The sequence below is a fragment of the Cyprinodon tularosa genome, unplaced genomic scaffold, assembly GCF_016077235.1.
Source record: "Cyprinodon tularosa strain WSP-4 unplaced genomic scaffold, ASM1607723v1 ctg418, whole genome shotgun sequence".
In the NCBI taxonomy this organism is placed as follows: Eukaryota; Metazoa; Chordata; class Actinopteri; order Cyprinodontiformes; family Cyprinodontidae; genus Cyprinodon; species Cyprinodon tularosa.
This window is the reverse complement of record NW_024039139.1, coordinates 1,398,580-1,542,758: the sequence shown is the minus strand read 5'-3', so window position 1 is coordinate 1,542,758 and position 144,179 is coordinate 1,398,580. Positions and strand designations below refer to the sequence as shown.

Below are 144,179 nucleotides of genomic sequence, written 5' to 3'. Positions count from 1 at the left end.
TATGTCTAAAATTAGTAAAAGTTTGTGTTGAACTATGGTTAATGAATCAAAAACCATAATAGATACAGAAATCATGTTTAGATCATATGAATCAGTAGTCTTTGATGAACAAATATGCCAACTTTAATGTTTTACCAAAAACCATTTGGCCCCGGGGAGAATGTAAAAATGGGGTTTGCTTTGAAAGATTTTAATCTGAGACTTTTTTCCAAAATCAACGTTTTCCTATGCCCAAACAGCTCAGCTAAACAGCTAAACCATAAATGATATTGAAAAAATTTCTTCCATGTGAGTGCTAGAAGTGTCTGAAGATGTTCCATACCAATTTTCATGCTTGTACATGAAATGGTTGACAAGTGGCTGCGATACGAAAACATGGGTCGTTTTGGATTTTTGTCTGTGATTTTTGGAAAGTCTCTCATCGGATTTCCATTTGGGGAGTGTGGACTTCTTGGTGGGCTGGGCCAAACTGGAAGAAAATTGTTAATCCCAAAACAATGAGAGTTACATTTTCCTAATCCTGACAACAATTCCTACGTTTTGATGTATTATTTATTTAAATTAAGTAAAAAATTGGTGAATGAGAAGAATTTGTTTGGAAAAACCAGAACGGTTCAAAAGCTAGGGCACGCCCTTTGACAGTTGAATAATTCCGTCCATAGACTTGCATTATAAAATGTAAAACCTGAAAAAATTTGTGTAAAGTTTAAATCGTACTTTTATAAAAACAGCAAAAATATTAAAAGGCTGAGTTAAATTCGGAATAGCTGAATCATTGATGAACGTTTTAACAGTTGAATGGTGTTTCTAGCTGAAAGTATGCTGAAGTAGTTAAAGTTCAAAGATGATGACATTTTAGCTGAAGTTAGCAAAATTCAGCTGTAGAGAATTCTACATGCATTTCAATGGGACAAAAAACGCAGAAAAAGCTGAATATCATGAAAACTAAAAAATATATATTTTTACCAAAAGACTTAGCAGAATTCTCCTGAACAAGCTGAACGTTTTGATACCAAAATTATTAAAATCAGTTGAACCAGCGGGACTAGTTAAAGTCCAAAAAATATAAAGAGCAAAACAATAGGTGGGAATGCATAAGCACAAGTTTGATTAAAGTTATAAGTAAGTAAGTAAGTAAGTAAATTTTATTTGTATAGCACTTTTCCCAGACAAAGTCACAAAGTGCTTCACATGATAACATAAAAAAAAAACAACACAAGTAAAAACAGATAAAATGCAATAAAAGCTATAATAAATAAGGGAATAAAACAAATCAACTGATCAGGTTAGGCTTTTTAAACAAGTGTGAACGCTTAGATCCGGCTTGTATTTGACTTTCTCATGGTACTGAAGTTTCAACAAATAGCTTGTTAAATGTTAAATTGTTAAATTATTCTTGGCAGCAGAAGTTCACTAGCACCTTCACAAAATCATAGTTTTCATCAGCATCTATAATCAACCAGACCAGTCCCTAAAGATATGTTATTGTAACATTTCTCTTTTCTACATTTATATTGTATATTCACCTTTATTTTCTGGACATAAAACCTCTTTTTCTACCATCTCTGAGTGTGAAAATGTTAAGCCAAGGGAAAAGAAAGAAAGCTGGGTACTATGCTCTGTAAAATTATGATACAGCAATATTACCCTCTTTGTTACATCACCTCTATCAAATCAATATAATTTACAGCCTCTTTGTGCATTAGCTAAGCACAAGAAACAACAAACCCCAAAACACATTGAATTGTCTCTACAAACAAATTTCCTCAAAGGTATGGTGAAAAATGTTTATTTCAAAATTGCATTATAATTACATCACTTACATCACTGTGACTGATGGGAAAGAATTGAGAAAAAAAATAAAGCACACATTTTTCATTCTGGTTCACTGAAAAATGTTTCATTAACCCAAATAATTTCATCATTTTAATCACTGCTTGATGAAATGTAAACCAATAACAACTGCAATGAAAATAAATATTCTTTACATTTTTAATTGGTTTTAGGATGGTTTATAAAAATAATATTTATATATTACTAATTAGGTATGAAATTTAACAAATTAAATTATCTTGGCATGAGACAAAAATTGGCCTGTTTGTTGCTCCAATGTCATGTTATGCAGAGGACAAATCTCATCCCAATTCATTAAATTTAGTCCAAGGACGAAATTTGTGAGGCCTTATAAAGTAAGACTAAGTAACATTTTCTACATTTATAAACCCTCTTCCTAGTTTCTGTGATAGGAATCCAAGTGTATATGAGATGATGCTGATGTCTCTTATCTCTCCTACTGGCTCTGGTCTGCAAACCAACTTTCTGTGCCTCCCACCATGGTTGCATTCTTGCAGCTTTGTTCTCGTTCTTGGGGTTTGACAAAATGCCTTATAAGAACCCAATATAACTCCATCGACTAAAGTAACCAGGTGCTCTACCTCAAGGTAATTATACAATAATCTTTTATTTTGAAAGTTTATGACATGCTTTAACCAACAAAAAGGGCAAAGGAAACCTCTGTTAGAAGAGGAAGGGAAAATAAAACATATGTCGGATAGAAGCAGGACTATAGCACGGGTAAATTCAGGGAAGGCATTTACTCCTCAAACAAAACCAAGGATAAAAAAAGAATGCACAGCTACAAAATGTTGCCTTCTAACACTTGAAAATATGAATAGTAAAGATTTACTGATTAAAAATATTTTCCCCATTTTCCTCATTGCTGATTTGGTATATTGAAAAAAAAAAACAAAGTAGGTAAAAAGAATGCATGAAGAATATATTGTTTCTTTGTCTGTCCTCTGTTTAAAATAACTCTTGGTTTAGTTTAACTTTGTTTTCGAAACAAAAACAAGGCTTTGTTGGGCTACTGTATAAAATCTTGAACTTAACGCTATTGCTGACATTTTGGATTGAAAAGGCCTCTTGGATGGGAAGCGAAACGTCTTCAAATTTGGAAACAAAGTCCAGTGGATTGTTTTTTATTTTCTTTTTTTTGGAATGACTATGACCTGGATGATCTTCACCAGCTTAGTTTACATCATATTGGGGCTAGAGTATGGTACAACTGAGGCTGAGGGGTCTGTTATCTGAACTGCAACTGCCTGTCCGGCAAATGTCTAATCTTAGACAAAAATTGAGGGCAGAGCCTCAATTTTGGAGTATTTTATGGATGTTTATAAAAGTGAATGTGCAATAGTGAATCCAAGATTCCTGTAATAATGTTAGCAAACCAAAAGTAGTAACACTATGCCTAAAACCAAATGTAGCAGACTTCAAAGATACAGTAGCACATGCAAAACTAGGTCATAAAGAAAGATGGGAATAAATAAAAACATCAACTAGAACATCTTGGTACACTGACAACATTATCCATGAGGCTCACATATGAAAGCTATATTAACTTCTACCCTCAGCACAAACTCCAACTGATTGAAATGTAAAATATTTTAAAATGAAAAATTAAGATTGTTTAAACAATAATTTATGTCATTTAAAGTGTAAAAATTAGGACCTTTCTATATGCAGACACATAATTAGTGTGATTTGTGCCTCAGATCTCACTTGAAATGGATAAGGCCCATTTCATCCTCGACTAATTATGCCCAACAATACTGTATTTCTTTCTGGGGAGCTTTATAACTTAGTGTGCTCCTTGTCCTTTGTGATGTGAGTATGTGAACCAATGTTCTGTTTTAAATATGAAGTAAACAGGGCACTTGGCTGATAGATGTCAGCATAAAGCATAGTCTGAAAACCTTGCCAATGCTTGTCTTATGACTTACCAGAGGAGTAAATTAACTAGGTTCAAATACTTAGTGAATGTACTTAAGTAGCTTTTTTGGGGTGCTTACCCTACCTGCTTATTAGTACTCTTTACTTTTACTCCCTAAATTGGAAGCCATATACAGTGGGGCAAAAAAGTATTTAGTCAACCACCAATAATGCAAGTTCTCCCACTCAAAAAGATGAGAGAAGCCGGTAATATTCATCATAGATATACCTCAACTATGAGAGACAAAATGAGAAAAAAAAATCCAGAAAATCACACTGTCTGATTTTTAAAGAATTTATTTGCAAAATATGGTGGAAAATAAGTATTTGATCAATAGCAAAAGTTCATCTCAATACTTTGTTATATACCCTTTGTTGGCAATGACAGAGATCAAACGTTTTCTGTAAGTCTTCACAAGGTTTTCACACACTGTTGCTGGTATTTTGGCCCATTCCTCCATGCAGATCTCCTCTAGAGCAGTGATGTTCTGGGGCTGTCGCTGGGCAACACAGACTTTCAACTCCCTCCAAAGATTTTCTATGGGGTTGAGATCTGGAGACTGGCTAGGCCACTCCAGGACCTTGAAATGCTTCTTACGAAGCCACTCCTTCGTTACCCGGGCGGTGTGTTTGGGATCATTGTCATGCTGAAAGACCCAGCCACGTTTCATCTTCAATGCCCTTGCTGATGGAAGGAGGTTTTCACTCAAAATTTGACGATACATGGCCCCATTCATTCTTTCCTTCAAACGGATCAGTCATCCTGGTCCCTTAGCAGAAAAACAGCCCCAAAGCATGATGTTTCCACCCCCATGCTTCACTGTAGGTATGGTGTTCTTTGGATGCAACTCAGCATTCTCTCTCCTCCAAACACGACGAGTAGAGTTTTTACCAAAAAGTTCTATTTTGGTGTTATCTGACCATATGATATTCTCCCAGTCATCGTCTGGATCATCCAAATGCTCTCTAGCAAACTTGAGACGGGCCTTGACATGTACTGGCTTAAGCAGGGGGACACGTCTGGCACTGCAGGATTTGAGTCCCTGGCGGCGTAGTGTGTTACTGATGGTAGCCTTTGTTACTTTGATCCCAGCTCTCTGCAGGTCATTCACTAGGTCCCCCCGTGTGGTTCTGGGATTTTTACTCACCGTTCTTGTGATCATTTTGACCCCACGAGGTGAGATCTTGCGTGGAGCCCCAGATCGAGGAAGATTATCTGTGGTCTTGTATGTTTTCCATTTTCTAATACTTGATCCCACAGTTGATTTCTTCACACCAAGCTGTTTACCTATTGCAGATTCAGACTTCCCAGCCTGGTGCAGATCTATAATTTTGTTTCGGGTGTCCTTTGACAGCTCTCTAGTTTTGGCCATGGTGGAGTTTAGAGTGTGACTGTTTGAGGTTGTGGACAGGTGTCTTTTATACTAATAACGGGTTCAAACAGGTGCCATTAATGAAGGTAACGAGTGGAGGACAGAGGAGCCTCTTACAGAAGAAGTTACAGGTCTGTGAGAGCCAGAAATCTTGCTTGTTTGTAACTGACCAAATACTTATTGTCCACCATATTTTGCAAATAAATTCTTTAAAAATCAGACAATGTGTTTTTCTGGATTTTTTTTCCCTCATTTTGTCTCTCATAGTTGAGGTATATCTATGATGAAAATTACCGGCCTCTCTCATCTTTTTGAGTGGGAGAACTTGCACTATTGGTGGCTGACTAAATACTTTTTTGCCCCACTGTAATTATAAAAAGATATGTTATTACAAATTCTACCCATGGTTTTGGCTGCATTTTCATCTTTTATGGGTTTGAAAAAACAAACAATTCAACAAGTATTGAAATAACTTGTTTTGGCAAAAAAACAGGGGTATCTTTTTCTCCATTTCATCCTGAGTAAATGTAACATTTATAAAATGCAGACCTTCAACAGATATCTTTATTTCAACCGCTTCTAGCCAAAATATAACAACAATGTCCTATAGGTATGCACAAGATTTTACAGTACTATGCTTTCCAATTTTCTGTTCAATATTGCGTAAAATCATTATCATCACATCTCTGCAGAGGTGGATTTTATGTATTTGAAGAGTGGCCTTGCATTTTCCTGAGCACTGTTCATTCAAGACAGTCAGGTGAATTGCTTTTTTATGTAACAACCTCAGGGGTCCCATCTTACAACAATCATTTAACTAAATATAAAGTCTGTAACTTACTTTCTGTATTTCCCATTGTCCATCAGTTTTTTTTTTGTTTGTTTTTTTATGACTGTTCCCTTACCTATTGTTAGTTGAGTACATCCATCAGAACTTGGTTACTAACTTGGATATTATTATTAATATCCAATTAATATTTTATTAATTTCACTGTGTATTGCAATTAAAACCAGCATTCAAAAAAGGAGCTAAAATAAAATGCAATAAAAACACACACACAAAGGAACACATATTTAAGATAAAAATTAAAACATGCCTGGTGTGTTCCTTGTTCTTCATAATGCTCTCTGCATTTTGAATAGACCTGTGAGACTATCACAGAGGAGGTGCATTAATATAGAATTGGTGTACTTTACAGAAAGAGTGCTAGGGGTGGCTATTGCCAATCTGCTATGGGATGGCCATAGGGAAAGACAATCAGTGGCTTCCCCTATGGCCATCCCAACCAGCTGATTGGAACATCCAACACAGAGGGATTACAGTGATACTCTGAGGTAGTGTTCTGACAGCATTTTTCAGTTGTAAGTATATAAACAATAAAATGATTATATTAATAATTTTAATACTTACATAAAAATACTTAAGTTAAAAAAAGGATGTAAACAGAACTCATGCTCTTTTCATAAGTTTTGTAATTAATGGAGAAGGCAACCATTGGTATCTGCAGTCATAAACACCATTCTAATATTAGATATAAAGAACCACTGCTCAACCCATTAAATGTGTATACTATTCAAAACCATAACCCATTAGACCACATAAATGTTTGTGGATTTATTAGCACAGACTTATGAAAATCTTCTCCGTTTTGCTCATTAATTTTCCTGTTACTACAGTGTGATTGGTGTAGACTGACCCTAAATTGACTTAGGCTCCCATCGGTTTTTGGGTAGCCCTTGTTCCCTCGATCCCTGCCTGGCAACCTCTATCACCCCTAAAAAAAATTTCTGGCTCTGCCTTTGGGTTCAAGGAAACCTCATTAAGTGAAGCCATCTGTTGGTCGGTCATTCCAATCTTGAGTGTCAACCTTAGTGGTACGTCCTCAATATGTGCTCTGCTTATTTCTTTTTTTTTTTTTTTTTTTTTTTTTTTTACTAATTGGCTCATATTAACTTTGCCTTGTGCACTTAGCTGACTATCAAGCTCTGTAAAACAAACACGTATTCAGATATCTCAGATTAGTCTGCGCATTAACTTCATGATTTTCAGCAAACAGGAACCTCAAGACTTAAATGGATTTAGCTTCTTTCAAGTTTTTATTAAAAACATTTAAAATCTTTTACCATCTCCTCTGAGTTTCTGCATGTGGATCATAATTTTGCATAAGATTGACAATTTGTCATTGGTGGGCTGTGAGAGACTTCAAGGCCTTCACAGCTGGCCTAAACCACTAACCAACATTCACAACCTCAATTAAAAATTTCTTCAATCCAACTGCATTAATCCAAACAGTGCCTTCTCTTTGTCAGGATTTGGTTAAGGTTTGGGGACGCAGAGGCAGGGAGGCAGAGGTTAGGTTTTGTAGATTTAATGAATGTTTCACAAACAACTTAGGCAGGAGTCCAAAAATCCAACATGAAAAAAAGTAAAACAAACCACAACCATGGAGACATCAGGGGAAAACAAAAATGACGAGGTAAGTAAGTAAGAAGAAAATATAACAGAACCAAAACTGTGACACTCTTAACTTTCTCTAGGCTGCGCTGCTTCCATTACATATATGTGGTTGCTATATTTTTGGTCCAATCAGATTTCAGTCTCTGTGTGTAACTATGTCAATCAAAATCTGCCCAGAGCCTTAAGAATTGGGAGTGCTAGCTGATCTTACTTTAAAAATACTCATGAGGAATGTTATCTTCAACCAGTCAGATTTCAGATTTGCCTCACTGGGCCCGCTAGTGTGCCCTGCCATCAGCATTTTCTGTCCTCTGAATAGTCAGTTAGAATAAGTTAAGTACGACGGAGTATTAGGGCCACACATGAAGAGAAAAAATATTTTTGCCATGACGAGATTAAACTCGACATGTCGACTTTAAAGTCGACATGTCGACATTAAACTCAACATTTCAAGAATAAAGTTGAAATGTCATGTTGAGTTTAATCTCGACGTGTCGACAATAAAGTTGAAATTAGTTCAAGAGAGCCAACCGCTGCACAGGATACATGCACAGAATCCAGAATCAGACATGCCTTGTGTAGATGATTTGGTCAAATTGTACTTTCTGTGATGATTATACAGTTATACAGTTGCAGCACGTCAAAGACTACCTTCACTCTCCAAACGCAGACTGCAGCTGTGGAGCGCGGTTGTTCTTTTCTTCAAACTTTGGAATGTCGAGATTAAAGTCGCCACGATATATCAACTTTATTCTCGAAATGGCGAGTTTTAAGTCGACAGGGCGAGTTTAAAGTCGACACGTCGAGATTAAACTCAACATGACATTTCAACTTTATTCTCGAAATGTTGAGTTTAATGTCGACATGTCGAGTTTAATCTCGTCATGGCAAAAATATTTTTTCTCTTCATGTGTGGCCCTAATAGTTAAGCTATCAACAATCTGCAAATTAGATTTGCTTTTTTTTTAAGATTTTCTGGCCTCAATGGCTGGTAATAAATGGAGTTACTAAGACTTCCTGCGGAAAAGTTGTTTGTGTATTTGTTTTCTTTTTTCCCCCTTGATTACTATGGCCTTTTGTGTTTTGATCTTGAATCTTGTCTGGTCTTGCAATTTTTTACTCATGTAAGCACGTCTTTGTTTGTCTTATTTGCTTTACGACTGACACACTGGACTTTCTGTGTTGTATTTTTATAAATTTCTCTCCCCAATTAACCCTGGAAACAAGCATTATAGCAGCTGGGTAAGAAACATTTTAATATATTAATAAAATATATAAAGGGTGACAAAATAAACCAATGTTCTTCGTGTACACTAATGAGGGGCTCTTTACCTTTGGTGGATAATTGTTTTAGGTACTGCTATTTGAGAGATTATGAATAAAAGGAACAATGATAATTTATCCTCAGAAAATTTGTTTAGAATTTATAAAGAAAGCAATATCTCATTAAAATATGATGCATTACATCACTTCATAATAAAGAAAGATCTTGACAAAAATGACTTTTGTAATGATCGCGGTTTTGTCTGAAGGAGAAACCATTGCAAGACAGCCATGAGCAAAAAATAGATGCTCCACTCAACATGAAATGACTGAATGGTAAATTGAAGGAAAAGGTTACATTTTTATCTTCCAAATGCTATTAGTGCAAAGGAATATTAAAATGAAACCCTAAAAGCAGATACAGGCAGATGCGCTAATTCTCAAAAACACTTGTGTGGACACTCTCTTTCACTTTAAAAGGCATCTGTGAGGAAAATTTGCTTCGGCCACTCATGCCTCTCAATCTTTTACGTCCTTTATCACAGCCCTCTATGTTCTTTGAGTGCCTCTAAAACTGTCTGCTTAATCAAATTTGATTTTCTCTTGCAGAGAAAAGCATCCTGCAAATGTCACAGTACGAGCCTTTCATCTGCCTGTATTCAAGACAGGAAAACCAGGCCATATTTTGCGTAAGGTGCTCAGCAGGCTGATGATTAGGGATTATACCTTGCTGATGGTTAATCCCTTCCCTGACAGTAGGTGTAAATATTGCTTGTCTTTGGTTGCTGTTATGCAGCAAACTAAAAAGGTTTTAGGTCTGCTTTAGCAACACTTGTGATCTATTAAAAAGTTACATACACCAATTCCAGGTATAAATCTCCATCTAAAATTAAGACATGTCTTGATTAATTGTTGTTTATTTTCCTTGTTTATTTTCCAGGTTAAAATGATCATTGCACAAACATTTTAAATTAAATTTAAATCAAGGTCAGACATTTATACCCTATACCATAGGTCTTGGATTAGCGGACCAGGGTCCGGATCCAGACCCACCTGCTGGCTAATCCGGACCCAACCTGATTTAAAACATTTATAAATCACTGCATGTTGTCTGACGCCATTGTCTAAATTCACTTGTGCTGCTTCTCCTATTAACATGGTAAAGCCCTCCGGAGGGTCCGGGACCAGGCCACACGTGATACAAATTGGCCAATGAGCTGTGTCAGTCTGGGTTGATGCTGCTAGCTACTTAGATGTAGCAGGCAAACCTGTGGCAAGATGGGCGATGGCAAAGAGAGAGAAGATGATTAGAAAAAGAGAGCAGAGAAATTGTGGACGGCTGGAAGAACTGCGGGGAACTGTTGACAGGCTTTGTCGCCATTCAAACCCAGTTTTAAAAGCCTTGCAGGGCAGCCTAAAGCCCACTTCTCTCATTAAGCAATAAAAAAGAAAAAACAAAACAAAAAAAACTGTCAGTTCAGGTGTTTTATAAAATATGAGAATCAGGAAATTGTCCATATACCAAACTAAAAGATTGTTGTTCTCTACTTCAACACTTTAGATTTTAAAGTGGAAAAAAAGTTTTTTTTTTTTTTATATTTTTTTTATTTAAAAAATCAATATATAACATGGATGCATAAATGCCTAATTTTATTTCAGTGTTAAATTCTGTTTTAAGTAACAGATTATAAAATTTCTCAGGACCTTTACTGGTTGTTAATTTTCTTTATTCCGATCCCGCTGATTTGTAATTGGTTACCCCTGCCCTATACCTTTTTGGGAAATCTTTTATATCTCTAGCAACCATGTATTTGGCCATTTTTGTTGCCAGGATGGAAAAGGTTGGTTTAAATTTGCTAATTATCCTGAACATTTTGGCTTTCAAGAATAGTTTTCCTATTATCAATAAGCCTGAGTTTTAATCCTTTATTTAGCATACTGCAATCAATTTAAAAATTAGTTTAAACATTAACCGTCGGTACAATATTATAAAAAAATAAAAATAAAAAAAAAGGCCAACCTTTCATTCTAGCCATATAGCAACAGCTTTCAGTGGAGCTTAAAGGGTTCAATTTGTAAACACAGATTTCTTTATTGATCAGCTGCCTCTGAATTCATGATATCGTAATTTCTAGTACTTTGTATACTGGTCAGTGCTTATAACATATTTTTTGACAGCGGTAATTCATCAAAAAAAAAAATAAATAAGAACCTTTGGCAAATTTAAGGAAATCTTCAGCACCACTAAGAAAACTGAGAAGGTATGTATTAATGTGCAGCTCTGCCTATGGTTCTACGTGGATAATAAGGAATTATTTTCTCTTAAAAAATCACCTAAGTAGTTTTTGTTCTATTATGATCACTTTGTAAGTTAGAGCAGATGATAATTTAAAGCAGCAAAAATTATTTCATGTTCATACTGAGAGTGTTACTAAAAATCTGACCAGAATCCTGGATTAAGAGATGGATCATTACAGTATTATCAGTAATCCAGGGTTTATGCTGGATTTTTGTGCTAAAAAGGACATTGAGTATTATATTAAATCTCATCTTGGCTCTAAACCTTACATCTGTTTCATTATGAGCTCAATTTAATACCCAGATATAGAGTAATAATGAAAATATCTAACAACTTTCCCTATTACTTTACTTCTTAAAATGTATGGACACTGAGAAAAACATCTGCAATTGATAATTGATTACTGTATTTGAAGTTTTTTTTGATTCAGGTGTAAATAATTTCTAACTAGTGTGCCCCACAGTAACATATTTTCACAACACTGTTTCAGCATGCTGGTAGTGAAGTTTTATTTCATTCTTTAACTGCTTTGTACTTATCGCTAACATAGCACTGCAGGGCTGTTTGCTTGGTCACCTAGCTGGCAAACTCTGTTGATAGCAAAAGCTAAGCAAACCCCCCACACACACATATCAGCTGAGTACCTTCACAAAGCACATATCAGTAGCTTGCTTGCCACTGAAAACATGTCTGCAAAAACCAGATAAATTGAAACCCACTGCCAAAAGACTTACAGAATACACTAGCTTTACTTCTAACCGAAGGCATGAACTGCTGATGCAAGGGAGAATGGAAATTTCATGATATGGAAAAGAAATATACAACTAGCAGAAATACAAATAAAAATACCTTTGCATTACTGTACAGTATATGCAATCTGATATTGATACCAAAGCAGAAACAATTTATCAGTTCCAGATAACCCCAAAGAAATAAGCTTGTTTGAGATTTAAGAGTTACAAATCAATCTGATACATCTTTCTATAAGGGACCACGTCCTTCCAAACGGCTGGTGTTTCAAACTTTTTGTTATGTTCAAGTATAGCAAGACATCTTCTATAACACTAATACTACAACTGCCAATGATTATATATTGAAAATATCAGATAATATCAAATTAGTAAATGTTTTGTTTGATATCATACAACCAACTGATTGGAACATAACTTGCAGAAAAGCAGGATAAAGGATGAAGGCTGGAGTAGAAATGAAAATATAGTTTAACACTGATGTATAATAACTCCTTAATTACATTATCTTGAAGGTGTCATAATCCTTGTGCTTGATAACATTTTTTGTTTAAGAAGGTATTTGTTTGCTTTAACATTAGACTAGTTTAGCAACATCACTAAAGCTGAACTAAAAGTTGCAAGTAAAAGAAGTTTCAAACAAACAGCAGTTTTGAGTTGTTCCTGTCAAACATATATAACAAATTAGATTCATGTTTAAAATAAATATATGTTTATACCTATCAGATTGACCTTGAGGCCAAAGTATGCCAGTAGAAAGATAGATAATGAACCACTTTTTGCTTGTGATTGTTGTTCATTATGTCATGATCTTGGCAACTTAAGGCTACAATTTCCTGCTTGTAGCTCTCATCTACTTTGCTCCGCCCTGCGCTCATTATCTCTCATCAGATCCACCTGTTTCTGCTGCTATTTAAGCTTTCGGATCCCAGCCTCTGGGGGCAGCTTATTCGAGCTTCTAGCAAGAGTAACGCTAGCATTCCCTGTGTTTATTTCTTCCCTAGTTCTGATCTATTTTGCCTGTCCTGTGTTTCCAGGCTGTTACCTGAATTCCGTCTGATTTCTGACCACGGCTTGGATTAACCCTCCTGGATCCATTGGTTCCCTTTTATGCTCTGGCTACTGCAAGACACTGCTTCTCTTCTCTTCTGGATCTCTGGTACAGAATCAGTAATAAACAAAGTGTCACGGTCTTGATTCTGTAATGTTTTACTTTGCTCCATGTTTTCTAGTTTTATTGGTTTAATTCCTATTTTGTTGGATATTTTAGTTCTCAGGTTTTTCTTTGTTGTCCTCTTGTGTGTGTGTTCCTTTTCCCTTGGCTTCCTCGTTGTCTCTACTCACACCTGCTCCTTCTCTGCTCGTTAGCCCTGCCTTTGTCTCAGTCAGCTATATATACTCTCCCTCTGCTGTCACTATGTGTTGGTTCCTCTGTTGTTGCTGCTTCTGTTGTTACTTGTTCTTCTTCACTGTTGCTGATTGTTTTCCCCTGATGTTTCCATGGTTCTGGTTTGTGTTACATTTCAAGTTGTATTTTGGATTCTTGCCTTTGTTTACTGTTTACACCAATTAAACTGCAGAAATCTGAATTTGGGTCCTCTAAACCAGGCATCCCCAACCTCGGTCCTCGAGGCCCGCTGTCCTGCAGGTTTTAGAGGTTTCCCTGCTTTAGCACAGCTGATTATAATGATTGCAGTAGACCAAAAGCCTGTTAATCAGCTTTCAATTAAAATCAGCTGTGCTGGAGCAAGGAAACCTCGAAAACCTGCAGGACAGCGGGCCTCAAGGACCGAGGTTCGGGATGCCTGCGCTGAACCACAACCAAAACCTGACACAAAAGACTTTACGCTGCTTTGGACTTCACTCCTTCTTCTGGGCTCAGACTCAACATTGCCAGGTTGGTGGCTTTCATGCAAATTTTTGTTCCTTATATGAGTTTTGAAGTCTCTGACCTGAGCCTTTACTCCTGCAGAGATAACAATGAGCCCACCACAGCTGACGAGTAGCTGCATTATGATATTTTAATAAATGCTTTGAATCTTCCCACTGTCTGTCTCAACTGAATTCTGCGTGCTACGCTCTGAGCTTATTACACTTATGGTAAATACAAAGACGTTTGTTTACTAAAAGAAAAAGCAAAAACAAAATGTCACAGAAATAAAAGCCTAAACCATGTAATTCTTAACATCTTAGTACTTGACAAGGACCTTTAAACCTAAATTCAATTTTTTTTAAATAAAATGTACCACTATGTCATTTAAGTACTGATGCTGTCTTGATTATTTGGCAGGCGCATTTGAACATTATCAGCAAAAAGAAATGGGAACTAAAAAAGGGAACCCAGAGGCAAAACAAGGAGATAAAAATTAGAGAATCTAGAATAGAGCCTTGCTCAAGTATAAGTAAAATACTACAGCCTTTTTTTCAGCTTTTTTATTTTCATTACACTGTCACAAGTACAGAGCAATGAAATTAACTCTCTGCATTTAACCCTTTCCCTTGGGGAGCAGTGGGCTGCCATTGTGCAGCACCTGGGGAGCATTGTGGGGTTAAGGGTCTTTGCTCAGGGACCCAGACTGGCAGTCTGTGGGAGTGGGGCTTCCCCTCAGAACCTCTGGATTACAAGTGCAATGCTATAACCTCTAGACCACCACTGTAAACAGTCAAAAGTATCAAGGATAGCTTCCTTGTCAGCTGTTACAAGACAACAAAAAAAGATGTAAAGTGCTGCCTCTGTGCTGTGAAGAGACTTAAAATCTGACTGAATGCTTTTAATGATGTATTCTGATGTACACTAGATGCAGAGAGCATCTCTAGGGTTTGCAGACTGAATGACTCCTCTTAATCTAATCAGAGAGATATTTACATTTTCTTGAAACCATAAGCCAACAACCCCATAGTCTCATATATGTATTTTTCCCCCACAAATCTAATAGCATCATCTGTGAGGCGACAGCTTTGGAGATACATTCTTACTCCTTTAGAGAAAGACTCAGTAAGCTCCAGTGATTGTAAATAGGGTTGCAAGAGAAAGCTTGACTGAGGAATGTCTTAACTTTGACATTTGTTGATATATTACCACACAAATTCTTCCTGTAAAATGTGTTTGCCTATTTGAAGTATGACCTCCAGCCACACTTTAGATCTCCACAGTGGTTTACTTTTGGCCCTATTAAATTCAGTTTATCCAATACAATGTACCATGGGAAGTCCTGAGGCCTGTACCAGGAAGCAGGATTACCGGCTTAGTGATACAACTTCCGGTTTAACCCCTTTTTTTGTGTGTGTGCTTCCTGTTTTGCCAATATAGCTCTGGGAATAGATGTCCCAAAGCTTGATGGTAGCCCAACAGATATGCTTTCACAAAAAGACCATTATGACTGTTGCCATAAGGTTCTGCTTTGTACTTGTACATAAACCTTTATTGAAAATTATTTCTGGAGCAAAATAATATACAACAGTGACAGAAATGGAAGGGGAAGTGAGAAACAAAAAGGATATAAGAAACTAAGGGAAGAGAAAAAGATAGACAGGAAACAGCAAATGGAAACAGAGAACATGAAACACAAAAACAGACAGCATAAAAGATATACAGTAACCCCAAGAAGTCTGGTTCCACACCTCTCTGAGATGAGAGGGAAAGAAATTAGAGAACATATCAACAGCAACAAGAAGACAAAGAAAACAACAGACGACCACAGCAAACATTAAAAAAGCTTCAAGGGCAGCAGGTATCCCTTAGATCCATGTCTGTGGAAGGACAACCGATAAAGATTACACAATAATATACAGGGTGGTATATATCTGTTGCTGCTGCTTAGTATTTAGTATTAGTGTACATTGATGAAACACATAGAAACAAAGTACCATTGTGGGTATACATGGTCATGTTCATGTATAAAGAATATATAAAGCTTCTTCAGAAGGAACATTTGCTCAATAGCAGGTGTGGGTGGCCCCCAAATCACCCTGCAGGCCCCAGGACTAATAAACAGGCAAGACATAGGGCAGACATAGGGATGGCAGACATAAGAAAGGCAGACATAGTGATGGCCACACCCACCAGAGAAGGGCAGACGAGAGCACTCAGAGCCTGACCCCAAATCAGCCCAGTCCCCGAAGAGACTGTTCCCACAGGCCATAACAATGCAGCGCCCACTGAAGTATCCAGCCATGTACTTTTAGAACCATCAGCACGCCAGCAGACACAGGCACCTTTCCTCCGCAGGGATGAGCTATGAGTTCAGTAGAACCTGGGATGGTTGTAGATAAGTTAATTCTCTCTAATACCAGTGGAATATGCACCACACTTTATATATATATAAATAAAGAGCTTATAACTATCAACCTGATCTGAATTTACAAATATGAACAGTTTTTAGATTATTTACAGTACGGGTCAAAATGACTCCAGATAAAATCCATAGTGCCCCATGGATACTTTATTTCAACTTAAGCAATTCAAAACAATTCATGTTGGTGAAAACTTTAGTTTCACCCTCTGACATCAAGGAAAGGTTCCAGCAAAAAAAAAAAAAGAAAACAACCAAGCAGAAGTTGAAATTAAAACAGTGTTTTTGCTAAACTAAAGCAACATTCTATTTCACAAATATTTACCCAATATGTATTAAACAGTCATAAGCAGTGAGGAACTAACTCTTTAGTACGAATGTGTGTCATTTTTTTTGGAAAGTTACCCGATTCTATAAGATTTTGCTATACTAAAAATGTACCAAACCACACTTCCACTGTAAAAAAGTTAATGGTATATACCATTTTTTTATTTTATTTTTTTAATTCAGGGTCAGTTATATGCTAGCTGAGCCATTTTCATAGAGACACTATAAGGATGGATATCTATGTGGAGAGCTATATGGTTTATGCTTAAAGAAGCATACAAATAAATTTGCTTTGATTTGCCTTGACCTTATTATTATAATTCTATAATGGTTAGTTTTGATGGTCCAAATATGTTTATATAATGCTCAAGGCTTTAATATCTGTCCAAAGTCTCTACAAGTTTGAATCTTTCTCAATTCTGAGCCTGGAACTTTCTGTTTGCAAGAGAGACAATAAATTATTTTAACCAATCCAACACTACAGGTATTTTAATACAACATTAAAGCGCTAAAACAAATAAAAGTCTTTAAATTACATTAAAATACGTTATTGATCTATATTATTTGGATTTAGTTTTTACATATGCATAGATATATGTACAGATACATATATATATATATATATATATATATATATACATATACAGAAGAGCTATATGTGTATAAATTTATATCTCTTTTCATTCTTATTTTTTATCTTTATTATATTGTATAGTTGGATGTGTGTATATATTATATAAAACTGTAACTGAAACGTGTAACAAAAGTAATTTCCCTTTGGGATTATTAAAGTATTTCTGATTCTGATTACAATTTCTACTATGAAGGTTAGCTTTACAATTTCTTTGAATTCCCTTTAAAGAAGCAACCGCCATCTGGTTCTCCATCTGTAATTGTTACTGACAAGTTTAAAGCAGCTGTGGCCATTTGCCAAGGTCTTTGCTTCAAAGCATATAGATATGAAAATTAGATCTAATTTTCTCCTGTGGGTCCCCTGTCCTCCAAACCTTGAATTGAAAGCTGATGCTTTGAGACTTCTGAAGCAGGAACCATTTGCTCCTAAACACAACCAGAGGCATTTATGATTTGATCCTGTCAACTCTGAGAAGGCCAGAAGACCAGAATAACAATGACATTGGGCTAGCTGGGCCAAATAGAGATTTCTTTTATAGGTTTTAAGCTTCTTATAAGTATATCAAGATTTATGAGGACATTAGAAACATTCAAAACAAAAAATGTAAGGAGTTTTTCAAAACCATTTTTCTTATTTGATTATGAGTATTTATTTAAATAAACAATATAGATTTTTAATGATTCATATTATTCCAACCAGAATCATCATTTGATATTTTTGTAAAATGTGGAATTGAGATAAATAGGCCATTTAAATTAGATACTTGTAATTAAGAATTTGGATTTACACTGTATAAATGAACTGAATTGAGTCTAACTGAATCAGATTATTAATTAACAGCCATCAACTGAATTTACCATCAAACGTGGCTGTCAAAACCACTCATAGAATTGGATTTGTTTATTTAATAATAACTGTTAAGATAAATATTGTTTAAAACTATAATTGTAAATAATGACCACTAAACATTAAAGGGGTCAAGGAATGATTATATAGGGCATTTGGTGCTGGTTCTTAAGGTCTCTGAATAGAGTGTGTAACATTGGTTGAGCTGAAAATGGCATATTTGCTGTTCTATGAGCCCTAATGCAAGCCTGGTTAAAAGCCCTAGAATGAAATGAAGGATTTTCCTTCCTTTTATTGTATGCTCTAGGAGTGTAAATAATAATCGTTTTGTATCGATGCATCGATCCAAAAGCCGACGATCCGATGCATCGACACGTCCGCAAGAGAATCGATTCATGTTTTTTTTTTCCTCCGGTCTATTTTTATCCATTTGCTCCTGGGTGTAATTCCCCCTCCCGTGCTGCGGTGGCGCTAAACCTATTATGCCCTCCTACCGCTCTTCCTGGTTATACTCTTACAGCAGTTTGTTGCAGCAAGCTTGACACAGACATTTTTAAATTATGCTCAGTATTGAAGCGTGGTCTGGGCTACACGCTGTGGGTCTAGATACGGCCGAGGCGATGAGGAAGTGGGGGCGAGTTTAGTCCGACGACGGAGGGACAATGGGGCAAAAAGAGCGGAGATTCAGCTGGAAAAAGGGTCCCAGCGGTCTCGCGCACCTCGCTCTTCTAGCGGGTCGAACTTCACGAGTTGTTTTCCGCAATTTCGGTCATAAAAACAAAACAAGCCGGCCTCCTGTCTGCGGCACTGTTTGCAATCAGCTACAATCTGGGAGAGGTGCAGCGTCTCTCAAGGGGGCGGTGACGTCGACACTGGAGCCTTCTTCTTCTTCTTTTATTTAATGGCGGTTGGCAAACAACTTATAGGTGCATTACCGCCACCTTCCAGAATGGAGTATGGACCAGACAAATTATTATATTCTCCCTAAAATACCCGTTCTTCTTAGAAAATTAAAAATACTACCAAAAACTACATCCCCAGATGACCTTTGAAACAATTTCCTTATATCTAGTTTTTTTTTATTCCTGTCTAACTCTCTACGCAACATCTCTCTTTCCTGAGTATATTTATTACATTCTAAAAAAATATGTTGGACAGTTTCTCTGGAGCCGAGGTATTGCATTGAACGCATTACACTGATATTGTGCAGTATTTTTGCAGTATTTTTTGATGCAACTTTTCTACTTCTGTTATTTGCTGTTGTTTCTAAAGAAAATGCATAATGATATTACAGCTTTCATTGATTTATTTCAAACTTGAAACTTTGTTTAGCCTGTAAGGTGTAAAAAAAAAAAAAATAATAATAATAAAAAGAATAACCGATTAATCGATTAATCGATTAATCGAATCGAATCGAATCGTGGTGTATTCTTGAGTATCGAAAATAATCGAATCGTTGGTTCAGGAAATCGATACTGAATCGAATCGCCATGATGGATGTGATTTACACCCCTAGTATGCTCATACATATTTGGATAAGCTGTGCGCTGATTGGTTGGTTTACAATGAGCGAAGCTGCTGAACAAAGATCATCATAGCAACAAGAACTCACTCACTGAAACATCGGAATTATTGATATAATAGGGTGACCAGACGTCCTTTTTTTTTACTTGTCCTACTTTTCATACCTAAAAAAAATGTCCAGGGGGAATTTCAAATTTGTCCGGGATTTTAGTCGACTATACTGCAGTACATTGTCAAAACACAGCGGGCACTCGTACCGAACCGTCAGCTCCTGGGCTGGTCAGGTAACCCCGGGGGAGGGGGACAGGGAGCCAGCAGGGGACGGAGCGACCGAACCCTGGACACCGTCAGCTCCGTGCTTCCCCCCGCCTGCGTTACCGGCCCCCAGCCACCCTCATCCGGTTGAGGACGGGCGGCTAATGGCTCTCTGCTGGGGTCCGTCGAGTCAGCGGCCCATCAGTGAAATGCTTAGAGCAAACGAACAGCTGAGCATCAAATTTTGCAGGGATCTTCTGATACACAAAAATATTCCATTCTTGTCGAGTCTTTGGATCCTTGGGAAGAATTTTAAAAATTTCCCCTTTCTCGGTGAAGCCTGGAACCCTACATTTATGCCCATGGCCCTGGCTCATTTTCAATAGAGAAACTGCCTGGTTTGTAATTCTTTTAGAAGTAAACCCAACTGTAGGCTACACACCTAAACTGGTGTCTTACATCTTCACGTATTCTATTCATGTTCGTGGGCTGGTGGGTTGTGGGCTGGTCTGTATGTATATTTTGGGGCATGACAAAAGTAAGGCAACAAATAAGGCAACATCCCTGAATTGACATCAATTCAGTGCTTCGTTTGGATTCACCTGTTTTATGGTGGAAGTTTAGAATTGTGAGATTTGCATAGAAAGGAGGTGTCAATGGGGTTTGAACTTCTCTGTACCTCCATTTCACCCACTGAACTAACGTTATTCATCTATGACAATTTAAACTCAGTTTTGCATTCTACGACCCCTTTAATATAAATGTCACTGACTTCGCTACTTCTTTTTTTTGTTTTAGCAATAACTTCCAGAGACAGGGGACCACATTTATAAAATAAGCACAAACAGCTTTCACATTAAGTCTGCTGAAAATCATTCAACACAATATTTTTTTTCTTTTACAAGTACATAATTATTTAACTAGAACACTACTACAGTGATAGGAAGAAAAAAAAGAATAAAACAATGGGAGACAAATAAAATGATGAATATTGATAAGAGCAGTCTCTAGATAATTACACAATTGAACAAGCTTTAGCCTAGTTCAGACACTGAAAAGTCATCATTCAAACCAACTGTAGAGATCAAATATTGTTAGCAGCATCTTAATTGATGATGCGTGAGTGTTATAATCCCTGCCAAATCTAATGTTTTCCCAAGTAGTTTATCTAATTGGGATAAAAAGTCATCTTCATTATGCACGTGGCAAAGATTTGGACATGGAATGCGGTGTCCTTAATCTAAGAGCAAAGTGTAATATTTTGATAAGGCTGGAGCTATGGATGTCTCCTCATCTGCAATGATATGACGATGTGGCAGACTGGAGTTGTATAAAATGCATCTTTAACTGTGATTGGAGGCCACTTTACTAGATATGAGCCAAGTTGGTAAGCACTGCTTTCTGTAACCCCAATCAAGTTCTCTATTCTAAGATTACAGTTTCTGTCAAAATCTGTTGTCATGTCTCATGGTTATTTAATACATTAATTAGACTTGGACTTAGACCCAGACAGATTATTTTGTATACACAAGGGTAAACAAAAAGAAATGTTGTTAAGAATTAAAGAGATTGTCCTCAGTGATCTCTTCTCAGGAAAAGAACTGGAGAGAGAAAGCTTCAAGGTGTATGCACAGCTTCCATAGCAATATCTTCACAGCAGCTTGTAATCACAAAAGTTATGAAAATATTTTATGAAGGTTGAAAAGTTGCTTAGTGTTGGTTTAAGTTTGCAAGTGTAATTGTTGAGTTTGCAGGACAATTTGAATTTGTTGTGAAATCATGTAAAGTATTTACACAGCACAAAATTGAAAATTGTATTTATTTTCCTTTTTTCATCATTCCTCATAATAAAATCTGATTTATCCAGATCTTATACACATTTTTAGTGCAAAAAAAACAAAACACAAACGCAATAACTATTGTAAATTAAGTCATCTAAGAGAACAAATATATCTAGATTTTATTGGATTTTTTTAAGTGACAGTATAATGCATATGTCTCATCTTAAAACACCTGAACAAAATTTAGTTAAAGTATAAGCCATGTATTGGTTTGCTAGTAACCTCAGATGTATTGATGATGCAGCATACCTCTGTTATTAGGGCTAAAACACTTAAATCCGAAAAAAAGTTGAACTGCTTACTAGGAGTCTTCTGTTTTTTACTCTACAGAATGTCAGCTTAACAAATTAATCAGAGAGAGTGTCTTCAAACAAATGATTTTATGGTACTTATGTTTTAAGTGGCCCTGTGATGGACTGCAACCTCTTCAGGGTGTCCCCCTCCTCTCACCCGTAGACAGCTGGAGATAGGCACCAGCACCCCTCGCAATCCTGCTTGGGATAAGCATAATGCAAAAAGGATGGATGGATGGATGGATGGATGGATGGATGGATGGATGGATGGATATAAAATATTAAAATATAAAAATATAAGATAAAATAACCAACAACTGGTTGATGAATCTTTTTTAATGAAGCTTGGAAACAATGGCCGAAGAGCTCTGGAAAAAAATCTAGCCTGAGGGCTCCCATTGATTCTGAGAAGAGTGACAGATGTATTCGTATTTGCTTTTAAGATTACAGAAGGGCTCTAATCCCACATGTGGAACCGAAGCCCTATGACATTGATTAAAATCACACTTTGGAGGTGGAAAAACAGAAACCATCTGATCCGTCCTTCTGAATTGGGACCATTGAGATTTGCTGATTACCAGAGTTTTTTAACAGATCAACAAGAATGCAAGAAGTAAACACTTTTTGGGGGGAGAAAAGACAAAATAATAGAAAAACAATTATTTAACAAATGTAAATGTCTGTTATAATGCTTATTTTTCCAGAGGCTAGCCAAAGCTATAAACTAACAGCTCCTTCCAATATAACCAGCTGTGCGTTTTACAAAAAGAAGATTCCAAATGTAAGATCACAAAGTGTTTCTTCATAAACCTGTTGATGGATATGTTTTGTGCATAGGAAATTAGTTAATGAAACTATTGTGTGTTTTAACATTCCAATTGAGATGGCACATTTAAGTGTGTGATGAATTAAGCCGGAACAATAACATTTTAGTAGTCTTTTAATTTACAAAGGTTATCAATAGGTCGAGAATAATGAATTGCAGAAAACAAACACATTTTAAATTAAAGTTTCTCAAACAAATGGGCCACAAAACTAGATTTACGTATCATTTAAATAACTTGCATGATACATAAATAAGTAAGAAAATGGTTCCCTTGATTTTCAAGAGCAGTTCAGTGAATAAATCTATAAAATTTCACTCATCAAGCTCAACACATTTTAACTCATCTCTTAAATGAAAAAGTAACATTAAAGTAACATGAAAGTAAGATGAAAGTACTTCTTTACTTCCATACTGGAGTTGTATTAAGTGCTTCTTTAACTGGGATTGGGGACCTACTTCAACTAAGCGAACCTGGGTGGTAAGTGCTGCCATCTGTAATCCCAAGCAAATTCTCTGGTCTAAGTAAGATTGCAATTTATGTCAAAATCTGTTATGACATCTTATGGTTGTTTAATACATACATATTAATATGAAGAGTTATTGTAAGAGTTTGTACTGTGTGATCTCTTCTCGGGAAGGAATTGGGGAGAGAAAGCTTCAAGGTGTAAACACTGAGCTTTCCTTTTTATCAGGTTGTCTTTCATTTTAGTGTACTGTATGCTGTGTCTCTTCAAACCCCTGGTCAGATGGTCACTCAGAGCTTGGTTTCCTTTCTACTATCAATACATACATTACATGCACGTATAAGAGGTTGATTCAAAGTGAACAGCAAAATGTAAGCATATTACAGCTGTCACTGCATGATCATTCAATAGTTGTGAATGCTGCAAGTCAATTTCATTCCATTCAATTCAATTAGGTTTATTTATATACAGTAGCGCTTTTTCACAACACATGTCATCTCAAGGCACTTTACAGTTCACCAGATCATACAGTCAAATTTATTCAAAGTTTTCTATCTCAGGAAAACCATTAGATTGCATCAACTCATTGACTCGAACGCAATCCCTCACACTAAGCATGCTTGTAGCGACAGTGGAGAGGAAAAACTCCCTTTTAACAGGAAGAAACCTCCAGCAGAACCAGGCTCAGTGTGAGCGGCCATCTGCTAAGGCTGACTGGGGTTCAGGGAGACAGAAGCAGAGATACAAAAAGCAGCTGTAAAAGCCAGGAAACACACAGCCTGGCCGACGAGCTCTGAGCTAGCTTCCATGTCAGAGGATGAAGAGAGCACATCCAGCCAGTCAGAGAAACAGGACTACACTGAAAAACAGGCCGATCTATAAACAAAGGTGTTGATGGCAGCAGCACAGCTGTTGTCTCCATTGTCTAAATGCTGAGTTTCCTTAGATTTGAAACTTTTAAATCAGTCTCAGTTATATTTTATTGAATTAACACTTTTGAGTGCATTAAGAAAACACAGGTGCTGTGAAATGGCTCTATACAAACTGATTTGAAATTGATTTAATTTAAATTCATTTTTAAAGCTCTATGAACTGTAGCTAATTGAAATATTATTTTGAATTGCTCCTTCGTGGAAATAAAATTAAGCTCTGAAGCTTATATTTTCTAGGCTGAGTAATCCAACAAGAAAAGGAACAAAACAATTTAAAACTAAATCTATTGTAAAAGAAGTGCTATATTTAATCCATAAATAATAGATACGATCACACCTTAACTGGAGATAGAACATCCATAAGTTCCTTGAATGAAGACAGGCTAAGAGCATAAATGCATTACAACTCAGACAGTTTCTCTGACGCTCATTGATCCCTCTCCCACTGACTTCCACCCTCTAAGACCTTCTCCCTGCAGAGTTTTATTCCCCTCTGGAGCTCCATCACTGTCAGCTGGAGACAAAGCAGGCTTGCTGTAAATCAGAAACCCAATCCCAAAGGCACCGGTGAATTTATCCTCAGCTGAAGAATAGCAGACCTTTCTTCCTCTTCAATTTAGACCAGTGACAGTTCAAGCCAATTTAACATTCTGCTATTGAGTTTTAGAAAAAAGTAAAAATAAAAATACTTCCAGTTAATCCCTTATAATGGACGAAAAATATCAATCATAATTAATCTCTAAGACTGAGTTTCTAAACAGGACAGGGATTCTTATTGTATGATGCCTTAAAGCAAAAGCCATTTAGGCTAAAAAAAAAACTAAAATAAATGTCTGTATGATGAACAAATGGCTTTTCTTTAACACAGTAATTCAACAATGGTTGTAAACTTGTATCTAAGTAAAAGAAAAAAAACTACTTAATTCAGTAGGAGTAATAGAGTTGTTATTACAGAATATTAGAGAATAATAGACTTTTCCTTGTCTAGATAAAGACAAGTATATATCAAGCTGCTATCAGCTGTTTAATTAGTTGGAATGTCTTATTTGGCAGCCAGCGTACAATCATTTGCCTGTCTGATATGCAGCCCAATATTTTCCGTAGATAAATATCTTTGAGGTCTTTAATGTGAGTTAACCGTAATATATGTTTTGCTTCATGTGCAAGCTAAAAAGCAGCGATCAGAAAAAATAGAAGGAAAAGAACGGTAGATTTAATAAAGTCTGAGAAAGGAATCCACTCTAAAACTTTATCTAATTGTCATTTTAATAACTTTTAACCTTTTAAACACAACAATAATATTACAGGCATTATTGAGCTGTGCTGCAACAATTCTTTCAAAAATCTTTCCACTAGTATTTATCTAAAAAAAACTGACTTTGAGTGATGAAACTTCATTGAACAATCTAACTAAGCTAGAGACATTCTACTTAACAGCTAAGTATGATGATAAATTAGTATTACTTTTTAGTTTTACTTGTGTTTGTTTTTTTATTGTTTTATTACCAACAGAGTTCATACAGACAAAATGGCCTCCAAGTTGGTAATAAATAAAATACATTTCTAATAGCGTTTAGGTTTATAAAAATTGCTTAAAAACTAGCGTTTGCTTCTCTGAGCAGGTAAGATCACTATAGCATTGTAGTTAAAGGTATTGTGGAGAATTTTTTTGAATTTTTAAAAAGATACGCCCTCTCCACAAAAATTGTACGTGCACAAGCCATTTCTCATTGTGCACGCTCTGGTTAAAAGTTGCTGTTTTCATCCTTCATATAAGCTTACTGTCCCAAATGTCCGCCCTAATCCCTATATCTCTCAATCACTATATAGAGATGGGACTTTATAGTGGACTTTATAGCAAACTCAGTAAACTTACTGTTCGGACACATGATCACCTCCCCATTGGTCTACTGCGCAGTGCTTGCGTCATCTCTGTTATTAGTTGCCCCTGTCGGGTAGCAGCAACCTATGGCGACAGCGGGCCATTGTGACGGCAAATCACATAATGCTTTGTGAGGTGGGCTCTCCATGCAAAGTATTCCGGGATACATCTGCCTTTTTTTCTTCTCATATACTTTGTAAACACTTTCACTCTTACAACCCTCTGCCATTTTCAAAGAACTACGTTGAAAAAGGTGAGCATTAATGACTGTCTAAAACCATAGCTAAGTGCACATGCACAGAAAAAAGATAGCTAGATAGACAAGCACGTAGGACGGCTTTAAGTAAACATATGACCAGAACTATTGACAAATAGGAGGACCACTTTTTTTGATGAACCACACGGAAATAAAAGATCATCCTCTATACCTTTAAAGCCCCATACTCGCTGCAGACTCCAAGCTAGAGTAATCATGAGATAGAAATACTAAAATAATAATAATTAAGAAATAATAAGTTAATTTGCTGCTGTATTTGTTAAGAGATTTACATGGAAAGAAAAAAAAAAGATTTTTTGGGCTCCAGGAAAAATGTATACTGTATGATGTTAAGGACTTTAAGCTTCAGCTAGTCCCTGCTCTGTTAAAACTATTTATATTATCAGAGAAGGAGTAGTTAAATAAAGAGTTTAGTAGGTCAGAAGCCCGACTTGGCATAAGAAATATCAAATTGAAATGGCCTATGCTTAGCCAAACTAATATTTAATATATGTTTTCTACTGAGTTAATAGTTGTTCTTGATTACGGGAAAGAGAACCTTGAATGTATTAAAATGAAAAGTGTTTATTTGGGCTTAACAAAGATTACTTATCATACAACTTGCCAATTAATTTAAGATTTTGTTCAATGTCTTATGTAATTTAGAAGTTCTCACTTATATCAAGGAAGTTTCACATTCAACAAATTCACCAATAAAATGGCAGCTTTCATTGTCAGTTGGAATCAACTGTTTTTTGTTTACCCTTAGCTGGCAGTACTATATTTAAGAGTTGACCTCCATCTGAAGAAAGAAAATCCATGATTTCATTGTGTTCTTACTGCATTATGCAGAAAACTTCCCAGAAAATTTCTCTGAAGAATCTTATATTAAACCAAATAAAACACTGAAAGACAAGGGTTTGCATTTCCAGTTCTTTTGGGTTAACATGTCTTAGAAATTTTCATCTAAATATGTAATGAAGTTTAACAGAGGTCTACTATCGACCTACCAACTCAAAGGTGTGCTGAAGCAGGAACAGTACACGCATGAAAACTGTACAATGGTTTGCCATAGAAAGCAAAACTGTCATTCACTCTACTTCATTTCTATAGGACATTTAAATAACATGAACTGTTTCTAAGTACTACGTGAAAGTTAACATGATGAGATGATGACGGAGCGACCGAACCCTACTCGGTGGGTTTGGCTCCGGACCCGGACCAGCCCCCAGAGTTGATGGTTGATTGATTAAGATTATACACAAAGCAAGACTCCCTGCATGAAATGCTACATTAAATGCATCGTGCCACCAATGTAAAAAAAAAAGCCCATTTTCTCCCATCAGAAAGGGGTAATATGAGGCAAAGTGCAGTGGCTCAAATTTACGACAGGGTGGTGTCTTTAAGCAGCTTATTGGGACGGAGCAGCTGCCTTTCTGTTTAACACTAATGTTCAAGTCCTGGAAATCTGTTTTATTGGTCTGTGGTATTCAACTTTGTTCTGGATTCCAAAGTGATGTTTTGTTTTTCTTAGTGGTAAGATACAAAATAAATTTTCAAACAAATTAATATGTATGTAGATATAAAAGAAAATATTTATTTTTATATATCTGCCTCTTGGTGAATTTGAAAGGCTTAAACAGTGTGATATAGATAGACAGACAGACAGACAGATAGATAGATAGATAGATAGATAGATAGATAGATAGATAGATAGATAGATAGATAGATAGATAGATAGATAGATAGATAGATAGATAGATAGATAGATAGATAGATAGATAGATAGATAGATAGATAGATAGATTGCGGGTGATTTAACAAGAGTGATTGCGCAACTGGTGGCAGGTGCAAAACTGTTGGAGACGCCCTATTTAAATGATGGTTTTGCGCGTTTTGTGGTTTGCAGCAAAGTAGTTTGTAGTTTGTACGAACTAGTGCATTAAGAAATTTAAATCTTACAGTGACCACAAAAAAAAAAAAAAAAAAAAAAAAAAATATATATATATATATATATATATATATATATATATATACACATATATATATATATATATACATATATATATGGTATGTGGCTGAATTTCACTAGCCTGGGTGCCAGTCCGAACTTAGTCCCGCCCACAAGGTTTGAGTTCGGGGAAGTTTGGTTTGGCTCTGCTCCATAGTAGCGCGAGTAAATAACGCCCACTGTCAGGGGATCCAATCAAATTGTCAGGGCGGGCTTTATACGATGATGGACAGATGATCAAGAGTAACGTAATCAACCACGTGACCAAAGCGCGCTTGGGTGACAACAATAATGGCTGCCGCTGGAGAGTTTGGGTGAGTAGATTCTGCTATTAGGTCTGTTCTTGAAGATATCGACAGCAAATTAATTTTAAAAGAGGAACAGAGAAATGCGATCAAGTCTCATCTTCTTATTCTAGGCGTGAAACTGCACGCTTTGATTTTTGTGGACAACAACTATGCCTCGCTTAACATACGTCTGATATTGCGTGGGTCCTCCTTGTGGCTGGCTCCAAATCCATTCGGAGTTCCCCCAACAGCTCCAAAATGGCAATGCTGGATAAACGATATGTTTTGATGATCCTTTCCTCCTTCATTGCAAAAATATTCACACGTAGTGAAAAAATGTGTTCTCTGTGTCTCCTTGCTTCATTTCAATGTCTCCTTCTTGCGACAATAACCGCTGCCATGTGTGCGCAATTACGCATACAGACCATTTGCACCTTCTTTTGAAACGTGTTAAATATAGAGTCAGATACCGTTAGCAAAATTGCTTTCAGGTTTAATAAATCACTTTGCGAGTGCTAAATTAATATATTTACATGTTCTCCTCCCACAAGACGCACTTTTGCATGTAAACGCCCCATATTGCATATTCATTGCAGAAAAAGTACTAAATGGATAAGAGGCGCTATTTAGCACGTTTTAAAGACCAAATCCTTTTAGCACGCTGTTGATAGATCAGTTTGTACATTTTTTAGCGTGCGCAGTGAAACAGCTCACGTTTTTATACACGCAAACCTTTGATAGATCCGGCCCTTAGAAAATAGAGATCCTCACAGTGATATTTTCAGTTTTAATAGTTTCTTTATTGGGGCTTACCTGTTTGTGGATTTAGTCCTTAGAGTCAGGATTTAGTCTTTACAGCAAGGCAAAGTATACTGATATATTCTCCATTGAAGTAAAATGCATCTATCTAATTTGTGCAATATCTAAAAAAACATAGGATAAGCAATGCATCTGAGAAAAATAAACAACTAATTACAGCCTTGATTTAACACTTTCTTTGTGGGAGAAGAACTTAAGTAACATCAGTGGCAATATTTCCACTTGAACTGGATTAAATATTCATTCCATATTTTCTGATTTTGGATAAACAAGCACTCAGAGAGGTAGTATGAGAGAGGATCAATCCAATAACAAAATGGAAAAAAAAATTTAAAATGAAAGTCCAAAACTGTCTTCTTTTACCCCAGATGCAACCTAATATGTAAACAAATCTGCTCTGCAATAAATAGCAGAAAAAGTATGTAGATACTTATATAACATGGTAAAATATTTTTTTAGAAATTATTTAGAAAATGTGTAAAGAAAGCTTAAATGATAACAGAAATTAACATTAAATTAGATTTTTTTTTATATTTTAGTCTTATAATATTTGATTTTATATATTTGCTGAGCAGCAGCCCCTCCCTTGTGAAGCCATCTACAAGAAGGGACAGAGCAGAATGCACTTCCTATTAAAGCTTAGGTCATTTTGCCTTTGAGGCAGGATGCTGCTTACCTTCTATAAGTCTGTTTTAAAGAGTGGAATCTGTTCTGCCTGGAGAAGATTTCACAAAGAAGAGTTCTTCATAAAGCGAAAAAACATTATGGACAACAGTGAGCATCCTCTTCAGAAGAGGCTTAACCAGATCCGGTGTAAGACAAACCAGTGCAGAAGATCCTTCCTGCCAACAGCTATTGTGGTTCTCCCCTTTTGGACTTCTTTTCGAGTTTGTTATTGAGTTTGCAGTAATTTATGCCAGTCTGTCTCACTGGTCAATGGTTTCTTTTCCATTTTGTTTTATATTTAAGCTGTGTTGCATTTTTTGAGTTACTCTCTATTGCCCCCTAGTGCCAGTTTCCTTTCCCCATTCACCCTTCTAGTTACCTTTATCCACACCTGCTAGATATAGCTGATTAGCCCATTCGTTTTTCTGTCCCCCATATATACATCTCCTGTGCAGTTTCTTATTACCAGTTTCTTGTTGTTATTTTGCCCCTAATGTGTATTTTTCCCTGGCATCTCCTGGTTTTTGACTTCTGTATTTTGTTCCTGAGACCAAGGTATTTTTAATTGTTGACCATCTCTACAGATTCATTCTGAAGATATAAAAGTTTGATGTTTGTAAAAGTAAAATGACATCTCTTTAGTTTTGCCACATTATTATTGGTTACATTATAAATACTCCATAAATTCTTTCACTAAAAGACCATGATCCTAATCATCACTACTCAGCAGGGACACAATGGCAGTCATCTGGAAATGTAACAATATGTCTACTGTCACTACATGCAAACGGAGCAGATCCAGCAGAGTCATTATTTAACCAATCTGAGTGTATATTTTCTATGAATTATCTCTGTAAAGTACTTAAATTAACTGAATTAAATATATTTATGTATTGGTACATTCAGTAATTTTATGGTACATGTACATGTATTTGCCTCCTCACTCACCAGTGCATACATGGAACTGCCCCGGCTTACCTCAAGGAACTCCTCACACCTCACACCGCCTCCAGAACCCTCCGCTCCACCACCTCCACCCACCGACTGCACCAGCCAAGAGTCAAGCTCTGCACAATGGGAGATAGGGCCTTCCAGGCAGTTGCCCCACAACTCTGGAATGGCCTCCCAGAGTCCCTTATGGTCCCACAGAGTGTGGAGGCATTCAAAAAAGGCCTCAAGACATTTTTATTTAAAAAAGCCTATGAACATTAGTTAGTATTTTATCTGTGTGGTTTTATGGTTATTTTACTGTTTTGTTTTTACTACGTATGTTATTTTATTGTAATGTCTCATTTTAACTATGTATACCGTTTTTATTGTACGGTTTTGTTTTAACTATGAATTCTGTAGCACTTTGAGATTTTTTTAAATGTAAAGTGCAATACAAATAAAATGTATTATTATTATTATTATTTATTACATGATATGTTTATGTATGTATTTAACCTTGTCCCTTTAACACTCAATGGTAGACCTGCTCTATTCTTAATCAATCTGAAAAAAAAAAAAACAGATTCACTCAAGTAGGTTGTTGAAAAAAGGAAAATGCATTTCAGTACCCTTTCTGCTTATTTTGTTTCCTCTGTCTATGTTTCTCTCGTGGTTAGGGGAAAGTCTCAAAGTTCTGTTTTAAACCTCTGTTGTTTTTTTAGTATTTGTTTTTACAAGTTATATTTTATGAGTATTTAAGGGAAATTTATTTAAATGTCTTTAAATACACATGAACATGAATTCAACACAGTTGTAGTAAACAGATAAATGGAGGCAGAAGATGCCTTTAAGTCATCAATGCACACATTCAGCTAAACAGGAGCTCATTCAAGCTGAGCACAGTTTCATTGACAACACCTGTCCCATCAATGAGGAATCAGAATCAGAAATACTTTAATAATCCCAGGGAGAAATTACTTTTGTTACATTACTCCATCTGTAATAGAGTGACTACTGGACCAGTTCAATATAACAAAATGTCATACAATATATATAATTAGGGGGTGCCCGCTTCATCTCACCATCAGTTTGGGGGTCCTTGGCCTGGAAAAGGTTGAAGACCCCTGCTTTACAGGGCTTTGGCACACACTTTGCAAACCATTGTAATAGATAATAAATACAAGCTGCCCTGGAGCTAATTTCAGTTGTCTGGCTTTGCTGGTAAATTCTATATAGTTCTGTACAGTATGTGATATGAGGGAAATACTGAAATCATTTAATGTTACATCCTTTTTCTCCTACAATCCTTTATTGGGCACAGGAAAAATAAAACATACATCTTCAAGAAAGGAGCAATTTTTCTAGGCCAGTTTTGCACCATTTTTGGATCATTGTCACTCCCCTAACTTAAAATACAGTGGCTGCTTCTTTAGATTGAAGCTGAGTTATTTCATAGAATCCCCTGTTTACAAGTTGTGACCAATTTTTACACAGAGGAAGTGAAAATAAGAACTTGTAAAGGAATAATATCTAGCCACTTGTTAAGATATATAGGTACCATCTGGATCAGCATCCTACGCAGTGAAGAGGAAGCTGTTATTAGACACATCAGCTCAATAGACTATAATAAAGACAACATCAATTTCATGAAGACTGCTAACAAAATACATCCTTGGTACTGTCTGGTGGTATACAGTATGACTTAAGGAATGTTTAGCCCTCTACATAAGAAAGAACCCAAAAGCAGGTACGCAAACTGTCGGCCCAACATTGAGGAGCCAAGCTCGTTATTATTTAACCCCTCCTTCACACACAGCCCATCAATTGTGCTTCTGCAACTCGATTGCAAATAAAAGCCATTCAACTACAGCTGATACTGTAAATCCCACCTGCATCAAGGGACAATCAGGACATACCATATTGAGCAGCATGATTTCTATTAATGACAACCCAGAGCATGCACATATGATACTATCTGAGCGAATGAGAAGTCAGAGGATTGGAAAAAAAAAAAAAAAAAACATGTTTTAAACATGAAAGACCAACAATAAAAAGACGAGATGGCCTCAGATTTCATCTTTCTGTCATCTTCCACAGTGAACTGACCTGTCTTCCCAGGGGGCTTTACAGCAATTCACACTTTGGAACAAGTGACGAAAGTAAGTCACATGGCATTGTTAGAAACAAGCAGGGATCAAACAATGAGCTAAACATCATTCTGAATGGAGGGTAAAACAAGGGACTCACATCACCTAATTAGATGCCATACACAAAAATTACCCATTAAAAATTAGATAATTTTTCTTTTCTATTGTTGGATATAGTTATGTAGTCAATGCCTGTGCCTGTAAGGGTGACAAACCTGATATTTTATCTAAGAACTTTAGGGCTGTCATATATTTTTCTATGAACAACAATAGCTGACCAAAAAAACTACCTTATCATAGAAAACCCAGATTCAATGGGACTAAAATGTGACTCAGATTTACCTTAAACACAAGTTTATGAAGTTACAGCTTTGTTCATTGTGATGGTCACATGGTCAGTAACCCCACACAACACCACTTTTTCATAAGTTTTTTTTAAATCAGAGTAGCATAAATATATTGGTTTGTTTTTGACAATTTTGAAGACATTAGTTCCAATTGTAGCGCGCACATTTGGTTAACTTTTGTTTAATTTTGTCAAATGCTTAATATATTTTCTGCTTTCTTTTCTGGTGCTGTGGGAGTGCAATCAACTGGGGGAATGTGGCTGACATCATGGACTGATTGGGTGGTACCATCTAGAGTTCCACTATGGGGGAAGAACATGGACTCCACATTTTAAAATATGTTGCATAATTTCTTCTTCTTACTTTTGTGATTTGCTCATTTTGTTAATTTGTATATTGATTGTTATGTAAGTTTAATCCTTAAGCTAACTGTTTAGTTATTTTTTGTTAATTTGTTGTAGATGTTCTCCCTACCTCTTCCTCAGTGTGCCAGTCTGGTCTGATCAGCCAGTATTTAAGTCCCCTTTGTTTGCTGTGTGTCAGGTCAGTTTTTTGTTTGTTCAGTTAGTTTGAGGTTTCATATGTTTGAACTTAAAACTTTTTTGCCCTTAGTTAATTTCTTCATTTGACCTCTTTTAAGGGCCCTGAATTTTTTGTTTGGATTATTGCTACTTTGGGGAAATAAAACCCAGTTTTTTGACATTCACCACTGTGTCCTCATGCTTGGCTGGCTCGGTCCTTCACACATGGTGTCAGAAGTGGGATCTGCCAGTTGAGGACACAGTTTTTGGGTGGATTTGAATATTTTTGACAGTTATATATTTTTTTCTTCTCAAAATTTTTTTTTTTCTTTCTTTGACTCATGGTGATTTTCCCTGTCTGAAGATGCACCGTGGAGCCAGGAAACAGAAATTGGAGACCCAACCAGCAGAGGAACCATGTGGTGGAGAAGAGGAAATGGAGGCTGGGGCTTCTACAATGGCAGCAGACACTGGGGGTGAAGATGTCAGAGAACCAACACTGAAGGACCTGACTGGGATCTTGCAGGCATTCATGGTTCAGCAGGAGGCATGGGAGGAAAAGTTAACCAAAGAGCGTGAAAAACAGGAACATCGTTTTAAAGCCTTACAACATCAGTTTCAGCTTCTACAAATGGAAGTGCAGGCCCGCACGTCTCCACTCCCTGAGCCCTCTTCAAGTGATGCAGAACCCCAAGAGGATGACGATGAAGTCAGGAATGCAACAATCCAAATATCTCCAGGTCAGTCACAATTCTCTCTTGAGCCAAAGTTACAGAAATTGACAAGTGAAGATGATATTGAACATTTCCTTGTTACATTTGAGAGAATTGCTGCTGCCTGTAGATGGCCAAAAGCAGACTGGGTCTTCCGCCTCATTCCTCTACTGACTGGTAAGGCAAGGAGTGCCTATGTTCATATGGATGTTGATGAGACACAGGATTATGAAAATGTGAAAACAGCCATTTTAAATAAGTATGATGTGAATCCTGACACCTATAGACAAAGGTTTCGTTCCCTGTATGTTCATCCTGATGAGAGCCCTAAAGAACTTTATGTGAGGCTGAAAGAACTGTATGGAAAATGGATTCTACCCAGAGGTAAAACAGTGGAAGAAGTTGGTGAAATGTTAATTTTGGAACAATATCTCAGAATGTTGTCCCCTGAGCTCCAGGTGTGGATAAAAGAGCATGATCCAAAATCAGCTGCAGAAGCCTCCAGCCTTGCAGATGTGTTTGTGGCTGCTCGTGGGAAGGGCCAGCCATGGAGTATTGCCTCATTTAAAGAGAAGAACACCGGCAAGCCAGCACCATCTCGGCACCACCAGGGTTCAGCAACAGGTGTGAGTAAAATCTCAAGAACTGAGCAGCCTGCCAATGCTCCTAATAAACTTGTTAGAAAAATCCCTGTTTGTTATCTTTGTGGGATGGAAGGACACATTAAACCCATGTGCCCACAAAATCCTTTAAAACTGACCCAGATGTGCTTTGTGCCATGCAAAAGCCCAGATATAAAACAAGAGAGGCAATCTTTAATGAAAACTACCACAGTAATAATCAATGGAAGAAGACTTAAAGCATTGATAGATACTGGCAGTAATCAGACTTTGGTTCACAGACAGTTTGTACCAAGTGGTATATGTCCTTATGGGACCATCTCAATCTGTTGTGTGCATGGTGAAGAGAGGTCTTACCCTACTGCTGACATTTTTATTGAAGTAGAAGGACAAGCATATCTACTGAATGTAGGTGTGGCTGATAACTTGCCATTCCCTGTAGTTTTGGGAGAAGACCTGCCAGTGCTCTATGATCTGTTAAAACAATCAAAGGACTGTAATTTGGCTATTACAAGGGCTAAAGCTAAAGAAATTAATGAGCACCTTCCAAGTTTGAGTACCTTACCTTTCTTTGATGCTGACTTAGAATCTGAACCCGGGAGATCTAAGAAATCAAGGAGTCAAAGAAAGCAGGAGAAGTTCAGAGGTACTGTTATAAAGGTGCCTGCAGATGCTACCCCTGATGTACCATTGGGATTTCAGATGCCCACAAACATCATTCAAATGCAGCAGAATGACCCAACATTGTCAATCACTTTGTCACAAGCTAAGCAGAGGAATTCTGAGGGTGAGCTTTGCAACAGCAAAGAGGGGTATTTTTTACAGAACGGCATACTTTACCATCAGTGCGGTCAGGCTAAACGCCTAGTGGTCCCTCAAGAGGCCCGAGAGGTTGTACTAAATCTGGGCCATTCAATTCCCTGGGCTGGCCACCTAGGGAAATGCAAGACCACTAGTCGTATTAAACGTCACTTTCACTGGCCTGGCCTGCATTCAGATGTTGCAAAATTCTGTAAGAGCTGCCCCCAGTGTCAAAAAACTTCAATTAAAGGCCCCTCTAAAGTTCCACTTCAGCCCCTGCCTGTGATAGGCACGCCATTTGAACGTCTCGGAATGGACATTGTCGGCCCCCTGGAAAAGAGCCGTTCAGGCTATCGGTATATGTTGGTGATCACAGATTACGCAACCAGATACCCTGAAGTCTTTCCACTGAAGACAATGAGGGCAAAAGCTGTAGCCTTCTCTCTGATACAGTTCTTTTCAAGAGTGGGGTTTCCTCGTGAAATTCTCACAGATCAAGGGTCTAATTTCATGTCTGTTTTACTGAAACAGGTGTATAAATTATTGGGGATAAGGAGTGTGAGGACCACCCCATACCATCCCCAAACAGATGGGTTGACGGAGCGCTTTAACCAGACCCTGAAGCAGATGCTCCGTAAGTTTGTGGATGAAACGGGCTCTGACTGGGATCAGTGGTTGCCTTACCTCCTTTTTGCATATAGGGAAGTTCCCCAGGCCTCCACTGGGTTCTCTCCTTTTGAACTCCTATATGGTCATGAGGTCAGGGGCCCTCTTACCCTATTAAAGGAAATGTGGGAAGGGACCCAGATGGGGAAGGAGCCGGTTAATGTTGTTTCCTATGTTCTACAGATGAGGGAGAAACTGGAAAAAATGAGCAAATTGGCTAAGAACCATTTGGAAGTTGCACAGAGGTTCCAAAAGGCCTGGTATGATCGTTCAACAAGAGAGAGAATTTTTCAACCAGGTCAAAAGGTTCTGATAATGTTGCCTACAAATGATAGTAAGCTCCTAGCAAAGTGGCAAGGTCCCTTTGAGGTGCAGAAGAAATTAGGCCCTACAACCTACCGAGTTGCCACCCCAGGGCTCCAGCGATCTAGCAGAGTTCTGCATGTAAATCTGCTTAAAGAGTGGGTCCCACGGACTGAAAAAGGAACAGATGTCCTGTTCATCCAGCATGTTGGAGAAGATGAAGAAACGGAGCAATACTTGCCATCTCAGTCTGCCTCCATTGTGGATCTGGGCCATCTGACAGATGATCAACGCCATGAGGTAAAAACTGTTATTACCTCAGATGTTTTCAAAGAATATCCAGGCCGCACAAATTTGGTTGAACATAATATTGTGCTGAAAGAAAATGCGTCAGTTAGACGTATGAGTTACAGGGTACCTGAACGTCTCTTGGGAGCTTTGAAGAAAGAAGTGGACCTCATGTTGTCCCTGGGAATCATTCAGCCCTCAAAAAGTGAATGGTGCAATCCAGTTGTGTTGGTTCCCAAAAAGGATGGCACCATAAGGTTCTGTATTGACTTCAGGTATCTGAACTCTGTTTCAAAGTTTGATTCATACCCAACACCCCGAGTGGATGAACTTATAGAGCGTCTGGGGAAAGCTAAATATTTATCCACTATTGACCTTTCTAAGGGCTATTGGCAGGTTGTTCTCAGTGAAGGTTCAAGGGAGTTAACAGCTTTCCGCACATCCTGGGGGCTGTTTGAGTTCACAGTTCTGCCGTTTGGTCTTCATGGAGCACCTGCCACTTTCCAAAGACTGATGGACCAGGTACTGTATGGTCTAGCTGATTATGCCAGTGCTTATCTTGATGACATTGTCATTTACAGTGGAACCTGGGAAGAACACCTGAAACATCTGAGGACAGTTCTGGACAGACTGAAGATGGCTGGTCTCACAGTCAACCCAGCAAAGTGTTCCCTGGCCAAAATGGAGACGCAGTACCTTGGTTTCACAGTTGGAGGTGGGGTTATAAAGCCACAAGTGGATAAAGTCAGAGTTATTGCATCTGCTCCTCTTCCACAGACCAAAAAGCAGCTCAGATCCTTCCTTGGGATGGCCGGCTTCTACAATCGCTTTATTGCAAACTTCTCAGCTAGAGCGGCTGCCTTGACGGATTTGACGAGTTGACGGTGCCCAAATCAAGTTCAGTGGAATCCAAAAGCGGTTGCTGCTTTTCAAGACATCCAGCAATCTCTGAGTGAGAATCCAGTTCTTCATAGTCCTGATTTTGAAAAGGATTTTGTACTGCAAACAGATGCTTCTGAAAGGGGTGTTGGGGCAGTACTTCTACAGGGATCACCAGGGGACCAGCATCCTATAGCTTACATCAGTCGTAAACTGCTAACCCGGGAAGAGCGCTATGCCACAGTGGAGAAGGAAGCTTTGGCTATCAAATGGGCACTTGATTCCTTCAAGTACTACCTTCTTGGAAGGAAGTTTATTCTGCAGACCGACCACAAGGCACTTCAATGGCTAAACCGCATGAAGGACACAAATGGAAGGATAACCCGGTGGTACTTGGCTTTACAGCCATATCACTTTGAAGTCCAGCACATCCCTGGGAAAGAAAATGTGACGGCTGACTTTCTCTCTCGCTGTCCTAGTGACAGTTTCGAAGGGGGGGTGTGTGATGGTCACATGGTCAGTAACCCCACACAACACCACTTTTTCATAAGTTTTTTTTTAAATCAGAGTAGCATAAATATATTGGTTTGTTTTTGACAATTTTGAAGACATTAGTTCCAATTGTAGCGCGCACATTTGGTTAACTTTTGTTTAATTTTGTCAAATGCTTAATATATTTTCTGCTTTCTTTTCTGGTGCTGTGGGAGTGCAATCAACTGGGGGAATGTGGCTGACATCATGGACTGATTGGGTGGTACCATCTAGAGTTCCACTATGGGGGAAGACCATGGACTCCACATTTTAAAATATGTTGCATAATTTCTTCTTCTTACTTTTGTGATTTGCTCATTTTGTTAATTTGTATATTGATTGTTATGTAAGTTTAATCCTTAAGCTAACTGTTTAGTTATTTTTTGTTAATTTGTTGTAGATGTTCTCCCTACCTCTTCCTCAGTGTGCCAGTCTGGTCTGATCAGCCAGTATTTAAGTCCCCTTTGTTTGCTGTGTGTCAGGTCAGTTTTTTGTTTGTTCAGTTAGTTTGAGGTTTCATATGTTTGAACTTAAAACTTTTTTGCCCTTAGTTAATTTCTTCATTTGACCTCTTTTAAGGGCCCTGAATTTTTTGTTTGGATTATTGCTACTTTGGGGAAATAAAACCCAGTTTTTTGACATTCACCACTGTGTCCTCATGCTTGGCTGGCTCGGTCCTTCACACATGGTGTCAGAAGTGGGATGGAAGGACACATTAAACCCATGTGCCCACAAAATCCTTTATAACTGACCCAGATGTGCTTTGTGCCATGCAAAAGCCCAGATATAAAACAAGAGAGGCAATCTTTAATGAAAACTACCACAGTAATAATCAATGGAAGAAGACTTAAAGCATTGATAGATACTGGCAGTAATCAGACTTTGGTTCACAGACAGTTTGTACCAAGTGGTATATGTCCTTATGGGACCATCTCAATCTGTTGTGTGCATGGTGAAGAGAGGTCTTACCCTACTGCTGACATTTTTATTGAAGTAGAAGGACAAGCATATCTACTGAATGTAGGTGTGGCTGATAACTTGCCATTCCCTGTAGTTTTGGGAGAAGACCTGCCAGTGCTCTATGATCTGTTAAAACAATCAAAGGACTGTAATTTGGCTATTACAAGGGCTAAAGCTAAAGAAATTAATGAGCACCTTCCAAGTTTGAGTACCTTACCTTTCTTTGATGCTGACTTAGAATCTGAACCCGGGAGATCTAAGAAATCAAGGAGTCAAAGAAAGCAGGAGAAGTTCAGAGGTACTGTTATAAAGGTGCCTGCAGATGCTACCCCTGATGTACCATTGGGATTTCAGATGCCCACAAACATCATTCAAATGCAGCAGAATGACCCAACATTGTCAATCACTTTGTTACAAGCTAAGCAGAGGAATTCTGAGGGTGAGCTTTACAACAGCAAAGAGGGGTATTTTTTACAGAACGGCATACTTTACCATCAGTGCGGTCAGGCTAAACGCCTAGTGGTCCCTCAAGAGGCCCGAGAGGTTGTACTAAATCTGGGCCATTCAATTCCCTGGGCTGGCCACCTAGGGAAATGCAAGACCACTAGTCGTATTAAACGTCACTTTCACTGGCCTGGCCTGCATTCAGATGTTGCAAAATTCTGTAAGAGCTGCCCCCAGTGTCAAAAAACTTCAATTAAAGGCCCCTCTAAAGTTCCACTTCAGCCCCTGCCTGTGATAGGCACGCCATTTGAACGTCTCGGAATGGACATTGTCGGCCCCCTGGAAAAGAGCCGTTCAGGCTATCGGTATATGTTGGTGATCACAGATTACGCAACCAGATACCCTGAAGTCTTTCCACTGAAGACAATGAGGGCAAAAGCTGTAGCCTTCTCTCTGATACAGTTCTTTTCAAGAGTGGGGTTTCCTCGTGAAATTCTCACAGATCAAGGGTCTAATTTCATGTCTGTTTTACTGAAACAGGTGTATAAATTATTGGGGATAAGGAGTGTGAGGACCACCCCATACCATCCCCAAACAGATGGGTTGACGGAGCGCTTTAACCAGACCCTGAAGCAGATGCTCCGTAAGTTTGTGGATGAAACGGGCTCTGACTGGGATCAGTGGTTGCCTTACCTCCTTTTTGCATATAGGGAAGTTCCCCAGGCCTCCACTGGGTTCTCTCCTTTTGAACTCCTATATGGTCATGAGGTCAGGGGCCCTCTTACCCTATTAAAGGAAATGTGGGAAGGGACCCAGATGGGGAAGGAGCCGGTTAATGTTGTTTCCTATGTTCTACAGATGAGGGAGAAACTGGAAAAAATGAGCAAATTGGCTAAGAACCATTTGGAAGTTGCACAGAGGTTCCAAAAGGCCTGGTATGATCGTTCAACAAGAGAGAGAATTTTTCAACCAGGTCAAAAGGTTCTGATAATGTTGCCTACAAATGATAGTAAGCTACTAGCAAAGTGGCAAGGTCCCTTTGAGGTGCAGAAGAAATTAGGCCCTACAACCTACCGAGTTGCCACCCCAGGGCTCCAGCGATCTAGCAGAGTTCTGCATGTAAATCTGCTTAAAGAGTGGGTCCCACGGACTGAAAAAGGAACAGATGTCCTGTTCATCCAGCATGTTGGAGAAGATGAAGAAACGGAGCAATACTTGCCATCTCAGTCTGCCTCCATTGTGGATCTGGGCCATCTGACAGATGATCAACGCCATGAGGTAAAAACTGTTATTACCTCAGATGTTTTCAAAGAATATCCAGGCCGCACAAATTTGGTTGAACATAATATTGTGCTGAAAGAAAATGTGTCAGTTAGACGTATGAGTTACAGGGTACCTGAACGTCTCTTGGGAGCTTTGAAGAAAGAAGTGGACCTCATGTTGTCCCTGGGAATCATTCAGCCCTCAAAAAGTGAATGGTGCAATCCAGTTGTGTTGGTTCCCAAAAAGGATGGCACCATAAGGTTCTGTATTGACTTCAGGTATCTGAACTCTGTTTCAAAGTTTGATTCATACTTATAGAGCGTCTGGGGAAAGCTAAATATTTATCCACTATTGACCTTTCTAAGGGCTATTGGCAGGTTGTTCTCAGTGAAGGTTCAAGGGAGTTAACAGCTTTCCGCACATCCTGGGGGCTGTTTGAGTTCACAGTTCTGCCGTTTGGTCTTCATGGAGCACCTGCCACTTTCCAAAGACTGATGGACCAGGTACTGTATGGTCTAGCTGATTATGCCAGTGCTTATCTTGATGACATTGTCATTTACAGTGGAACCTGGGAAGAACACCTGAAACATCTGAGGACAGTTCTGGACAGACTGAAGATGGCTGGTCTCACAGTCAACCCAGCAAAGTGTTCCCTGGCCAAAATGGAGACGCAGTACCTTGGTTTCACAGTTGGAGGTGGGGTTATAAAGTCACAAGTGGATAAAGTCAGAGTTATTGCATCTGCTCCTCTTCCACAGACCAAAAAGCAGCTCAGATCCTTCCTTGGGATGGCCGGCTTCTACAATCGCTTTATTGCAAACTTCTCAGCTAGAGCGGCTGCCTTGACGGATTTGACGAGTTCACGGTGCCCAAATCAAGTTCAGTGGAATCCAAAAGCGGTTGCTGCTTTTCAAGACATCCAGCAATCTCTGAGTGAGAATCCAGTTCTTCATAGTCCTGATTTTGAAAAGGATTTTGTACTGCAAACAGATGCTTCTGAAAGGGGTGTTGGGGCAGTACTTCTACAGGGATCACCAGGGGACCAGCATCCTATAGCTTACATCAGTCGTAAACTGCTACCCCGGGAAGAGCGCTATGCCACAGTGGAGAAGGAAGCTTTGGCTATCAAATGGGCACTTGATTCCTGCAAGTACTACCTTCTTGGAAGGAAGTTTATTTTGCAGACCGACCACAAGGCACTTCAATGGCTAAACCGCATGAAGGACACAAATGGAAGGATAACCTGGTGGTACTTGGCTTTACAGCCATATCACTTTGAAGTCCAGCACATCCCTGGGAAAGAAAAAGTGACAGCTTCGAAGAGGGGGGGGGTGTGTGATGGTCACATGGTCAGTAACCCCACACAACACCACTTTTTCATAAGTTTTTTTTAAATCAGAGTAGCATAAATATATTGGTTTGTTTTTGACAATTTTGAAGACATTAATTCCAATTGTAGCGCGCACATTTGGTTAACTTTTGTTTAATTTTGTCAAATGCTTAATATATTTTCTGCTTTCTTTTCTGGTGCTGTGGGAGTGCAATCAACTGGGGGAATGTGGCTGACATCATGGACTGATTGGGTGGTACCATCTAGAGTTCCACTATGGGGGAAGACCATGGACTCCACATTTTAAAATATGTTGCATAATTTCTTCTTCTTACTTTTGTGATTTGCTCATTTTGTTAATTTGTATATTGATTGTTATGTAAGTTTAATCCTTAAGCTAACTGTTTAGTTATTTTTTGTTAATTTGTTGTAAATGTTCTCCCTACCTCTTCCTCAGTGTGCCAGTCTGGCCTGATCAGCCAGTATTTAAGTCCCCTTTGTTTACTGTGTGTCAGGTCAGTTTTTTGTTTGTTCAGTTAGTTTGAGGTTTCATATGTTTGAACTTAAAACTTTTTTGCCCTTAGTTAATTTCTTCATTTGACCTCTTTTAAGGGCCCTGAATTTTTTGTTTGGATTATTGCTACTTTGGGGAAATAAAACCCAGTTTTTTGACATTCACCACTGTGTCCTCATGCTTGGCTGGCTCGGTCCTTCACACATGGTGTCAGAAGTGGGATCTGCCAGTTGAGGACACAGTTTTTGGGTGGATTTGAATATTTTTGACAGTTATATATTTTTTTCTTCTCAAAATTTTTTTCTTTCTTTCTTTGACTCATGGTGATTTTCCCTGTCTGAAGATGCACCGTGGAGCCAGGAAACAGAAATTGGAGACCCAACCAGCAGAGGAACCATGTGGTGGAGAAGAGGAAATGGAGGCTGGAGCTTCTACAATGGCAGCAGACACTGGGGGTGAAGATGTCAGAGAACCAACACTGAAGGACCTGACTGGGATCTTGCAGGCATTCATGGTTCAGCAGGAGGCACGGGAGGAAAAGTTAACCAAAGAGCGTGAAAAACAGGAACATCGTTTTAAAGCCTTACAACATCAGTTTCAGCTTCTACAAATGGAAGTGCAGGCCCGCACGTCTCCACTCCCTGAGCCCTCTTCAAGTGATGCAGAACCCCAAGAGGATGACGATGAAGTCAGGAATGCAACAATCCGAATATCTCCAGGTCAGTCACAATTCTCTCTTGAGCCAAAGTTACAGAAATTGACAAATGAAGATGATATTGAACATTTCCTTGTTACATTTGAGAGAATTGCCGCTGCCTGTAGATGGCCAAAAGCAGACTGGGTCTTCCGCCTCATTCCTCTACTGACTGGTAAGGCAAGGAGTGCCTATGTTCATATGGATGTTGATGAGACACAGGATTATGAAAATGTGAAAACAGCAATTTTAAATAAGTATGATGTGAATCCTGAAACCTATAGACAAAGGTTTCGTTCCCTGTATGTTCATCCTGATGAGAGCCCTAAAGAACTTTATGTGAGGCTGAAAGAACTGTATGGAAAATGGATTCTACCCAGAGGTAAAACAGTGGAAGAAGTTGGTGAAATGTTAATTTTGGAACAATATCTCAGAATGTTGTCCCCTGAGCTCCAGGTGTGGATAAAAGAGCATGATCCAAAATCAGCTGCAGAAGCCTCCAGCCTTGCAGATGTGTTTGTGGCTGCTCGTGGGAAGGGCCAGCCATGGAGTATTGCCTCATTTAAAGAGAAGAACACCGGCAAGCCAGCACCATCTCGGCACCACCAGGGTTCAGCAACAGGTGTGAGTAAAATCTCAAGAACTGAGCAGCCTGCCAATGCTCCTAATAAACTTGTTAGAAAAATCCCTGTTTGTTATCTTTGTGGGATGGAAGGACACATTAAACCCATGTGCCCACAAAATCCTTTAAAACTGACCCAGATGTGCTTTGTGCCATGCAAAAGCCCAGATATAAAACAAGAGAGGCAATCTTTAATGAAAACTACCACAGTAATAATCAATGGAAGAAGACTTAAAGCATTGATAGATACTGGCAGTAATCAGACTTTGGTTCACAGACAGTTTGTACCAAGTGGTATATGTCCTTATGGGACCATCTCAATCTGTTGTGTGCATGGTGAAGAGAGGTCTTACCCTACTGCTGACATTTTTATTGAAGTAGAAGGACAAGCATATCTACTGAATGTAGGTGTGGCTGATAACTTGCCATTCCCTGTAGTTTTGGGAGAAGACCTGCCAGTGCTCTATGATCTGTTAAAACAATCAAAGGACTGTAATTTGGCTATTACAAGGGCTAAAGCTAAAGAAATTAATGAGCACCTTCCAAGTTTGAGTACCTTACCTTTCTTTGATGCTGACTTAGAATCTGAACCCGGGAGATCTAAGAAATCAAGGAGTCAAAGAAAGCAGGAGAAGTTCAGAGGTACTGTTATAAAGGTGCCTGCAGATGCTACCCCTGATGTACCATTGGGATTTCAGATGCCCACAAACATCATTCAAATGCAGCAGAATGACCCAACATTGTCAATCACTTTGTTACAAGCTAAGCAGAGGAATCCTGAGGGTGAGCTTTGCAACAGCAAAGAGGGGTATTTTTTACAGAACGGCATACTTTACCATCAGTGCGGTCAGGCTAAACGCCTAGTGGTCCCTCAAGAGGCCCGAGAGGTTGTACTAAATCTGGGCCATTCAATTCCCTGGGCTGGCCACCTAGGGAAATGCAAGACCACTAGTCGTATTAAACGTCACTTTCACTGGCCTGGCCTGCATTCAGATGTTGCAAAATTCTGTAAGAGCTGCCCCCAGTGTCAAAAAACTTCAATTAAAGGCCCCTCTAAAGTTCCACTTCAGCCCCTGCCTGTGATAGGCACGCCATTTGAACGTCTCGGAATGGACATTGTCGGCCCCCTGGAAAAGAGCCGTTCAGGCTATCGGTATATGTTGGTGATCACAGATTACGCAACCAGATACCCTGAAGTCTTTCCACTGAAGACAATGAAGGCAAAAGCTGTAGCCTTCTCTCTGATACAGTTCTTTTCAAGAGTGGGGTTTCCTCGTGAAATTCTCACAGATCAAGGGTCTAATTTCATGTCTGTTTTACTGAAACAGGTGTATAAATTATTGGGGATAAGGAGTGTGAGGACCACCCCATACCATCCCCAAACAGATGGGTTGACGGAGCGCTTTAACCAGACCATGTCATTCACATTCATGTCATTTCAAAAATACGATTAAATACTCTGGCGATGAGCACAGGAGATCAATAGCTTGCCTTCACCTTCTCCCCTCAGTGTAAAAGGTACCAACGTACAAATGTAATCTTTGTCTTTCATTGTACCTGTAAGTTTCACAGACTCACCAATGTATAGCAACGCATTATCAAAGCAAACATTTAAAACTAAACTTTAAACACTACTTAACAACAGAGAAAAATTCTTCTTACTTTTAGATAGAGACTGACTGAGAGCTTCTCTAAACTCTTACTCAAGAGGCAGCAATGTAACCAATCTTGTAGTGAGTCAGTGTTAATCAATATAATGGATTAAACAGCACTTACATTCAGAGAGTCGAGGTTTTATTGACAGTCTATTAGATATTTAGTTAAATGCTGATATCTTTGTAGGTTTTATTGTTGTTAGTACTTTGTAAATATGCATACCTGGATTCTCAATATTTATATTCCCTTCACTTCGTTACTTTTTGTGTCCAATTTGTGTTTTCCATCATTAGACATACAAACCTTTCCATCAAAAAAGACCTCTGGCTCTTTAAATGAAGAATATTAGAATTAATCGTTATATTAAGCCAAAGAGACTCACATAGAAACAAACATTTTTTTACAAAACAGAATGTGTTAATTGGTCCAAACTGATTTTTACTGTTGAACAAATACACACATAGCCTACAAACTGCCGTAAAGATCTCAAAACATCTAGTAAGACAAATACCACAAATGCTGAATAGATTTTTCTGTTAATTTGTCTTCTTTGGAGACTAAATATTTCTAATAATACCTCCTGGATCTCTCTCTCATTCTCTAAAAAAAATATGTCTTTAAATGTGTTAGTATTTTCCTCTTCTCTTTTTTTGTAAAAAAACAAAAAACTAGTGGTAAAAACATGAGCTCAGGTAGTTATAGTTTCTGATCAGATGCACTCAGCAGTGGCATAACACAGGGAAATTTGCATGCCAACCCTTTTTCCTTGATCATAGTTAATGCTCCCTCTAAGGGGATTATATTGTCATTAGAGAGATGTCTTTGAAGGGATAAATATAAATCCTCCAACTCTCACAGGTGAAATCTGCAACCTTCTGTGTCACACGTAACAGATCTACTGAAAATGCACGTTTCCTGTTAGGTTTAACATTGCATGAGATAAGACACATAAATCATGTGACATGTATAAAGTTCATGTGTTCATTAGGAAAAGGAGGTTTTTAAAAAAATCCATTATGCTACTTTAAGCAGTGTTTTAACCAGTATCATGATATACGATTGTTTTATAAAGGCTTTTCTCAAAATGACAATCAAATTCACATTATACTATCCCTACAGTTTCAAATCATTTTAATAAAGTATTAGACCAAGTACCAGGGATTTCTCTAGCTGTATATACCACTCAGCATAGCATTTCCCCTTTCACATCCGTGTCTAATAATTGCCTGTTAACTTGCTTAGAGAAGCCCCCTTTACATTTTGCTTCTTTGAAAGGTCGACAACTTTGGCTATTTAGAAATACTTTCCATGGAATTGAGACTAAATAAGGTAAACAAATCTCTATCCTCGGTAATGCCCTTTGGAAAAATATAATTGGCAGGCTTTGAAAAGTACATCTGTCAAGCAGCTGACTGTTGGCTGTCTATCCGAGCACATAGCCCAGATAACTTATTTATTACACCTAGTGCTTGTTGAGAGGACCCAAATTCAGAGCGGAGCAGGCAGCAATTGTAGAAGGTGAAGATTTGTATCACAAATGACATTCAAAAACTTGGAGCTAAGGACTGCTGAGAAGAAGAAACAAGGAACACAAGAGGGCCAGCGGGAAAAGGAGTGTTGTGAATTTATGTTCAATGTCCATCCAGTTGGACGGCATAATAATGTTGTGAATAACTGTTATATTCAGTTATTTCGTGGCCCTCACCTTGGTTGGCTCCCCCCACCACCTCTCACCATTTAGACATTGAGGGTTCTGGGTTGTCGATAGGGGGGGGCGCTGGAACTGCCTGTCTTCTGGAAGGGGGTTGGACTGTGCCGGACACCCCCTTTTTGGTACTCCCAGTTTTGATTACACCTGCCCCTGGGGCCTCGGATCCCTGGGGCCCATGGCCGGATTCACTTCGGGGTGGCTGGCTGCCGGTGGAGCATTGCGGTGGCTGGGGGATTTGCTTGGGGTCGTCTCTCCTCCTCCCTTAGTGGGGGGTCGGATTTCCTTGGTTGGCCCCTCCTGGGCGCCTTTGCTCTTGGGGTCCCTTTGGGCGTCTGGGGCTTCAGGTCTCCCAGCTCTGGACTCGGTGCTCTGGGGGGGCGCCTCTTCAAGTGCACTCTCACAAACAACTACAGTTGCTTGGTTCCAGGTACTTAGAGATTCACTTCCACACAGAAGCCCATATTCTTATCTTCAGGTAACACAGAATAGAAAGAAGAAGCAAAAAAAAAAAAAGAAAGATTATTTGTCTAGAAAAAGGTCTGCCTTTATAAAGTTTAGATTTTTGTGGTAATTTTTTTTTTATCAGTGATCTGCTAAGCACCAGTGCTAAATTGCTTATCTAGAGTTAACAGATTATTTATGTAAAGACATTCTTGTTGTTTGGTTTATGAATAATATTTACCAATACTATGTATAAATAAATTTTGCTAGTATTTACTAGAGGTTAATTTATTCCAGGTTCACAAGTGGTTTAAAAAGCCAAATTTAGAAACTAGCATCTTCTAACCCAAATTGACTATTTTAAAGAGCTCTACAGATTTTGTAGCAATACTAATTCTACTACTCTTCTACATTTTACAGAGCTCTTTGTCTAAATGTTGTTTTCTACATCTACATAGTACATACCGTAGTTTATATTTCCATCTAACCTTTACGCAAACCTGTTCGATGTTTTAAATGTTTGCCTAGGGCCCAAAGCTATTTAAAACAAAAAAAGAAAAGGAATTATGATAGATACCCATATCATTGGTGTGAACATTCTAATAAATAATTAAAAAAAGTGATTTTTCTTATGGAATGACTTTCCATTTCGGTTGACAATAAGACACCTTGAATTGAATTTGTGCTCTAAAATCGTAAGAATCCCTTTCAGACAATAAATCTTGTTGGTAATTTAATTACAGATTGGTTTAATTTGGCTACGTTTTTACAAATAATTGTTTGGCAGTTTCTCAAACTTGACTTTTTTTGACTTAGTGTACTAGTTCTAGTTTGTTTTAATTGCCCCTGCCTTATCTTTTTATCCTCCTTTGTTTGGCTGATGAATACTTCTCTTGTTTTCTCCCCATGAAAAATAGTCTTTATTGTGACCAGTCATGGAAGCTTTTCCACCATCTTCTCTGCAAGCAGTTGTGCAGGGGAACACATGCGGGGGGGAAGAGATTCAGCTGATTGCTCTTTATTTTGAATGGTGGTGTGGTAAAAGTGCTCCAATGATTCATCAGTGCTTTGATCACAAGTATTGAAACTATTCCTTTTTTAGGTGGAGATAGTGCTGCAGCATGTATGTGGTGTAACTGAACATTGCTTTGAAAATATTAAATCAGATATTATGTTATCATGTAAGTAGATCTGTTACTCAGTACCTGAATAGATTTTTAACCGAATACCTTTTTACTCTTGAGTATATTATTGGATAGTTACTTTTTTTCCAGGTACGAAATAAAAAAAGGGTCGATTTACACTTCCTTTAGGTTTGGATAGAATGAAGAGTGCTGCACAAAAAAACACTCTTTTGCTAATTTGGTTAGTATGCTTTGCCCGGGCAGGTGGATTAAATTGTAGGGATTACTTTGGGGTTTAATGAACCTCACATGCATCAGCGATTATTTTACACAAGAGACAGCCAGTTTGCTAACTCAGGTTAAAAACGTGTGAAATTAATTTATTAATATTTATGGGTTTCCTAATGAAACACCTGTAATCCATGTGGATTTTATTTTCATAGGCAGAGTAGACTGGTTGTGCCAAGTACAGGCTCCTGGAGGCTGTATATTTCAGGCGTTCATTATGAAAGGTAGATCAATGCATTGATTAAATAGCACAAAAGTTATATTTAGCTTCTTATCAGCTTCTTAACACTGTCATCGAGACTTTTGGTTGGATCCCCTAATGAGACCTAATTAGAGCCACAGAGGAAAGAAATGATCCACAAATGCTGCAGAAAGTGACTAATAACCCAGGCTACACATTTGAAAATGGAAGCAGCGGCCATGGGGAGCTGCATTTGCAGAGAATTACTAATTGGTAAAGGGCAATTACAAATATTAAATATTAATATTAACCACCTAAATGTACACAATGACTACTAACATTTTACAAAATGCTAAGCTACTATAATAAGCAATTATTTACCATACCTTGCAGTTGAAATCACCAAATGTACTTTAGATAAAAGTTGGAGGAAAAAAAATGTTATTTGCCCTGATCAACCCATTTAATGAAAGGTAACCATTTTAATAATAAGGTCAACGTTTCTTCGGCGTATCGACCTTCTCCTGAGGCCATTTCCCATGAGAGATGGAAATGCTGCTAGACAGCAGCTCTTAGCAGGATTAAATTGGTGCTGAGTAAAGCCTATTTTATCCCGACCCCTGCCTCAGGACGTGTAGATGCTATCATCAAGCCAAGACTTGGCATTTCTTTCCCTGAACAGCGAGTCCAAGGTACTTTACTATGGAAAGAAAAAAGAAAAAACTATGCACAATTATACACACAACCATGCCACTTTAAACTGACAGTGAACATTATTAAGCTGAAAATGTGATTCTTCATAAAATGCCAGGATGTAATGTCACTATAGATGATCTGTAAGTGTAACATGATATGTCATTGACTTCATCATGCAAGATATAGAATTTGTAGGATGATTTGAAAGTGAAGAAGAGAAATGAGAAATATATAGAGAAATTAGCCTAAACACACAGAATGAAAAGAACAATGGACAGTGACATCAAACAAATAGACTAACAGATGAACAGAGACAGGTAACAAACCAGTATACATCCTGACTGTGGGTATTTTGTTTACAGTACTCAGTACAATATAGGTAAAACAGGAGAAGGGCTTTCAGTGAAAACCAAAGTTCTATTTTAGAACCATACAATTCCTAATCAGGGGTCTGTTTCACAAAGCAGGATTAAGAAATTCAGATTTAAATCCTAAACTCTAAATTGATCTAGCCTAATGTTGGAATGTTTGATCATCTCTGAGTAGGTCCACTCAGAGTTGAGCATGTGCGACACAAGTATGAAAAGCCTTCAGCCCCAGTTCGACAAGTCACCATGACAACATACAACAGGAAGTGTCTATTTCACACCCATTGAACTACGGATTTTAATGCAGAAATGAAAAAATTTTTGAAAATGTTTAAAAGACAGAGCAACAATTCTTCTGTTTTACATTTAATAAAAGCACTTTCCTCTCTGTTGTTCCATTGTAGATCACAAAAATAGGATTCTTCCTGATCAAAATCACATTTCTAGATGAAACTGTAATAACAATTTTCAAATTTACATTTTTGCAACAGAAACTGAATTTCAGAGAGTAAAAAAACAAAACAATTTGTAGTATAAAGAATAAAGTTTTATATACATGGAAATGTTGACACATTTTAAGTGCAGTTTTTGATATTTATCAGCTTACTTGGATATGTATTCATGATATTTGAAATACATTTCTTCATAGTCAAAATAATATGAATGCTGACCAGTAACAATATGGAGATCAGAAATACATTTCTAGACTTCCAGAATGTTTATTTCAGAAGTGAAAAATGTAATTTTGTTTGAAAAGGTTATTTTGATAAAGGAAAATGTATTTTTCAGATATTAGAAAATAAATTTCAGACAAACCAATACATATCAAATCGACTTGCCATAGTCTGCTGTAACCACAAAAACCTTATGATGAAAAGTAGTTTACTGGGTAAATGGTAGTGGTTTGATGTATTCTATTCAGGAGCAATCACCTATCAGCAGGTGAAGAATAAGTATAAAAAGGTTGCAAATAGCCAACTTGGATGTTATCATTCCAACAAATGGCTGTTATTAGCGGTTATCAGTCATATAGGATGGCTTCAGAAAAAAAACTCTTCCCTGCTTTTTTACCTGCCAAAGAAAACAAAAACTCTGCTATGACCTGGCAAAAGTAACACACCCACAATGAGGCTACGTAAAGGTGGGTCAGTATTTTCCTTTTACTGAAATCATTATTAGATAGACATCATTTACTTAAGAAGGGAACATTACAAAATAAATTATTTTTTATGATGTGTCCCCCTTATTTCAATTAATCTAGTTAAATCTGGACAAAGTTTCCCAATTTCACCTGCTAAGTTCTTCCTCCTCTTATCTCAATGTTTTTCTTCCAAAAATGTCCTCAAAAGAGTCATGTGCAGTCCTAAATATTTATAAAGCTGCTGTTAAAAAGAGTGTAGACAAAGTACTGTCTATATCAGGCTACTGCGCTCACCACCAATCTGAGACCTGAACTCGTCAAGTTGTTCAATGACATCTGTATAAATGCAAACCGTGCAGGAACAACAGGGCTTGTAATATTGGACCTAAGTGCTACATTTTGCATGGCATTTTTGGTAGAGTAGTGGACTGGTTTAAAATCTTCTTGAAGAACAGAGCCTTTTTTGTGTCCGTAGGTAACTTTACATCAGAGAACACAAATAAAAAAAATAATCACATGTGGTATTCTCCAAGGGTCTGTGTCACATTTATTTTCTTTAACAATTTTTGTTAACCCTATGCCACTTTTATGTACCTCAATTTTTGTCATATACAGCACTTTGAATTTATCACTGTATATAGATAAATTCTCCTTGCTGTTAGGCTAAAAAAAAAAAAGATTGACGATTTTTGAATATCTGTTTCATTGGGTGCCAATAACTGTGAAGACTTCTTTATTTGTAACATACTGAAAGGCACTATTTTACTTAGAAGACTCTAGCTTGGTATTTGGGGATATAATAATGCAATGATGCAAGAAACAACGCTCAAAATAAATCCCATAGGCCTGTTTAATGAAAGCATTTTGCAAAAAGCATTGTTGTAGCTGTACTGAACACATGACGATGCATACAGGTAGGCTACACTTATTCTGTTCACGTTTATTTTTATTACTAATTAAATTTGAAAAACTTGAATAGATAAAATGAAAAACTTTATACTTTTTTCATCTTTTCCACTACATTTGAAGCTGAGTAACATTTAGAGTTTGAGATTGAAAACATCAACTTTGTTCATTACTCATGAACAAAGATTTTAATGAATTGTCAGCATATGGTGTTTTCGCACATCTGATGTAGCAGGAAATATTAATCTTCAAAATTCATTTTACGCTTCAACTCACTACTGCCGTCTTGTCCTCTATGATGATGTGAGCAAGCTAATGAGACAAAGTACAACTAGAAGTTTAGTTTCAACTCTCTGTGAAATGTTAGTTTATTTCACTTAAACTAAACTTGGGCCAGAACATTAATAAGTTAAATTTGCAAGGTAATCAGATTAACCTATTTTAAATATCTGACATCTTTATCTACTATGAAATTACTTTTATCTAACTGCAGTTTTCTCACTTATTCTTTTTTCAAGCACACCTTTATTTTCTTGTTACTGAAATGTGCTATGTAAATATGGATTAAAGTAGTTTTTCTCACACTATAGCTCTTCTAATTACTGAGGTGTCGACAAGTTTGGTCGACCCCTATTGGCTTCCTTTTCACTCTTGGATTTTAATTTCCCCTTGCTGAGTAAATTGGACTTTGTTGTTTTCAAGGTTATTTGGTATTACACCAGATGGCCTTGTGAATCAAATTGTATATCTCCCAGTTTGTTACATGCTTTCTCATACAAATAACGTCACCGAATGGCTCCAGCAGTTCGTTATGCATTGCTGTTTGTTTGTTGTTGCTTGGCGTAATTGATTTAGTTTTCCATTTTTACCATTTAATTATCTCTCCCAGTATCTCTGACTGGCATGCATGTGAAGCATATTGTGCGCAATCCACCTATTTCTAATTTCAGTCCAGCCCTAATACATCAGTTTGGGAGGAATGATCCTTTTCAGTGGATTGGCCTGATATGCTGCAAGGCATCATATAGATAGAGCAATTATGAGAATAGGATTTCAAAGTCCACCACCTGAGCTGGAAAACATGTGTAAAGGGGGAGAGAGAAGGAAAAGGATTTAACTGAGGTGGGATATGGATAAGAAGAAGAGAAGCGAAAAAGGATATGATGGTGTTTGTGTGATACAACTGTGTCCCCGGGCTCTGTCTGGACCCAGAGGCAACAGAAGTACCATCTGCACAGAACTACAAGAAAAGCAGGATATAATGCAGGGAAGAGAGAAGAACACGCCCTATTAAATCCATCAGCTATCAGCGGCTTTTTTTATTCCTGTTTCTACAAAGCAGTGACAATGATGATGATGAAGCAATAGAAGAGCAGATAAATAAAAACAAACTGCGCACAAAATGATATCAGGAAGAAGCTTTCGTTTGAAAATGTATCATGTAAACTATAAGAATAACATTTCATTCATTTAGCAGATTTTATCAATTCAATGTGAGTTAAACGAAAAAATATGTAATCTGGAATGAATTGACAGAGTTAATTACCTTTCAATGACGTGCTGAAATTGGCTCTACATTAATAAAATTTATCGTAAATTAATTGAATTTGACTTAACAATTAAAATCAAAGCTAACAATAAACCACTAAGAATATGAAATTATAGCAAAACCTTTCATCAGTCCTGCCAGGCTCTGACAGAGTCATGGGGTATCCGTGTAGAAATACACTACGTGCTTAATGGTCAGCACGCATCAGAAAGCAACAGTGTAGCAGAGGGAGTAGGCAAGTGCAGGCCGGCTGATGGGAGGAAATATTATGAATAGACAAGTCTTCAATAATTTATTGAGGAAAGAGGCGACACCCCTGTTCTACAGTAGGAGCACTCGGTAGGTAATGGCACCTTTATGGACCACACATGAAAAGAGTATGGACCATCCTGAGGAAAGAAAAGACTTCCCAGTACTAAGACTTGGGGACCACCTACAGCAAGGCAGACATTCCACAAATGTTGCCAAGCCAGAATATATTTTGACTTTTTTGCCAGGGATTGCAGATCTCTGGCAGAAAATCATGTGCAATATATTATTTTTTTTTTTTGACAACACAAAGACATATAGGAACCAAATATAAACAAACATTTTTTCTTAGCTTTGACATTCAATCATAGCTTTTAGCTGATTCTATTTTATCTTTAGTAAATATTAAAGGTATAAGAACAACTTTTATAATATTAAATTTGACCAGCATTCCTATTGTGGGTTTGTTACTGAGAACTTAGGCTCTAAATCTGCAAAATCCTTTCTAAATCCAGCTTCTTCCATAAAAGTGGTTAAAAGCTCAACAGGATAAAATAGAGCCACTTGCTGTGCTTGATTTTCTCTACATCTGATTTTACCATAGCAATATATGATTAATAATAGCTTCTAATTCAAAGTGGTTACACTGCCAATACAAACACCAAATAATTTTTTCATACAGAACGGTGTTGTCATCCGGTAATTGATCGTGGATGAAACAGCTGAAATCCCACGCAATTAAAACATGACCTCGTACCAGACAACACTATGCATTTAATAATGCATTCATACATGTGCATCTAATACATGAAATAATGTGGTTGAAAAGTCTGTCCAATAGAAAAACAACCAGCTTCTCCTTCATACAGTTCTTTGAAATGCTAATAACCTTAATAGTAACTGTAATATGTATTTTATCCATGTTGATGTGTGAAAAAAATTGTTTATTTTCTTCAGACACATGTCAGATCAAATATATATTTGAAAATATATACCTCTTTTCAGAGAGAGGTGACATGTAGCTATCAGGAATGGGACAGTGGATAACAGAGTTTGTTTACCAACTATGGTTTTGTACCATGCCATATTGTAATACCTAATATGTGTTTTTACACATATAAGGTATCACAATTTGGCATGCATACAATATAGCCTGCATCTTTCTTCCTCTCTGGTCAGGAGAAATGAAATGGATTTTTAAAGACTTCACCCCAAAAAATTTTCTATACATTTTATTGGTATTACAATTATTGGGTGTTGCTTTTTAAAGTGGTTGGGAATTTTTTTCAACTTTGGTGAATTTTCTTCTCCCCTTTTTACCACATTTGCAAACTCTTCTGTTCTTTTTGTGAGGGTACCAATAAAGACAAAACAGTTATGAATTCATGCTCATTCCTAACTGTGCAGAATCTCCTTAGAAAACAATATTCCCCATGGTCACTCCTTTTTAGGTTTATTCAGTGAAGCGCTAAAGAAAACTCTGCTTATTATTTTTTAACAAAATGTAAAATAGAGCACAGCAAGATATTATAAAACAACTGGCAGTGTTAAAAATGCCTTTACAGATTAAACTAGGATTAAACTTCATTGCCATTGCACGTCACAAAAGAACAAGGTTACAAAATTCAACCAACCAGAAGTGCACTACTTAAGTAGTGATGAGATACTCATTCTCATACTCATTTGTTTGGACTGGGTTTCAGGGCAGCAGTTACAGCAGTCTCAGCAGAGACTCCCAGACCTCCCTCTCCTCAGACACCTCCTCCATCTCACACAGTCTACTGATAATGATTGCAGGAAGGGAACACAGCACACAAAGCTGTTTCGAATACAACAGGAGGATAAACTCAGAGAAATATATAAAAAACAAAAATTAAGCTGATAGACAATTATTGTGGACTTAATCGGTTATAGAGACTAATCATTGTGACCCTACAAGCATTCAGAGAGCTTCCATTTTGATCTTTTTGGAAGAGCACAGCACCGTCAGTTTATGAGTAAAATATTTGCCTCTACATCTGCTGTAGGTACCTCTAAGAAAACATTTTTTTCACACTGTAAATCATATTGAAAACTGGAACACATGATCAAATGAACATTAGAAATACTGTATTTACCAGTGCCTGCAGGGAGCCAGTCTGTCAGTGTGTCCTGAGCCTGTAACATAAGCACCAATGGCAGAATTAATCATCTAGAATAAACTAAAGTCTGTGTTTTCTTTGTGTCATTTTTCAAAGTGACATAAAAAACAAGACCAGCCTTCATGATTAAGCACATGGAATCCAACTCCTAATAACTCTGACATCTGGTGGATGTTTGAGAGAGAGGGCATTGGGAGGAGCAAGTAAAAGTGATATGAGGTCACAGAATCAGGGAATGGTGCCAGAGAGTAGTTGAGATCCTGATTTTTCTTTTTTGTTGCTGAACTGTTCAGTGATACCAACCAAGTGCTTTACAAGCAGTCCCCTCCATCTCCCTATTTCTGTTGTCTGAATTTTGCTCCAGATATATCATGTCTCATCGTCCTCAGGGATCAAGTCCATTCAGATGTTCTTTTATCACTTGTCCTGTGTCATGCATATTTTATTTATGTATTATCATTGAATTGCACTGTAGTATGAATAACTCATAGTAGTATCAATGAGTCACAGTATTGTTGTCACCAATGAATTTAATTATCCTATTTATAATTTTTGACCAATATTTTTTACATACCACGAAACTTATAAAATACATGCAAATAGGAGATAAAAGCATGAATGCACTTTATTTTTTTTCTGTTCTTAATTGCTTAAATTTTTTCTCCATTTGCTGAAGTCTTTTATGCAGTTCCAAATGTCATCCTTCAGATTTTATGTTTAGGTCAAAACGATTTTTCCCTTTCTTTTTCTCTTAACATTGTGTGCTTAAAATACATTGTTTTAACCTGTTAACCCAAGATACCTTTCAAGCACTGAGCAACACAGTTTACTCCTTGGCAGTAATTTAACTGTATCACCCTTTTGAGGCACGAATTGGGTTCAGTTTCCTGTGTTGCAAACAATCAAAGAAGTTCACAGACTAAACAAAGGGTGGGAACTTGATATTGACTTGAGTTTTGTTTAAAACCGATAAACCCTAAAAAGTACAAAAACAAACACACAAAAAGGACCGGAAACCCTACTTTGACATGTAAAAGACTTTAATCTCATAACTAGCCAGCAGTTTTCATCTTGTGTTATGTGGACTAAAAGAAAGCCAGAATGTGAGTTAAAGACAGCAGTTGCTGCGTATGTTTTATTATCTAAGAATGAGCTTGATTATTTACCGGTGCTGTTGGTGCATTATGGGCTTTTAATGTCCCATAACAATATGTCAATTTTAGCTGTAGCCTAACACTTATGACCATACAAATGTTAGTAACTCCTCTCACTTGTTCAACCTGATTTAGCAGTTGTCACACAAATTTGTCCTCAGATGCTTAATGGGTGGAAAATAAAATGTTGAATTACTAAAAGAAACTAAAAAAATTAACAACAAAGATTAAAAGATATTTACAAAATGTCCATGTGGTAACAGCAATGCAGGAGAAGATTAAATTAAAGTAGAACATTTCAATTTAGTCATTAAAGAATGAGAATTATGTCATTACTGGGAATTAGGAGTGAAAACTACACCAAGTAGAGCTTCACCAAAAATGGTGTCTCAGACTTATCAAGTACATTTGGTTGCCATAAGCATAAATGCTTTGGGGTACAGATTACCGTCACTGTATCTTTGTTGCAAAGACTCAGTGGTATGGTTCAAGTGTCAGTTTGTATATTTGGCAACACTGCGTTTTGTTCTGAAAACAGCTTGCTATTTGGCTCGGTGTGGCTTGAATGGAATAGTGGATGAGAACCTTTCACTGACCTTGAAACAAGGTCTCAATGAGCAAAAACAAAAAGAAAGCTCCCATTTGGTTTATTTTTTCTTTTACGCTGTTTATTTAAAAGTTTCCTCAGAGATAAGTTAAGGAGTCCTGACATCCACATGGATCTTAGAATAGGGCTGCTAGAACTCTGCATTGCAGGAAGTCAGATAAGAGGAATCAGAGACCTCATGTATACCGTAAACTGTGTGATCGTACTGACCTGCTGGCTCAAGAACTAGATTTACCCAGGGGATAAGATTGCCCAATTCCTTAGAGCTCTGCATGGAAGTGGCCCCAGCATTATAGACCGAAAACCAGGAGGAATGGTCATGATTTGATGTGCAGTAGAATTAACTGTAATAATCTATAATTAAACTTTGTGTAACAGCTGGAATGTGCAATTCTAATTTGATAAGGACATTAAAAAAAAGAAAATCTGGTATGAGTTGAGTACCTGATGTGACTCATGAAGTTCTTGGCTCACTGTAATTAACTACACCAACCGTCATGAGGAGAACAGTGTCTCGCTGTGAATGCAACACAGCGCTGTTGAACACACTGCTGGACTGATGTCCCTTTGTAGCCGAGGTCTGTGGTGCCTCTTATCCAGACACCTCCTGTTGTGCACTGCTCAAGTGGGAAACCCATCCAGGACCAGGTAATCAAATCCTTTATCCCAGATGCGGCACTCCCCAGTTTCTCTATGACTCTCCAATAGATGCTTAATCAAAGAACTCCATGTTTCCAGTTTTTGTAATAACATGTCCCTTAAAGCTACAGTGTGTAATTTTCAGCGACATCTAACGTCCAGACTGCAGACTGCAGCAAAATGAACGTCTCCCCCCCACCGCTTCTCCCCCCCAACAGTACGGCAAGCGTTAGGGGACAAAATGTCTTCCACGACGTCGGAATCACCTACCTTCTCAAGTGATGAGGTTTGTTTACATAGATAATTTTACAGATAGTATTTCATTAGTCTGTATAGGGTATAGATTTCATGTAGACTTTAGATAATAAATATACCCGTTATTTTTTCTACATCGTTGTGACGTTTTGGTGAGCTGCTTTGCATGGTGATATAAACAGACGAAGGAATTGTAGTCATTAGTTTAACAGCAAGATTGTGTTCGCTGGAAGAATATATATTCCCCGTTTACAGAGTCCAAGTCTTGTTTGTGGCACGGGGGTTACAAGGCGAGGAAGAGGGCAAGGACAGAGAGGCCGGGGTGGGCGTGCAGCTAGGGCCAGGCGAGGGAGGGGAGCCAGCGGGGTGAGAGCAGAGGAAGAAAGGCTTGAAGATCTCCAAAGGAGCCGGAGAGAAGTAACCGAGGTATATATCCAGAAAATTATTTTACAGAAAATTACTGAATCATTACCTGTGAAACGTCAGGGACGTTGCTGAATAAGTATACTGGAGAGTAACAGCATCATCACGCAGCATGTTATTGTTTTAGACAGGTCTGAGCATTCTGTACTCCAAAAACTGCAGTGATATTAGACAATTGTGTGTGTAGGATTAATTACCTGTCCAAGAGAAAACTGGCAACTTGAGCGTCACTTTGAAAACCTTTTTCCTCCATCAGTGACTTCCATCGTGTAAATGCCGTGCCAATGTTGATCCGTGTTTTTTGTCGTTTCTTGTCACTCTTGCGTTTATTCTCGTAGTGTTTCCGCTTCTTAGATGACGGGGGTTCGGTGCCCGCCGCTTTTCGTTGTGATACAGAGTAGGCATGATCCTCCATTCGTCTGATGTTTGGCCACACAGTGCCAAACAGTTTGCAAAGTCACTCACGCCTGCCGCCTTGTTCACCTTTCTTGTTACTGAGGCGCAGTATACCTGCTTCTTCTTCTTCTTTGGTTTCAGGCAGACTAAACGCTTCTCAGGCATAGTACTGCCATCTACTGTTCAGTACCGTCTCAGTTAATCTCTCTCAACTTGCCGTAGTTATTTTCGAGCGTAATGGGCGATCTCGCAATCGCTAGTTTGTTGCCTCTGCGCTTGCCGTAGCACAAAGATGTCAGCCTCCATGGCTGCGAGACCCGCTCCTATGTAATTATAAATAACGAATTCTAAGGCAACGCAAATATTATGGTTAAATGGCTGAGCTCATAGGTGATGATAAATAACATAGTTATGTATAATATATTAAATTTCTGACTTTATATCCCTGTAATTATTACACACTGTAGCTTTAATGTTAAAAAGCTAAACATTCTGTCTTCAATCAATAATTGAAACTCAGCTGCATACACTTTTCCAACTTCAGCCAGGCCATTTTGTATTTCTTTATTTAATTACTTTAACTAGAAGTATTAGAGCCAAACAAGATTGTATCCTGTCTCTACCTCAACACTAACAGTGATATTTAACAGTCTTTAAGAAGCAAATACTAACTATAACCAGAGAGTCAAGCTAAAAAGTTGATAGTGTGGGCATTTTGAAAAAGACCTTCACACCTTTGGAATCACAACAGTTCCAATCATGTGTAAAAACCTCTATGCTGTTGTCCCTCTTTTAAATAACCCTATCACTGCTAGTAATCTACCAGTATATGATGTTAGCTCTGTAATTGGTTGCTAATATATACTGGATATTTCTGATTGTTTATTTCTTACTCAGCTGCCTATATTATAGATTACCGGTAGTAGCTTTTCCAAGAAATAAAGAATTGTATTTTACTGTTTCAACGGCATCAGCTTCCTTCCCAGAAATGCTACATGACAACATGAATTAGTATGATTGTACAAATTACATTTTATTCTAACTCTACTGGTGGCATGCAAAATGAGTGTTGATTTAATATTAGGAGAACACAAACCTTACTATTTAACACAGAGAGCAGAGAGGCAGTATGCTACCAATTGGGAACCAACGAATAATTGATAAAGAAAGATATTAATGTTCAAAAAGTATTCCCCAGACATTTGCCAAATAATTAAAAGTTAAAAAAAAAAAAAAAAAAACTGTGAGCCAATTTTGATCTAATACAAGATAGCTGTTTTTTTTTTTTTTTTTTTTTTTTTTTGAGAAACATTATTTAGCCAATCTTTAGTAGCAGTTGTAAAGCTCAGGTTTCGGGAGGGTTTGGAGCAGATACTTTGCTCATTTTCATTCTAACAAGTCATCAGAGGTGGTTTAGTTATGTAATTAGATTTTAAACATGACTCACTAAGAACCCCAAATTAGATGCCTGGGAACACCTAAGGGTGCCCAAGATTAAAATTGAGAGGGATTTCTTGGCTTTCTCTTAACCCTGTTACCCTGTGACTAGATACGCTAAAATAGAAATAATGAATATAGATTAATCTTTGTTATGTCCTTTTTTTTGTTTAGATTGCAAAGCAAACTGGTAAGCATAACAAAACGTAACCTAAAATCACAGATAAGATTATTTCTAATTTTCTACAAATCGCCGTCATATGCCTGCAGCACACTTTAACATGTAGATATGTAATAGCAGTGCCCCATCATGCAGAAAACACAATACAACTTTAATGTGGTGGCCCACAGGCCAGCAATCTGAGAGGTATTGAATGCAAAGCCGCTTAAGCTCTTATAAAACATCTATTCATTATCTAGAGGTAGGATACAATATTTGAATGGTGGGTGAATCACAAGGACAAGCGATTACAAACACTATTCAAGTAAACACAGCTGAAGGCACATGTGGAATCCTGAATTAACCTAACTTGGATGCTTTTGGATTGGAAGAGGACATCAGGGAAAGGCTCTGAAGAGGACAGCAATCTTGGATCTTCTTGCGGTGAGATTTAAATTTGAAGGATTTTATATTGTTTCGGCCAACATGTAATTTGACTGGAAGCACAATAAATTTTTTGGAGTTGACCAGCAATGGCCACAATCAAATATCGAAAGCCTGATATTAGGTAAATGGCAATGAGGGATTCTAAATTCAAAGAATCTTAGCTAATCACCAAAGACAAATCAATATACCTGTGGCAACATGCAGAAGGGTTGACAGAAATTCTAAGAAAGATATGGTTACCAATGAGGATTTTCCATTAATCATTAAAAAAGGTATGAATAATCATCCAAATTCAAATTAAAATGTAAATAAAAATATATATTTTTTTTCAATTATACCTGTTTTAAATATCATCTTATTTCTGATGAGAAAATACAAACAAACATATTTAATGGAAAATAACTTGAATTTTAAATCCACCAGAGGTAGCAATATATTTACACTAGAGATAGGACTTAACACATCAAATTTGATAAAATAATGAAATAGATTTTCATGCATTGAAACAATGAATATTATATAAAAGAAAAATGTATTTCCTCGTATTGTTTTATCACACAAAGCATGTATTTAAAAAATGTAATTGTATATGTATATATATATATAATTACCAAAATGTAATGAAAAAAAAAAAATATATATATATATACATACAGTGAGGACGCAATGTTAACGCATTCAATTTGATAAATTAATTAAATAGATTTTATTGCAAAAATTTGTACAGGGTATGCACAGCTTAACATGGCCAAGAGCAAAAAGCTGTCCAAAGACACTCAAGACAAAACTGTTGACTTCCACAAGGGTGGAAAGGGCTACTGGGATTTTGCCAAGCAGCTTGGTGAAAAAAGGTCCAGTGTTGGAGCAATTATTAAAAAATGGCAGAAGCTAAACATGACTGTCAATCTCCCTCAGACTGGGGCTTTGTGCCAGATGTCACCTCGTGGGGTCTCTATGATCCTAAGAAAGGTGAGCAATCAGCCCAGAACTACACGGGAGGAGCTGGTCAATGACCTGAATAGAGCTGGGGCCACCGTTTCCAAGGATACTGTTGATAATACACCAAGACGTCATGGTTGGAAATCATGCATTGAAACCTATTTTGGCCCACTAGCTCCTTCCAAGCATCCCGCCGGTTGCAATCAGTATTTTTCCTTAAACTATCTTGAGCTGCATAAAAAGTTGGTTCTTTCCAACATACTCTCATGTATTCCGTAAAAGTTTAAAAACAATCCACTGGACTTGGTTTCCAAGGTTTGAAGAAGTTTCGCTTCCCCTCCAGGAAGATTTCTCAATTCAAATGTCTTGTTTTTAAACTTTTACATAGTGACTATGACCTGGATGAATGAGAATCTTCATCAGAATATACGGTACTCTCATATAGATTTCTCATATAGAGTTTTTTTTTTTAAATATTAATTGTTCATGATCTAACAATATAAAAATAATATATTCATTCAATATGTATTCATAACTGGATTTGTTTGTAATTAACAAATCGTGGTTTGAAGAATTACCATGGAAGAGTGATGGGGCCATCAGTGAGGCTGCTGAACTAAATGTGCTGTCAGGAGTTTAGCTCCAGGCAGGTGCTGAGAATTGCTGATCTAACTCTAAAGTCTCACACAATATTTTCCTGCCCTGAGACATGACAAATAGGAAATACAAACACCTGCATGTTGCAAGCAGTGCTGACAGAGGATCGAATGTAATACATTGACAGAGCTGGAGCTGCACACATCATTTAAAATCACATTACACCAATATAGCATAACTATTGTAGAAGGACTATTCATTGGGGGTATTATCATTGGAATGCAGACCTCCAGCCTTACAGCATTGGCGGATGAAATTTAAGAAGTTATGTTGCTTAAATGTAAGACTTGCTTACGTTGCTGTATGTTGATGTCAATGTCCTAATAGAACCAAGTTTAAATTACCCTGACCTTGTGTCCCTAATTGTAAGGCAAGAGCACTGTAAGAGGATCTTCTTAAATATATATGCATGGAAAAGTTTAGGATGTATGTCTTAGTTTATATCTGCCAGCAGTTCTTTTAGCTCATTGTTATAAAATACCATAAACCTTCCAGCCTGATGCCAAACAGTCTGCGATATAGCTCCAATAATGACTCTATAAATTTAGGTTTAAAACTATTGGCTGCATTTTATAGCTTCGAGGCTCTTATGGAAATCACTTACAAACACCATCTAATGCAACTTCAGTTTTATATGATCTATCTCTCGCTCTCGCTCACACACACAATATAGTTGCCAAATTGGGAACTTTCTGTCATGATCTTGGCACGAGTGCTGGTCTGATTCCCCATTCAGCACACCTGTGCAGCTCAGCTCCATCCTCATCAGCCTTTATCATTATGACCTGATGAGTTTAATCGAGCATTCCTGAAACCCTGTCTGCCTGCCTGTTTTTGATCTGATTCTTCCCTCTGATTGCCCGAGTCTCCCTAACCCCTGCTGGATCTGTTCATTTGTGCTGTTTGACTCTCTGCCCTGCATTTGTGATTACCTGGCCCTAACCATGGATCTGTTCTCGGAGCCCTGGACTCTAGTTATTCCTCTTGATCACCCTGACTGTCTCTTCCATTCTGGTTCGGATCCATTGCCTGTTCTTTGACTATCTATTACTTGCCGGCCCCGTGAGTAAAATCCTTCAAACTGATGGGATTCTGGCTTCACCGGTGACGTCACCTACCGACAGGAGCCATCACTTGCCTTCCAAGCCTGTTCCAGTATTCAGAGAAGGTTGGTGGCCAAAGTTTCAATAACTAACACCTCCCAAAGGCTCTTTCTAGTCACAATCCTGTAGTCTTTACTTCCATTGGTTCCTGTGCCAGTGATTAATCTTCAACCTGCAGCAGATTACAGACAATAAACTGTTCTACACTTTTTCATCTCGTCTTACTGAGTCCTTTTTGTTTGTTACACATTTCTGTAGGGATAGCTGCGTTCAGCTGCTTTTAGGAGCAAATATCTTGGTCAACATTGACTTGAATGGTGAGTGGTTGTTATCAAACACTGTTGAGACCATCTCTGATCTGCTTATCTTCCTGGTTTCCATGTTTGCAAACTTCTGCTCTTTTGCCAAGATAAAGTACCTAATGCTGCACTTTTATTACGAGCACAAACATCAGAATCATGATTTTCTACAGCACACTGAAGGGAGGCAAAGCAATGCGTGATGTTATTTTAGTTAAACACAATTCAGTGCTTCATTGTATAGCATGTGATTTGGACTCCCCCGCCATTAGGCCTTGCCTGCCTTTTTGGAATCACAAATGGTACAGGGACAGCAGTGAGCCTCGTCAGTGTTCCTGTGGATTTGCACCTAACATCTCAAGGGTCTTGAACTATGGGACTACAACTATAGCAATATTATTTGTGAGTAAAGAGTAATATGTCTGTATCTCGGTTTGTGCGTGTGCAGATAGATTTGAAAATGTGCAAATCTGTATTTGTGTGAGGAGATGTTTGTGTCTGTAGGAGAAGCTGCAAATCTCTAGATCAAACTGTAAACACAGACACAGACAGACAGAAATGTCTGAAGTAGAGTATTTCTGCTTCAAGACTAAAACATACAGGCAAATTATTGGTCATAAGTCGGGGGGCTTTTTCATTGGCTGTCTTTACACATGTGATTGTTGCTACAATTTTGCTGTGGGAGAACAACAAATGTGGAAGAATAAGAGTAAAGCTCTGGGTTGCAGACCAAAGGCAGAAACTGACCACATGTCAGACCCATGCCATATTTAGAAAATGGCAAGTTTGCTTCATCTTTTGATTTTTCCATCTGAGCAGCAGATACTCCAGGTGTAAATTAGTATGGCTTGATGTTTTTATTTTACAGTATTTAGTACTTTTGGTCTCTTTCTTATACATGGACACGCTAGCAGCTTTGTTTGTCCAAAATAATGCTACAAAGAATTACAATTTTTAGCTTTGCTTTGAAACTTCATTTAGCAGGTGGGAAGTTGGAGTTTTTACTATTTTTTTTATCAGTTTTGAATAATCTGTATTATAATGAAGATTAAAACATGGTACTAATACAAAATATGTAAAATTTTAAATTGTGTTTTTTCTTTCACTTATTTGTCCTTTGACAACAATAATTTTTATATAACCTTATGCAAAATGTCAGGCAATTTTTTATGCCACATCTAGACAAGTTGTTCATTTATTTGTAATACGAACATGTAATATGTAAGACTTTCTATAAAGGTCTTCCTCTGCAAGTGCTAAAATATAATAACATACATTTGCATGATTTACTGCTCTAATATTCTAAAACAGGCGTGTGCATTATTGGAAACTTCAGCAAAAGTGTAGCGATGACAGGGTGGGTCTTGAGCTCAGCTGATACTGGGTTGCAAGTTCACAAACAAGCAAACAGTCACACGCACACTAACACATATTTACTCACAGACACACACGCACTCCCAGGTTGCTTTGAGAGGGAAATGAAGTGAAGCAGAAAATTGGCAGGAATGTGAGAGGTTTGCTCTGATATGATCTATGAGATGGAGCAGTGGAGCTTGTCGCTCCATATAATCCAACATGACAGCAGAATCTCTAGCCATCTCTAATCCATTAATCACACAAAAAAACCTCTCATGCATCCACACATAGTTATATATATAATAATGAACTAAAACATAAACAAAGAGGCACATAGTTATTCCAGTAAGACATCATAAGAACATTTTCAAAATCTGAGAAAAGTACACCTTCAACTGTTAACATGCATTTTTGGTCAAAATATTTGAACTTGCTAACTTTTTTTTACATGCTAATAACATGAATTAGGAGTCCTTTTTGGGACAACTGACAAAAATCTTTCATTCATTATACTCATAGAAAAAGTTCCTGGCCAATCTAACAAAATTCTTTAAAAGAAATGCCAATCACTTTCATGACATGACCATTTACAGTGTCCTGCCAAAGCATCAACCACTCTTGAACTTTTCCACATTATCGTCATAAAACCTTAATTTATTATTTCTGAGTTTTTTTTAAAGACAGACTGACATAATGTATTTTAAAACTGCAAACAGGATGAAAAAAAATCTTTTGACAAGCTTGTAAAAAAAAATAATCTATATTTTGTCTTGTATTTTATTTACCCCATTAAGTGTTTTAAACTACTGTTTCTGCAGAAATTACAGCTGTAAAATTCAGGAATATCAGCTTAGCAAATCTGGAGACACTGTGTTGCTCTTTGTTCTTTTCCAAATGGTTGAGGCTTGGTCAGAGTGGATTAATTGGGTATGGAATATCATATTTCAAGCCTTACTAGAAATTCATAATTGGATTTAGAGACTTATTTTGGGTAAGTCCAACACAGCAAACCATGGAGGTTTATTCTAAAATTGTGAACGTACTGCTGAGGGAGCTGCGGCTAACATTCTGCTAGAAAAATGTCTAACCTTTGGCTGGGGAAAAAAAGGGGCTACAACTTGAAGTGTTAATCGAAGTGGTGAGGGCGGTCATCACCTATCAGAAAGCACAGCAGATGGATTCAGGACAGAAGTTAACCAAGAAGTTACTCTGATTTCTTCAGCAAGTTTCTTTGCTGGTTAGATGTCAGGAGATGTGAAAAGTGGTGGCCCCCATTCTAACACCTGCCTGAATCACATTACATATGAAAAAAGATATTGATTCACCAACTTCTTCCTGACAAGAGAAATTCACTTTTCCTTCACCATGCATTTGAAATTTATATAAAATATACGACTTGATAATTATTCTAAATCCCAATAAAGTATAGAAACTACATATGGGTTTTTGTATCTATTTATATTTTAATTAATATCCATTACCTGTGACCAATACAGCTACAAATCCTTCAGTGTAATATGTTGCTCACAGGACAAAATTTCAGCAGCCCTCACATCATCACAAATGATAATAAAAATCAAGCAGTTTAACCAAACACTAATGATCTGCTTATTGAAATTGTGGGACTCTGTCTAATGTACTGGGTCATTGATTATAACTAATCATCCAATGTTGTTGCTGTAATATTATGAACTAGTTATAACTAAATCCTCTAAGTATTCATGTACATTAATGTCTCTGTGGGTGTCGTGTGTGACACGACACCCACAGATTGTGTGGGTGGGAATGGGTATTTGAAACTGCATTAGTAATGCACCTAGTGATCTAACCATGCAGTGCACTTTTTCTATAAATTATTTTAACTATAGGTAACAAACTCAGACTTTAATACATTTTATAGCAGTTATATAAGATGAACACAAAGCAGTGTAAACTTGTCATGTGGAGGGAATTGAGGTTAAAGCCTTGTAAAGCAACAATCTCAATTGTGTACATTTCCTTTGTATTTATGCTCCCCCAAATAAACGATTTTTAGAATCCCATCTATCCATACAACTGCACGTCCTTTTGGAGAATGTCTCCATCAGCTCTTTACATCGACAGACTGAAAAGTTTTGCCCATCCTGCTATGAGACAGACTGGATTGATAGCATTTCTAAACATATGTTTTTAAGTCTTACCAAAGTCTAATTCAGGTTTAGATATTGACTGAAATTCTAATGCATTTCCAGGGCATAGCTAATGCATATTTTAAGAACAACATCCCAGTTTTATTATGCTCTTATCTTCACCATGTAGCAGCAGTGATTTCATGGTGATCTGCATTGCTCCTTTGTTGATTCTTTTAATAATGTTCTCCCTACCCAGCGCAGCAGTTTAGGATGTTGGATATGTCTCATCAAGTTGCAGGGTTTATTTCTCTTTTGTATCAGTAAATGTAATTATGTTATACAAATTCTAATCTTGGTATGTTCACAGATGTAGCCTGACCTACATTGTGTTTCTATCTTAATGTTGTGTTTTCATTAATGCTCTCTAATGTTCTGAGTTTATCACAGGACCTCTGTATTCATAGTTGCATTACAACATTTGGTGCATTTAGGCCTACTAATTAGATGACACTGCTATTAGATTTATTTGGAAGGTCGCAGCTTAAATTAGACTGAAAAAAATGTCATTTTAACTATCTTAATTCTAAAAGCTGGATATATTTAAGTTTTGAAAATTATAGATATATTTGATTCCACTGTACTATTATTCTATGCCTTCTGATGTGCCACAATATCCAATAAAATACATTGAAGTGTGTAGTGACAGAATATGTAATCTGATGTATGATTACATAGCAACGTTTTCCTCTGTTGTTCAAACAAACCACCCAAACATTGTTTATGTGACATTAGAGCAGCAGCTTGGAGACAGGATTTAATATTGCTTAAAAAATACATGCCAAGGTCTTTTTGAAACCTAGTCAAAAAACTGTTAGTATGATGCAGCATACCATGTCCTGCTACATAGCAGGATCCTTCGAGTAAGCTTTGAGGTTTGTGAATATTAGGTATGGAATGACTTCTGTAATAATCATTTAAGCCTGTTCAATTGGTCAGTTCAAACTTTGAAAATCCATCAAGCAAAGTGGATGGCTTCTTTTGGTCCCACAGCACATTTTTCTGAATCCTGTTTGATGTCACAGTACAGCGTTTGAGAGATGTAGTGAACTTGCTCATTTCTAAAATAGTTTTTGAGACATGGTGGTCATAGCATTGTTATTAAGGACGTATTCACACCAGCCCTGTTAATCCAAACTAATCCAATCATAGTTTGTGTGGCCAGAGAGTCTGGTTCGTTTAGAGAGGTAGGAACCGCAATCGAACTGATGCAGATCAATAAAGCAAACCTGGATCCACCTCAAAACCAATATGCTCAAGTGAAGTGAACTCTTACACAGTGCAAATAGAGATGTGAATGCCAAGCGGACTGCTGACCAATGCAAAAGCTGTAATTGTACTGTAATTGTTTAATAATACTAATTAAATTACTCATATCTTAATAGAAATAAAAATAAAACAGTCACTGTGGTCGCCCTCATTGTTTTTCTTTCAAGTTGACCGCATAGTTGAAACATACTTATCTGGCAAACTTGCCAAAAGATGAAATTGCTGGAATCTGCTGCCATTCGATGATGCTTACATTTTCATAGACAAGGAAGTAGTGTTTCATTGTTGACCAACCATCTTTCTACAGTGGTTCTTGGTGCAGAGCCATCGCAGGCGACGGGGGGAAAAGGTTAGTCAAAAAGTTTGTTTTCCGTTTGACAAAGTGCTTTATCAATGTGTACTGCAATTTTGGTCCTCAATCTATTCAAGTCTATCAGACTATCAGGTGTAAAACCTGACCTTAAAGTTTACCAGCAAAACCAATGGCCATGTTTTTGGTTGTCACAAAAATAACAAAACAGTAATAAAAAAAACAGGAAATCATTCTGAAGGTGTATTTTTTACCTCTTAATGTGGGCAAGCAGCAACTACGTATTTTTCAAAACTAGACAAGTGGTTGGTCAGAGAAGGATTTCAACTTAATTAAATCCTTATTTAAACATCTCATCCTTTAGTCTTTTAAAATCTTACCACATCCCTTATTACTTCTCAAAATTACAGTTGTTTTTTTTTATTAGGAGTTTTATAAAATACCAACCGTATTTTAAAGATCTAGTTGTTTGCCTCTCCACATGAAACAATTAAATAAAATGATTAAAAAGAATGGGTTCTAAGAGCTGTTTAATAGAAAGAAAGCTCTGGAATTTTGGTAAAACTTAAGACACTAGCAGCAACCCAGAAAAAATCAGTAAGATAACAGTAAGAAATGTTATTTAAGATGTTGAAAAAAGGCACCTGAGAAATTGGAACCAGGAAGTCATTGCCACCTCTAAGAAGGTTTTTCCTTCTTTCACAATAGAAAGTCTAATTTGAACTTCTTCAAAAACTGTGCTGTCAGTGTGTAAGGCAAATGCTAGGAGGTGACATGTTTGTTGCGCATGATAAGCACCACACAGCTTCTTGTGGCCCCTCAAGGGGCCAGAGAGATGAAGAAAGTAGTTACTGTCAGAAGAACCCATAATAAAGATGATGAGAGGTCCTGGCAGACAGGCTGCATTATTAAACTCTATTTTTTTAAGTCGGAATTACAGCTAATTTGCAACAATTTTCAAGTGTGTGTCCTTGAGATTGTTCAACTTTCAGATGGTTATTTTCTAATCAAATTTTCATTTCCACCTATTAGTAGATTTATAGAGAGTTAAAGAGGCTAAAGATATGCTTGTCAGGATCCATCCCCTTGAGTGATTAGTGTTGTGTGTGTGTGTTTATCAGCATGTGAATGACTGTAAATGTGCACCAGTGAACTGGGGCATAGAGCATAATCCTTCAATAAATGTTTGTGTCACTGTGACCGACATTTCCCTCCAGTGCTCTGATAATGGTCTCTGTTTGGTGTTGTCCTTATGTGACCCAAATGCCTCTCTATTTGAGAGGTTCTTTGTTCTAATTAGAAACAATGGACGGCAGTCTTGGCAGCATATGTTGTGGGCGAGGAGGGGGCTGGGGGCTACTTTTGATATGTTATGTTTTTCATGCAAGAATACCAGTAGCAATTATTTTGTTGATCAATTTATATTTTAATGAGTCGTCATATTTAAATCAGAAAGCTTAAGAAAAAATGCACTAACTCCCCTAGCAATATATTAAAAGGGAAGTGCAGAGGGATTTATTTTGTTGTCAAGGCACCTGCTCACATGAAGTTCCACCATATGTAACAATACAAGCAATCATTACATGCCATAATAGAAAATAGCACATAAATAACACTGAATACGTTTTAAGCACCTTTAAACAATCCAGAAAGACACCTAAGAAAAAATATCGTAATATGTTAGTGGCAACTAGAATGCACCAAACAGAGCAAATTAGTCAGTTTAGCATTAACTGAAGTTCTTTAGAAAGGTTTCTTAGCAACAGGGTATCGTCAAGTAGAATTTGATGATAGGTTAAAGCAAAGAGCTCTCTCAAGGCTTTTGCAACTGTATTGTTGCTGGCGGGCATTGGTTGAACTTCTAAATTTTCTGACAATAACTACTGAAGCCACAATCCACAAGTGGAAAAGGTTTTAACTCACAATAAACAAGATATGACCAGGTTATTCTCTTCCAGATTTTTTGTAAGAGAGGGGACAAAAACTGGACAAGATTTGTTCAAGAGCCAAAAACCACTTTCTGACATCTTGAGAAAAAAAATTTATCTTGCAGAATGTTATTTTCTTTACACAGAAAAAAGAGAAGATGCAACTGAAACGACCTTTAGGAACACTCACCACAACAAGACTTTGTTGATGATGAAATTGCATAATAAAATTTGTTTGCAGTTTGCTACAGAACTTTTCAACAAGTCAGTGAAATACTTGGAAAACATCGTCTGGTCAAATGAGGCTATCACTGAACCTCTTGAATTTCATTGCATACACCATGTTCAAAGGCTTAATAGCACAGATTTGTTTTCTAGTAAAGATAGTATTCCAATCACTCTCTCACAAAACATTTTAGTAAGAAACAGAGAAAGAATAAAGTGGTTAGATTGTTAACGTCATATGACTTGTTTCTCACTTCTCTTTAGATCTTAATGTCCACAAATCATGACAGAAAGAATATTTTATGGCAGAGATTGATATTTTAAAAAAAGAATCTAAGGGGATCAGCCAAGGGCCCATCAAGGAAAGTGGGTACATTTTAAATGGCTACTACTGTATAGGGACCAACTGACAATTCAACCAGGTGATTTCCCAATCTAACCTCATGCCAAATGAAAGGTACACAGTTTACAACTGTCATTAAAATAAAAATATTGCTAGTGGATGTAAATTCCCTGCAATTCTTATTATCTGATATGTTTGAGTATTTAAAAGATAGATTATTCATGGAAATGGATTAAGTTTTGATTAGTCCTGTTATATTTTTAAAGTATTTGTGGTGCTTACGCTATGCCTCTGTTTTGTATATTGATTATCAACAATAGTAAGTTACTTTCACAGTGAAGTAAGATTATATTTATTATTTAGTTTTCAATATAAACCAGACTGACTTAAAGGGGGAAGTTGAGGTGAGCTGTAAACTTGTATAAACTGCAGACTCGTTTTAACAAAGGACACTCTAGCCCTAAAAATGTAGATTCATTAAACAGTATGTTTAGGGATTGTTGAGCTTTAAGTTTGTTGATAAACCATTTATGGAGTTTGTAACAGACTTAAATATTCACCTTAGTATGCGGTTCATAAAGATGAAACAAATGTTGAGTTTTATTGCTGAACTTTAGTAACTGTTAATACTTCTACATTGATGAATTAAATGTAGAACAGCTTATAAGGTGGGTTACCCAAATCTGTTTGTCATCTATAAGATAATCAAATATGTTACTTAGGATTTAAATGTTGATCTTAAATTCTTGCTCACTTCCCCTCCTGTTCCTATAACCCTAAAGCATCTAGGACTTTAATTATATACTCTGTAAAGTATTTTCTTTAAATTTAGACACATTTTTAGCATACATTATCTAAAATTACTCCCAAACAATTAGGTTTTTGTTAACATTTAAGACTGCTGGCTACAAATGTTATGTAAAAACATTATTAAATCACAGGCAGACTGCAAACCTCCTCAAATACCCACATGCTTCAATTTTTAAATATATGCTGATTTATCCTGCTTATGCAGGGGGTTCAGCACCAGACTGTATTCATTCTCTTCTAACACAGTGTCACTGCTTTGACTTTCTGTACTTGCTTGCCCTTGCGTTGCTTCAGATCTAAAAGCATAGACTTTATGCATCACTAATGCTGCAGCCAATTCTAAATTATGTGCTCAAAAATGTTTTCTTTTCAATTTTAGCAATTTGGAGAAACAGCAGGGTACAATGCTTACTTTCTTGTGTACCTGAGCACCCAAGGACAAATATACTTAATCTCAAAGGAAACTCAAGGTGAAGAATAAAAATCATTTCTTTTCCTTTGTTAATATAGAAGTTTGATATCTTCTGTTAATGTGGTAAGTTGTGGTTCTTTGAAAACGTCCAGTGTTTTAACCAGAGCTGCCACTGTGAGGTTGTGTAGAGGTTTTTAGAGGACCAAATGCAGATGTGGAAGCTGAGGTGGCCTCTTGCAGATTTAATTATGCAAATGGTGGGAACTGAAGCAAAAGTCCACATACAAAATAAAAATACAAACAAAAACCTAAATCCAGGAGACATCAGGGAAAACACATATGAGGAGTAAAAAAAAAATTGAAGAACCAGTACACAGTAACTGAAGAGAAGAAGTATAAATGGGAGACTCAACAAAGTCCATCAGCAGATTGTAAGCGGGTGTGGACAGAAGCATCTAGAGAGGAGCTAGGAGAAAGAGATTGACATAAAAGGGCAACAGAATATACACAAGAAATGCATAAGAACTCATATACAACAAAAAAACAACCCAAATAACACAAAATGGAAATAAAACCAATGAAACCTCAAAAAGAAAACTTAAACAGAACCAAAATCCATGACAGCCTTAAGTGAGAGGAACTCTGACTTAGGGTGGTTTGTGGCAAAAAAAGAGAGACCAGAACAAAAAAGGCCTGGTGTGATATTTAAAAAATTTTAACGTAATACATAAAAGTTCCCCTCAGCAATTTAATAATGTATTCAAGTTACCTACATTGGCTGGACTAATCCCCAAAAACTTAAGTCACAGAAGTCTTATCTTTTGCTGGACAGATGCCTACTTTTAGGTAGAATATTAATTTCTCCGCATTGAATTGTTTGAAAAAAAGAAGGTTAGTACCTCTTGATGTTGGGACACAGTGCAGATTCCTTCCAACAGCAATAATCAAAAAATTTGATGCAGCCCATTTATACAACAATATATTTGATCAGCTGTTTGATCACCTAATTCTAATCCGAGCAGGGATGTTCATCAAAAACAGTACAAAAAATAAAAAGAATAACTATGTAAATAACTATGTAAAAATTCGCCCTCCTGTGCTTTCCTGAAAATGAAAACAAACACCCACTTTCTCTTCTTATTGAGAGATGATGTAAGCCAGAGTGAAAGTTGAGCTGCAGTATCTCATTTAGCAGTTATGCTTAATGAGGTGCTGCACCTAAATGAGGTACTTGCATAGGTACTTCAATAGGTACTACTTTGAAGTGTAGTCTATGCAAAGCAGCAACCGCTCTTATTTTAGCCCATTTTTCAAGTGGTGAAGTTCAGTTTTGCTTTAGGTCCTAAACATTGTGTAGCCTTCAGAAGGGTTGAAAGGAAAAAAGGGAAAGAGGTTGCTTAACTTTGAAGGCAAGTGTTTTTTTCAGGGTTGGAGGAGCATTTATTATAAGTATACTGTATAGTAAGTATATTTCATAAAAAAAATAATATGCCATAGTGTTAATGTCATTATTCTATCATATTTTGCCTACAGTTTACCTCGAAATGCTTAAAAAAGTATGATATTAAACCTAAAGGTAATACAACTCCAACATCTCATACTGAAAGTTAACTTGATTCAAAGTTTAGTCACTTGTAAAGAAAGTTAAATTATTCCCCCTTCACCTGCTCTATTGAAATTCTGCTGGTAGCTCTCTGATTCTTTAAGGTATATTGAATTGTGGATGCGTTCGAGGCCTTGTCACTCAGCAAAGCAGACTTATCCTGAAGACGGCTAATAGCCTCTCTGTCTTTAATGCTACTCCTCTTCAGTCCCACTTCAGTTCCCACCTCACTATACATGGAGATTTGATGTTAAGTCTCTGAACAAAAGAAAGTTTTTTTTTTGTTTGTTTTTTGTTTCAGATTTAGAAATCCTGATACTTGTTTTTGATGATGAATACGAACTGTATAATACTTATAATTTTGAACAGGCACTTTACCAAAATAATCTTGTTACGGTTTTCTGTTTTCAGCTTTGTTTTTATAATTTTGCACATGGTTATAGATAAACTATTTAACTGGCTTGATTGCCTGTCCCCTCCTGTTTTAAACCTAATCTGTAGGATTTTGAAACTATTCTTCATAATCAGTGTTTTTCAACACCAACAGCTAACATATTAGCATATTTTGGGTATTGAGAGCTAAAGCCTTTTGATGAACCAAAGGTTACATGTTACAAAGGGTTTCTCTTACCTCCTTTTTTGCAAAATACATGTGTTATTAATATGTTTTAAACGTATCTCCCTTGCTTACAGGTTTCAGTTTTTGTTTTTAGTGAAAGTTTCACATCAAAGAAAGAAATGTTAACATCGGATTGCTTTTTAATTTACAGTAATTAATTTCTTAATTATTGTTTTATTCCTTTAGTATGAAAGAGATATTCAAACCAACAAGTTAAAATCAAATTTTTAGATTGTCTTGATAAAGGGGCTTTTTTCCCCCCTCCAGTTTGACATTTAACCAGAGTTTCAACTGGTTTAATGTTGTAATGTCTTCTTTAAGGAAACTTTTGCTATCTGATTATTGATTGAAAAAAATATCTACAGATTAATCGATTTGCAAAATGATTGTCAGTTGCAGCCCTAAATATCATGCCTTTTTAAGGTTCTGACTGATGAAAAGTTAAGCACTATAGTTCCTCATATTTCCATGATTTAAATAATTCGTATTTATAAGGATTTCTTGATTTATTTTTTGTTGCTCAATTGATTATCAATTTTTTAGTTAAATGGATCCACAGTGGTCAAGGTTTGAATTCAGTTCGGCCTTTTTGGCTTCAGTCATGTTATAGATGGTTCAGGAGATGATTTATTTCTTTTTTTTCCAATGTGATTATTTGCCTTCCTCTCATCTGTCAAAGCCGTGGCTCTACTGTGTTCTTCTAAAGAGTGAGAGGTTGTTTGAATTTAGTTTTTTTTTTATGAAAACCACACATTTGAATGAACAGAATGCAAATTAGTATTTTTCCATTTTTCTCTTTGTCCTCACATACCCTCGTCTATGCCCCTATCATATATCAAAAATACATGACGTGACAAAACAAACAGACTCCATATGACCTGAGAGGTGTGAGTCAGACACTGAACAGATCCTTTTTTCATAGAGATTCTGCATTTTTGTGCACTCATCTTAAACTTCATTGATTGATAAGAATCTGGTGAAATTCCACTTCATCTGTCTCTGTGCTTATACTATCTAAAATTAATTCTCTGTCTGTTTTGTTTCTGTCTGCCTTTGCCTCTGTCATTTTGCTCCAGGCAAAATGAATAAAATATGGTAGACCAGTTTAAAAAATGATTAAGTTTAAATAACACAGGAAAAGGAGCATCATTAGAGGTTAAAGCTCAATGAATTCTATCTAACTGTTAAATTAGGTCATCATTTCTCTGTGAACAGGTCACTGGTTTGTGCATAAAAGTGTTGATTGGATTTGTGACAAAAGCATTTATGTATGCTTTGATAAGGGATTAGAGCTATACTCTTGTAAGCTAAGGTTGAATTGAAATATATGTATTTAGAAAAGTTAAATGCATTTAATTTAGTGATGTTTAACATATATTTATATATCACTTTAATTTATTCTGTGGGTAAAATATCAGTTTGAGAAAAAAAATGGAATCATTGGTCCCACAATCATCGACACCCTTCCTATTAAAACCAAGTAACATCACCTTTTTCTTCTGAATAGCATTTATTCTTATTCAATAACACTCTCTTTATGATCCTAAAGGTATGGGCTTACAGAAATTACATCCTGAGTCCTATCTTATGCTCTCTTCTCTCCAGCTTGCCTCCTGGATTTCTGTAGGATTTAGGTCTCATTATTCTGCCCCAGGAATCTATAACAGCCCCCTTTCAGTTTACTTTAGACTTAGAAAACTTTTATTGTCATTTTGTATACACAGAGTGTACACAAAAAAATTGTTTTGAACAGCTTTCAGCAGCAGCTTAGCATTGAAATGAACATTTCCATTCCATAAAGTGCAGCGCTGATCAAATGTAAACAGTGTGGGAAAGAATAAAAAAAATGCTATGGAAGTTCAGAGCTTTGCAAGACAAATATATACGGTGCAAATATGCAGTCTTTGCATATAGGTTTGGTGTTATCAGTGTGATGCAGAGTCTGAGACTTGATTTAGAGTTTTTTATTTTATTTTCAACATTTCAGCAGCCTGATGGCGGTGGGGAAACGGCTGTTGTAGAATCTGCTGGGCCTGCCTTGAATGCTGCAAAGGCTCTTCCCAGAGGGCAGCAGGGAGAACAGTCTATGTTGGAGGTGTGAGGGGTCATTGATGATGTCACGGGCTCGGGACACACAGCGCTGGGATGAAATTTCTTTATTGGAGGGAAGAGGAGCCCTGGTGATCATCTTGCTGTTTTCACCAGTCTTCTCCCTTTCTTCCAGTCTGAGGCGCTGCAGCCTCCACACCACACAGTGAGACAGCTGGTCAGAACGCTCACTATGGTGCTCCTTTAAAGAACACCATAGAGACCATTCTGACCAGTGTTATTCAATAGTGTTATTAAAATCATCCAAGATTTCATGATGCCATGCATTTCATTCCAATTTGAGTGGCCTATGAGCAAATACACATCCTTCACCAACTCAACAGTGGATATGAGTTATTTTACTGTTTCCTTTGTGTTTCTTGGCTCAATTTTCAAAGATTGTTTGTAGTTAAAGAGCCTAGATGCATGTTTGTGTTTGCCTGTAGTCTGCATGTTTTGGATACTTGTTGAAACCCAGAACTTATGTTTTTTTTCAAGTTTCTTAACAGATTTTTTCCTTTCCATACCCTCCTCACTTTGTATGGTCGCAATATAACCTTTTGTTTGATGTGAATGATTTAATCCACCTGTAAATTACAAAAGCTGCCGAGCATTTTAGTAATTACTGGGACTGCAGATATGGACAGATTTAGATGTTTTCTTGTAGCTGTTTAATTACAAAGTGCAACACACATCTGCCTTATTTGTTTCGTTTTCTCTTATCTTTCCCATTTTGAAGGCATACTAAGATAAATGAGCCTTTGTGTATCATCATATATCCACTTATGGTAAACTTAAAGTCATAAAGTAGGCCTACTAATCAACAGATCCCTGAAACAGATTACCTTAAAAAGACAAATGATTCATAACTGATGTATATAAAATTACCTTCAGTTCAAAGAAACTTTCATTCTCTTGGAGCAGGTATGTTTATAATAGAGCTTTTTTTCATGTGTTTTTTTGTTCATATTAGAAATATGATTTCTTTTGTGATTACTGTGCTGTGTGCATAAAAGAGGTTAACCATTTATGCACTCAGGCTGCTTTTTCAGAATGTATTAGGATCAGAACTTAGGGAACAGAAACACCCACTAGGCTTTATTTGTGAATTACAGGTGTCCTTAAACTTATTAATTATTAATTTATTCATTTATTTAGTTAGGGATTTTCTCTGTTTTTTTGTTTCTTTTTTCTGGAGACACAAACATATTTTTAATCTCTATCTCTTCAATCAGCATTTTGGTCCCATTTTCTCCTGCTACTACATAGTTTAACATCATTATCTAAGGAAGATATAACTGCAGGAGTATGTTGATGTATTTTTGTAATGTTACTCAATTGTGAACCAAGGTTTACTCCCATGAATGTTAAGTTAATATTTCAAAAAATTTTATTAAAATGGGGAACTCTGGATCAAGCTTACGTTTTTGAACCCAGATTATTAAAAGAGCTTCTCCGCAGGCAGATGGTTTTGTTAATTTGTTAACTGTATTTTCTGCCGTGTTTTCTTCACATGATTGTGAGACTGTGATAGAAAATCAGTTATAATGTTTTCCTTCAACTTTAGAAAGCCTCTTTAATTCAGAGATCTTTACAGCCGGCTTATTGACTGTTAAGAAATTATTAGGTCAGATAAATCAAACACTGAGAGGCCATGATGAGCTTTAAAACAATAATGTAACCTCTTGAAAGAAAAATAAACTGCTACCCATCATACCAGTAGAGTTGCTAACCCTTTTATTTAGTTTAGATAGATAAAGAGCCATTTTTCTGTTCTCATTTAGTCCTTTCGGACTGTAAGTTATTACAGAAAATATGTTTTTGCAGAATACTGTGTTCTCAGATTGTTTTGTTCTTGATCCACCATCTAAGTTAGTACCCATAATAGTTGAAAATGTATAAATGAACCACATAATGAAACCTGCTGAATCTTGTGATAGTAATCTCAGAGACATCTAAATAGTGAACTGGTGAGTTTACCATTGGACCGCCAGTCTTTGAAAGCAACACCATTCTGATACCATACCAGTAAAGACAATTATATTTATTGTTTTGGTTACATTTCAGCTTTGCCACACGCATAAGCTAAAAATAGAATAGTTTACATACTATATAGGAGCTGAATCCCCTCACACAATACTGCCATCTATTGGTCAAAGCTTTCGGTTTGACACCCCTTGATTTGTATTTTCTTTTTTCATCTCAACTGAAATAATCCAATGTAATTCATATGCACTGTCTATGAGAAAAGAACACAAAAGACTGTATTGTTGTGAAGTGGAAGAAAAAACTGTACTTGGGTGCAATTTTGTAACGGTGCATATCTAATCAGCGGGAAAGTATTTCAACAACCTTTACCACCTTACCACTTAATAAAATGCAGTTCAAGCAACTGTCATTAAAAGATATTCAAAGTTAGGAAATTGATACAACTCTACAATCGGATTACTGCATAAATCCAGCTTGTCCTTTAAATGCCCAAAAGGTTTAGTAGATAGGAATGGTGAACGAGCTGCATCATAAAAACCAAGGCAAATAGATGACAGGCCAGATCAACAGCTGTGGATGTGCTTAAAGGTTTTAAAATAATAACCCTGCCTATAACCCTTCATTAATGCGTATGACACAGCTGTAAAAATTCCAAGATATGGGCCTGTGCACCAAGCAGACCAGAAATCAGAGAGGTATCCAGGACAACCATAGGAGAGCTTCAGAGATCCACTGCTCAGTTAGGAAGATATGATCAAAGGACAACTACTTATGCCAACTACCCAAAATGGAGCCCACTTGACTAGTGATAGAAAATAAATGAATGTTATAATAAAGTCACAACAAGACTGACAGTTTTACAAGTCGTGAAAACAATAGGGCTTGAAGGGGTGACTTAAAAACATTTCACATAAATGTGACAGTTTATAGAACAGTCTTGGCAGTGATCTAATCTGATTTTAGTGTTTTGTGTTTTTGAAATACGGCTGTAATTATCTTGCATTTAATATTTATTTAATGTCACTAGGGAAAGATTTAGGTTTCTCTCTGTTCCTTTTCATACACAAACATTTTATATTTATAAATGAGTGACTCATTTAGATATCTCAATCAGTCAAACAAGTGCACCACATTGCAGGTCATCTGGAAACAGGTTTCTGTTTGTTTATAAGGGCTGATCAACAACAATGCCTTTGTATACTGCTGTTTTTGTTTAAAAGGTTTAAAACAATTTATTTTTTGTCATATTGCCTCACGTCATATGTCTTAGGGAAAAACATTTAAATATCTAAAGATAAAGATTTTTAAGCTTTCTGATGTTGAAGCAAAGACAGGGAGATCAAGAGACTATGAAAGGCTTCAGCAGCTGACTGATAACAGGTGTACACATGATAATTATCTGCAAAAACTAGAAGCTACTATGAAATGAGAAGCATAAATACTAACTGCTAGCAAATAATTAGCCTAATAAATATACTGTATTGGCCACATTGGCTGATATTATAGTTATTACTGTCGGTTAGAAATAGAAGGATGTATCAGACCAGTATATCAGTCATCTGGAACATAGTACCAAAACAAATTATACAGAAGAGAATTTTTTTATCAGAGAGTAAGTGCAAGAGATTGTACCACAGAAAAAAAAAAAAAAAAACAACAACAAAAAAACCCAAGGATTTTGGGATTTTTGAATCAATTAATTCATTTATTGCCCCAGGTGTATTAAATACTGAATAAACATAAGATTTTCTCTTAAACGTTACTACACTTGTTTAACAAGAGCATATTAGTTTACCGAATTGAAAAAAAATATGTATAGTATATGTAAAAACAAGAGATGTAAAACTATCATTAAAAGATATACACTCATCGGCCACTTTATTAGGTACACATGTCCAACTGCTCGTTAACACTTAATTTCTAAGCAGCCAATCACATGGCGGCAACTCAGTGCATTTAGGCATGTAGACATGGTCAAGACAATCTCCTGCATTTCAAACTGAGCATCAGTATGGGGAAGAAAGGGGATTTGAGTGACTTTGAACGTGGCATGATTGTTGGTGCCAGAAGGGCTGGTCTGAGTATTTCAGAAACTGCTGATCTACTGGGATTTTCACGCACAACCATCTCTAGGGTTTACAGAGAATGGTCCGAAAAAGAAAAAACATCCAGTGAGCGACAATTCTGTGGGCGGAAATGCCTTGTTGATGCCAGAGGTCAGAGGAGAATGGCCAGACTGGTTCGAGGTGATAGATGGGCAACAGTGACTCAAATAACCACCCGTTACAACCAAGGTGGGCAGAAGAGCATCCCTGAACGCACAGTACGTCGAACTTTGAGCTAGATGGGCTACAGCAGCAGAAGACCACACCGGTGCCACTCCTTTCAGCTAAGAACAGGAAAATGAGGCTACAATTTGCACAAGCTCATCGAAATTGGACAATAGAAGATTGGAAAAACGTTGCCTGGTCTGATGAGTCTCGAATTCTGCTGCGACATTCGGATGGTAGGGTCAGAATTTGGCGTTTACAACATGAAAGCATGGATCCATCCTGCCTTGTATCAACGGTTCAGGCTGGTGGTGGTGGTGTCATGGTGTGGGGAATATTTTCTTGGCACTCTTTGGGCCCCTTGGTACCAATTGAGCATCGTTGCAACGCCACAGCGTTCCTGAGTATTGTTTCTGACCATGTCCATCCCTTTATGACCACAATGTACCCAACTTCTGATGGCTACTTTCAGCAGGATAATGCGCCATGTCATAAAGCTGGAATCATCTCAGACTGGCTTCTTGAACATGACAATGAGTTCACTGTACTCAAATGGCCTCCACAGTCGCCAGATCTCAATCCAATAGAGCATCTTTGGGATGTGGTTGAACGGGAGATTCGCATCATGGATGTGCAGCCGACAAATCTGCGGCAACTGTGGGATGCCATCATGTCAATATGGACCAAACTCCCTGAGGAATGCTTCCAGCACCTTGTTGAATCTATGCCACCAAGAATTGAGGCAGTTCTGAAGGCAAAAGGGGGTCCAACCCGTTACTAGCATGGGGTACCTAATAAAGTGGCCGGTGAGTGTATATTTCGCTCTGACATGCTATGAGAATATTTACTGCTTTGTTTTAATGAAGTGAAGGGTAGATGGGATGTGGCTTTCTGTTTTTAATGAAATCCAGCATTCAGGAATGTGTGCTGCTAGAAGAGCTTTTAAATACGTTCTGGTACCTCTCTGAGGAATATTAAAACTTATCTCTACGAAGTGCATTAACTCACAAAGACGTTATCCTCTAAATCATCCCACCATCTTAGTGCAGCAAAAAGTTGAGCTGCTTCACCATGCAGCACAGCTAAATGGGTGCTATATAGATGATAATCTAAAGTTTTATTTAGATCTAGCGCGGTGTCCGAAGTGACTTCTTTGAGTTCTCCACTGTGCATTTTAGATGCACAGTCATCAAATAGGAGGAGCTTGACCTGAAGCTGATACCTCACCCACATGAAAAGACAGAAAAGAGACTGAATGGTTAGTGCTTCTTTTTAGTGCTGGTTTGTGCAGTTAAAAAAATCATATCAAAAAGAAAAAAGATAATTTGTGCTGCTTTTACTTTGGAGATATTAAAGATGATCTTTTAGGTCATCCTGTCATGGCTCAGAACAGAGGACCCAGTATTCTATGCTAGACTGACAGTGGGATTACTCAAAAGGCGTTTATTAAAACATGGATCTGCAGTTACAGCAGCTGTGACATCTAATGAAGGAACCTCTGCAGGAGAGAAACACAGGTTAATGACCACAATAATCTGACAGGTTAGCGTGAGTCACTTACCTGGTTTTACAGTTCAGTTTGTGTCTGGAGAACATGGTTGATCCCAGCCAGTTGACTGACAAGATGCGGCAGCGGCCGCTCCTAGAGTCCCTGTAGTCCCAGAGGACTTAGAACAAGCAGGAGTTCAGATCCAAGCAGTTGAAGGAAGGCAGGATAATCCAGAGGGTGAAGCCAAAGCCGGTGCTGAGGATGTGCTCAGGGTTCAGAACCAGGAGATCAGAAGGAAAGATGTCGAAGAAAAAGATAGGTTGGTGACAGGAAGCAGCTCTAAGTTCAGTAAACAGGTAGAATCTAGCAGGAGTCCAAAGACAGGTCAGGCAAACAGATCAGACAGGAACAGGCAGGCCCAGTGGTTAAAAGTCAGAACAGGTTTTCAAAAACACTAAGGTTACACTGCACACGCTCTTCCCACTGATTCCAGAATAATCTGGCTCTTACTGGTAGCAGGCAGGTTAAATCAAGGCAGGAGCAGGTGGAGCAGATGAGCAGTAATAAGAAACTGGGCAGGGTTAGACAGGTGGATGAAATGAGTGATAAAGCCAGTCATCAGCGCCAAGATCATGACACATCCAGAGGTTAAGTATCCTCCCATTAATCTTTGAATCAAATCAAAATTATCTACTTTTTCAGTGCTACTTGATTTGTGCAGGTAAAACTGTTATTTGTGCTGATCTGGATTTTAACATATAGTCATTTTATATTTCAGCCGATGATGTCACCATCCGAGCAGATGTTGGTGCTGCAAACGTTTCCCAATATAAAGTTATTGTGTAACAGAGTGTGTCATTCCTGTTCTGGCATTGAATATACTGTAACTGTGCACATGTTTACCTTATTGAGTTGGTGGGAGGATTGTTTCACAATCTTTTGTAATTTATGAGCCTCTCAAATCCTTCAGTTTGGATCTGCTAGTATTTCCAATCAAGGTCTCACTAACTGCCCTTCACAATAAAAGCCCAGGTGAAAGTTAATATTACACATTGCTACAAAATTGCTCTGTTGGCACAATATTTGAATCTGCTTGGAGAGACCATCAGTTTTTGAAAAAGTCCCACAAGTGCTGAAAAAGTACATCACCTTGGTTCATGCAGAGCTGCATGTGGATGATGGTTGGATTTGTTGTTTTCTTGTACTGTAGATCTACACACATTGAGTGCAACAATGCCAGGAAAAGGCAACCACTGACTGGTCTCTGTGCTGGAGGTAAGGAAGGACATCTAACAGTCCTTCTAGGGCTAAATTAAAAAGCCACCTTCTGTACAACCCTCTCCAGAGCATTCCTTATTAATTTTTTATAACCATAATTTTCTCTATATTCCGATTAATTTGAAAAAGGTTAGCCTTGGCAGCACTTCTTTAACATATGTCACAACCAATCACTTTTTGGGTGCAGCAATGAAATTTCACCATTTTCGAGTAACACAAGGTGAGGGGGGAGCAGTGACCACCCTCACAAGGACAATCACAACCACACCGAACTTTCTGTGTGCTTTTCTTCTGTAGAGTGAAATTGAAGAGAATACTGATGAAGGCAGCAGAAAACTTAAGTTTTATGTAGATGTTTACCTTCCAACTGGAAGATGACACTTAGGGCAGAGTAACTTTGAAAGGGTTAAGTCAATCCTATAAATTTCACAAAAGATTTTTAATGTGAGTCTTAATTGTCAGAGGAACCTTAAGTTACACTGTTTTGGATCCTCATCATATTTTTTGCATCAGCTGAAAATATTACAAGCAGCAGTTCATCCTTGGGCTAAGAAAGGGATTAGTCATGCTTTGTGAATGAGCATATAATTATCAAACTCTCTCGCTGTTCACAAAGTGGAATTTGCGTAACTTATCCAAAAAGAGCACGGCATAAAACCACAGATCTGGTTTTGAATAATGAGATTTAAGGACAGTTTGTCCTCTGAGGGCTCATCAGCCTGAAGTTTGGAGTCTCTTGAGTGAGCCAGAATGACACAATGTGATTTAATGTGGAGCTTTACTCTAGCCAATAATTTGTAAGCAGCTCTTTTCTATGAAAGTAACTTATTGTCTTTTAATTGGTCTTTTTCTGTCAAGAAAGGTATATTAATGGACTTGTAATGGGGTTATATGGAGTGGCTTTCATAAGTATTAATAATCCTTGAATATTTCAGATTTTAATGCATTCTGGTAAATCTATGCTAGAAACCATCAAATAGTAATGTAGAGCAAGGAGGTGAAAATAATTTAAAAAAATAGAATTTTCAAAAAATACTAAACGCTGAGTAGTTTGGCATACAGTTGTATATTCAGCCTCTTTGAATCATATAGAACCACCTCAGCTGTGATCATTGGAGGTCTTTTTTTGGGGTAAATCAAAAGACATTGTAAAATTTCCTGCTTTGTTTTTTTTTGGTGTTATTTTTAATTTTTTTTCATCAGACATGACAAGGCTGTATTGAAATAATCAAGACTAACCAGAAATTTGAAATTACCTGAATAGCAGGGCAGGGCAAAAATAAAATGTAATTTTAAAACCATTCTAACCTTTTACATGTTTAGGCTGACCGTAGACTGTAAAAAAGAGACATGCCACATGAAACATGCAGCTGCTGAATGCATAATTGCAGAAATAAAAACTAAACTAGATTGCAACAATAAATGCTGCTACTTAAAGGAGCCCAATCACGGGATCTGGCGGAAGCACAGGGGTTAACACATGACCTACAGTATGAACGTATGCTTTAGTCCTCGATGCGGCCATCGCAGGTCGGGGTCCCAGCCTGGAGATTTTGCTGCATGTCTTCCCATTTCTAAGTTCCTCTTTGCCTGCTTTCAAAAATGACAAAAAATAGCCACTAGAGCCTGAAATAAGAAATCATCCTGCAGTGTCTTGTCGTAAAGCGACAGCCCTGTGGGCTAAAAGATGATGCAACCTAAGGTATAGTGTAAAGCTATAGGTAAACACCAATGTTCATACTGTATTCTGTGCACTCTCAGAGTCTTATTCCTCTTTTTTTTTTTTTTTACTGGTTCTTTTTTATTTTTACTTATCATCTTTGAAACTTCTGTGGGAGGTGCTAACTTGCTTAGCCCGAATATTTTAGCCCAGTAATTTACAATCACAAAATTGTTTGTACATTTTATATATCAACTAACAAACTGCTATTTTGCAAGTTGTCCTACTTCATGGAGCGGTCGTCGTAGGTGCATGTCCACTGAGAGAGACATAATCTAAATAAAAAACAAACAAAAAAAAACAATATATGATTTTTTTTACTATTTATTTCTATGATGTACTGTATCTGCAAAAAGGTATTTAAAAACCTGGGCGAATCAATGTTAATATTTGGTACATTAGCCTTTGTTTGCAATTACAGAGGTAAAATGTAGTAATCCTGTAGTTTTTCACCAGGGTTGTACTCACTGCAGTGATTTTGCAGAAAAACACCCCCAAAGCATGATGATACCACCCTGTATGCTTCACAGCAGAGATGGTGTTCTTGGAATGGTGCTCATCATTCTTTTTCCTCCAAACATGGAATTATGACCAAAAAGTTCTATTTCGGTCTCATCTGGCCACCTGACTTTCTCCCATGACTCCTCTATATTCATCCAAATGGTCATTTGCAAACTTCAGATGGGCCTTGACATGTGCTGGTTTAAAGTCGTAGGGAAATAATATTTAAATGTCAAATCATTCTGGCTTAAACAGATATAGCCTATGAATGCATTTTTTCTCAGATGATATTGTGCCAAAATTTAGAAAAATCCTGCCTTATTTTTATATTTCAGCCTGTACACCTAAATTTGGCCAATCATATATCAATAGTCATCTGTCAATGTAATTTTTTCAGTCTTAGCATCTAGATTCATATGTCGCAGCATTGTGAGGCAAGGGCTCAAACATGTACGGCTGTAAGCCTGCTACACCAAACGTAACCTCTGCCGCCCTGGCGTCCTCTTCTACAAACTATTCGTCCCCACTTTCAACTAAATAAAAAATGTATGACGAGGTTAGTGCAAAGGTTAGTTAGTAAGCAGGGGAACCTTCCCTGCCATGCATGATTTCAAAGCATGACATCTTAGTGTATTACCAACAGTAACCTTAAAAACGGCTGATTTCTCACCTTTCTTAGGTTCATTGAGACCCTACGAGGTGACCTCTTTCATGGAGCCCGAGTCCAAGGGAGACTGAAAGTCATGGTTAGCTTATTCCATTTTCTAATGATTGCTCCAACAGTGGACCTTTTTTTCAACAAGCTGCAATATTATTGCCATTACTGTTAATATATAATAGAACTGTACCCATTCATTGATAAAATGTTACATGGGAAGGTATGGGGGGATGGTCATTCAAGAAGGGGGATGATTTTAAAGATTTTTTTAAGAAGGGGTATACCATCCCTCTACCACACCCCTCAACTCGAGTACTGCCATTACACCACCTGTATCCTATACAGGTGGACCAGCTGTCAATCCAAAACTTTATTATTAATACTTTCGGGGATAAGAAAAAACATTTGTAAAATGAATAGATTAATTTAAACCTAACCTTTACATGTCTGTAATTCATTATGGTAAAACTGTATAAGCAGTTAACACAATACCTGCAAAAGACAAAGTCCCTTGAAATCTTTACTTGGAATAAATCCATATTATTATTTCTTAATTAGCATTTACTCTCAGATCAAAACAGACGCTAACGTTTTTGTAAAACTTCAATCATATGATATATTTAAGGTATGATGCTGTTTTATCAATCTTTGAACACAAATCATTTGGGCAGGTATGTAAAAGGAAATGTGAGAATCAATCAAGGCCCTGTAAAATGCAAAAATACAGCAAAATCAGACTTTTTATACTGATTCACATTTATACAGTGACTTGAAACATGTGGACTGCTCTTCTTTGAACATGTCTTACAAAAAAAACAGCTTTGCCGATGACCTCCCTCATTACCCTATTCCTTGCTTAAATGATTGATGGCATTTCTGTGAAAATGTTATGCTCTTTATTCAAAACTGAGACCTAGTGAATTTTTGTAAGGAGTCTTTTAAAAAGTTTCAGTCTCAATTGTAACCTCATGAAGGAAGGGACCCATTTTGTTAAAAGAAAATACTCCAGAGAGGTTTGGTTTCTCTGACAGTTTTGCCAACTGATGTCAATGGTACAGTTAGTGCTTTAGAACATGGGCATTCTTTGACATAGACCTAGCATGTGTTCATAGACTCTATTGTTCATGCTCCTCTTCTTCTAGAGGACAATGCTGAGGTGCTTCAGAATGATGAGGGTCCCTTAGGAGTGCTTCAGGTATGCCCCACTGATATGAGCCCCTGGGGAAGACCTTGAAGGATTATAAAACTGGCCTCGGATCCTTTTAGGATCACCCAAAATCAGTGGGTTCTGTGGGGAGGAGAGTTAAGTTTTGATCTGTTATGATCTGTTCAAATTACGACTTTACATTTCTGTTGTTAAATAAACTTTATTAAAAATAAACTTAGATCATATCTGGTACAATTGAATCATGTTTCTTTTAAGGTGCAGTTTTGTTTTGGGTCAATTGTTCACATTATTTCTAAGTGTCATTTTTATGTTAGAGTCTGACTCCAAACGTCTACTTGCAAAGAAATGACGACTGTATTTCACAATTTTAGGGCGAGTAATAAAAACCCACCATATTCTGCTCTGTGGAGGATCTTGTTATATTAGGTTTAAGTAGTTTTATAACCAACAAAACACAAATAAAACAATTTTATTGGTGTGTCTGAACTGTTATATTAAATTCATGAATATTTGATCTACTTTTATATGGAGGACCAAAACTGTTGTAATTAAAAATAAAAGCAGAAATAAATATTTTGTATATGTTTCCTTTTTCATTATAAAAGCCTTTGTTCTTTTTATATCTTCTCGTCTCCTCTTTGTCCCTTTATCCTATAAGAATCTACCTCTCCTTTTTCTGCCACTCAGTTTTCAACTGTGTGTTCTTCATCCACGTGCAGATGGGAAATGTAGAAAGAAATATTGGACTATTGTTTAAAGCACAGAGCTTAGTTTCTAGGAACAGGTTCCATGATTCAAATTACACTGACTAGTACTTTGAACTGGAGCCTAGGCAGAAGTTCAACTGAAGAGACTCATTGCTTTTCATACAGCCACCTGCGACACAGCCAATCAGCTTTGAACCACACCTCCACGAAAGCCAATCGGTATCCACAGTTCATCTTAAAAGGCCTCTGATATGCACCTGTCTGCTCCTGTGCTCAGGAGGCAGATATGTGTGTGACTGCATTCAGATGACACTGTTTTAACTCGAAATGAGCTTCGAATCCTCTGCTCTGGCTACTGCTCAGGTCCTATCCTCTGACACACCTGTTGATCCATGTAATGCTGTAGAGATTGGCGGCTCCACCACACCCTGTTCCCCAGCCTCCAAACATTTCTGTGTTTCAGCCATCCACAGTCAGCTGGATCGTTCTGCGTTCAGCTCACTCACACTGATTCTCTTCAGGTGAGATGTATCGCTCCAAGGCTCGAGTTTTTCCTCATTCATACCTTCAGCTCTTTTCTCTATTAAAAAATATTGCATGAACGTGCTTCTCCAGCTCACAGCTTTTCATCATGAATTAACATCAGTCCTCTGATTTTTGCCTTTCAAGGTTGCTTTTTTTTTTACAATGTTCTCAGTCAATCATGTCATGGTGATTTAATCAGCAGATTAAATCACATGGTGATTTCAACTCATGCTTTGTCACAGATTTCAATTTTAAAGAAGTCTGAATTTAGAAACTGAAGTTTTGTGGAAGTAGTTGTTTTTTATTGTCACTGGTTTCTTTAAAATCATTTCAATCTAATATTTAAAATATATTTGAATAATGTTTTGGTCTAACCGCATAAAAACAGTCCTGCCCAGTCAATCAGCAACACTAGTTAATCCCGCATTATCCATATATTAGATGAATTAATCTCAAATTACTGGAACCCGAATTCCTTACTCGGACTCAATAAATCAATTAACTAATTTAATTTCACCAGGCTAAACATGATCTACTGAAATTGGGTAAATATTTACATCAGTGTGTGTGCGAATTCTCTCTTGGCAGTTCACTATGTTTTACTATCATTTAACAATTTGATGTACTATGTCAGATGATGGAGAACTTAATTTTAATAAGCTCTTATTTAAGGATTTTTACCTGACGCTTGTTTTTATCTTTATAGTGATTTTTAACTGTTACTCGCTTTACATCAATTGTTTATATGTTTGAATTGTGTAGATAAGTGTTGTTAAAAGTCACAAGTCATTTACTGACCCCCTAGGAAGCTATGTGTGTGATACGCCTGTTGTTGGTGATTATGTAGCCCACTGCATTCATAATCTCTGCTTCTAGTTTCAGATCATCATCAACTGCATGTCCCAGTGTCAGCACAGTCACCGGCATTCCCCTCAGCGCATTGTTTCTATCTAAATCTGTACCATGTTAGACGTGTTTCATCGTGGCGGGTGCTTAGGCACCCTCCATCCATCGCAACAGTACTTCGCGCCAGGCGCCTTATTGCGGGCGTTATGCTGGCATTTTCGCGGCGGGCATTTTATGCTGCCTTCTAGCATTGTGACAGGCGCTCCATGGCGCCCATACCCATTGAGGAAGACGCATGCCACTTTTATCCATTACCATGACACTTCATGTCGCCCTTTTCCATCACAGCCAGTGCATTACGGCCCCCAGGTCTTTGCCTCGCGCATTGTGCTTTTAACCCATCGCAGCAGCACTTATGGCGCTACCTTTTCATCGCAGCAGGTGCATTACGACCCCTCAGCTCATTGCACAGGAGCATCGCACCCAAACCCATCCATGGGTTCGCATCACAAGGCGCTTCACTTTGAACCCCTTAACTCATCATGGATTACGTATCTCGACTGAAACATCTAGCTTAACCATTGCAGCTTGCTTGTTTCATCTTCGGTCATCACAGCTGGCGGGTTAGCTTAGATCATCGCGTCCCCATCTCACTTTCTCAGCTCATCCTGGCTCGCGTATCATGTCCCCAGCTCATTATAGCATGGGCGTGCGTTCTCTGCTCGCACCCTTAGCTCATCGCTAGAGCGCTCAGCCAGAGCTTCATTGCTGTTATCACCACAGTCATCAATGCATTATTTTCAAGCATCATTGTCTCCTTGCTTGGTCAGCTATTTTGCCACGCGCATCATCCCCATCGGTTGCCTTTTGACTTTTCTTTTTGTCTATACTGCTTCTCGGTTGGATCAGTAATATTTCTACTATCATCATTCTGTCTGCAGCATGCTTCAATCTTATGGATGATGCCCCATCCATAAATTTTGGGGGGGTTATTTCAAATGGTTCGCAGTTGATGGCTGCTATCCTCATCATTTCTAATTCTCTCCATGAGGTTAATCCATTAACTGTAGCTTGCGTTGTCGGTCCATTCATTCAAATGGAACAGCCACAACAGTGTTTTGTGACGTCTCCTTGAGCTTCTCGGCAACGGGGCTGATGGCCTTCAGCCTATGGCTAATATATCCGCCTGAGCATGCATTCTTCCTTTCAAACTGTTCAACGTTCTCTCAGCCTTTAAGGGTAAGCAAACTTCAAATACTGGTGGGGGTTTCAAAGCTCATTTATATCCTCCATCAGATCTGAATGTTTGATTATTTCAGTTGTTTTTATACCTCCTTCTCAACACTCACCTATCTTCTGTAATTCGTCATGCTATATGGTTTACTAGGCTCCCTTCTATCATTCATCCTTTCATTGATCCCAGCAATCATCCGAGGATCATCCCCTCATTCATCCCAGTAATCATCCCATCATTCATCCCATCACCATTCACCTCACCTCACTTCACCTGACCTCACCTCATCATCCCTTCACAAACATTTGGCAGCCTTTCGTGGCAACCGGTCCTCTTTTGGTAGATCTTTACTGGAATTGGCCTTGGCCCTCTTTTGGTAAGCCTTCGCGGCAGTGGCCTTTCTGTAAGCCTTTGTGGCTCATCTCCTCTGTTACTACTCCTACTGTTCTAATTTTCTTAGCTTTCATTTCAGTCTCTGCCTTCTGAGCATGCTGTCGTATCGGCCTCAACCTCAGCAATTTCTGTGGGGGGGGGGACTGCCCTATTCTTTGCTCCTGTCCATGCATATCTATCAATATCCCAGGTCCCTGAGTGAAGCTTCATATCAGCTCACGCAGTCCACTGGATCTCTCCATAAAGCTCAGCATACCATCTCGCTAACCAGCAGTCTACAGACTGACCAACTTCATCTATCACCACTCCACCACCAGTTTCAGGCCTGGGGGGAAAAGCTCTATTCTTTGCTCCTGTTCATGCATATCTATCAAAAGTAAGGGCTATGTTTCCTGCCGAGGTCTGAACGCCAAAGACCAAGTAATTGTATCAATAAATTTTTCCTAATTGTCTTTTTTCTTCGTGTTAGTTTTTCAGATTGAAATGACCTTCATACAAAACTGCAAGGCTCAAGGTAATCAAGTGCTAATCCAGCTTTTAATGCCTTCTCATGTTGTTAATTAAAAGGCAAACAATTATTACTGATTGCACTGAGTATACTCTACTTCAACTGTCATGTTCATGGAGCTAGTTCTTGGTTTCGCTGTTGATCTCCTTTGCAGTGAACTCCGATCCCTCAATAATGGCATTTGAATAGATGATAGAATTTCTCTCTAAAAGGATAATTGAAAGAAAACGGCAGTGTCAATTTGGAAGAGGAAGAACAACAGCATTTAGGCATCACTTGATAAAGGTGAGGAGAAATAAAGCTTCAGGTTTATTTCAAACCTTCAGGTTCATTTTAACAAAAAATATTTATCATCACGTGACTTTTTGTATCTCAAATTGTTCCACAATATATAACCACAAACTTCAAAGTATTTTTTCATTTAATATATGTAATAGAAAAGTGACCTTTAGTAAAAGAAAGTTATCCGTACTTATCATTCTTTATAACGTCAAACTTGTCCAAAGGTTTCCACACTATATTAGGTCATTCATACAGTACCTTGATGGTAATGATGCTAAGCTAGGCTTTAGCCACAGGTGCACTGAGCAAATAGACAAAACAAGGTTGTTATATAATCTGCACCACTTGCTTTTCTGATCTTACAAAAGTACATTTGAGACAGATGGAGAAGAGGCTTCAAACTAGACCAGAGGTTACAGAGGAGACCCGTATCAATTTCTTTTCAGTCAAATATCTACATTAAGCCCCTCTCATTCTGATACCCCTTACAAAAATCAAGTACAACTAAATGTTTTGTGAAGCTCTGTTTGTCAACATTTGGCAAAAATAAATAGAAAATTTTAGACCAAGAAAACTACAGGCCAGGGAGAAGGTTCTTAAGAAGAAGTTAAAAAAAGTGCTGAGTTTATTAATGTCATATAATAGTGACGAGCAGGATGTACATGCGGCGTGGAGGTAGGCATATAAAAATTAAAAACGTTTTTAAGAGAAATTCAATAAAATAGGAAAACTAAGGTCCAGGAAATGATACATTAAAAGAGGAACCAACTCAGACACAAGAAAAGAAGTCTAGAGGCACAGAATCCACTTTGCTTGTAGACCAATGGGAAGTCATCAAGTCATCTACTAGAAATATTAGATCACTTCATAGTCATTTTCGATGACAAGCTTTATGAAGATGCCAACAATTTTATGCCCCAAAACATGAGCTATCGTTTAGTTTTTAAGGAAGGTGAGAGAAATGACACTGTACACTACAGTTTATCTTAGAGCTGCCATCAGATGAGCTTCCATTACACATAATAAGAACAAACTAATAAGGGTGTATAATTGGAAATACTTTTCAAAATTCAGGACATCTGTTAAAAATATATTTAAAAAAACAGACAATGCATTATTAACCCTGTAAAGACTATTTTATTTTTATTTATTTTAATTTCTCTGACACTAAATATAAGTATGTATTTTTCTTTGGCCAAAATAATAAAATTTTCAAGAAAGAAAGGCTTGAAATATTTTATTCTAAAAATCTAAACATTTTCAAGACCATTTAAATTTTTTTTAGATATACCTGCACACTGCAACTGGACTTACTCCTGCTGCAACCCTGCACCTGTTTCACTGGGGACTCATCATCGACAGTGTAGCAAAATTGCTTCCCAGCTGCCTTCCTGTCTGCCTACTCCTGGGTGTACCAGTCTGTGAAATCACTGCTAAGCACCGCTGAGCCTGCCAGCAAGCATGCATTATTGATTTATATTGAAAACTGTTAACAAGAAAAAGTGTGGGCTTGCTCTGCTTCCGCGTGAAATCACAGCAACGTAAAGTGCCAGGTTTGCTGTTACTTTCTACTGCAGGTTATTTATTATATAAAAAAAAAATGATTACAGATTCCAATTTTTTGTCTTTTGTTGCAAAAATAATACATGCTATATTTACATATTTCATTAAAAAAGATTTATGACACACTTTTGGACACTGTTGTTCCAGGTAAGAATTTAAAAATGATTAGTTTTTTCTTCAATTTAGAAAATTTACAACACAACTGCTGAGTGCATAACAGATTGAATGTTATTAACTTTTTTAATGATAAACTGCTGTGCTGTCACTGATATCCCATCACAACCTGGAAAAGGCAGCCACATGAGAGCTGTCCAAAGGAGCCGACGCAAATGCAGGTTCCTTAAATTATTGGCTCCCATGCTGTTGTTATTATGCACAGCATGTGCCCCTTTTGCCAAGATAAGAGCAGCTGGTTTTCTCAAATATCATTTGAAAACAAAGTGGGGGTCTTTGGTCATTCCGCTTGGCCCAGTCTCTTGTAAGGGTGACAAACTCTGTTCTCATGGGGAGTTGTCCTGCATTTGTCCCAAGTCTGACCTAATTTATAAGGACGGAATGTCCTCTCAATTCACTCAAGTATATACAGTAGAGTATTACTAATGGGCTTTTTTGACAAACTTTTCCCCCCTCTTTCATCATTAAAAACAAAATCTTAAGAAAACCCTTTGGTTTACTTGTCAGATTTTGCATAGATCTAATGTAATAAAATACATTTACATAATTAATTGGTGCTCCTGATTGGCTACAGGTAAAGTGTTGAGATCCCCAAGCAGAAAACCATATTTTTTTTATACTTTTTACCAAGATTATATGATAATTTTGGTTCATGTCAAGATCCAATATGAGGCAAACTTTCAGGTCGGTAGCTATTTTTGCAACTATCATGTATCATAGTTATGTTAAATACCAAAATCCGACATGAAAACTGTACATGAACACCCACTCGTGTTGTAATTTCCACTGATAAACTGCTAGTTGCCGAGATGAGGTAAACTTTGACCTTTCAACATGAAGGAGAGCAGAGAAACTATTCTGTATAAGGAGCACTAAATGTTCTCTCTCGGATTAAGCCTCAACAATGCTGAGGTCAGAGGTGTCAAAAGTACACACATTTGTTACTTAAGTAGAAGTATAGATATTGCAGTTTAAAAACACTGGTAAAATTTAAACTATCAACTTGACCTCTTTACTCAATTTTTCAGCTATCTCGAAAAATTGTTTGAGATAAGGCCAAGGATGAGGGTCTTGTTGGTCTCCGTCTCCATCTCCCGATACACTCTTGTCTGTGGCCAGCCTTTTAGACATTTCAACATCTTTTTGTGAATCTGACCGTAGCATGGCATAGGCAATTCACGTTTGCACTTTGAACAACACCTGCTTGCTTCTGATGATTTCCTTTATCTAACTAATGAGAGTTTGCGTTATATGACTCATCAAATTACACTAGTTTTCACTAGATGTGGATGGCGCCAATGATTTTCATTGGATGGCGCACATGACGTGAAATAAATATTTACAAAAATTAAACCGAAGCCAAGAGCAATGAGTAATGTTTGTTTTAAAAATGTAAGGAATAGAAAGTACAGATACTTGTGTGAAAATGTAATGAGTAGAAGTCAGAAGTAGGAAGAAAAATAAGTAAGGGAGTAAAGTATAGATACCTAAAAAGTGTACTAAAGTACACCTCTAGTTGAGGTATATTTATTTTTACAATATTGCCATTTAAACTCGTGTTGGTCTTAAAATAATCATTGATGTTTGATTTTATCAGACGCTAGCTAGCAGTCCGTCAAGGATAGCAGCCAGTTGGTTACTGTGTGCAATCTGTTCTGATACAGAAATCTTTTTTTGTTTAATCTGTTATGTATGCCAATGAGTGCATGATTTAGTGGAACCAGATGAGCCTACAGTATTGTTTCGCCCAAGTGGCAGGTGAGGATATTCTGCGGATCAATGTACCTCATCATCATGTACCTCTTCTCTACCACAACAAAAGCACTTGAACACAATAGAGTGGTAATTTCCACTTTATAAGTGGTTATGATCATCCTTCCCAGACCACATAAAGGCAGCTTAAGAATGTATCTTAACCCAGCTTGCTAGCTAAATCTAATTCAAAGATACTTTAATAATCCCAAAATAGAAATTCAGTTCTGGTACATGTACAGCCCATATTGCAACAGTTAATTTGATATGGTTTTGTTCAATTTACACTGGAATACAGGTGCTGGTCATAAAATTAGAATATCATGAAAAAGTAGATTGATTTCAGTAATTCCATTTAAAAAGTGAAACTTGTATATTATATTCATACATTACATACAAACTCATATATTTCAGATGTTTATTTTGTTTAATTTTGATGATTACAAATGACAACAAATGAAAATCTCAAATTCATCATATCAGAAAATTAGAATATTGTGAAAAGGTTCAAAATTGATGGCCCCTGGTGCCACACTCTAATCAGCTAATTAACTCAAACCACCTGCAAAAGCCTTTAAATGGTCTTTCAGTCTAGTTCTATAGGCTACACAATCATGGGGAAGACTGCTGACTTGACAGTTGTCCAAAAGACGACCATCGACACCTTGCACAAGGAGGGCAAGACACAAAAGGTCATCGCTAAAGAGGCTGGCTGTTCACAGAGCTCAGTGTCCAAGCACATTAATAGAGAGGCGAAGGGAAGGAAAAGATGTGGTCGAAAAAAGTGTACAAGCAAGAGAGATAACCGCACCCTGGAGAGGATTGTGAAACAAAACCCATTCAAAAATGTGGGGGAGATTCACAAAGAGTGGACTGCAGCTGGAGTGAGTGCTTCAAGAACCACCACACACAGATGTATGAAAGACATGGGTTTCTGCTGTCGCATTCCTTGTGTCAAGCCACTCTTGAACCACAGACAGCGTCAGAAGCGTCTAAAGAGAAACAGGACTGGACTGCTGCTGAGTGGTCCAAAGTCATGTTCTCTGATGAAAGTAAATTTTGCATTTCCTTTGGAAATCAAGGTCCCAGAGTCTGGAGGAAAAGAAGAGAGGCACTTCATCCACGTTGCTTGAAGTCCAGTGTAAAGTTTCCACAGTCAGTGATGGTTTGGGGTGCCATGTCATCTGCTGGTGTTGGTCCATTGTGTTTTCTGAGGTCCAGGGTCAACGCAGCCACATACCAGGAAGTTTTAGAGCACTTCATGCTTCCTGCAGCTGACCAACTTTTTGGAGATGCAGATTTCATTTTCCAACAGGACTTGGCACCTGCACACAGTGCCAAAGCTACCAGTACCTGGTTGAAGGACCATGGTATCCCTGTTCTTAATTGGCCAGCAAACTCTCCTGACCTTAACCCCATAGAAAATCTATGGGGTATTGTGAAGAAGAAGATGCAATACACCAGACCCAACAATTCAGAAGAGCTAAAAGCCACTATTAGAGCAACCTGGGCTATCATAACACCTGAGCAGTGCCACAGACTGATCGACTCCATGCCACGCCGCATTGCTGCAGTAATACAGGCCAAAGGAGGCCCAACTAAATACTGAGTGCTGTACATGCTCATACTTTTCATGTTCATACTTTTCAGTTGGCCAACATTTCTATAAATCCTTTGTTTTTATTGGTCTTCAGTAATATTCTAATTTTCTGATATGATGAATTTGAGATTTTCATTTGTTGTCATTTGTAATCATCAAAATTAAACAAAATAAACATCTGAAATATATGAGTTTGTATGTAATGTATGAATATAATATACAAGTTTCACTTTTTAAATGGAATTACTGAAATCAATCTACTTTTTCATGATATTCTAATTTTTATGACCAGCACCTGTATGTTAACTTCCAAGAAAGCTTTGAAAGGCTGGCATCAAGAAAAGTGCTACAAAAGGTGAAATTCTTTCCATGTCAATATGACTGAATATACATTATACATTATTCAACTGTTGTGTGTTTGAAATAAAAATCGAATCAAGTATCCCAAATAAGTTTAGTATTTTAAGATTATCAGACTGTAAGAATAATGAAAGGATGAAGAAGCCACAAAAAAAATAATTTGTTTTCTTTTTAATTTTAAAGAGGGATGGGGGATTAATTTCAAGATACAGTTACTTTAAGGTGAAACAGTTCTTCTGTTGAGTGTTTATTAATTTCCAAATAGGTGTGAAAGTGTTTATTCAACACTATATAGGCAAAAAATAGCTCATGCATATCAGGTGAAAAGTGCAGAAAATGCACATTATTGGGTTCTGTTTTTCATTTTCAAGGGGTCGGGTTATTTTAAAGATACTTCACAGAGTTTCTTTTGGTGTAAAAGTTCTTGTATTGATGGTGTTAATGAAGTCCAAAATTGGTCTGGACCTTCTGAACTGAATGATTGTCCCCGACCTGTGCCTGAAGTTAGACCGTCCAGTCGTCTAAGCTCTTTTCTCTTTGGTTTACATTAGGTTTTTTTCTTCTTCATAGGATTCAAAGAAAGAGCCAAGGAAATTTACGCTAATCTGTGTTTAACTAAATCTCTATCAATTTTGTCTAAAATGTTTTTTTTTTTCTTTAGGATAAGAGAACAAGTTATGAGTTTGTGGTCAGTGGCGACCAGATTTTCTTCTAAATGTCCTGGAAATTTAAGGAACAACTTACAAGCTTAAAGGTAAAGTTTCCAATAGCTACCGACAGAACATTAAAAAAACTGCCTTCCAAAATCAACCACTAATTTTTTTAAATAATTTAATTGTTGATTTACACACCTAGTGATTCTAGGATGCTACTTTTTGCTGCAGATTTTTAACAATGAATTCAAGATAAATGTACATAAAGGTCCATCCGCATTTGTCACAGTTCCACTGTCAGTTAAGCGTTCCACACCTCTAAGAAATGGCATGCATGCCCTCCTGCCTCGGCTGTTTCTAAAGACTTTCTAGTGAATGTCTTTGAAATAGCAAATTTTTGAGACAGCATAGTTTCTGGTGCCACCTTATTTTTATACAGAACTGGGACACCAAGTATTTTGTAGGGGCTCTTAAATTATCAATAAATGTTTGTCTAGCCATTAATGAACAAATAAATATGTTAAAAAGCTAAATCAATAAATTAATTCCATTTGCACATGTTTTCCAGTAGTTCTAGTGACTTTATAGAACTCCTCCATAAACTGCAAAAATGAACTTAAAATCAATGTCAGGATCTGTGGAGTTTTATAAAGGGCCTAAAGGCAGAGAGGTTTTTTGCAGCTTTAATGGTGAGATAGATGGTACAAAAACATAAATCTAGAGGTAATGGGCAGGGAACTCAAATCTAGGAGGCGGTCAGGAGAAACAAATATAAGATTGAAGAGAATCCAGCACTGAGGAAGCGCAGAAGGGGAGTGTATACAGGTGCTGGTCATAAAATTAGAATATCATGAAAAAGTAGATTGATTTCAGTAATTCCATTTAAAAAGTGAAACTTGTATATTATATTCATACATTACATACAAACTCATATATTTCAGATGTTTATTTTGTTTAATTTTGATGATTACAAATGACAACAAATGAAAATCTCAAATTCATCATATCAGAAAATTAGAATATTGTGAAAAGGTTCAAAATTGATGGCCCCTGGTGCCACACTCTAATCAGCTAATTAACTCAAACCACATGCAAAAGCCTTTAAATGGTCTTTCAGTCTAGTTCTATAGGCTACACAATCATGGGGAAGACTGCTGACTTGACAGTTGTCCAAAAGACGACCATCGACACCTTGCACAAGGAGGGCAAGACACAAAAGGTCATCGCTAAAGAGGCTGGCTGTTCACAGAGCTCAGTGTCCAAGCACATTAATAGAGAGGCGAAGGGAAGGAAAAGATGTGGTCGAAAAAAGTGTACAAGCAAGAGAGATAACCGCACCCTGGAGAGGATTGTGAAACAAAACCCATTCAAAAATGTGGGGGAGATTCACAAAGAGTGGACTGCAGCTGGAGTGAGTGCTTCAAGAACCACCACACACAGACGTATGAAAGACATGGGTTTCTGCTGTCGCATTCCTTGTGTCAAGCCACTCTTGAACCACAGACAGCGTCAGAAGCGTCTTGCCTGGGCTAAAGAGAAACAGGACTGGACTGCTGGTGAGTGGTCCAAAGTCATGTTCTCTGATGAAAGTAAATTTTGTATTTCCTTTGGAAATCAAGGTCCCAGAGTCTGGAGGAAAAGAAGAGAGGCACTTCATCCACGTTGCTTGAAGTCCAGTGTAAAGTTTCCACAGTCAGTGATGGTTTGGGGTGCCATGTCATCTGCTGGTGTTGGTCCATTGTGTTTTCTGAGGTCCAGGGTCAACGCAGCCACATACCAGGAAGTTTTAGAGCACTTCATGCTTCCTGCAGCTGACCAACTTTTTGGAGATGCAGATTTCATTTTCCAACAGGACTTGGCACCTGCACACAGTGCCAAAGCTACCAGTACCTGGTTGAAGGACCATGGTATCCCTGTTCTTAATTGGCCAGCAAACTCTCCTGACCTTAACCCCATAGAAAATCTATGGGGTATTGTGAAGAAGAAGATGCAATACACCAGACCCAACAATTCAGAAGAGCTAAAAGCCACTATTAGAGCAACCTGGGCTATCATAACACCTGAGCAGTGCCACAGACTGATCGACTCCATGCCACGCCGCATTGCTGCAGTAATACAGGCCAAAGGAGGCCCAACTAAATACTGAGTGCTGTACATGCTCATACTTTTCATGTTCATACTTTTCAGTTGGCCAACATTTCTATAAATCCTTTGTTTTTATTGATCTTCAGTAATATTCTAATTTTCTGATATGATGAATTTGAGATTTTCATTTGTTGTCATTTGTAATCATCAAAATTAAACAAAATAAACATCTTAAATATATGAGTTTGTATGTAATGTATGAATATAATATACAAGTTTCACTTTTTAAATGGAATTACTGAAATCAATCTACTTTTTCATGATATTCTAATTTTATGACCAGCACCTGTATATGGGAGAGAGAACAAAGAGTGGCATGATCAGCTAATTGGGAGCAGGTGTGGACAGAAGCAGCTAAGGGGAAAGGAGAGGGGCAACAAGGAGTAAACATAGCTTAAGCAAAAGAAAAATAAGACCATTGACTTGAAAATAAAGAATGACTAAGGAAAAAAACTAGAAGAGAAGGGACTGGAGATAAACATAAGCTAGGAATAAGAGAAGGAATAACTATAACTAAAACTAGACCAAGGAATACATAAGTACCAAAAATGCTGAAAAGAGATAACAAGGACAAGTAAAACTAAAAATTCAAAAATGATATAAATCTTGACATTACAAAATAAAATAAAATAAAGCATACTTGAGAAACCAAAATGAAAACTTTAAACAGACCCAAAAAGTCCAGAAAAGCAGATCATGACTCACATTTGAATAAATTACTTAAGAACATTTTAAAGAGTACAATTTGTTGATTAAAAAAATAAAATAAAAAATGGAAACTGAACAAATGTGAAAGAACCCTTTTTTAGTAATGTTCAAGCAACCTCTAGTGGTCACAAAATGTACTCAACCTAGAAAACACTAAATGCCATTGCTGTAAATCTACTGTGGGTGTAGGTGTGAAAATACAAGGCAAGCTGAGTTACTATGGATTTGCATTGATTGAAAACTGAAAGGTTTAGAACATGGAAATGATCTGTTTGTGTCTGAAAAAGCAGAAAATGAACCTATATGCAGTTGTGATAAATTTGTGATTTACTTCAGACACATTTACATTTTAATTTGTTAATTAATTACAAGCTCATAATATGGCATTTAAAAAGCAGTTTAATATAAAAATAAATCAGACTGAGAGGACAGAGAATCTTTGCTTGGTGTAATTATAAGGCTTTCAAAAAAAAAAAAAAATAACAATGCAAAAGATGCATTTTAGTGTCTGTCGATCTAAAAATAAAGTTATTTTTTCGACCTGGACATGAAGAATCTAAATTAAAAAATGTATCTAATCTGAAAAACATGGCGGATAAAATAAAAACATTGAGAAATGATTGGTGTTTTTCTAAATGATAAACACTAACAAGAAACAAAAGCCTTAAAGGGATGCTTCTATAATTTATAAAAGAAACATTTCAGAAGCTTTCATCTGTTTTTTTATGCAGATAAAAACGGATTACTGTTGGGCTCTGAATGTTTCTTATCTCTAGTATTGTTTAAGACTGAAAGAACAAACAGACACGAACTTGTTCTTAGCTCTGTGAAACAACAAAACAAACCCCATGAACTGTTTCTGCTGCATAAACTGCAGCAGACACATCAGATAGCGTTAAAGAATACCAGTACATTTATAGCTTTAATCAATGATTTCTTGACCGAGCATTATCAATCGTTGCTATAATAAGAGCTTGCGGCTTTGTACACATCAAATTTGTTTTAATGGCTGCACCTGTGTCTCTCCCCCACCCTGCACACGCCCTGCTGTGATAAAAGCTTGGCTGAATGTGCAGTGAAGCAAAAGTGGAGTAAGGGCAATTTGTCTGCAGATGGAGAGCAAACCTTTTTTATTTATTTATTTCTTCTTTTTTTTTTTGTTGTTGTTGTTGCCTTTTTGGCATTTGGTATATTGCAAAAGTTTTCCTTTATTATTTTTGCTGCTTAAACACTTTTTGGTGGAGTTAGAAAATGTACATTAAATAACTCTAAAAGTATATGTAACTAAACTATACAAGAAACAAAAGACAATTTTTGTATTCTCTTGGATTGATTTGACAGTATTATTTACCACAGTTCACTCTGCCACATACTTTTTGGGTATACTGTACGACTGCTGCAAAAGTTTAGCTCTTTATCTCAAACAACTTTTCCATTCCACTGACATTTACAGCTTATAATTGGAGATACGTTTAATTAAGGGGCTTCATTCTTTTCCAGTGCTGCTGCTTCTTTAAAAGAGTAGATAAGGGGCAGACAAACATATGAATATATTTTTTCTTAGTATAGTATGTTTGCAAGAGGGATGCTAAAGATACTTCAAATGAAATATCTTGAAAAACATGGTGGTTTAAAGTGGTAGTTGCAATATAATGTATATATGTCTTTATATTTGTTCTTTTTAGTAGTAAAAATGCACTTTAATCCTCAATCAAAGCATAAAATGTTTTTGTTTTTTATTTCTGCTCTGCTTTTCTGATTATACTGTGATGCTTTCAACTCAGGCTAGTATCCTCTAGCAGCCCCGCTTTGGACACCTGCTTCTGCATGTAAACAACTCTTTTGTTGTAATGTTTAATAACATGGTTACAAATAACAACAAACTAGAACCACAATATGAATCAATTTAGAAGAGCAATGTGGATAAAAATATAAGCAATTGATTTAAAACAAAACAAAAAAAGGAGCAACACCCTGGAGTTAAAACATTCTGGAATAATAAATAAAAACAGTGAATTAGAGTTGCTGTTGCTAAGATACTTGATTTTTGATATTAGACAGAAACAAAATAATATTGCAACTTGAACATTAACTGACATTTGCAACTGAAAACAAACCAAGAAGCATTTATTTCAGGGAGATCATACCAGGTATGTTTAATTTTACTAATATTGTTGTGAAAAGGTTGTAAACCTAGTGAAAAGAATGCCAATACAACTTTGAACATTCTGTTAATGTGATATGTGTTTGATATATCTCTTATTTTATGTTTAATAAGTGTAATGCAATATTATGAGAAACAAAAGCTTAACATTTTTTAAGAAATCCTTTTATATCAATTTATTTTCTAGGCTTCTTGGAAACCATTTTGATTTAAAATAAGCCTTTTGGGCTCAATGACTATAGTAACTGTTGGGACTGTTTTTTTTCCAACTTTTTATAAAAATCACATTTTCCAAACATTTGAGGGCTCTGCTTTTATTTATTAATTAATTCAATTGAGGGGGCATATTCATTTTTTTTTATTGCAGACCAGTATTAACCTGTGGGTTAACACAAAATTAGAAATTTTCTATTTCTATTTTCTATATCTGTCTGATTAAAACTATACTTATATACATGTTTAAGCCAGAATTATTGACATTGAATTACATTTAAATATGACTTTCTTATGACTTTAACAAGCATGTCTAATTCTTGTAAATCATCATGTTACCTAAACTACACAGTTCATTTGTAAAATGCACAAAAGTTACCTTTTTTGTACCGTACAAGAAAGGACAGTTATGCATTTGTTTGAATATGTTTATCTGGATTAATGGTAGCTTGAGAAAAATCATAAGTCTAAAAAAATAAAATAAAATAATAAATCTATATAGCTTAAAGGTACTGTACAATGGAAGATTTTTGTGATTTTCTTTAAAAGACCCACCCTCTCTACTTCAAAAAATGTACATGCACAACCCTGTACCCGCTCCCAAGAGGGAATGTCTATTAAACGCGTGCGAGGACGTGCACATGCCCATTTCTCCTCGTGCACACTCTTTTTAAAAGTTTGCTCTGCTCATACAAGCTTACTTTCCAAAAGAAGATTTACAAATTTTCTACTATGTCCTACTATGTCAGAGACATCATCAGAATATCAATTTGGAAGACCACTTATTTTGATGATCCACCCAGTAAAAGAACATCATCCACTATACCTTTCAGCATTCTACAAGTTTCTTAAAACAATTTTCACTTTGGAAGATTTTTACTTACTGAAATGCCACACATATAAAAGACATATGCCTTTTAAGATGAGTAATGCACTCAGTATAATATTTCTCCCTTTTTATAGTGTTTGATCAGAATAAAATGGATGAAGCTTGGGATCAACAAATGATCTATGCGGCACAGACAGGAGAGGGAGCATCTGGTGGCCAGAACCTGGAAATCTCCTTCACTAAAGGACAGATGGCAATGCAACCCCAGGGGAACATTGGACTTCATAAGAAGATGGCAAAGTTATTTCATCAATACAAGAAAAAAGGGTAATCAGTTTAAATAAGGAATACATAAAAGTGGTCGAACCCTTGTCCTCAAGATCTACTGTCCTGTAGCCTAATTCCAATCACTGAATTAACATCTAAACATGATATCAAGTTTTGGAAAAGCTTGGTAATGAGACGTTCATTTGATTCAGCTGTGATGGAGCAGGACTGCATCTAAAACCTGCAGGACAGTAGACTTAAATCCCCTGCCTTAAAGTGTTGGAGGAGGAAAACTTCTTTTTTATTAGTTTTCGCAGATGGGTTACAGGAATAATGCAAAGGGTTTTTTTTTTTTTTTTTGGTAGTCATAATTATTTGTGTAAATATTCTTCTTCCTCATAAATCAATGCATTTTTCAAATTGTTGTTCATTGTGTCCAAGAATAGATATATGGATTGCACCTTCCTAAAAATATTTTTAGTCATGTTATATTGAGTTATTTCCTCTCTATCATTTACTCAGTGCTATCTCCTGAGACATATAGTTGGATAAAATTATATGTATCAATTATATGATCAATATAATGAAGTGCTTACAGTTGTCTGACATTGTCCATGTCAACAAAAGCTGTGGGAGAAAACAATTTATTTGTTTGTATAATAAAATGATTATTTTTGTTCTGTTTATAGGCTTTACTGGGCAATAAAAGGGGGATTTTTGGTGGCATAAAGGAATATGTCGCCTTAGTGCAGCAAATCCTTAAAGCATCTGTTTCTCACCCATCAAGGAATAGAAGCATTTACATTACGAACAAAAAGATATGCTTGTCAGATAATGGATGTCTTTGAGAGAATAGTGGAAGCATAATGGGTCAGAAGTCTTATTTAACCTGCTATCTCAACAGGGATGAAACAATCTTCAAAAAGTACGCAGTCAGAGTAACTTCAGACCACTCTCTAAATGATGCAAAGATTTCACTCACAGTGGCTGAAAAGGAGGTGAGACCAAACTGAGTAACTTTTCCAATCATTAGGGCAACTTTTTTTTTTCTTCTTTCTTTTTTTTGTAAGGTTTAATCCTCCCAATAAGATTTGAATATAGGTCAATAATCCTTTTGGATTATTTTGGGAAGACAAGCAGTCTCTCAATTCAAGCTAAACATCTAGATTTTTATTTGCATTACAATGAAATGTTGCAGTTTATTTTTATTGCTCTCCATATAATTATTGATCAGAGCAAATTTCTTTTCACATTGGTATCCATTTTTTCTGTCACTAATGCTCTAAGTCCTGTGAAATGTTCTCTCTTAAACAGAGCTCTGTGCTGTTAAGCGTGGAAAACTCTGGTCTCCAACGAGTTTATTTCACCCTTCAGAACTTTGATTTTGTGGAAAACATTTTCACCATCAGAGACTGCGATGGAAACCTTATCAGAACAATCACAGACCACCTTCTCTTGCCTGGTAAGTGAATTTTTAACAGTTGAGAGCAGATGAAAGGTTTAGCTAATACAAGTGCTGATGAAGGTTCTCAGTCATCCAGGTCATAGTCATTCCGTAAAAATTCAAAAAATCCACTGGACTTGGTTTTCAAGATTTGAAGACGTTTCGCCTCCTCTCCAGGAAGCTTTCTCAATTCAAATGTCTGGATCCGCAGTGAGTTTGAGTCTTATATAGACAACGCCTTGTATCGTTTGGAAACATGCAATGGTAACCGATGAATGGGTCGTTAGTTCCATCGTTAGCCTGCAATATCTGAACCTGTCTATGATTCTAGGGGTCGGTCGTTAAAGGGGGGATTGCCATTAAGGGGGGGATTGTCTCCTGTAATACCTGAAACCTGTCTATGATTGTTAAGGGTTGGTCGTTAAGGAGGTATTGTTCACCGGCTGGGGCGGGTAGGTCCCTCGTTCCTCTGTGATGGGGTGGGGGGTTTGGTGATATCTGGAAGGGATCATGTCTATGATTGAATTGTATGTTTTTGGAAGCTGGAATCTGAGTCCACCACCTCTGTTTAAAGTTGGTTTTTCTTTCTTAACATAGATGGCTTCCTTCACGCCCCTCTCAAACCACCTATTTTCTTTATCCAGAATATGGACATTCTGGTCCTCAAAAGAATGTCCTTTGTCCATAAGGTGTAGGTGTACTGCGGAGTCTTGTCCAGAGGCGGCCGCTCTTCTGTGTTGGGCCATGCGTCTGTGGAGAGGTTGTTTTGTTTCGCCAATATAAAGATCAGAGCATTCCTCGCTGCACTGTACAGCATATACTACTCCGCTCATATTCGGTCTGGGGGTTTTATCTTTAGGGTGCACTAGCCTCTGTTTAAGGGTTTGGTTTGGCTTGAAATGTACTGGGATCTTGTGTTTGGAGAAAATCCTCTTGAGCTTTTCAGACACTCCAGCAACATAAGGGATTGTGATGTTTTTGCGTATAATTTTCCCATCGCTGTCTTCTGTTGCGTGTCTTTTGGATTTCCTTGCTGATTTGATAAAAGCCCAGTTTGGATATCCACAGTTTCGGAGAGCATCTTTGATGTGTTTCTGTTCTTTTTGTTTCCCATCTGTTTTAGTAGGGACATGTTCTGCCCGGTGTTGTAAGGTTCTGATGACTGAGAGTTTGTGTTCCAGTGGGTGGTGTGAGTCAAAAAGAAGATACTGGTCTGTGTGAGTAGGTTTCCTATACACTTCAATGTTTAGGCTTCCATCTCCTTCCATGCTCACCAGGCAGTCCAGAAAGGGTAGTTTGTTGTCCTTGGCATCCTCTCTGGTGAATTTGATGTTACGGTCAACAGAGTTGATGTGTTTGTTGAAAGCTTCCACTTCCTCTAGTTGGATTTTGACGAAAGTGTCATCCACGTATCTAAACCAGTGGCTTGGTGGTATTCCATTGAAAGTGTCTAAAGCTCTCTTTTCCATTTCTTCCATGTAAAGATTGGCTACAATTGGTGCGCAATGGGATCTCCAGTATCACCAATTGTAGCCAATCTTTACATGGAAGAAATGGAAAAGAGAGCTTTAGACACTTTCAATGGAATACCACCAAGCCACTGGTTTAGATGCGTGGATGACACTTTCGTCAAAATCCAACTAGAGGAAGTGGAAGCTTTCAACAAACACATCAACTCTGTTGACCGTAACATCAAATTCACCAGAGAGGATGCCAAGGACAACAAACTACCCTTTCTGGACTGCCTGGTGAGCATGGAAGGAGATGGAAGCCTAAACATTGAAGTGTATAGGAAACCTACTCACACAGACCAGTATCTTCTTTTTGACTCACACCACCCACTGGAACACAAACTCTCAGTCATCAGAACCTTACAACACCGGGCAGAACATGTCCCTACTAAAACAGATGGGAAACAAAAAGAACAGAAACACATCAAAGATGCTCTCCGAAACTGTGGATATCCAAACTGGGCTTTTATCAAATCAGCAAGGAAATCCAAAAGACACGCAACAGAAGACAGCGATGGGAAAATTAAACGCAAAAACATCACAATCCCTTATGTTGCTGGAGTGTCTGAAAAGCTCAAGAGGATTTTCTCCAAACACAAGATCCCAGTACATTTCAAGCCAAACCAAACCCTTAAACAGAGGCTAGTGCACCCTAAAGATAAAACCCCCAGACCGAATATGAGCGGAGTAGTATATGCTGTTCAGTGCAGCGAGGAATGCTCTGATCTTTATATTGGCGAAACAAAACAACCTCTCCACAGACGCATGGCCCAACACAGAAGAGCGGCCGCCTCTGGACAAGACTCCGCAGTACACCTACACCTTATGGACAAAGGACATTCTTTTGAGGACCAGAATGTCCATATTCTGGATAAAGAAAATAGGTGGTTTGAGAGGGGCGTGAAGGAAGCCATCTATGTTAAGAGAGAAAAACCAACTTTAAACAGAGGTGGTGGACTCAGATTCCAGCTTCCAAAAACATACAATTCATCATAGACATGATCCCTTCCAGATATCACCAAACCCCCCACCCCATCACAGAGGAACGAGGGACCTACCCGCCCCAGCCGGTGAACAATACCTCCTTAACGACCAACCCTTAACAATCATAGACAGGTATTACAGGAGACAATCCCCCCCTTAATGGCAATCCCCCCCTTTAACGACCGACCCCTAGAATCATAGACTGGTTCAGATATTACAGGCTAACGATGGAACTAACGACCCATTCATCGGTTACCATTGCATGTTTCCAAGCGATACAAGGCGTTGTCTATATAAGACTCAAACTCACTGCGGATCCAGACATTTGAATTGAGAAAGCTTCCTGGAGAGGTGGCGAAACGTCTTCAAATCTTGAAAACCAAGTCCAGTGGATTTTTTGAATTTTTACGGAAAGCTAATACAAGGAAAAAATATTTTGTCTTAAATACTTTATGTTCTGGTTCCAGGTGACTCATACGAGATCAAAATCAATTTCACCTCTGACCACCCTGGCTTCTATGAGCAAATCCTGGTTTTTAAATTTAAGAGAGGCTATGACCATCCAGAATTTTTCGAGATTATGCGCCTCTTGGAGGTTGAATTTCAAATAGCTCAGAGTGAGAAGGACTGTCTTCATGGCTCAGAGGTTATGAAGAGGTTTCAGACTGCAAACAGGAGACCTTTTACTCGGTAACCAGATAACTTTTTTCTGTTTTTCCACCTTTGTTATGTGGATCAACTCATGTCCAAAATTAATTTGTTTGTCGTCCACTTCTTTAGCGGTGAGAACTTTGCTACACCGGTGGTGCATCTCAAGAAATACCCCATGACCAAGAACTTTCGAGAAAATAAAGAAATACAAGAGTACGTATGTGTAATCATCAAATTATAGCGTTTTTTTCCCCCTGTAAATTGTAAATAAATAAATGTCTATACATCAGGGTGATCAGATTACAATACATCTTTGCTGATTGTAAAAAGTGTTGCTTACTGTACATTTTTCTAAATGTATAATGTAAGCATTTGGGATGTGGTCATCTTTATACCATTGGGATTTTTCAGGATTTTGAGGTCAAATCCCCTCAACTGGGGGAACTACAGCAGGAGATTTCATCTACTGCTTCATCTCGAGGAGTACAAGATCAGGAAAGACATTCACCAATGCAGCCTGAATAAAGTGCCTCTCACCTTTTACGAAATGGACAAGAACGTGTTGGTTGTAAAGGTAACACCTTTCACTAAGACACAAAGTTATTTCAACCTTCAAACTCTTTTTATGTGGAAAATATGACTTTTTGCTAATGTTACTTGAACTTCAGGCAGAACATTTCTTGAACAAGTCTCTGACAGTGCTGACTGGATGTATAGTTGAGGTGACTCCTTTGAAGCAGAAGATGGACAAGGTTTTCTACAAAGGATGGGTCGATGATGTGGATGAGGAACAAATCTACTTAAGAATTTATGAAGAGTAAGACACAATTCATTTGAAAAGAATCAACGATTTTCTTTTTGTCTTGTCCATTTTGGCAATATTAACTTAGTCTCCATCTGCTATCAATTTGTTAAAAATAATTAGAAAAGATTTTTCTCTGTTGGTGTAAATTTTTACATGTAGAACATCAACAAAAGCAGATACCCATCAATCATTTTAAAGGCAGAATGAAATTTGGACAAGATGTTCTATCAATATTTATCAACATTTGGAATAAAGTAAGGAGTTACTTATTGAGTGTCTTGAAAAAGTTTCTACACGCCCTAAAAGAGAATATTTTAAATATCTTGCCATGTTAAACCAATATCCTAGTGTAAATTATCCAATATAATTTTATTTGTTTAGCACTAAAAGAAAAACAACCACAGCTGAACAAAGAGCTGTACAAAAAAAAAAAAAAACAGATAAAACCAAAACAGCTAAAATGTGGGTAAAAATAACATTCACACAATTAAAGGGGAACGTGTTTTTTTAACATTTGGCCCTTGATTTTACGTTATTACCGGTACATCATGTTCTACTCACCCATATGAGTGTTGTGTCATTCGGAGCCGTTCTGAAGATATTCCGTAAGGTTATATCCAAGTAACGTCTTCCTATGGGCAACGACTTGAAGGCACAAACTAAACTGTTCATAATTTATTCTTTATGGTACCCCAGCATTTATAACATTTAGGCAAAGCACTGTCCCCCAGACATCAGCGCTCATATTTTTATATTTCTATTTTTAAAAAAACAAAGCGCCGTGTGTATGACGTCATCCGTGCGCGCCGGCTACCGTTCATTCATCCTGTCTGCTCAACTGCTGCTAGTTTTACTTACATGCTTGGAAGATGTCTAGTGCTAATACCACAGATAATCTCGCTCTCGAAATGGAATTGAACGATTTAGATTAGCTCCCCGAATGAATAGAAGGGGTAGAGCGTGCCTGTTGTAATGTACATTGGTTAAATAACGTTTTTTTTTTTGAAGTCCGGCGCACAGATGACATCATACCCGCACCACTTTGTTTTTAAAAGCTATAAATTTAAAAAATATGACCGCGGATGTCTGGGGGACAGTGCTTAGCCTACATGTTATGAATGCTGGCGTACCATAAAGAATAAATTATGAACAGTTTAGTTTGTGCCTTTAAGTCGTTTGCCCATAGGAAGACATTATTTGGATATAACCTAACGGAATATCTTCAGAACAGCTCCAAATGACACAAAACTCATACGGGTGAGTAGAACATGATTTGATAATGTAAAATCAAGGGCCAAATGTAAAAAAAAAAAACGGCGTTCACCTTTAAATCAATAAAATTGTGTAAAAGATAAATAAAAAAATAAAGCCCTGTCTGGCTAGGAGTTAAAAGTTTTGACAAGAGATTTAAAAACAGTTAGATAAGAGGTCTGTCTGATGCGCTGAGGCAGGTCATTCCAGAGGTTTGGAGCTGCAACAGTGAAAACGTGGTTGCCTCTGGTCTTCTGCTTAGTTTCAAGGTCTCTCAAGAGCAGCTGTCCAGCTGACCTGAGAGAGCTATGGTGGGGTAAAACCAGTCAAGGATTTAAAAGCAAATAAAAGAATTATAAAATGAATTCTAAAATGGATGAGCAGCCAGTGGGGTGAGGCTAAAATGGGTGAGATGTGTTCATACTTGTGTGTGCCAGTTAAAAGGCGTGCTGCAGTTATCAAACTGCGTGCGGCAGATGGGAGATGGAGGAGGAACTAACCCTTAAATAGAGGCCATTGCAATAATCCAGGCATGGATTACCGTTTCAAACTGTTGCCTTGAAAAAATTGGCTTTATTTAGGCCAGCTGTCTCAAATTATGTTTGTGGAAGAGAAGACATATTATTTATCGTTTAAAAAGTCTTCTACAAAAAAAAATCGGAAGTTTGTTAGTATCTATTTTCTACTGCTTTTACTTGAAAAAAAGTAATGTGACTATTTTTCTGTGGAAATCATAAAAGTTTGATAAATAACAGTTCAAAATAACAGAATAACAGTACAAAATAACAAAATAACAGAATAGCAGTACAAAAAGTACATAATTTTATTGCTGTTACTCACTACATTATTACGGTTGACTAAGATAAACTTCAGAAATTGCTTCAAAAAAGCAGAAACTAAAACAGAAAAATGAAAACATTATTAATGCAGTTCTGTGGAGTAGACAGTTGGTTTGTTAGAGAGAGGCAGGAAGCAAATAGGCTTACAGGAGATCGAGGTAAATACACAGTTAAGAAGAAGTTGTGTAGATGTTTACATTACAGTATGTTTATATTGTCATCTAGGTTCAGTAATCAGTGCATCATGCTACGCAGAAACTTCTTTGCTGTATATAGATGTAGGAAAATTCTGTCTAAAATGTAAAACATGCATCTTCAATTTCAATTGAAGTTTGTTATGTTTGTTTTTTATTGCTAAATATGTTGCTTTGTTATTATAATTCAGCCTCCCAGAAGATTTTCAAAATGAAGTGGCCTGCAGCCTTGTGTTTTTACTCCATCGAATGCCACTGCGGATTCAGCACAGAGCAGCAGATTTAGTACGCAAACATCAGCTGAGGGATCTAGTCTTCCCTACACAACATTCATGTCTCGCACCTCCAATCCCCAAATTAATAAGGTGGGCATGCAGTAAAATCCACACCATCGCTACAATCAATGCCAGTTATCAATGGAGTAAATACAGTCCAATCTCCCATCTCCAGGACACCAGTGCTTGAAAGCAACCCAGAGCAGTGCAGAGCTGTTGAACACATACTGGCCCGTTCTGCAAAACCTGCTCCTTACCTGATATTTGGTCCACCAGGCACAGGTACAGTACAAGTTTTTACATGCTAAGGCCACCCAGCCCTGCGGTAAATTGAATATAGTTTTCTCTCACCCATGCCTCAGGCAAATCAGTAACCTTGGTTGAAGTCATCAAGCAGATAGTGAAAACACAAGACTGCAACATCCTAGTTTGTGCACCATCCAACAGCGTAACGGACCACCTCTGTAAGAAGATCCTAGAAGAAAACATTGTCCCCCGCCAAGTGTTTCGCCTGTACTCCTTAAGCTACAACGCAAATAAGATCCCGGAAAGCGTGAAGGTTTGGATTATGCCTCTTTTAGTTTTGTTATGGCAACTCAAATGAAGATGAACAAATGAAATGTAAACAGAGATGTTTAAAATCTAGCTGGGAAAAATAACATTCCTCTTTTCGTGCATAATGTGCCCCGTCTTTTAACAACAGGAACACTGCAGCTTTGATGGTACAGAAAACTATTTTGAAATACCGACCAAAGAGGAGCTGATGAGTTACAAGATCATGGTGACCACCCTTCAATCTGCTGGAAGGTACACTAATTTTTTTTTGTAAGGAATGCCATAATGTCCCAAAACCAATCATGTAATTTCAGAACAAGAATCAGCCGATAAAAACTCATTACAATATTTTGTCAGAATTAATACTAGGCAATCTGATGAAGAGGCACTAATTTTGTAGCATTTCATTAGTTTGAAAAGGTCTTCATAATAAAAATGTTATGTCTCTGTACAGCACTGATTCAGTTTAACCACTTTAACCACATGTGTTACAATGGCAGCTGTTCACTGGTAGTGTGGCTGACAAATTTTAGACCAGAAACAGGCAAGAAAAAGCATGTTTTGTCAGGATAAACCTTGATTGACACCCTGAGCCATGTTTGTTAAAGGAACGTGGCAGTGTTTTCTTGGAAAACTCTCTCCTTTGGAGCAAATTCTTGTTTGATGGTGGCACCTTTTTTTTATTTTTATTTTTTAATTTAAACTAATTTTATAAAGTTTTACTAAATTTGCAGCAGGCTTGAAGCTTTGATTAGAGTTTGAAATTGCTTAAGAGCAATAAATGAAACACCCATATGGCAATCTGTCTAATGATTAACCTTAAATTACAGAATGTAAAAATATATACTTCCTCTTTTTTACAGGCTAGTGACAGCTGGGGTTCCTCCAGGCTATTACAGTTACATCATTGTGGATGAGGCGGGCCAGGCTAAAGAACTAGAATGTTTGATTCCAATAGCTGGTGAGTTTCTGTTTATTTTTTGTTTAAAATGTCCCATTAATGATACATTTCATTAGATGTGCCTTTAATGGATTCCTACAGGATTGCTGAAACCAAAAACAGGCCAAGTAGTTCTGGCTGGAGACCCGAAACAGTTAGGCCCCGTCATCATCTCAACTATCGCAGAAAGATTTGGCCTGGGTAAGCACCATGCAAACAGTGTTTGTCAGTGTGTGAAAGTTTTAAGACATATCGTAAAACATGCTGCTTTTTGAATGTTTTATTGACCCAGACTGGGTTTTATTTATTGGTTTTCAGCACTGCTGTGCAAGTTCTGATAATTTATATGTTGGTTATCAATCTTCAATCAAATTTAATTGTTTTAAATTTAAGTTTTTCCAAATGCTATTAACCAAAGGAAAATTTAATTAAATGAGTGAACTATTCTATGAAAAAAGTGTGCCTGAATAATAAATAATCTGTATCAGAAAATAAAATAAAAGAGAAATAGCCTGTTTTTTTAACAGTGGAAAATTCAGATTAACCAACAGCAAAGTTACAGCCATATGGAAGCATGCAGATTTACACAAGAGTAAATAATATTAATATTAATTTGGAACAAGTGACCAAGTAGTAAGAGGAAGTTTACAACATAAGAACAAAATGCAGTACAGTTATGGAAAAAAGAGATTTAAAAAAAGAATAAGCAAAAGCTGTTGGTAGTAATCCATGAAAAACACCATCGGACTTTAAAAAGAATGAAGAAAAGTCAAAAAGCAGCGATTTAAACACTTTGAGTTTGCACATTGCAGGCTGGTAGGTACATTGCAGCGGACCTAATGCAGACCTCACCATGTGCGAGGATGGTTACGTACCAACCTGTTGTGGGTCTTCTTCAATTGCAAGATCAGTGCTTGTAGCTGCTTTGGTCAGTCAGATGTGGGGCCTACTGGTACCACACAGGAGGTAGTCCACAGATGTGGTGCATTCCCCAGCTTCAGGCTTAGATTAAACATGTATCGCACACAGTCTATCTACATAGACCTTCAGGAGCCTCTGTACTGATGCCATCTAGAACTCTAGTATCTTGCATTCATTAAGCAACATACTTAGCTTGAATTTAGTGGATTGATGTATATTTTTAGGTAATGCACATAGTACATTATGCATAATGCGTGTATTCAAATCATTTTATGAAAGTTTTCTGTTTTCTGTCCTGTCTTTAAGAAGAAGAAAGCTTATTATCTTATTTGTTTTATTCTCACTGCTTATTATTCAAGTGTTGTGATGGGGATAGGAGGAAGTCTAGGTGTTGCTAAATAGGTGTATTTCTAAAAGCACAATCACTAAAGATAAACATGCATGACAATAAGCAGCTTAAAGTTTTGAGTCAGCTGTAGTTTGTTGATATGTTGCAAGTAAGTTATCTGTTAACTGCTTTGAATTCTTGGATATAGTTTGTAATGCTTTCTGGAAGTCCTTAAGTACTTTACTCTGCATTAAGCCACTCTGCTCACTTCTTATCTGTATCTGAGAATTTTTTAGAATGGATTTATTTTTCCATTTGTTTAAGCTACCTGACTCTGACCTCTTAATCTCCTAGGTTTAAAAAGACTATTATACTTATGGGCTGAAACAGAATAAAGTTTACTCCCAAAAGCCAGTTTTGAAAATAAAATGATTAGAGCGTTTATGTCTGCAATAATTACTTCTTAATTAGTGATTACTAAAAATTACCTTTACATTTTTAAACAAGCAACTTATTCAGTTGTTTGCAACTTTATTCATTTCAGAATCCTACAATATTCATAGCATTTTTGATGCGGATGTTTTATGCTGCTGCAGTTGGATATTGAATAGAATAGAAAATCCCTTTATTGTTTTAAAATAGGGAAATTCAGTTGTTTACAGCATCAAAAAGATTATAGAAAAAATGGTCACACATATGTGGACCTTAGAAAAATGTTTAAAGAATAACATACTAGTGAAGAGTTAAAAGATAAACAATAAAATACTGTACTGTAAAGTGTTTTAACAATATAAATCTGTGCACCTGGAGAATAAATAACCAATATAGAGCTGTGGACATTTTTACAGTAGTGGGTATCTGAAAATAGCAGCAACATCAGATATGTGCAAAAGACAGAAGCATGTTATTTAACTGACTAATAAACTGTACAAAATCAGCCTGAATGTAACAACTTATTGAGGTTTTTGGAAACAGTGGTGGTTATAGAGTCTTACAGCTGCTCAGAGGAAGGATCTGTGATAACTCTTACTTGGGCATTTAGCGTGCAGCAGTCTGTCGCTGTTAGCCTGACGTAGTCCGACTCAATTCTAGTCAGAATATGAGTCTGATACTGCTCCATAGAGCTGTGATTATGGGGCGTGTTTCGAACGAACCAGGAAAAAAAATGCCTCTGCACTCAATTGGATAGATCTACAACCAATAAGAGCAACGGAGTGCATGACGTATGTTAAGCGAGGCATAGTTGTTGTCCACAAAAATCAAAGCGTGCAGTTGCACGCCTATAATAAGATGTTGAGACTTGATCGCGTTTCTCTGTTCCTCTTTTAAAATTAATTTGCTGTCGATATCTTCTAGAACAGACCTAATAGCAGAATCTACTCACCGAAACTCTCTAGCGGCAGCCATTATTGTTGTCACCCAAGCGCGCATTGGTCACGTGGTTGATTACGTTACTGTTGGTCATCTGTCCATCATCGTATAAAGCCCGCCCTGACAATTTGATTGGATCGCCTGACAGTGGGCGATAATACTCGCGCTACTATGGAGCAGAGCCAGACCGAACTTCCCCGACCTCAAACTTTGTGGGCGGGACTAAGTTCGGAATGGCACCCAGGCTATGTCGCTGTAGGAGCTCTCCAGTTCTGCAACTGCTTCATGCATGATGTGGGAGACATTATCCAACAGAGATGTTAATTAAGTTAGGATCATTTTGTTTTCCACCTCTGGTACTGAGTCCAGAGGGCATCAAATCACAGAGCTTGTCTTCTCGATCAGCCTGTACAGATATTGTACAGTATTAACAATCATTTGTAGATGTTTTTACAGCGTGGCTTCTAGCTTGGATGAAATATGAAAGAATATCTGTGGTCAAAGTCCAGGATGAACAAATGGGCTGACTTTCAGTTTTTGGGTTACAGCTACATTTTGACCAAATGCAACAGTTAAAAATGTCCATATTATAACATTTTGTGAATTAAATAAACACAAAGACTAGTTGACCTACAAATAACCATTAAAAGGTGCTCATGGTATCTAGTTTTAGGGAGATGGATGGATGGATGGATGGATGGATGGATGGATGGATGGATGGATGGATGGATGGATGGATGGATGGATGGATGGATGGATGGATGGATGGATGGATGGATGGATGGATGGATGGATGGATGATTTCTGGATAAAAAAAACTATTTTGTCCTATCAGTTAGAGAATCATGGTACCTAAACAAATAGAAAAAAAAACTGATAATATCCGACACTTTGTCTGTAAGCTCTGTTTTTGCCTGTCATATCAGGCAAATATATTTGTATGTATTTTCTAAAGACTGAGTTTTGTGTGTATTAAATACAATACAAGTTGTCTCTCTTTGCAGGGGTCTCCTTCCTGACGAGGCTGATGACAGAAGTAGAACTGTACAGACCGGACAAGACAAACGGCTACAACAGCTGCTTTGTTACTAAACTGCTGAAGAACTACAGGTGAGAGTTTTTACGGGAAGAACGTCACCTCTTTGCCATTTTGAACCGTTTATTGCTATTCCATTTATAAACTACAAATACAATTTTCTGTATTAGTAACTTTATTTCATAAGAATTATTGCGATGTGACTTAAATTTAAATAATTTATTTCTTTATTTTTTTATAAAGATTTTCTATTCCAAAGTTTTCAGTTGTTTTTGCTCTGATTCCCTCTTGGACCATTAAACTGTTTTGGATATGGCTCATTATGACTTTTACAAACCAAAATAATTTTGAACATCATGTTCTGGAAAATATATTTTATAGTAATACAAGCTTCATTTGCAATAAAAATGTTAGGATTATAAAAAATGACTTTAAATCAATAGTTGTCAAGGATTGGTATGAAAGGATTTTAAGGTATCAATGAGTTTTTGGTATAAACCATCCCACAGCAAACAGTATTGAAATGTGGCATAGAGCTGAAAATGCTTTTTCTCTAACCTTATAAAGCCTAATTATCCTCAATGCTGATTAAAAATCCTACATGTTTTCCTTTTATATAGATCTCATCCTGCCATTCTGAAAATTCCCAATGAGTTATTCTATGATGCCGAACTCCAACCCTGTGGTCACCTTGAGAAATCCTTGTACAATGACTGGGAACTGCTGCCTAGGAAGGTAACTAGGACCAACACAGACCATATACTGCACAACTCTCACTTTCCCTTAACCTGTAACCTCATTTTGCTTCCCTTGGAATCAGAATTTTCCTGTGATCTTCCATGGGGTGGCAGGCAGGAAAAAACACGATTTCCCCAGCCCATCTTCTTACAATATGTTTGAGGTGGATATTTTGAAGGAATACTTGAAATCTCTGATCAGCTTTCGCCACAAAAAGGGCCTGAAGACGATTGAACCGAAAGAAATTGGCATTATTTCTCCATACAAAAAACAAGTAAGTATTAAGATCATATGTTTGTTTTTAGTTGTCTAAGATTTTGCCAAAGCTCATTATTCTTCTGTATTTGCTGACAGGAACAGAAAATCAAAGCAGCCCTTCGCACAGACAAGGACCTAGTCCAAACTGACGTGGAAAACATCCTAGTATGACCCCTGTCAGGATTTATTACATTTTAGTAAATATATCAAATAAGTCATGCATTTGTTGCTTGTTTCCACAGGTTGGCACAGTCGAGATGTTTCAGGGCCAAGAGCGTGATGTTATCTTGGTGTCAACAGTGCACAGCACTCCCAGACTGGATGCAGCTGAGCAAAACTTTAGCTTGGGCTTCGTGAAAGATGAGAAGGTGCGACTTTGGATGAGTTTCTTTTTTCTCTAAATTCGTTTTTTAGAAAACGATATTGTCAAAGTCCTGGTACAAATACTGTGTAGAACCATGCATTTTTAATAGTATGTCTAGTTTTAATATGTAGGTTCAGACCTGAATCAATCACTACACACAGCTTTTACATTGTACAAAAAAATGGAAATTACTTTCTAAAAGAACCGACACGGAAACAGAAGAATGGATAAAGATCTATATATTTTTTACCTTAAAGAACTTTGAAAAGGACTGTAAGGGATAAAAACGAGGAATGTAAAATACATTTCCAGAGCTCTACTACACCACTGTAATAAAGAAGCATTTATTTAAAGGCCTTCTACACATCTTTATCACTAGAATGCCAATTTATGTTAAAGCTACTGTCTCAAATACTTTAAGTTTAATGGACACTACATTTCCTCAGAGGTTCAACGTGGCAATGACTAGAGCCAGAAACCTACTGATTGTGTTGGGAGACCCCAGAGCCCTGGAAACGGATCCAGTGTGGAAAAAGTATGATTCTGAAATTTGATTTAATGAAACCAGTTAGCAAATATTAGTCTAATATGTATTTCATGCCACCTTTTCTCTTCAAGGTTTATCCATTACTGCTTGAAAGAAAGAGCATATCGTGGCATCCTAATTTCAAGCATTGACGGAGACGCGGAGGCCCCTTCCCATGCGCCGACCCCAGGTGAGTAGTGGGGTCACTGAATCAGACAGTATATTGTATTTTGTTTTCCAGTGTCTCATTAAATAAGCAATGTTTGTGTCACAGCGCAGAGCAGGAAGTGACACCAAAGGCTCCATTCATCTAGAAGAATCTGAGGCATTCAATGTTGAAATAAACTGCATCAAAATCATGTTATAGTGTTTTATTTTGTCTAATGAAAGACAAGGACCCTAACCATTTGCCTTTTACAGCACATTTCACATGTGCAAGACGTGTCACTTTGCATCATTCACACAAAATTCAGCTAAGAATTCAACTCCCAACTGACTTACAAATTATTATCATAAATGGAGAATTTATCAGCCTAAAGGCAAGTTAAGGAGAGTACTCTCTCTCTACCTGTGATATATATATATATATATATATATATATATATATATATATATATATATATATATATATATATATATATCTCACACTGCACATCCTCCTGGATGACCCCTAAATGGACATGAAAACCAGAGGAGACAGACCTTTGCTGCTGCTTTTTGGTTTCTCTTTTCTTGACATTGTAGTTTTATTATCCCTTGTTTATATCGTATTCCTTGCTTTTATATCTTTGTTGTGAAGCACTTTAGGCAGCACTGTTGTTGTAAATGTGCTATTGAAAAAACAGTTGACCTTGCGTCCTAATAGATATGCTACCAATAGATAGTCTAAAGCACCACTTAATCTGTTTTCCTAATTCCAAATAGTTTCTGAACAGTTCAGACTTATGCTGAAGCCTCACAGCTTTTTGTTTTGCTGCTCTGCTGGGCTATTGAACATGTTCTCATTTTCTCCCCACTTTACAGGTTTGTATTAGTGAAGTAGTCTATGTGTTGGCTTCTGTATATTTCTACAACCACCTAAAAAGACCTAATGAAGGCCTGTTCTGATCTATTTCAATGAATCAAGTGTGGGTTTAAGCCACAGTGTTTTAAACTTTTGTCACATCACAACTGTTCTCTTTTCTTAAACGCAAACATTTTTGGAGCACTTACACTGTCACTACTACCCAAAGCAGGTTTTCTTATTTCTTATTTCCCATTGATCCAAAAATAAGATTACCACCACAATTATGATATAATGCTTGGATGTTTGCTTGCAATCAGTCAAATTTGTATTAATATATGGGAATTTTTCCTTTCATGGAAACACTAAGTGTCTTTTTTGGCATTTGACTGTTATGAAAATAATCGTTCTGTGTGGGTGCCAGCTGCTCATATCCTGGATAAGTTCCATAACTCCACATCAAAATAAAAACCCGTACATTTTCAATACTTAATGTGGAAACTCCTTTTTCACACTTTGATGATCAGCATATCCAGGTCAATCACCAGGTGATCGGTAAGGAGCGTACCCATGCGTCTCACCTGCCGTCCTCTTATTGGTGGATGTGTCGCCCTTTGTGTGCCTATGCTGACCAATCAAAATAAACAAAAAAAAAAAAAAAACGGGAACTTTCGTTTTAATTAAAACACCCGAAGGCGAGTAACGAAGGTCTTTTGTGGGTCATTTTTGCTTTTTTAAACGTACCATAATTCTTAGCGATACGAATTTATAGATTTGTTTTTAATATTCTAAAAGCTTTCAAACAGCCAGGCGGTGTAGGCGCACCCTTTGTTTGTTTGGCTGCACGGGAGCGCGCGTGCGTGCCCACGCCCTTCACAGGTGCGTACAATGACCTCATCCGTCAGGAGCACAGGACGACTGCAGGTAAAGTGGATCTCTCACCTATACCGACCTGAATATATAGACTTTCACATTTATAGTTTGTTGTTTTTGTTACCGTAGTAAATACCAGAGGAAAGCAGGTAAAAGCTACTTAAAATCAGTTAACAAAGTTTAATAGAGACGGTAGTTCTGTGTGGACAGCGGTTCACCTTGACGGAACGCTCTTTTTAAAGCTAAAACATTTCTGAAAACATACATTTTGCTTTTTTTTTTTACTTATAGGAAATGTTCAATATGAGCAATTCAATGAAGAAAGCGGAAGACATGGATGATTTTTTAAAAACGGTAAGTTACATTTAAAGGGGAAACCAAAACATGGAAGCAGAAGCTGCAAAAATGTATTTAAATTAAAAACAGACTTCCCTCTGCACATTAGTCTTAATACGAGAGTTATTTTACAGAAATGACCTCTTTTGCCTTTTTTCCCCCTCTCTATTTTCATTTTTCAGTTTACATATGCAGGAAAACTGCATGGATGTCAGGAAAATGTCACAAGAAATCATAAATTTGTGAATGGGAAAGCCAGAAAGCTGTAGGAATACATAGTTTTTTAATGTTACCTGGCTGTGTGAAAAGCAGTTATCTGCCACACTCTTAAAATACAACTAATAAGATTTATTCAGTTTTGTGAGATACTATAGAGAAAAAAACACAGCTAAATAGTTTAGGGCTGCATCTAACGGTTATTTAGCAAATAGATTAGTCTGTTGATTAATAAATGCAAACCTCTTTATATATATATATATATATATATATATATATATATATATATATATATATATATATATATATATATATATATATATATATATATAAAAACAACCTGATATATATTTAAAAAGCTGTATTAAAACACTGTAAAGACAAACATCACCCTTGTTTTAAGGGTGCTAATATGTGCTTTTTTTGAATATGCTGTAAATGCAATTAAATATGCAATTAAACTTGGTAATTGAATTGGTTAAATTGCGTTATTGAAACGGTTTAAGTTAAAAATAACAGTTTTAATAATTACACATAAAACACAAAAAATGCCTTGAAAAAATGTTTCGACTCAAAGATAGAAGTTATTCTGAAAAATAAAACAAATGAAATCAGACTGAACAACTTTCCACTGGAGTAGCAGATAATATCACTGTTCAAGATAACTAAAAACAGTTACAGGGAGATGAGATTTAAAACTTCAAAAGGAATAGAAAGAAATCTAAATATTATTTGTAATTATGAACATTTTTCCACTATTGAACGAAGGGATTACTTGAACTGAGTGATCCCTTTGCAAAAACTGTATTATATTCAATCTTTTAAAAGGTGCCCTTTTGCCAAAATTTTTATTGATGCTAAAAGATCTGTTCAGTTGTAATTACACTTGATAAAACACGTAAGGCAGGTTTATTTATATAACACTATTTGTGTAAACACAGATAAGCCTGTCAGACACATAGCTTTGTAAGTTGTATGTTTCAGTAATGACATTTTAAGTAGCCTAATGCTATTGTTTGTTTGTTTGTGGGTGTGCGCGTGTGTAGGTGGATGAAGTAAGAAGCCTCATAGAAAAAATCTCCAGCCAAGCAGAGGAAATGGAAAGAAGACACAGCTGCATCCTCTCATCTTCAAACAGCAGCAAGAGTAAGACTTTTGGGAAAATCAAGTAAAACTTTTGAATTGTGTCACAAGTCTTTCTTGATAACTTTACTATTACTTTTAGAAATCTATTAAGATCTTAGACATCCCCAAAGAGCCAACTAGAGCATGAGAAACGATAGAAGCTTAACAACCTTTGACAAACAGAGCTCTGTTTGTTTAGAGAAGGGGCACAGAGTGAGGTCCACAGAAACAGACATAATAGTTCTTGTAGCTGGAAAAGGTAATACAGCCATTCTTCCAGTTTCTTAGATCTATGCAACCAGTGCTTTTAGATGTTTAACCTTTCATTGCTATATTTTAGCTGAATGGACTATTCCTTTATGTTGTCTATAAAATTACTGATAACTATAGCGCTGTCATACAGAGAGAAGTGAGTGAAGCTTATTTCTTTAGTTTAGACACAACATGCAGAGACAGAAATGTGCAAATCCCTAAAGCAAATTTGTTTGATGTTTGTTTTAGGAGGTAAAGATGAGCTGGAGCTGCTGAACAAGGAGACCAGAGAGAACGCCAACTTGGTCCGATCCAAGTTAAAACGTGGGTGTTACAAACTGGCTTTTCTGCTGTAACCCTTGGACCCTTTGTGCTCTTTGTTGATATTCCCTGAGGTTGATTGTTTTTGACAGATGCAGTTTAGGCACACATTAGATCTGCCTAAATACAGGGATTAAAGTCAGGAGGGTGTAATTTGACTGGCAAATGAATAAAACAGGAAAGGGTGTATTGCATTCTACTATATCATTGTTCCTAAAAAAGCTCTTGATTGTTTTGCACCATAAAATGGTTAAACAGAATTCTAAAGCAGACACAATTTGTGTCATGGGCGTAGGTTTGCATAGGGACCATAGGGACATTTCCCTACCAAAATTTTGGAAGGACCTATTTGTCCCTACCAATAATTGGATGTAAACAACATGTTTTTAATTTACTACAGCAGCCGCTTCTTTTCCTCTCGCAGCTTCTCTGCCTGGTAGCTGCAGCTGCCTGCTCTTTCCTGTCCCTTTCACATAGCAGCGCATCAACTGTGCTGCGCGGTTTAACTCTCTGATTATTCTGCCTTAAGTTCCGCCTTCTCTCTTTCTGATTGCGTGTTTTCTAGTCTGTATGTGCGCGGGTGCTTGGAGCGCAAAAAAAAAGACGCTAAAATAAATTAATTTTGGGCTACGAAACTAGTCCAAATAAAAAAAAATATTATCTACGCTAAAACAGGCGAAAGCTTCTGATTGGAGTTCTGTAAAGAAGCAGGAGAGAGTTTTTTGATTTGTGGAACTTGAGAAATGTAAGTTAAAAACATTAGGATTTCTTTTATTTTATCTTTTAATCAGATAGCCAAAGGTTCCTTAAAGAAGATCTTTTATGAAATGAAACCAGGTGAAACGTTTAAACGTTTCCTTTGGAGGAGTTCTGGATGGAGAATATTGACAGACAAAAACTTTTTTTTTTTTTTACTTCTTAAATGCTAATATTTTTTTTACAATCTTGGTATAATTCCTGCTCTAAGTGGGTCGCTCTGTCGGCTAAAGGCACATTTTAGTGGCCCTATACTCCAGTTTACGATTAATCAATTACTAAATTAGTTCACGATTATTTAAATAATTTGTTAATATGATTGTTTCAGCCATAGATAAAATACATGAAATTAGCTACACAGAGTAACTACAGCCCAGATTTACAACTTCTAATATTAATATTTTAAATGCTCAGTGTCAGTTCCTCTTCTAGTTCCAGTGCACATGTAAATACAATACATTTATTTGCTGTCCCTTGAATGTATTATTTTGCATGATCCAGAGAGAGCATATTAGATGAAAAAAAATAAGAGTGGGTTTTACCTCTGCACAATTCTATATCTTCAGAAGAAAACACAGGGTAAATCCACATATTATAGACTATATTTGGTTAAACAGACACTGTCTTAGTCGCAGGTAAATTTAAATGCAATCCTTTTCAAAGTGGAAAAAGTCCTAATTCCACATTCATCAGAGCAAGTTATGCTTTAAATATTGATAAACAGCATTTAGTGCATGTAGTGCTTATAAGATTTGTATTAATGTAGCAAGAAATGCTGCTGTTCTCTTTAAACAAAATGAGCCCTGAAGCTCACATTAAGCATAAAAAAGAGCATGCATATTTTTTTGCAAAGGACCAATGAAACTGGAGAATAGTGTCCCTACCAAAGTTGAAATCAAACCTACGCCCTTGATTTGTATATATTTCATTTGTGTTTCAGTAATGCAGAAAAACTGTCCATCAGATGAAACCAGAGCTAATAACTCAGTAATCCATCGAATTCAAAGGAATCAGGTTAGTACTTTAGTTTTCCTAATGGGTAGCTCTTTTTCCAACCAAATCATTGCTGCTAAACTTAACATTGTGGTGTTGCACAGTGATATGCACTATAAGCAGCTTCCTGTTCTTTTTAAAACAGAAACTGATCAATGGCCTAGCTTTACCACACTGTACATTATGTTTAAGGTGCTTTTATACATATCTTGCATTGCGATTGCTTCCAACTAGCTCATTTTGCTGACTCCCTTCTTCCAGCAGTCACACCTGACTCGCTGGTTTTCTGACGTCATGAAGAACTACCATAACATCCAGGTTTCCTTCAGAGAGAAATGCAAGGCACAAATTCAGAGACAGCTGGAAATTGGTGAGGAGCTATTTCAACAGCAACTGCTTTAAATTGTTTAACTGCTGTACAATGAGAGCAAATTTAAACAGAAGTCAGATCTATTATTTGTGTTCCTAAACTTGGCTAATACAGCTGATCATGATTCTGATCTGATTCTTTAACGGATAATAACTTTATTCATGCAAATGCCTATGATAATGCATATTTAGCACAGAGTACTATAAATGCTATTATTTAAATTTAATTGGCCTCTTGGCAGGAGCATTTTTAATATTGCAAAAACTTTATACAGTATGTACAGATCTGCCAGACAATGCCAATCCATTGTTTGAGTAACTTTTTCATTTATCCAGTTTGTTCACTGAGTGAGCTTTAAAAAGCATCTTTAAGCTGCTTTTTACATTGTGTGCATTTATGTTTAAGAATATCAGTTTAATCTGAGCAAATGCAGTAATCCTGCCATCTTGTGGTGAATATCCAAAGATGCGTGTAACATATATCTTTTCAAACTTAAATTTTCCACTTTTACCACAATTACTTAGTTATTCTATATTTAACAATCTATTATACTTCTTGTTTGTGTCTCATAGTGGATAAAGTCACTACAGATGATGACCTGGAGGATTTGCTGCAACGGGATAATCTTGCAATCTTCATATCTAACGTTAGTAAAAATATCTATGTAACGTGTGTGTGTGTGTGTGTGTGTGTGTGTGTGTGTGTGTGTGTGTGTGTGTGTGTGTGTGTGTGTGTGTGTGTGTGTGTGTGTGTGTGTGTGTGTATATGTGTATATATTATATTATATTATATTATATTATATTTATTTTTTCCTTAGATTCACTCCGATGCCAACTTTTCAAGTCAGGCACTTACTGAGATTGAAAGACGTCATCAGGACATCATCAGTCTTGAATGCAGCATTAAAGAGCTACAAGAGATATTAACAGACACAGCTATGCTGTTGGAGATTCAGGTAAAATCTCTGTTCTATTTATAAATGTCTGAGGACTAATTTACATATCACTGATAAGATGACAAGATTTTTTATTTTTGTTTCCCACCAGGGGGAGATGATCAACAACATAGAAAAGAATGTCACCAGTGCTGGAGAATATGTAGATGTGTCAAAACAGGAAACCCATAAAGCACTTGAATATAAAAAAAATCGTTATAAGATTGCATCTCTGCCAAGCTTCCTAAAGCCCTTTAGGAGACAAGCCAGTACTAAATCTGCTACAGATGAAGACTCTTCTGAAGACTGCATCAAACGTTCCTAATCTGCATTGAAACTTGGAAAATTATTTTTATTTATTCTTTTACCTCTCTTTGACATTCTTAAAGAAATGATTGTTTTTAAGAATAGAATAATTACTTCCCTAAATTAAACTTTAAATACATGAATAAAATGAGTTGTTAAGAATTTCCATTTCAATCATAGAATGTTTGTTTTATTTCCTTATAATACTGGTATTAAACCAACACTAAGTGACTTTTCAACCTTCATAAAGTATTTTTCTAACTTTTGTGATTATACTTTGACTTAAAACTAGTTTAAGAAGGACACCTCTGTCATGGTCTGAGGAGGTCTGTATTGCTCTCACCAGCAGTAGCCAACCTTGCCACACAAAATAACTATGAATGTGCAGAGTGCTTAACGGCATATATCACTTTCGCCATTCTTTATAAAGAAAGAAGTTGATGCGACTAAATTTCCCAGACAGACAATATATTTGTGCAAAATGTGCAGATTTCATAGGCAAGGCAACTCCTTCCTACTGGGATCTAAATGTGTTTACTGTGAAATTTTAAAAACCTAACATATTTATCTGTTTCATCAACTGTAAGACGTTTCCAATTTAAATATCGTCATATGATATTTCACCACAGTTGGATTCATTAGCTCATTGCTGTTAATCTTTCACGCAGCCACTGGAAGCAAATGTATTTCAATCCAACTGCAGGCAACCTGGAATCAGGATTCTGCAGGTATGCATATGCTCTCCACCACGCTGGTTTTCATGGGAAATATTTTCTTCCTTTAGGCAAAACAATACAGTCCCCCCAGTGGACAAAAGCTAACGATATTTTGCGTATAATTTAATCTGTCGATTATTCTTTCGATTCATCAATTATAATCAAATAGCAAAACATTCCTTAAAGAAGGGTTTATGAAATTATACCAGGTGAAACTAAAACTTTTCCACTTGAGTTCTGGATAGAGCATATTGACAGATGAACACGTTATTTTATCTTTAATGAAAAAAGTTCACATAATTTTTTTTTTTTTACAATTTTGTGTAATTGCTGCTCAAGATGGGTCCCTCTGTCAACTAAAGGAATGTATTAGAGTCTCTATACTCTAGTTATTGATTAATTGATTACTAAATTAGTTGACAATTCTTTCAATAATGGATTAATCACAATTTTTCCGATACTTCAAATACAATCTTGTTCAGTTGCTGGCTCTGTAACACTAATTTACTGGCTGGACTTACCTTCTCCAGAGGTTTTACTTTGATTAATGTACGTCTGTTGAATTAACTGCTTTGAATTAAAAGAAAAATGTAACATATGGATGTTTAAACAATTTAATATCAGTGTGCAATACCTTAACTTTTGTTGTTGCATAAAGCTCTAAAATGGAATATAAAAAAGTAAAAGTTGGGTTTAAATGCCCCTAATAAGATCCTCAGATTTTAAACTTTTATATATTTGTTTCAAAGTTATATTTTATGGTTCAAAGTGAGTTCTGTTTAACAGAGAACCGTGTTATTTTGCTCCTTAGAAAATGTCTCCTGGTATGACAGATTAGCACTTTTCCTTTTGATCAAGTTTAAATACAATAATTCAAATAATCTGCACGGAAAATTAAGAATATTTTTTGTTATTTAACCACAAGCTTTACCATTTAGTGAACTCGTTAAAACAAAATAGTCAATCTGTTTCCTTGTCTGTACGTTAATATTCGGTTTCTGATATAAATAATCTTCTCCAAGCATTTCAACAAGTGCGTTTTCAATTTAAAATCAGATTTCAACATAATAAAACTGGGTGGAAAAAATGCGGTGGAAATGAATAGAAGAAACAATTACAATCTATACACCCTATTTTTGACTCTGACCTTTGTGGACAGCCGCTCTGCAATAGAAGGATTGAATTAAAGCTCCCCTGAGAATAAGAGGGAGTGGTGTGGCTGTAAATGTCTTTATGGCTGAAGTTATATTAAACTAACTGAAAATTTAAGAAACTGATGTTTTGAGGATTTTGGTTTTTATGCTAATCAATGCAAACCTAACACTTTAAATGCAAAAGAGGAGCACATGGACTTCAAATATTTATAGAAAAAGTCCCTGGAAGTGCTAAATCTAAATATATGTGCCTCAGTAGTCTATCTAAGGAGTTTTATTTATACACACAATTTACAAAATAGCTTCATATTACTATTCTCATTACAGATTCTTATTTCTTGTTATTGCACGACATTCATATTAGGTATAGAATATATAAAGGTAGCATTAAACAGTATTGCTGAATCACCCTTTGAATGCAATAGCAGTAGCAGAATAAAGCCACCACTTTGGAATGTCTCCATTTATTATAAATCTTTATCTAAAATTAAATGCATTGTTGATATATCTTAATTAAAACTATGCCTTTGCATTTCTCCCTGGTCTGATGAGACTTGAACACAACCATACTACCTCCTGGAATACTGCCTGGATGAACTCATTGACTTTTCTCCCAGACTGCTTTTCACACCCTTGTGGACCTTAGATAAAACTATCACAGCACCTTTTGTGTTTTGCTGATTTTTTTTTTTCTTCCTACATTTCCAAATCCTCCAGAAGTACTGTGGAAGAGTTAAGGTGCATATAAAAAGGAGGGCAAAAAAAGAAATGGTTTGTGAGGATAAGAAAGAAGGCAGACATACAAACATGACTTATTTATTTGATTTGCCAGAGTGGTGAATCATACAAACTAGGGCTTGGGCACAATTTAAAAGGACTGAGTTATCCATGGCTGTGTAAAATGTGGGGGCCTGGCCCTTCTCCCGAAAGAACCATTAACCATTTCCCCAATCTGGAATGAAATATGAGGAAAAGCTGGAAGAATTTAGAGGTGAAAGTCTCATTTTCTGCTTTCTCATGGAGCCTCAAAGGCAAGTTTACTTCTTGGCTTTGCCCTGAGCAGCCACAGCCTCCATGGCCTTCTTCACAGTTTCCTCATCACCTAGGAAAGCCATGGGCTTGACCGGCTTCAGTTCGGCATCCAATTCATAAACAATTGGGATTCCAGTCGGCAGGTTCAGCTCCATGATGGCTGCATCAGACATACCTGAAAAAGACAATACAAACATATCCTGAATCAGAAATATTGGAGTATCTGTGCTCATACATTACATACCTATGCAAAGTTTTTCAATGCTTTATATATATTACTAAAAAGCATGGTGTGGCTGCTTCATGGGAAAATGAAATGATTTACTACACATTCAAATAATTCTAGATGCTTTTCGTGAATGCAATATATATTTATTGACATTCAAATATTTGTATGTTGAATTATTTGTCCATTAAAGTCTAGTTTTTGATGCCTTGGTGACACATTTAAATGATTGTTTAATTATGGTACTTCTGGACCTCCATTTACTTTCTTCATGCTTGATTGTGCAAAATATGAATCACATAATTTTTTATATTTCTCATATTTCTCCTCCCAATGCCTCATCTTCTCTTATATTCAGCAACTGCCTTATTCATCCCTGGCCACTTCTTAAATATGTCCAACCTTTCGACATAAAGGTCATGACTGTAATGGGAACCAAGCTGATGACCCTTTACCCTGCGGTCGACTGCAGGAGTCTTTGCTTGCTATTTATAAGCAGTGGAATTAAAAGCTCTCTATTCGCAGTCAATGTATGTTTTATAAATCCAGTAAATACATTTTTATTTCTGTAATTAAATCTCTGAAACAATTTTAGAGTTTTAGAATTATGATTGAAAAAATACAACCACACCCACACGCAAACTCCAAAACTCACCCTCTAGGTGCTTGACAATCCCACGGAGGCTGTTCCCGTGGGCAGCAATAATAACATTCTTCCCTGCTTTGATTTGTGGAGCAATAACATCGTTCCAGAATGGCAGGGCCCGGGCAATGGTGTCCTTCAGGGACTCGCATGTGGGCAACTCACCAGGCTTCAGGTCCTTGTAACGCCGAGACTGGTAGTAGAAAAACAGAAATAGATCATTGCAACTCGCCTTTAACTCTGAAGATTGTTGAACAGGAGAATAATGTTCAGGTGTTTTACCTCACTGATGATCTTGTGGTAAGGGTGATCCTTATCCATAACTGGAGGTGGGATGTCAAAAGATCTACGCCAGATCTTCACCTGCTCCTCACCGTGCTTCTCTGCAGTCTCTGCCTTGTTGAGTCCAGTGAGGCCTCCGTAGTGGCGTTCGTTCAGTCGCCAAGTGCGAATCACGGGCAGCCACATCTGGTCGGTGCCCTCCATGATGGTCCATAGGGTCTTGATGGCACGTTTCAGCACTGAGGTGTAGCATATATCAAACTTAAGGCCTGCTTCCTTAATAGCCAGGGCTCCACGCTTAGCCTCCTCCACTCCCTTCTCACTGAGGTCGGCATCAAACCAGCCACAGAAGCGGTTCTCCTGGTTCCAGGCACTCTCACCATGGCGGACAATAACTAAGCGGTGGACAGCAGTCATATTTAATGGTTATTTTACGGTTTAAGTCTAAACAAGCAAACACAGAGCCCTCAGCCCTTCTAAGTTGCTCTCTCACACACCCTGGCTGGCCAACAGTGAGCACAGACCAGCATACCAAACTCTTTTTATAGCGACCAGCCTCTCAGCATTCCACCTGTGAGAGCTCCTCAGGCTCTGATGGACACACAGGGCAGGCCAATAGCGCCAAACATCCAGCTGGATTATGAGAAAGGCTGGGAAGGCCAGAGGTCAAGAGTAAACCAAAATAGCAACATGACTTTTAAAATGAGATCCATACAACAAAAGTGTAAAGAGCAGAGTTGGCTGCAGATGGTTTCCTCACTCTGAAACTCACAATAAAACTTGCTCTACTGTGAAACAGTTCATAATTAGATTTGCTATAGAAATATTAATAGTGTTATAACAGAGCAGGCTTTTAACATGTTCATCTAGCTGTGACACCTAAGTAACCTAAATGTTTGAAGACAGCTGCCTAAAACCTTTACTTATATTCTTGGTGGAAATTGGAGACAATGTTACTACGACTCCATCCGTTCAAATAACTGTCCTCTTACTTTCTTCTTAATATTCAGTGATGGACATTTTTTTACAAGCATTTCGAAGCATTTTTGGAAGAAAATGGGGTTTGTGAGGTTTTTAAGCTCAGCTTTTATGTCTTTATACCAACACATACTTCAATACACTGGACTATATCAACCTGATATGGTCCCACTCAGAGCAGAAGGTCGGCATCGAAGGTATTGCACTATAGTGGTCATATCATACCTGGTTCAGAGACTTTTTGTTGTGAACTAAGTGATTGCAGATACTCTGTTCTGTTGATTTATGGGGTCCTACAGGGCTCAAATCTTGGATCCCTGCAATTTTTCTTGTGTCTCCTCCCTCTTAATTCTACTGTTTTGGAAAGCATAGGATTGTTTTTTTTATGTAGTGGATGAAACCAAGATCTTTGTGCCCTTAAAACCGGACGGTGACTACTATATGCAACTTTTGCAATGTTTTCTGAAAGTAGGAATTACATTATTTTAGTATGAAGTTGGTGGGTCTTCTTCTCATGTAAATGTTGGCTTTCTTGCAGGTTAAACAAGGATTCTTGTCACAATCCTTGGTTTACAATTGATGGTGCTTTCACACAGGGTGAACTGATCAGTTTGGTAATAAAATAAATATTTGTTTACCTGAGGCAACTGACCAAAGTAAATAAAGCACAATTTTCAAAAATCCATTGAATCCTCTCTACAAATCTTTGTAGCATTTTAATTGGATTACTGAACTTCTTTGTACATTTAAATTTTCTTCTTTCTCTGTCATACATTTTGTTGCTAATTTTACTTGTATTTAATTCCTATTTAGTAATTCATTAGTTTTAAATTCTAATGTGCTATTTATCATGTTTATTTTTGTTTAGCACTAAATTTAGTGCTGTATGTTTTTAAACTGGTTATGAATAATTTTGACTTGATTTGGCTTACACTTCTTAGCAATTAGCGTTTTTATGCATTCAATTTACCTCTGTTTATGTTTTTTATTTGTTTTGCACAACTTTGCTCTCCCTATTGTAATGTCTCTTTATTTCAATTAGTAGTTAAAAAAAAAAAAAAAAAAAAAACTTTGTTTGCTATTACAGAATGTCAGACAATTTCTGCAGTTATGATGAGGTTTGGTCTCACTGCAGCAGGGATTTTTGACCTTCAGGTTTCTTGGTTGTTGCAGGGCAATGCAATAAGTTCAGCTTATTCAAAAAAAAAATATTTCTAGCATGGAGACTGTAAAGGCTCCTCCAGGACCTTACGATGCTATACACCACTCATTAGTTGCCCTGGTTGTACCCCTCGGGTCATTGTCTTGGGAAGGAGGATGTTGTCTAAGATATTTTGATATATGGCCCCACCCATCCTGTCCCCTTAGCAGAAGAGCACCCACAAGGTGTGATGATTGTGAAGCCGGCTGATCACAGCTCTCTGTACTTGGGCTCAATCTGAATACCTTAAACCAGTGATGACATTTAGACCATGGTGAAAGTGTAAGAGTGGCCACTATGACACTTGCTATCCAAATAGCATACTGACATTAAGAGAGGTGCTAAGAAAATATAGCAGGATGCATCCTAGCCCCATGTAATTTAGCATGGGGACTTCCTGACGTTTCTAGCTGCTTCTTGGAGCTATACAGTTGCACACAAGCATTTGCACGACATCTTTTTTTATTTTTTTTATGTACTCCACTTGACACATACTAGTAAACAAACCTTCATATAAGATTTAGCTATTCATTACAACTGTTTTCCAGAAGGCTGTAAGACAAGCTTTGACATAATAATAAAGTCAAGGCTGGTCAAAGGAAGGAATTGAAGATACAATTTGAAATATTTGGATTGAACAGGATCATTTCAGCATGTTTGTTTGGAGTTAGTTTGTTTGAACTGGTGTCATATATATTTATAGATAATTAATTTAAACAACTGCAATAATACAGCAAGATTCTCAACACAGGGCAACTTCTTAAAGCCTAGAGAACAGGAGGTTGGTTGTTAATCAGATACTTGTGTATTGCAATTAAATGCAGTTTTATGGATTGTTGCTTTAGATTCAATCACTCACAGTTGAAGATTACCATAGCAAATGGGAAAACCTGCAAAATAGTCTTCATGTCAAATACTTACTCTTAGTTTAGTAATCTCGTGTATATTTTACTATTACAGTACTTGAATAGAAACATGTGTCTCTTTAATAATTAATTTTTATTGGGCCAAAATAGATTTGATCTTAGTAAATTCTGTTGTATTAGCTCTACATTGTGCTTCAATTCACTGCTTCAAAATAATAGACCTTCTGACATTATACAAGTATCTTAAATAAGAAATTCATTCATCCATTGCACAGTAGTCCAGTAACATAAATAGATAGAAATTAAGCTGTAAGGTCTGACAATTTGTAAATGTAAAAATTTTCTACAGTAGAGGAATTGTCTTTAAGTTCATAATATTTACAGAGTAAAACGTGTTTTTTTTTTATGCTATCGATAAATCATAAGACAAATTTTTCATATTCTTTCCCATTATGGCCACTAGGGGTTGATCTTGAATAACAAAAAAAGTGATGCTTTAAAACATGCTGCTGGTGTTTATAAAAAGTAATAAATAAATTAATCAACACTTTAATTATTAAATACCATTGCAAAATAGTACCATATGTAAATAAAATAGACATTTAAGTTTTCCACCCTAGATAAAACCTCTACTATATTATTTTTTCTGTGTTACTTTAGACAAAAGCAAGGGAATACAACATAAGAGGATGTCTTAGACGCTGAATATTCTGCTGCATCTGACATGAAATTTGATGCCAGGAAGAAGAAATTCCCAGAGCTGAGATAATTGAGATGGCTTAGAAACTGAGCCGATAAATCCAAAAGCTAAAATGTGATAAAAAAAATGCCCTGTCATCTTACTATGAAATTATAATCCACTGGAAAAGCATGGGTCCAAAATAGGAATGTTAATGGAATTCTAATAGTGATGCCAACCTGCATCCTGTGACCTTAACCTTGGTTTGTACTGTACAGAAGGAACTGGGAAGGAGAACAATGTGCAAAAATGGCAGTCATATGCATGTATATATCTATGTGTTATAAATAAACAACATTTCTTTATAATTTTTGCACTCTTTCACCCCTTACCCCACCCTTTCACTATGTATGTTTGTTTTGGTTGTTAGCAGAAGTGTCAGTTACTTTGTTTTAGTTATTATGGGTGCTTTCTCTCTTTTTTTTCTCATTGGGGCTGATATTCTCAATAAATGGTCTTGAAAAATTCCTTTTCTTCTGAATAAAAAAGATAATATTCTAGTCCTTAAGTTAAAGAAAAAAATGGGTTTAAGAGATTGAAAGACGATTGATGCTTTTCTATACATTTACATCACAGTTTGATTTTTTTTTTATTTAATCAGAAATATAGCTATTTAATGTGAGCTTATGCTTTAATATTACTAATATTATGTTGTTTGTTGATGCCTACCATTCAGTACTCATCATGTTTCTTGGCCAAAAAAAGCCACAAGTTGTATCTCCGCCTTAAGCATTTCCCTTTGGTTGGAAAGGCAACTTAATGATCTGCTGCTGATCTGTGTTTTCGCCCAGGGATTTGTAAGCATCCTGTCTGCAACAAAATGCTCTGCTGCAGATTGTCAGCCTGCTGTTTGGAGTGGAAAAAAAAAAGTGGACACGGGGGAGTTTGTGTGATTACAACTGTTCCGATGACTCAGCTTAGAGTAGCAAAGAACTACCTTTGAGGGCTCTAAGGTCCTTTGGTGCAAAAGAGAATTTCTCAAACAGCACTTGTTTTAGATCAAAGTCACGGACGTATCCCATGAACCACAAACACATTACAAAATGTGCAGCGGTATTTATGCAGAGAACTGCACAGAACAGCAAAAATGGGTGATGCTGATTGTGTTAGGTGGTAGTCTTCATGTGCAAAATGCTGAGCTAGCCAATTGCACATTATATGTGCAGATACTCCCTAGGCATAAGAGAACTAAAACGCAAGTCAGTAGCTTGGGAATATTGAGCTGCTGGTATCCGAGGAGCAGTTGATAAATTTATTTTTGTAAATTTGAGTCAACAGGAAACAAAAAGGAAGACCTTTTTGCAATATAATCGACGATGGGTTTTCTACCTAAACCTGCAGTCCATGTTGCGTATTTTTAGAGAAAGTCAGAAATAAGTGCGCAGATGTGAAATATCAGGAGAATTAAAGATTTAAATTTTATTTCTAGTTCCGCAAATTTGGAGGAATTCAGGCATGTTAGACAGAGATAATCTGTAAATATGTATGTGTTTTAATTCTCGCTACAAATTGAATCTGCCTGGATTCTCATTGGGTAATTCTTACATATTACATTTGTTCAGTTGTAAGAGAATCAAAACACTGAATGTCAAGAACTTGCAGAAATTACAGTATTGAACTGTGCATTTGTTTTTTGCTTTTTTAACATTTTCATGTGAACTTGTTTACTGGTACATGCTTTCACTTTCATAATCCCATGCTTTGGTATGAATACAACTCACTCAGACATATGCCCCTTTAATAAATCCTCTATTCCTCATCTGCCTTGATAGCACCGGCTCAATCCTTGCTCACTAGGGGGTTTAAATCCTTGTCCTTATAAGATGTATCAGCAGTGTAACCACCAGGGGTGCAAATTATCTTATTTTTAAAGAATCTAACAAAAATAATTACTACTAAGAGCAAGAGGGATTTACAGCTCAACAGAACTTTGGGTTAGTGTGAGTTTGGCAAATATATTAAACAAAAAGCGTATTTCCCATTAATCAGGAAAAAAAATATATGCTTTAGTTTTATGGAGGGTCACTTTATCCAGCAGTAGACTGTTTTTCCAGATGAAGTAGGATTCATGTAGAGATGTAAAGCAATATTTTCTCTCACTTTTTCAAGCATTATTCCTCAAAGTACATAGTTTTGCATTAAACCAAGGAGTCAGCCTCCTATTAATAAAATCCTTCTTTTTCGTCTAAAGCAGGGAGCAAGAAAAGAAGTAACCAAGAAATAAGTAATCTACAAAATCATATATTTGTGAATTGGGGGATAAATGAAATACTGTCTACTGTATTGTTCTGTGATACAGAGGAGATAAAAAATGAAATTATTTATATTTTATTACAGTATGATCTGATAATGACCTGCTGAAGTGAAGCCTACTTTATGGGGAGATGAACTGTATCCCCCAATGTTTCAGGTTAGTAAAGCTGAACGTTTCCATTTCCCCCATTCATGTTGCATCTGGGTCATGTACAGTAAGACATCAGAGGGTCTCTGAACCCAAAGAAGTGCTTTTGTGGTGGCGCAGAAAATTCTTTTTATATTATTTTTTTTAAGGCAGTACCACTAAACCTGCTCACAAGTGGGACTAATTTCCATAACACTGATGAATATTTACTGGAACATTTTGCAGATAAATTAATTTGGCAAACAAATGGTAGTTTTGAATTGATTGGGACTGAGAGGAAAGTGAATAAACAATGTTTTTATTAGAATCCAGGTTAAGCCAAAATGCACACGCAATATTAGAAAGCAAAAGCAGAATACTGTTCAGTATATGTATCATTGTTGACTAAAAGTTTGTGTTTTGTATAAACTAAAATCCCAATAAATCAAACAAAAACTTTTTTATGATAAGAAATGCACAATCTACAGCTAAAAAGTTGGTTAACAATAGAAGAATAAGCTGAAATATTCTGACTCCATTCCCAGAAATTCCTCCCTCTTGAGACATTATACCTTATTTGGTATGCAGTTTATGCAGATTTATTTTTCAATAATCTGTTTTCTGTATACATGTATGCATATTTCCTGGAACCCAAATGGGAAGAACTTATTTTAAATTCCAAAACACAGATGTAATGAGCTTTTTTTTTTTAATCTCCTTTAAAGTTCTCCCAAAATGTAATCTTTTCCTTTTCTTTGCAAGAGATTTTTCCTGTGCAGGTCATTTGAGGTCACAGCTGTAGTTCTCTTCTCCACCAGAAGAAGGCAAGCTGTGTCAGATCTGGTGAGTCTGGACAGCCCATTTAAAGATGCCAGCCGTTTGTTTCTTCCATATTTAATAACTTTATACATCGTGAAAACAACAAACAGCTTAGTTGTCTAGAGTACTGTGAAACCCAGGTTCAAGTTCTGGTATAAATCTGGCGGTGGTGATTGCGCTTGCTGCCATTATGAAGAAATGTGCTATTTCCATACCTGCCTTTTCTTTTCCTGTGAGTGTTTTTCTTCCTACGCCTGTGACCGTTCTCTCTCATCTTCTGCTGCTGCAGTTTAAGTCTAGAGAGGCTGCATTGTCAGGGTTTGGAGAAAGTGCTTGCGTCAGACTCTGTCCTGCTATAAAAGCACAGCCTTCTGCTGCAGCGAGCAGTCGGGGCTTAAACCTGAGCCCTCTGTACACCTATTCTCCCACACAGGCATAAAGAGGCGAGGGAGAGCAGCCTATCCCTCCAACACTCAGCCATGAGTAGCTTCGGATATGACCCCTACTATGCCTCCTCATTATACAAAACCTTGTATGCTGAGTCTACCCCTCGGGTAGTGGTGCGAGGAAGGACCCATGCCAGCTACTCTTCCCGTCCATCCCCACTTTCTTCCTCCCGTCTGCAGTACTCCTCTCCCAGCCGGGTGATGTTCTCCTCCTCCTCCTCAGCTTCTTCCCTAGAGCGGGAGCTAAACCAGGCAGCCCAGATCAGCTCCGATTTCAAAGCGGTACGCACACAGGAGCGAGGCCAGCTGCAAGAGCTCAATGACCGTTTTGCAGGCTTCATCGAGAGGGTGCGTGAGCTGGAGCAGCAGAACCGTGCTCTGGAGGCAGAGCTGCTGTTACTGAGGCAGAGGCATTCAGAGCCATCCCGTCTCAGAGCATTGTATGAACAAGAGGCTAGAACTCTGAGGGCAGCTGTGGATGAAGCAAGGGCAGAGCAGCAAACTGCCCTGGGTCAGAGAGAGAGGCTGGAACAAACCCTGAACTCACTGCAGGGTCGATATGAGGAGGAGATGTTGGCTCGGGAAGAAGCAGAGGGCAAGTTGATAGAGGCCCGTCGTGAGGCTGATGAGGCAGCCTTAGGAATGGCAGAGCTAGAGAAGAGTGTGGAAACTCTGCTGGATGAACTGGCTTTCCTCAAAAGAATCCATGAGGGGGAGGTGGCTGAACTTCAGGCTCAGGTCCAGATGGGGGTCCAGGTAGCCGTTGAATCTGAAGCCGCCACTCCTGATCTTTCTGGTGCTCTCAGGGACATCCGGTCCCAGTATGAGAGGCTGGCTGCAAAGAATATGAAGGCAGCTGAAGAGTGGTTTAGGGGAAAGGTGGGTTCGCTGACGGAAACTGTTGCTCAGCACAGCAATGCAGTGAAAAGCTCAAAGGACGAAGCAGGGGAGTACCGGCGTCAGCTGCAGGCCCGCATACTTGAGATTGATGCATGCAAAGGCCTTAATGTATCCCTGGAGAGGCAGCTGCATGATATGGAAGAGAAGCAGAGCGCAGAGATAGCTGCTATGCATGTAAGTAGTAGCACACTGCAGTATTATGTGATGCTTCTTTAGATTCAGTACTTTTAGGTTACTCACCTTGCTTTCTATTAAGGACATAATTGCAGAGTTGGAGAATGAGCTGAGGGGGACCAAACAGGAAATGGCACGCTACCTTAAGGACTACCAAGACCTGCTCAATGTCAAAATGGCTCTAGATATTGAGATTGCAGCATACAGGTAAGACTAAAATGCACCTGTTTAGACCTTCTGAGTGTGGGTCCATTACAAATAGACATAACAAAAATTAGAAACATATAACTGTTTCTATCATCTCTGTTGATTACAAATTGTTAAATGTCACTGTTTCATTTTGGTTTAATATTAATTATATATTTATTTCATAAACTCTAACAGAAAAACAAAATACAAATAAAATAAAAATGTTACTTTTACTGTTGTAAAAAAACTGTCACATTTGAATACAGTTTGTTGAATATTATTTCTATGTGTAGCAATTAAACATGTTCAGGTGCATACACAATGGCATATTTAATTATTTGAAACTTTGAACATTTTTAATAAATGCTTCAGTATGATTTTTAAAAATTTACTATTTTGATTGCAAATTTTGAGTTTGTTAAGTTATTTTGGAAGGCATCATTTTCTCTCATTATTTCACAGCCCACTGTTCTAGCTATGTATATGTATATATCTAAATTTAGACAGTTTAATTTCTCCTCAAATTGTGGTATTTTATCATGTCCCATTTTTTCTTTAACAGAAAACTTTTGGAAGGTGAGGAGTCTCGCTTCAGTGGGGGAGGGATTGGGGGTATGTCCTCCCTGTACAGCCACACCCTGGTGGGACCCTCCTTTGGTCGGCCTATCCTCTCCAGCCTCAGCTCTGGCACGTCTTACCTGATGACCTCCCACCTGCTCAGCTCCAGCACCACTGAGGGCATCATCTCAGCCACCCATGCCCAGCAAGAGGAGGCCGCACCCCCTTCAGACGAGGAGGCAGAGGAGGGACAGGGTGATGAGGAGGAGGAGCAGAAGGAAGAAGAGGGTGGAGAGGATGAAACAGTAGAAGAGGAGGAGAAAGAGGAAGAAGAGGGAGGAGAGGAGGAAAAAGAAGAACAAGAAGAGGAGGAGCAGAAGATAGAGGAAGAAGATGAAAAGGGGGAGGAGGAGAAACAAGCGGAGGAAGAAGTGAAGGAAGATAAAGAGAGCAAAGAGGGAGAAGGTTGGTATTTTCTTATTTTATTTTCATTTTCAATACAGTAAACTATTAATAATTAATGTCATTTAGGATTATGGTAATACAAAACCTAATATTCACATTTAGGTGGTGATGAAGTCGAGCAAAATGAGGAGGTTGACCAGACTCCTGCTGCTGAGGGAGAGAAAGAAGAACCAGATGATGGAGTGGAAGCTGAGGTTAAAGCAGAAACACAAGAGGTAGAAAAAACAGAGGGACCAGACGACAGCGCTGAGAAGGCCAAAGACGGAGAAAAAGCAGGGAAGGAAGAAGCTAAAGAGGCTGAAGAGATAAAGGAGAAGGGAGAGTCAAAAGAGGGCGAAGAGAAAGAGAAGGGAGAATCTAAAGAAGGCAAAGAGAAAGAGGTGAAGGAAGAATCTAAAAAGAGTGAAGAGAAAGAAGACAAAACTGATGCCAAGGAGGACAAAGCTGATGTCAAAGAAGCTGCCCCAATAAAAGACAAGGAGGATGCTAAAAAGGAGAAAGTTGAAGAAAAAACAGCTGAATCAAAAAGCACAAAAGATAAAAAGTGAATTCAGCACAATTTGATTTTCATAGTGCAAATTACAGCTCAACAATCAAATAATATCTCAGCGCTGGCAATCCTGCTTGTTAACATGGTGCTCAATATAACAGTGTGAAAACACTGACAGCAACAAATCAAGCTAAACTGCTTCAAATGTCAAAATAAATAACCTATAAATATCTGACTGCACAGTTCCTGGTGTCTGTTACTACTGAATGATAAGTGAGCGTTTGTGGTTTGGGGGAATAAATAAAGAAATACTTCTTCAAGCCTTCTCTATTAGTTTATTTGCAGAACTCCCTCAGTGAGTGCACTTATGTAAGCAGTGCCTGTCTAATAATCAGATTCTATGTGTGCTAAAAGTTATATTGCAAAATGTAATATACTGTATCCTATTGAGATGAGAACAGATTTTAGAAAGACGATCAAAGGTTCAACAGTAAGAAAATAAACCCGAGTTTAGTTCCTTTTTAAAAAAAATAATGTTAAATAGACATTAAAACCAATAATATCTTAATCTCAGTGGATACCTTGGACCTATGTGAATAGTGAATAGTAATCATCTCCTTAGTTTAATGAAAAAAAATCCAGTGCAATGCTGTGATGTGATCATTAATTTTTTTCATTTTTAAAAGCCCTTTAATATGTCTGAGTTAAAA

General features: G+C 37.3%; 4 protein-coding genes and 1 long non-coding RNA gene across 6 annotated transcripts; 3 read left to right on the top strand and 2 right to left on the bottom strand.

Moving 5' to 3' along the window:
- Window positions 1-39,569: 39,569 nt before the first annotated feature.
- LOC119792357 lies at window positions 39,570-40,633 on the bottom strand. Its single transcript, XR_005281983.1, has 3 exons — window positions 40,267-40,633; window positions 39,992-40,030; window positions 39,570-39,900 (listed from the first exon to the last, which is right to left on the bottom strand). It is a non-coding gene; the product is annotated as an uncharacterized LOC119792357 (long non-coding RNA).
- Window positions 40,634-44,275: 3,642 nt separating this feature from the next.
- LOC119792377 (putative helicase mov-10-B.1) lies at window positions 44,276-121,997 on the top strand. Its single transcript, XM_038298989.1, has 28 exons — window positions 44,276-44,401; window positions 44,476-45,861; window positions 62,556-62,607; window positions 63,338-63,451; window positions 63,526-63,579; window positions 84,623-84,843; window positions 84,981-85,134; window positions 89,787-89,839; window positions 90,883-91,040; window positions 107,640-107,733; window positions 108,050-108,197; window positions 111,142-111,364; window positions 111,455-111,538; window positions 111,737-111,899; window positions 111,994-112,142; window positions 114,606-114,790; window positions 114,873-114,971; window positions 115,052-115,248; window positions 115,393-115,496; window positions 116,108-116,205; window positions 116,287-116,385; window positions 119,809-119,914; window positions 120,461-120,575; window positions 120,661-120,852; window positions 120,933-121,001; window positions 121,079-121,204; window positions 121,647-121,735; window positions 121,819-121,997. The coding sequence occupies exons 1-28, from the start codon at window positions 44,378-44,380 to the stop codon at window positions 121,922-121,924; spliced, it is 4,662 nt and encodes a 1,553-aa protein (XP_038154917.1). The 5' UTR covers window positions 44,276-44,377; the 3' UTR covers window positions 121,925-121,997.
- A 1,475-nt stretch (window positions 121,998-123,472) lies between these two features.
- LOC119792372 (syntaxin-2-like) lies at window positions 123,473-129,385 on the top strand. Of its 2 annotated transcripts, none has more exons than XM_038298983.1 (9): window positions 123,473-123,653; window positions 123,894-123,956; window positions 125,201-125,300; window positions 125,781-125,855; window positions 127,549-127,622; window positions 127,863-127,971; window positions 128,544-128,617; window positions 128,789-128,926; window positions 129,018-129,385. In XM_038298983.1, the coding sequence occupies exons 1-9, from the start codon at window positions 123,618-123,620 to the stop codon at window positions 129,228-129,230; spliced, it is 882 nt and encodes a 293-aa protein (XP_038154911.1). In that variant the 5' UTR covers window positions 123,473-123,617; the 3' UTR covers window positions 129,231-129,385. The 2 variants fall into 2 exon arrangements, with proteins under 2 accessions (XP_038154911.1, XP_038154912.1); XM_038298984.1 differs by lacking the exon at window positions 123,473-123,653 and adding an exon at window positions 123,660-123,751.
- Window positions 129,386-131,881: 2,496 nt separating this feature from the next.
- Window positions 131,882-133,792, bottom strand: pgam2 (phosphoglycerate mutase 2 (muscle)). Its single transcript, XM_038299014.1, has 3 exons — window positions 133,265-133,792; window positions 132,995-133,175; window positions 131,882-132,288 (listed from the first exon to the last, which is right to left on the bottom strand). Exons 1-3 carry the CDS (start codon window positions 133,679-133,681, stop codon window positions 132,119-132,121), a joined length of 768 nt encoding a protein of 255 aa, XP_038154942.1. The 5' UTR covers window positions 133,682-133,792; the 3' UTR covers window positions 131,882-132,118.
- A 6,825-nt stretch (window positions 133,793-140,617) lies between these two features.
- Window positions 140,618-143,789, top strand: LOC119792351 (neurofilament light polypeptide-like). The gene is made up of 4 exons (XM_038298954.1): window positions 140,618-141,767; window positions 141,850-141,974; window positions 142,519-142,979; window positions 143,082-143,789. The coding sequence occupies exons 1-4, from the start codon at window positions 140,727-140,729 to the stop codon at window positions 143,525-143,527; spliced, it is 2,073 nt and encodes a 690-aa protein (XP_038154882.1). The 5' UTR covers window positions 140,618-140,726; the 3' UTR covers window positions 143,528-143,789.
- Window positions 143,790-144,179: the final 390 nt, after the last annotated feature.

Bases quoted from the DNA above. Each gene is read 5' to 3' on its own strand.
- LOC119792377 (XM_038298989.1), top strand. From the start codon at position 44,378: ATGGAAAATGGATTCTACCCAGAG. The intron at 114,972-115,051 runs GTACAGTACAAG...CCCATGCCTCAG, and splicing joins ATTTGGTCCACCAGGCACAG to GCAAATCAGTAACCTTGGTT. The intron at 120,853-120,932 runs GTAAGTATTAAG...ATTTGCTGACAG, and splicing joins TTTCTCCATACAAAAAACAA to GAACAGAAAATCAAAGCAGC.
- LOC119792372 (XM_038298983.1), top strand. From the start codon at position 123,618: ATGACCTCATCCGTCAGGAGCACAGGACGACTGCAG. The intron at 128,618-128,788 runs GTTAGTAAAAAT...TTTTTTCCTTAG, and splicing joins TTGCAATCTTCATATCTAAC to ATTCACTCCGATGCCAACTT. The intron at 128,927-129,017 runs GTAAAATCTCTG...GTTTCCCACCAG, and splicing joins CTATGCTGTTGGAGATTCAG to GGGGAGATGATCAACAACAT.
- pgam2 (XM_038299014.1), bottom strand. From the start codon at position 133,681: ATGACTGCTGTCCACCGCTTAGTTATTGTCCGCCATGGTGAGAGTGCC. The intron at 133,176-133,264 runs GTAAAACACCTG...TTCTACTACCAG, and splicing joins ACCACAAGATCATCAGTGAG to TCTCGGCGTTACAAGGACCT. The intron at 132,289-132,994 runs GTGAGTTTTGGA...TGTCTTTTTCAG, and splicing joins GATTGTCAAGCACCTAGAGG to GTATGTCTGATGCAGCCATC.
- LOC119792351 (XM_038298954.1), top strand. From the start codon at position 140,727: ATGAGTAGCTTCGGATATGACCCCTACTATGCCTCCTCATTATACAAA. The intron at 141,768-141,849 runs GTAAGTAGTAGC...CTTTCTATTAAG, and splicing joins CAGAGATAGCTGCTATGCAT to GACATAATTGCAGAGTTGGA. The intron at 141,975-142,518 runs GTAAGACTAAAA...TTTCTTTAACAG, and splicing joins ATTGAGATTGCAGCATACAG to AAAACTTTTGGAAGGTGAGG.